This window comes from Antechinus flavipes, chromosome 2, assembly GCF_016432865.1.
Source record: "Antechinus flavipes isolate AdamAnt ecotype Samford, QLD, Australia chromosome 2, AdamAnt_v2, whole genome shotgun sequence".
NCBI classification, from domain to species: Eukaryota; Metazoa; Chordata; class Mammalia; order Dasyuromorphia; family Dasyuridae; genus Antechinus; species Antechinus flavipes.
In genome coordinates, this window is record NC_067399.1 from 67,891,085 (window position 1) to 68,035,263 (window position 144,179).

Here is a 144,179-nt window from a genome sequence, read left to right on the forward strand (position 1 = left end):
CTAAAGCAAAAATTGACCTAATTAAAAGAGATAAGGAAGGACACTATATCTTGCTAAAGGGTAGCATGGATAATGAAGCACTATCTATATTAAACATATATGCACCAAGTGGGGTAGCATCTAAATTCTTAAAAGAGAAACTAAGAGAGCTGCAAGAAGAAATAGACAGTAAAACTATAATAGTGGGAGATCTTAACCTTGCACTCTCAGAATTAGATAAATCAAACCAGAAAATAAATAAGAAAGAAGTCAAAGAGGTAAACAGAATACTAGAAAAGCTAGATATGATAGATCTCTGGAGAAAATGTAATGGAGACAGAAAGGAATACACTTTCTTTTCAGCAGTTCATGGAACCTATACAAAAATTGACCATATATTAGGACATAAAAACCTCAAACTCAAATGTAGTAAGGCAGAAATAGTAAATGCATCCTTTTCAGACCACGATGCAATGAAAATTACATTCAACAAAAAAGCAGGGGGAAGTAGACCAAAAAATAATTGGAAACTAAATAATCTCATACTAAAGAATGATTGGGTAAAACAGCAAATCATAGACATAATTAATAACTTCACCCAAGAAAACGATAATAATGAGACATCATACCAAAATGTATGGGATGCAGCCAAAGCGGTAATAAGGGGAAATTTCATATCTCTAGAGGCCTATTTGTATAAAATAGAGAAAGAGAAGGTCAATGAATTGGGTTTGCAATTAAAAATGCTAGAAAAGGAACAAATTAAAAACCCCCAGTCAAACACTAAACTTGAAATTCTAAAAGTAAAAGGTGAGATCAATAAAATTGAAAGTAAAAAAACTATTGAATTGATTAATAAAACTAAGAGTTGGTTCTATGAAAAAACCAACAAAATAGACAAACCCTTAGTAAATCTGATTAAAAAAAGGAAAGAGGAAAATCAAATTGTTAGTCTTAAAAATGAAAAGGGAGAACTCACTACTAACGAAGAGGAAATTAGAGCAATAATTAGGAGTTACTTTGCCCAACTTTATGCCAATAAATTCGACAACTTAAATGAAATAGAAAAATACCTCCAAAAATACAGCTTGCCCAAACTAACAGAGGAAGAAGTAAATATCCTAAACAGTCCCATCTCAGAAAAAGAAATAGAACAAACTATCAATCAACTCCCTAAGAAAAAATCCCCAGGACCAGATGGATTTACATGTGAATTCTACCAAACATTTAAAGAACAATTAACTCCAATGTTATATAAACTATTTGAAAAAATAGGGATTGAAGGAGTCCTACCAAACTCCTTTTATGACACAGATATGGTACTGATACCTAAACCAGGTAGGCTGAAAACAGAGAAAGAAAATTATAGACCAATCTCCCTAATGAATATTGATGCTAAAATCTTAAATAAAATATTAGCAAAAAGATTACAGAAAATTGTCACCAGGATAATACACTATGACCAAGTAGGATTTATACCAGGAATGCAGGGCTGGTTCAATATTAGGAAAACTATTAACATAATTGACTATATCAATAACCAAACAAACAAAAACCACATGATCATCTCAATAGATGCAGAAAAAGCATTTGATAAAATCCAACATCCATTCCTAATAAAAACACTTGAGAGCATAGGAATAAATGGACTTTTCCTTAAAATAGTCAGGAGCATATATTTAAAACCATCAGTAAGCATCATATGCAATGGGGAAAAACTGGAACCTTTCCCAGTAAGATCTGGAGTGAAGCAAGGTTGCCCACTATCACCATTATTATTTAATATCGTATTAGAAACACTAGCCTCGGCAATAAGAGTCGAGAAAGATATAAAAGGAATTAGAGTAGGCAATGAGGAAACCAAACTATCACTCTTTGCAGATGATATGATGGTATACCTAGAGAACCCCAGAGATTCTACCAAAAAGCTATTGGAAATAATTCATAATTTTAGCAAAGTAGCTGGCTACAAAATAAATCCCCATAAATCCTCAGCATTTTTATACATCACCAACAAAACCCAACAGCAAGAGATACAAAGAGAAATTCCATTCAGAATAACTGTTGATACCATAAAATATTTGGGAATCTATCTACCAAAGGAAAGTCAGGAATTATATGAGCAAAATTATAAAAAAGTCTCCACACAAATAAAGTCAGACTTAAATAATTGGAAAAATATTAAGTGCTCTTGGATCGGCCGAGCGAACATAATAAAGATGACAATACTCCCTAAACTAATCTATTTATTTAGTGCTATACCAATCAGACTTCCAAGAAAATATTTTATTGATCTAGAAAAAATAACAACAAAATTCATATGGAACAATAAAAAGTCGAGAATCTCAAGGGAATTAATGAAAAAAAAATCAAATGAAGGTGGCCTAGCTGTACCTGATCTAAAATTATATTATAAAGCAGCAGTCACCAAAACCATTTGGTATTGGCTAAGAAATAGATTAGTGGATCAGTGGAAAAGGCTAGGCTCACAAGACAGAATAGTCAACTATAGCAATCTAGTGTTTGACAAACCCAAAGCCCCTAACTTCTGGGAAAAGAATTCAATATTTGATAAAAACTGCTGGGATAATTGGAAATTAGTATGGCAGAAATTAGGCATGGACCCACACTTAACACCATATACCAAGATAAGATCAAAATGGGTCTATGACCTAGGCATAAAGAACGAGACTATAAATAAATTAGAGGAACATAGAATAGTTTATCTCTCAGACTTGTGGAGGAGAAAGAAATTTGTGACCAAAGATGAACTAGAGACCATTACTGACCACAGAATAGAAAATTTCGATTACATCAAATTAAAAAGCCTTTGTACAAATAAAACTAATGCAAACAAGATTAGAAGGGAAGCAACAAACTGGGAAAACATTTTCACAGTTAAAGGTTCTGATAAAGGCCTCATTTCCAAAATATATAGAGAACTGACTCAAATTTATAAGAAATCAAGCCATTCTCCAATTGATAAATGGTCAAAGGATATGAACAGACAATTTTCAGAGGATGAGATTGAAACTATTACCACTCATATGAAAGAGTGTTCCAAATCATTATTGATCAGAGAAATGCAAATTAAGACAACTCTGAGATACCACTACACACCTGTCAGATTGGCTAAGATGACAGGAAAAAATAATGATGAATGTTGGAGGGGATGCGGGAAAACTGGGACACTAATGCATTGTTGGTGGAGTTGTGAACGAATCCAACCATTCTGGAGAGCAATCTGGAATTATGCCCAAAAAATTATCAAAATGTGCATATCCTTTGATCCAGCAGTGTTTCTATTGGGCTTATATCCCAAAGAAATACTAAAGAAGGGAAAGGGACCTGTATGTGCCAAAATGTTTGTAGCAGCCCTGTTTGTAGTGGCTAGAAACTGGAAAATGAATGGATGCCCATCAATTGGAGAATGGCTGGGTAAATTGTGGTATATGAATGTTATGGAATATTATTGTTCTGTAAGAAATGACCAGCAGGATGAATACAGAGAGGCTTGGAGAGACCTACATGAACTGATGCTAAGTGAAATGAGCAGAACCAGGAGATCATTATACACTTCGACAACGATATTGTATGAGGACATATTTTGATGGAAGTGGATTTCTTTGACAAAGAGACCTGAGTTTCAATTGATAAATGACGGACAAAAGCAGCTACACCCAAAGAAAGAACACTGGGAAACGAATGTGAACTATCTGCATTTTTGTTTCTCTTCCCGGATTATTTATACCTTCTGAATCCAATTCTCCCTACGCAACAAGAGAACTGTTCGGTTCTGCAAACATATATTGTATCTAGGATATACTGCAACATACCCAACATATAAAGGACTGCTTGCCATCTAGGGGAGGGGGTGGAGGGAGGGAGGGGAAAAAAAAATCGGAACAGAAATGAGTGTAAATATAATGTAATTATTAAATAAAAAAAAAATATATAAAAAAAAAATAGATTATTATCTACAATTATTTTAAATGAAATTTCTCTGTGAATATCTTGCTGCTAGACTTTGTTGGTAATATATAAAATGTTAATGATTTATGTGAATTTATATTGTATCCTGCAAGTATGATAAGTTGTGAATTGTTTCTAGTAGTTTTATAGTTGATTATCTAGGATTCTCTAAGTATACTATTGTATCATCTGCAAAGAGTGATAATTTGGTTTACTCATTACATACTTATCCTTTAATCTTTTGTTTCTCTTATTGCCAAAGTGTTGGAATCCTTACTAACTGCTAACTAATTAGAGTTGATCTAATCTTACAAGAAGATGTTTTGGGCAGAACCTGAAACAAGGTACTAAGTAGAACTAATTAATACAAGGCTTGTGTTCACACCTTTACTCATTGGAGTTCAAGGAGTTCACACCTCCCTTGAAGCTCTTTGGGCCAGAGAGTACTATGGGAGAAAACCCATAATCCCTCTCTCTCGTATCCCACAATTCCTCCCTCTTGGATAAAAGAAACAGACAGAGGGTCTCAGTCAGATTTCACCGAGTGAAGAGTGGAGCTGGCTGGAGGCTGAAGAAAGCCGAGGCAGAAGCAAAGGACAAAGCGGCAAGAGCTCTTGGAACCAAGCAGAGAGATAGGCCTCTAAGCTAACCGGGCTATATTGGAGATAATAAAAGATCTGAACTTTTATCACCTGGCTGCGTTTTGAGAAGAAAAAGCTCACCGCATTTTGGCCCCCAATGTGGGGCTGTTCTTCATTCCCTGTGGCAAAACCGTCCATTCATATCTTTTATAAGGCTCAGCTAAATTGACACTGGGCACCAAAAAGGCAAATCTCTTCATATCCTCCTTATCCAGAGGAATGGAATAGAAACAATCCTTGATGTCTATAACCCAAAGAGGCCATTCTCTAGGAAGCTGAGTAGGAGATGGAAGTCCAGGCTGAAGAGTTCCCATAGTTTCCATTTGTTCGTTCACTTTTCTTAAATCAGTGAGCATCCTCCATTTTCCCGATTTCTTTTTTACAACGAACACTGGTGAATTCCAAGGACTTAGAGAAGGTTGTAAATGCCCTTGTTCAAGCTGCTCCTGTACTATATCTAATAAGGCCTGAATTTTATTGCTACTTAAGGGCCACTGTTCTATCCACACTGGTGTATCAGTTTTCCATTGGATAGGAACAGGTGAAAGTGTTGGCAGGCCTTCAACAGCAGCCCTGCTTAAAAAACCGAAGTACTCATTTTTAACCCCAATTGTTGTAAAACGTCTCTTCCCCACAGATTGATGGGGATTTTTTCAACTATAAAAGGAGTAAAAACTCCTGTTTTGCCTTCAAAAGTCCATCTCATAGGGGCAGCACTAACTTCAGCTGCTATTGATCCTCCTACTCCAGACATATAGGTATCTGCTTTAATCTTTGGCCAGTGACTGGGCCAACTGGCACCTCTAAAAACTGTACGATCCGCACCTGTGTCTACCAATCCTTCCAATGGTAGGCCATTTATATAGATAGTGAGCATAGGTCGGTCAGCCATTACTTCTGCTGTCCAGTATATTCCTGGTTTTTGTGGTCTGGAGTCAGAACCTGGGTGACTATCACGAGGCTGCTTATTAGGATTCTGTATGAGTAAACCTGATGCTACTACGTCTCCTGGGTGATAAGTCACACATTGTCTACCTGTATTAGTGACTGGGATATTATCTACACATTCCCCAGTTTCCCACATCAGTGTGTGGATGGACACTGTTTTGTACATACAAGGAGGTGAAATGGTCAAGCCTACTGTGCCTGGAGGTAGGGGATCCATAGGCTGGAGAGGAACCTCTCCAGGGGGTATCTCAGTTGTTCCAGCTGTACACAGCTCTATTCTCCCCAATTATAATTCCCTTCTGCCATCAGGTTGCTTCCTGGCTGGTTGACTGTGTAATCCCCTTCTCCCATCACATGGTTTTCTGGCTGATTGGTCATGTCTGGGTACTGGACTTCTAGGCACTCTCTGGGTGCACCATTGGCTGCCATCATGCCCCAAGTGTTTTTTGCCTTGGGCCCTGGGGCTGGGCCCCTCATCCCGTTTCCCTGAATCTGTCTGCATTCTGAGGCCCAATGGAAGCCAGATCACTGAACTTTTAGAAATTGTTAAGTACATATGTCCTTGGTTTTCTACCGAAAAGGAATTAGATTTAGATGAATGGAAATTAATCGGAGAAAAACTGGGTGAATGCTACAGATCTAATTCAAACTCAATGCAGTGGACATTAGAAAGAGAGGATCTTTTTGATAATAGAAATGGACCTGACTCAATTTCCAAAGACATAATTAAAACATATAATGTAATACAATTGGCTATAAGAAGTTATTTAAGTGATAGAATGAAGAAAAGGAAAGTACAGGAGGAAGAAGTGCCAACTTTACTAGGTGAAAAGGAGGATGAATCAGATGAGAATGGAGTTAATTACAATTCTGAGTGTGATACTTCACAGCAGGAGGAATTAGGTGATTCCACATCTCACGACCCTCCCCCCGCAATTAACCCTTCATGGGTGGAACAAGGGGGAGGGAGAGAGGCAGAAACACAGTCAGCTTCTCCTGTAAAGCAGAATTTGACAAGATTAGAAAAAGCATTAATTAAAGCAAAAAATGAAGGAGAAGATATATCTGATTTTATAAATGCATATCCTGTGATTGAAGAGCTCAACTCCTCAGGTCAAAAAGAGAGAAAATACACTCCTTTTAATTTGGGAAAAATTAAAGATTTGAAAAAGGGTTGCACTCTTTATGGGGCTACATCATCTTATGTGAAGATGTTACTAGATAATTTGTCTTATGAAATCCTAACCCCGAATGACTGGAAATCCATAGTGAAAACTTGTCTAGAACCGGGACAAAATTTATTGTGGCTTTCGGAGTTTCATGAATTATGTAGGATTCAAGCCCAATGCAATAGGCAAACAGGAGCTGTTGTACAAATCACTTTTGACCAACTAGCTGGTGAAGGTCACTATGCAGAGAGTTCAGAACAAATTTATTATCCCATAACAGTGTATGTGCAAATTTCTAAGGCTGCAATAAAAGCTTGGAATTCTCTCCCTGGACAGAAAGATGGAAATAATGCTTTCACAAAAATAGAGCAAGGTCCCAATGGACCTTTTGCAGATTTTGTGGGACGTTTACAAACAGCTGTAATAAGAACCATTGGAAATAATGCAGCAACAGAAATAATGACTAGACATTTGGCTAAGGAAAATGCCAATGAGATTTGCAAAAGAATTATATGGGGGCTAAACAAAGATGCTCCTTTGGAGGAGATCATAAGACGCTGTGCCACAGTGTGCACAAATGCTTATTATGCCCAAACTATGATGAACATGGAAAGACAAGGTCCTTCTTGGCAAAGGAATTCTAGAGAAACTCGTCGATGTTTTCAATGTGGAAAAATTGGACATCTAAGAGCCCAATGTAGATACAGAGATACAATGAGAAGACAGGGAGAGAGAAAACCCAAAACCCCATGTCCAAAATGTAACCGAGGCTTTCATTGGGCCTCTAAATGTATATTGACCCAGAGGAAGGAGAGGCAAGGCCCAGCTCCAAAGTATCAATCAAAGGACAGGTGGGGCATGATAGCAGCTGAGGTTACACCCAGAGAGACTTTAGAAATTCAGAACTCTGATGTCATCAACCAACAGAAGGATTACAGTTGGGAAGAATACAGGCCTTTTAAGACAACAAGGCAATATCCAGTGCAAATGGCTCCAATGTAATTACCAGATGATGAGGAGAAATCCCAAATTTGGTAAATAGAAGGGAATTAGGTTAATTGCTTGGGGAAGAGGATCTGCTTATATTTCCACAGGTGGAAAAGGCTAACAATGAGACTGTCAAAAGGACTCTTAAAATCTTCAGAAATCATTGGATTTCTTAACACAAGATGAAACTATTTCAGTTCCTGAAAAACCAGCAAGAATCATTGGGTTCCCTGAGATGAAAAATTGTTGATGAGACTTTTTGCAGTACTTCAGAGCTTACAGGAATTATTAGATTCCTGGCACATGAACTAATGGACAATGGATTGCTTATGGACTATTTCTAGGACTTATGGACATGTGTAAATTTTCAGGTTGATTCATGATGTATAATGCCTCCCATATTGATGGATTTATGTATACCATGTATATCATATTGATGGATTTATGTGTACTCCTTCAGAAACCCACTAATCTGATTAGATTTCCTATTTCCTTTGGTGTTTTCATCTAACAAAAGAAAGGGGGAGATGTTGGAATCCTTACTAACTGCTAACTAATTAGAGTTGATCTAATCTTACAAGAAGATGTTTTGGGCAGAACCTGAAACAAGGTACTAAGTAGAACTAATTAATACAAGGCTTGTGTTCACACCTTTACTCATTGGAGTTCAAGGAGTTCACACCTCCCTTGAAGCTCTTTGGGCCAGAGAGCACTATGGGAGAAAACCCATAATCCCTCTCTCTCGTATCCCACAATTCCTCCCTCTTGGATAAAAGAAACAGACAGAGGGTCTCGGTCAGATTTCACCGAGTGAAGAGTGGAGCTGGCTGGAGGCTGAAGAAAGCAGAGACAGAAGCAAAGGACAAAGCGGCAAGAGCTCTTGGAACCAAGCAGAGAGATAGGCCTCTAAGTTAACCGAGCTATATTAGAGATAATAAAAGATCTGAACTTTTATCACCTGGCTGCGTTTTGAGAAGAAAAAGCTCACCGCACCAAAGCTAACATTTCTAATACAATATGCTATTAAGAATGATTCAAGTTTATCCCCATTACATGTGATTCTTGCTGATGATTTTAAATAGATGCTATTGACCATTTTAAGGAAAGATTAACTTATTCCTATATACTTTAAAGTTTTTAAGAATAAGTGTTGGATTTTGTCAAATGCTTTTTCTGCATTTATTGAGATAATGATATAGTTTTTGTTAATTTGATTATTGACATAATCAATTATGCTAATAGTTTAACTAATATTGGATCTACTTTGCATTGCTGCTATAAAGCCTACAGGTCATGATATATTATCCTGGGGTTAACGTTCTGTTTACTAGTTGCCAATATTTCATTTAAGGTTTTTGCAGCAATATTCATTCATTAGCGAAATTGTTCTGTAATTTTCTATCTCTGTTTTGATCCTACCTGGTTTAGGTATCAGCATCATGTCTGTGTCATAAAAAGAATTTGGTAGGATTCCTCCTTTGCTTGTTTTTTTTTTTTCCAAATAGTTTACATAGTATTGTAATTAATTATTAATTTTTTAATGTTTGGTAGAATTCACATGTGAATCCATCTGGCTCTAAAGAGTTTTTCTTAGGTAGCTGCTTAATAGCTTTAAACTCATTTTTTCATGAGGAAATTGTGGGTTAGAGATGATGGAGGTTTTACACACACATATGTAGAGATGTACATATGTGTACATATACATGCTTGCATATATTTGTGTATACATATATATGTTAATGACACACATAAAAGCATAAATTTCTAGTAGCTCTAGAATATACACACACATACACAAATACGTGTGTGCTACATTCCACATAGCCCTAGTGGGTTTAGTATATATGTGGTTCCTTTTTTTTTTACTTTATGTATGTGACATTTGTTCATGAGTATTCATTATTACATATATATATATATATTCAATCCTTTAAGTGCCCCAATTTATAAACATGCACATATACACATTAATGGATATGTATAAAAGATAGATATATAGATGAAAAGATAGATATCTCTCAAAGTGTGCAAAACAAACTTTATTTCACTTTATCTTTGTATTAACATGTGGAAACAGATGACATTATCCTCATCATTTTACATTTGAAGACACTAATATAAGAAGAAATTAAGTGCTCAGAATTTCCCAACCACTGAAATTCAGAGGCAAGATTTGATTGAAGGCTTTTCTGAATCTTCTAAGGGTCCTCAAACTTTTTAAATAGGGGTCCAGTTCACTGTCCCTCAGACTGTTGGAGGGCCAGACTATAGTAAAAACAAAACCTTTGTTTTGTGGGCCTTTAAATAAAGAAACTTCATAGCCCTGGGTGAGGAGGATAATCGTCCTCAGTTGCCGCATCTGGCCCGCTGGTCATAGTTTAGGACCCTTGTAACTATAACAACTAGATGCTACATGAGATATATGGATACTACATGGAAAAATACATGACTAAATCAAGAAACAGGCTACACTGACAGCTTTGTTTCTAAATAGCTGTGTAGATGGATTTGGGTTTCCTCAAAAGTGAAGTAAGAAGTTTAGGATAGCATATCCATTCCATCTCTAAAAATTATATACTCCCCTTTTCCTCTATGAATCTGTATTTGAAGGCCCCATATAATTCTGACTTCTGTGTTTTAAATTGTTCTCTCTAGGAATCAGAATTGTCACACATAGTAGCTGTATGGATCATTCAATTATTAAGGACAACTTTTTCTTTTAAGTAGACTTTCATTGCCTAAGGTTCTGGTTTGAGCCATAATAAAATATATAAATAGTTGAGTCACTTAAAGTATAGAACATTTTAAATACAGCTCACTTGCCATTGATTTACTGATTGTTTTTTACTTATCCCTATTTACAACAATGCACTTGCTTTAAAAATGAAAAGATATTTGTGCTTTCATCATAGCTCATTCTTTATATTACAAGATTATTAGGATGGCAACAGAAATCAAATTGCAAAATCTACTATTCAGTTTATCTATTTTGCTCCATAAAAGTAGTAAGGGTACTTTCCAAGTTTACATCCTTTTCATAAGCTTTTGACTATTTGAACCAGAGAAACTCACAGTTGCCTCATACAGCAACTAGTAATGGCTGATCTTTCTATCATTGATGATTGAGTAGAGGCTATAGGATCATTAATTGGGAGAGACATAGTGAAGAAGAGTCTTAGGTGAAGAGATGCCTATATACTAAGATCTCTTACAACTGAGATTCTATGACTTTAGGGAGATGACCTAAAATAAGATATAGTATACTAAATAGCAGAATCAATTTTGAAATGTAATTCAGATATTTTTTATTAATCATATAAATTTAGAAAAGTAAACAATGCTTCTCCCCTCACCTTTAATTTTCCCAATTGCAAAATGGAAATTAAAATAACACCTACTTCACAGGATTGATTTGTAGTAAAATGATATATTGTTTGTAGAACACTTTGTAAATAATTAAGTTTCCATGTGAACTTACTACTATCATTATAATTAATATATTCCCAAGAGTAATCACTAAATGAAAAATAGTGCATAATAATAATTTAGCACATTTTAAAGAACCCCAATAAAGAATGATTCTTTATCTTTGGAAGAAGCACATTCTAGTAATACATCCTTTGAATTAATAGAAAGATATTGCTAAAATTGAATGCATATACTGTCTTTTTAGGTATCTATCCCTGATACCAAATTTTGCCCTGTAGGATAAAGTAGAATAAATCTAATCTTTCACGCACATAAGTGGTTTTTTAAATGGTTTATGATGACTACCATAGTAACCCTGAAAAGTCACATTATCACATTTGAGGAGTCTTACAAATCCAAGATTTCAACAATTAAAAGACCAATTCATATCTATAATATTTATACCATTTATGCATAGATCCATCCTTTTTTATCCTACTTTGAATGGCAATATAATGTACTTGGAAGTAACATGAATACAATGACCATCAGCTCTTTAAATGGATGGAGTACATAGCCATGGATGAATAATTACTGTTTTTTTTTCCCTCAGGCTTTTAATATAATGTAATTCATTTTTTGACACATTTATTTATACTGTTTCTTCTTCCTGTGTGTTGTCATCACCATTAGCTTGCTATTATACACCTTCCAAAACCCATATTATATTCCCTCCATGGAACCTTTCCTTAATCTCCCTTATTAGAAAAAGTCATTTGTTCTTCATACCTGACACACTACTTTTCTATTTACTTATAATGTTCTATTGTGCCTTACCCTTTTTATATGTGTCATAATATTCTTGTGATCAAGTAAACCAAGAATGCTAGTTCTGCTATTTACTGATTCCTCTATCTTTCCCAGAGCATAACTTAGGTGTTAATTTAATATATGTATCGCTTTGAAGTGATACTCCATTCTGTCAATAATTATTTAGTATATATTAGGTAAAAATAATGACTTTAGGTGTTACAGATAAATTATGAAATAAGCTACTACTCGTGTTCTTAAGGAAGTAAACTTCTATTAAGGTCTAGGGGCAGCTGGGTGGTGCAATGAATAAAGCACCAGCCCTGAAGTCAGGAGGACCTGAGTTCAGATCTGGCCTCAGACATTTAACATTTACTAGCAGTGTGATGTTAGACAAGTCACTTAACCCCAATTGTCTCAGCAAAGCAAAAAAAAAAAAAAAAAAAAAAAAAAAAAAGAGAGATTGAAATGAAATGTATAATTTTATATTCATAGTCATACAGAGACATATACATGCATTACACATGTGTATATATGTGTGTATCTATCCCTCTATATAAAGTTATATGTATATGTGCATGCGTAAATATATAACTCAGTAGATATAATAAATAAATGGATATAGACAAAATTAGCTGTAGGATTTGAGGCAATAGAGTCTTTTTTTATATTAATTTGCTACCCTTGATGAGATGAAGTGATAATTTTAGTTTTAGAACCACACATTTGATGATTGAGTAGAGACTACAAGATCATTAATTGGGAGAGATATAGTGAAGAAGAGTTTTAGGTGAAGAGATGCCTACATATAATATTTCTTACAACAAAGACTTGTCCATTTTTTTTTACTATATCTTGAAAAATACTATTATTTTTAGATATTAGAAAATACCACACCTCGTGTTACTTCTTTCTAGATAGTTAAGTTTGAATAAAGCAATTTTTAAATTACTTATAAAAATAATCCTTTCTCCCCCTGGTTCTTAGAATGGTACCTGGAAGAATAAATCTCAGTAAATACTTCTTGTCTGCTTAACTGAATGTCCTGAAACCCAAGTTTGTGAAGCTGCAAAATGTGAATAATAATTTAAAAAGCAGTAATTAATATTTCAAAAGTATATTGATGTTTACAAAATGCTGTCCTCATAGGAGATCTATTAGATACTGTGAATTGTATAAAAATTATTATTCTTATGCTATGAATAAGAAATCTTTCACTCAGAAAAACAAACTACTTCCTATAGATAATCCAGTTAAAGTTGCCATGTGAGTGTAAGTCTCCTGAGTTCAGGTCAAGAGCTGTTTCTTTCATATTCTAAGTTGTATTTACAATGAAAAACCCAAGAGATACTATATGTAAAAGAGTATTTAAAAAAAGTATTAAAAAGCAAGTTATCTTAGATCAGAAAGTTCAGAGAAAGAGACAATTTAACAGCCATGAAAATAAAGTTTTTCTCTTTGGGCTCAAAGGACAGAATAAGGAACAATGGGTGACAGTTGCAGAGCAGTAGATTTTGGCTCATTATTAAAAAAAAAAAAAATCTCTAAACAATGAGAGCTGTCCAAAATTAAATGGTTTACCTTGGGAAACAGTGGATTTCTCTCCACTGGAAATATTAGAGCAGGGGTTGGATGACCACCTGTCTGGTAGGTTGTTCTGGGGATTTCTATTCAGGTAGCATTTGGACTAGATGACCTCTGAAGTTCTTTCTAACACTGAGCATATATTTATTGTAATACTTATCAGCATTAATATGCACAGATTTTTCAACATGACCTTTCCCCCTCCTACGAAATGAAAGGAACTGTCATATTTTTTTCCCATTCAGGGAGCATTTTTCAGGGGAAGGGGGATGGTGGTATGACAGTGAGAGGGGTGATGGTGTCATTCCTTATTAGCACAGTATTTTCCTTTCTATCCCCTGGTTCTCATCAAACCATCTGCTCTGCAATACTTCTCTCACCCACTGATTTTACTATGAATTTAAATTTGTTACTTTACTTGGCAAATTTGTCTGGGAATTCAACAGTAAGGAAAATTTCTGGTTTTGAGATTAGAGAAAGCAGCAGTAGCCTTCTTCAGGTGAATGTTTGTAACTGCAATAAGATCAAGAAGATAACTAATTCAGCATTGTTATTGAGGATAAAATTTCTAGGAAGACAACTGAATTAAGATTAGGAATTCTGAAGATATTGGTCTATAAATTACATGGATCCATTACATGCAGGATCCAGTAGGGCAGGTTATTAATCACTTTGTTCTATTTTCTCAAACATTAGGGCAGAAATTAACTACCAGGAAACTTGGTTTTTAATACTATCACATTAAACCTCACAAAAGCACCATCTGCTATCCACTCACAAATGGAGATAAGTATTGGATTTTCTTTTATATTTAAGCCCTTAAAGTACCCAAATTTCCTTGTTCTCTTCCCTATTTTTCTCTTATTTAAAGAGTATGTTCCTTTTAGCTGATATCCTATGCCATCTCTATTTAGGGAGTTTAGCACTTCTCCCCATACTCCATCTTTCTATTGAGTTTCAGTCCCTTATTTCCAAATGATTGCTGTACCACTCTAATGAATGTCTCATATTAATTCCAAATTCAGAATGGCAAAATAGAACATATTATCTCTTTCCCAAAAATTTTCCTTCCTTATAGCTTGCTTATTTATGTTGTAAATATCTTTACTTTTACAACGACTCTGGTTTGTGACTCTGAAAAGCATATATTTTTTAAGTTTTCACTCATTCTCATCCCTATTAGTCAATCAATTGCCAAATCTTTTCATTTCTTCATTGAAGTTCTTCATATCTATTTCATTCTTTTAATTAATATGGACCTTATTTTAAGTCAAGCCCTTATAACCTTTCCCTGAACTATTTTAAATATTCTAATTACTTTCCTTGACAGATTTCTCTTTTTAATGATATCTTATTTAAAATTGTCAATTGATTCCTAAAACCCTTGTTTATTGTGCCATCTTCCTGAAGAAAAAAAATTAGATATTCACTGATGCATGTTGGATAAAATAGAATCTCCTCTGAAATTAAAGTCTGAAGAATTTGAATCCAAGTTATCTCTCAGAAAAGTGTTTTGGTATTATCTTCACAGTATATTGTAGCCTATTATATATTTGTGCTTACTCCTGGACATGATTTCATGTATAAATCTTTGCTATTATATATCCTAGTACACATACCTGAAACAATATCCTTCCTCACCTGCCCTTAAAAGGCATAGCTTTCATAAAGTCTTAATTAGTATCATCTCTTTTAACCAAATTACCTAAAGGTTCAAGGATTCCTTCAAATTACTTTATACTAACTTTTGTATTTATTTTTATGGAATTATTATATTCTTTCTGCAAAGGAACCTAAGACAATAAGTTTTGTCTTTTACTATATATCATACATAGATTGACTAACAATTAGCTGTTTCTTACTAAAATGAATTTACTCCAATTACAAGTAAGTGAAGAGTCATGTTCTGCTCTCATGGAATAAATGTACAAACAATGCTTAGAGTGTAAAGTCATCTGTACCTTTTCATAACCTTTGTTATGTACCTTTGTGGTGTTTAATAATAAATATAAACATGAAAGAAATCAAAGATCCATAGAAGTAATTATATGTGTTTGTGTGTACATACGAATATGTATATATCTGTCATTGCATCAAAAGAATCTGTAGTAGATGAGGTTAGATTATAATTTGTAATCGTGATTTAATTCTGGTTTCTTTTAAAACAGTTTATTTTAAGAATAGTGAAGATTATCATAAATTATTAGATTCTTAGAGTTGAAAATACCTTAGGGTTCATATAAAAATAACCCATACTATTCCTCTAAGGAATGGTTTATAAGCTTGATAAAAATCTCCAAGCATTCTGGTTATTATTATTTTAGTAATTTAAGTGAAATTTTTGGTAATAGGAGAGAAAAATGCTAACTGGTATCTTAATATTTTCATGATCTTGATCTTCTATGATCCCTTATACCTCCACTCTTCCAAAAAATAATGTAAGTGACAAAAATATATTACTTTCCTCAGGTAGTATTGGCTAAAGATAAAATATGTTTAACTATTAGGTGGAATGATAGTGATTTTTATATGTATTCTAATTTTCTCTTTATACTGTCCATGTAGAAAAATAATTCATTTATTCATAATTTTATTTAATTCATATTTTTTTGCACAAATCATGTTTCATATGAGCTTTTCAATATATTTCCTTGTAAAATTTTGGAATCAGCATATTTGATATATTGTTTTTCTACTTCTAAAGTTCTGAATTTCTTTTTTAGATCTAGCATTCTTTATATTTGTCATTTCAAAATGTGATATACTACATTCTTATAGTCAATGTTCTAAAGTATCTATTAGTCTTTTTGCTTTATTCTAACTTTCCGTATTCTAATCTCCTTCCTTTCCTTGATCTTTTAAGAATAATCAGTATGATAATTACATAAATATTTAGTAAGTTCTTCCTATTTGAAAATAAGCTTTTTAGGTATGTGAAGGGAAGTAAAGATACATCAAAACTCAGCATCCATCCTTGGATTTTGTTAATACCTTTCTGAAGTAGAATGAAATACTGGACCCTCTAAGAATGGGAGAATGGGGCATTGGGTTCTACAGGCAAACCAGCCCATGGAGAGAAAAGGGGAAAAAGTTTATCATTAATGGGCCAATAAGTAACCACTATGTTTCCTGTCAGATTTTAAAGGGGGAAAAAGAACCAGTGTCCTTGTTTCCACAAAAGTGGAGCTTATCAGACATGAAAATACTTAAAGTAATTGGAGTATGTGGTTGGTAATAGTATGAAGTAAATTTGGATATTAAATTTGAAGTCAGATTGTGGAGGGCTTTGAGTAATATTTAATTTCAATAACATATTAAGATTTACACAATATTTTACTTGCAACAAAACACTAAGAGGATGAAGCAAATAATATCACTGTCATGTTACATTTAGAAAAACTGAGGCTCAGAGAAAGAAAATGAATTGCTATTAGGAACACAACTAATACATACAAATGCAGATTCAAATGTATATGTCCTGACCATATGGCCAACACATTGTCTGTTAAACCACTTGCATTAATTTAAATTTAAACTTTAATCTTTAGGCAACATAGATGTATTTAAGCTTTTATTTATTGCTTGTTTGTTTTTCGTTAAGAGATAAAATTATGATAGTTAATGGGATCACTAAGTGACAATACAGACATATGAAAATATCAGCATTTGCTTTTCAGAAGACATAATTAGAATTCTGTTTCAAGCACAATGATGCCATATTGGAGTTTATAAAGAATTATTAGCTTCAATTAGAAGGCTCATTGTGATAGGAATAGAAAGAGTTTTCAAGAATAAGAGTTATTATGAAAGCAAAATTTATATGCCTTTGTAACTGACTAAAAGTGAAGGGGGAGGGTATGAAGAAAGAATAAAAGATTACATGATTTTGACACATTTGCATTGTTGGTCACCATTTCTACATCGAAAATTTTTCTCTTTTGTGTGTTTTTTTTTCCTTGTACTAGTCTCTTTCATCATCTCTTACCTTTCTGCTCTTTATTACCCTATTTTATTAATTTATCATCCTTATGAAATTATTTGATTAAAGTTACTCCCAGTGATTGTCTTAAGTCATTTTCTCTATCGTAGTAAAATTTCCAATTCTCATGAATTTGATTATGATATCTATACAAATTATCCCTTAATCCCATAATATAGACCCCATTCCTGCCAAACTTTACCACCACTTAGTTAACTGCATATTACAGAACTTGAAGATCCAGAGAAAACATTTTAAACATAACATGTCTAAAACTGAATCCATTATCTTTCTCTATATATTTTCCTCCTCCCAAATTTCTCTTTTCTTGTTCAAAACTATGATGTTTTCTTACATACACATTCTGTCTAGGAAAAAAAAAAGAATTGGTGTTTTTTGTTTGTTTGTTTTAGTTTTTACATTATACTTTTAGATAACCTGCTATCTATAAGAAATCTTTAATAACACAATAATTTAATTTAAGCCAAGACTATAGTGACCTCATCTGATTGTATATGTAGCATTCTATTCTAGTTCATATGTTCTCTATTTTATTTTGTTAAAAGAAAAGAAATATATTATCTCTCTGTGTCCCATGGATACTTTATTATTAATTCCTTGTAAATGATATGCAAAGTCAAACTTAAAAAAAAAATCCCTTGTTGGCTTTCTATATATATAAGTGCAGTGCATATATAAACACATATATACACATATATGTAAACATACCTATATAAAACACATATGACCCCATGTGTTCATTGTGCAATTTTGCATATTTATGTCATTGTTCATCTTAAACCTATCACTTCATTCTCAGGAACTAGATAGAATGGTTTCATCATTGATACTTTGAAATAATGAATTGATTTATTTAGTCATCATTAATCATTATTGAACTAAAGCTTTTTATTATATATATATTTATATGTATATATATATATACATATATATGCATAATTTCAAACATTCACTCTTACAAAACCTTGGTTTCTAATTTTTTTCCCCCTCTTTCCCCACCCCTTCACCAGAGGGCAAGTAATTCAATAGATGTTAAACATGTACAGTTCTTTTGTACATATTTCCTCAAATATCATGCTGAACAAGAAAAAAAAAATATGATCAAAAAGGAAAAAAAAAATAGAAAGAAGACAAGAAATGCAAGCAAATAGCAAAAAGTTTGAAAATACTATGTTGTGGTCCACATTCAGTTCCCACTATCCTCTTTCTGGGTGCAGATTACTTTCTTTACAAGACCATTGGAAGTGGGCTGAATTATCTCATTGTTGATCATCAGAATTAATCATCATACAATCTTGTTGTTTCTGTCTATAATGATCTCTTGTTCCATTCATTTCACTTAGTATGACATCATATAAGTCTCTCCAGGCCTCTCTAAAACCATCCTGATGATCATTTCCTACAGAATAATAATATTCCATGATTCATATACATAACTTATTCAGTCATTCTCCAATTGATGAGCATCTACTAAGTTTTCAGCTTCTTGCCATGACAAAAAGGGCTCCCACAAACATTTTTGCACATGTGCCCTTTCCCTGCTTTGTGACCCCTTTATGATCTCTTTAGGATACAAGCCCAATAGAAATAATGCTGGATCAAAGAGTATCCACAGTTTGATAATACTTTAGGCATAGTTCCAAATTGCCATTCAGAATGGTTGGATCCATTCACAACTCTATCAACAATGTATTAGTGTCCCAGTTTTCTTACATTACCTCCAACATTCATCATTATCTTTTCTTGCTATCTTAGTCAATCTAAGAGGTATATGCAATGGTACTTCACAGTTGTCTTAATTTGCTTTTCCCTGAGTAATTGTGATTTAGAGCACCTTTTCATATGACTAGAAATGATTTTAATTTTTTCATCTGAAATTTGCCTTTTCATATCCTTTGACCATTTGCCATTAGAAGAATGGCCTGAATTTTTATAAATTTGAGAAAATTCTTTATATATTTTAGAAATTAGGCCTTTTAAAGAATGCTTAAATGTAATTGTTTTTCTAATAATGAACTTTCTGCTTATATAACTATCACCTTATTTCCGACCCTGTTCACCTTTTTCTTAAGTTACTACAACAATATTCTAATCAGTTTATAACAAGAATCTTTTGCAATGTGGTTTATTCTATACACATCATTGAAAAAATAATTTTCCATTAAAGTTTAAAAAAAGACTGTAACTACAATCATGATTATAACTATGACTGTGTATATATGTATGCAGAGACAGACACAATGACAGAGGCCATTAGAGAACAACAAAGAAAGAGAGAGAGAAAGAAACACACCCAGAGAGACAAAAATACTTAGAGACAGAGAAAGCCAGGGAGATAGACAGAGAGCACAAGAGACAGAGAGACAGAAACCAAGAGACTGAAAAGTAGAGAGGGAGAGAGACAGAGGAGTTCTTCTACATACCACAAATCTATTTATCTGTTGTCATATAACCATTCTGTTGGGGAAGTGCTCATATGCTTGGGGTAGACATACTCCTAACTCATTAACAGATTTAAGACCTATTGGGTACTTTCAACATATTTTAGCCTATCTGCAAAGGTTTAACTAGACTGCACACATTATATATTCTTGGAGCTATAGGTGAGAGTTGAAAGACTATAGAAACCAAATATAGATAATAGCCAGCCCTTTTAAAAGTTTGGCACTCACACCAGATTTGTTGCAATAGTCATGAAGGTGGCTGCAGTAGGTGCAATGGAGCACTTAGAACTTGGTCACACATTGAAGACTGCATCCCAGGCCCGATCAGTCACTTTGACTTTTTTTTTTTTTTTTTTTTTTTTTTTTTTTTTTTTTGCCTCTTTGAAGGATATCCAAGCAATTGAATCTCTGGATTAGAGGGTATGGGCATTTTAGTCACTTTATTTAGAATTATTTTCCTAAGTGGTTTTAAGGATCCCCAATTTTATCAGTAATAAATCATTTGTCTATATATTACTTTGCCACAAGTCCTACAATCCTTGAGTATAACAATCTTTGGTAATGTTTTCTAAATTTTAAAAATTCTCTTAATGTTAAGTAGTGATTTTGAGCATTCTTTCATGTGGTTATTTGTTATGGACCAGAACTTGAAACAAGGTGCTAAGTCCCTGGAATTGATGGAGACAATGCTTATGTACTTAGTTCACACATTAGAGTTCACACCTTTAAGAAAGTTCACACATTAGTTCACACATTAGAATTCACACCTTTAAGAAAGTTCACACATTAGTTCACACATTAGAATTCACACCTTAAAGAGAGTTCACACATTAGTTGACACATTAGAGTTCACACCTTTAAGAGAGTTCACACATTAGAGTTCACACCTTTAGAGAGCATATATAAGTTAGGAGCCTCAACTAGGATTGACTTTGGGGGATTCACAAGTCAGAAATCCACAAGTCCACTCTCTTGGAGGCAGAGTCAGATTCATTCCAACTTCCACCTTTGTGGTGGCTGGAGATTTGGAGGAGAGGCTGAAGGTGGAAGAGACAAAGGGCTAGCAGCAAGAGCTCTCGAAACCAAGGATATAAGCCTCTAAGAAAGCTAACTGAGCTATTTTGAAGGAAACAATAAAGGATCTGAACTTTTAATCCATGGCTGCATTTGAGGTGATTATTACTTTGAACTGAAATTAAGGCTACTCCCAGAAGCTCCCCAAGAAACCTGCTCTCAGAGAATATTATATTTGAGAGAAGAATATTACATTTTGGCGCCTGAACGTGGGACAGATACAAACCTGATTTCAGTGGAAACGACTCCGATCCTGATTTCAATGGAAAAGTCTCCTAGAGCCAGAAATTAGAGTGAGTACAAAAACAAACAAGGAAACTTTGTTAAAGAGCTAAAATAGCATTTCATCTAAAATGGATCAGATGTTTAGAAAACAGACTTCTTTTCCAATTCAAGGAAAATGTTTAGAGACCATTGTCAGACATAAAAAAAAATCAAGGTTTAATTATAAGTTGGGAGCAGATCATTGGTCTTTTAAAAACTGCACAGTACACATCTCCTTGGTTCTCTATGGAAAAAGAATTTGATGCAGATGGGTGGAAATTAGTAGGAGAGCAACTAGGTGAATACTACAGTTCCAATCCAATCTCAATTTCCAAAATTACACTTACTACCTATAATTTAATACAACTGGTTTTAAGAAAGTATATGTATTAGAATAAGGAAAAAGAAGAAAGAGCAGGATGGGGAGGTGCCAACTAAACTAGGAGAAAAGGATGAAGAATCAGATAAGAATTCACAGCAAGAGAAATTAGATCATTCCCCATCCCCTGACCTACCTCCCTCAATTAATCTTTCATGGATGGAGGGAGAAGGAGGAGGGGGAGTAACACAATCAGAACCACCTATTAAGCAGCCTATGACAAGATTAAAAAAGCATTGGTTGGAGCAAAAAATGAAGAACAGGATGTATCTGATTTAATACATGCATACTCTGTAATTGAAGAGCTTGACTTTTCAGGTCAAAAAAGGAGAAGATACAGTCCTTTTGATCTGGGAAAAATTAAGGATTTGAAAAAGGGTTGCACTCTTTATGGGGCTACCTCATCTTATGTTAAAATGTTACTAGATAATTTGGCTTATGGAATCCTAACCCCCAGTGACTGGAAATCCATAGCAAGGACATGTTTAGAACCTGGACAAAACTTGTGGCTTTTGGAGTATCGTAAATTATGTAAGATTCAAGTCAGACTCAATAGGCAAACAGGAGTTAATGTACAAATCACTTTAACTAGCAGGTGAAGGTTAATATGGAGAGAATTCAGAACAGATCAATTACCCCACAACAGTTTTTGAACAGATTGCCATTGCTGAAATAAAAGCTTGGGGTTCCCTCCCTGGACAAAAAGATAGAGGGGAAGTCTTCACAAAAATAGAGCAAGGTCCAAAGAACCCTTTGCAGATTTTGTGGAATGTTTGCAAACAGCTGTCACAAGAACCATTGGAGAAAATGCAACTACAGAAATAATGACCAGAAATCTGGCTAAGGAAAATGCTAATGAGGTTTGCAAAAGGATTATATGGGTACTATACAAAGATGCTCCTTTAGAGGAGATCATAAGACACTGTGCAACAGTGGGCACAACTGCTTATTATACCCAGACTATGATGAACATAGGAAGACCGGGTCCCTCTTCACAAGGGACTTCTAGAGAAAATCATCAATGTTTTCAGAGTGGAAAAGTTGGACATCTAAGAGCTCAGTACAGAAATAGATTGAGAGGACAAGGTGAGAGAAAATCCAAAACTGCATGTCCAAAATTTAATCGAGGCTCCCACCTGGCCTCAAAATGCAGATTGACCCAGGAAAATGAGAGGTGGGGCCTAGCTTCAGGGGCATGATGGCAGCCTAGATTAACCCAGAGAGTCTTTAGAAATTCAATATTAAGACATGATCAGTCAGCCAAAAAGCAATTAGATAGCAGAAAAGGATTACAATTGGGGAGAATACAGGCTTTTTAAACCAACAGGCAGTGTCCAGTGCAAACAGTTTTAAGATAATTGCCAGGTGATGTAGAGGGGTCCAGAAAAATGATGAATGGAAGGGACCAGATAGTTAACTGCTTGGGGAAGAGGATTTGCTTGTATTTCTACAGAAGGAGAAGGAATCAGTTGGGTACCAATGAGCTGTATTCGCCTTGTCCATCAGAGAAAGACAGAAAAAAAGAAAAACTTCAAAATAAAGGAGAAGACCTAAGAAAAAAATCTGCAGGAATCCTTGGATTCCCTAACACAAGCTAAGAGTGTTCCAGGACTTGAAAACTAGCAGGAATCATTGGATTCCCTAACACAAGATGAGACTATTGCAGGACTTCAAAACTTGCAGGAATTATTGGATTCCTGGCACATGAAGTAATGGACAATAGATTAGTTTTGGACTATTTCTAGGACTTATGGACTTGTATAATTCCTCATGTTGATCCCTGTTATTTGATGCCTGTGTTATATTGCTATGTGCTTGTGTGATTTATGGAATTATGTATAATACCTCCAATATTGATGGTTTTATGTATTCCTGTTTTAAGAGTGAACCCCTTCAGAAACCCGTTAATCTGATTTGATTTCCCATTTCCTTTGGTGTTTTCATCTCCCTTCCTGAAATGTCAGGGAGGGTGTGATCACCTCTTTTTATGTTTTTTTTTTTTTCACTCCTTTTGTGAGAAGTCAGGGAAGACATGATCACCTTCTTTTGGGGGGGTTCTAATTTCCTTGAGAAGTCAGGGAAGTCATGACCATCTATGTTCTAAATCAAAAGAAAGTGGGAGATGTTATGGGTCAGAACTTGAAATAAGGTGCTAAGTCACTGGAATTGATAGAGACAATGCTTATGTACTGAGTTCACACATTAGAGTTCATACCTTTAAGAAAGTTCACACATTAGTTCACATATTAGAGTTCACACCTTTAGAGAGCATATATAAGCTAGGAGCATCAACTAGGATTGACCTCAGGAGAGTCAGAAATCAGAAGCCCAAAAGTCCACTCTCTCAGAGGCAGAGGCAGATTCATTCCAACTTTCACCTTTGTGCTGGCTGGAGGTTCGGAGGAGGAGAAGCTGAAGTTGTAAGAGTCAAAGGACTAGAGGCAAGAGCTCTCAGAACCAAGGAGAGAGATAGGCCTCTAAGAAAGCTAATTGGGATATTTTGAAGGAAACAATAAAGGATCTGAACTTTTAATTCCTGGCTGCTTTTGAGGTGATTATTATATTGAATTGAACTGAAATAATGGCTGCTCCCAGAAGCCCCCCAAGAAACCAGCTCTCAGAGAATATATATTCTAGAGAAGAACATTACAGTTATTAGTAAGTTTCATTATTTCTTTTGAGAACTACTTATTCATATTCTTTGAAAATTTGTGAATTAGGGACTGCATTTTGGTCATAAATTGCATATAAACAATTACATATACTTTGCGTATATATTCACTTCATATTATATCTATCTATCTATATGTATATATATATATATATATATGTATGTATATATATGTATATATGTTTCTTATATCTAAAAGTTTGTTGTTGTTGATGTTAAATTATGTCTGATTCTTTGTGATCCCATGGACCATAACAAGCCAGAAATTTTATCCTCTTCTATCTTTTGAAAATTATCCAAGCTATTTTTCAATGCTTTCTTTACACTACTCATCTATTTCATTCTATGCTATCTCCTTTTCCTTTTGCCTTCAATCTTTTCCAAAATCAGAATCTTTTACATTGAGTTTTGTTTTCTCATTAAGTGCCTAAATATTTAAGCTTTGGATTCAATATTTCTTTTTCCAACAAAAAGTAAGAATTAATTTCTTTGAGTATTGACTGATTTAATCACTTTGATGTCCAAGGGATTTTCAGTTTATTTCTTAGCACTTCAATTCAAGTGTCTGTTTCCTTATATTACAACTCTCATAACCTTACATTATTATTGGAAGCATATTTTTTGATTGTCTGGACCTTTGTGTGAAAGGTGATGATTCTCTGTTTTTTCAGTGTAATATCCAGATTTGCCATAGATTTCCTTCCAAAGAGCATTTTTTAAATTTAATGGCTATAATCACAATCTGTTGTAAACTTTGAGGACAAAAATATAAAATCTAACACTGCTTTGTATCTTCTTTCTCCATCTGCCAATAAAGTAGTGGAAGCAGTTGTCATGCTTTCAGTTAATTTGATATTAAGCTACAAGCCAGATTTTACATTCTCCTCTTTCACCCTCATCAAATGGCTTCTTAATTCTTATTCCCTTTCTGCCATCACAATCGTATCATGTACATATCTGAGCTTACTGATATTTCTCCTGGCAAACTTAATGCCATTTTTGATACATCTAGCTTGGATTTCACAGTATGTACTGTGCATATTAGTTAAATAAAAATGATGACAATATACAGTCTTATCATATTCATTGTCCACCAATTATTTCATGTTTGTTTGTTATTTAATTTTATTTGAATTTATGGAATAAAGCAATGATTTCCATGACACAGTACAATAAAATAAAAGATCACTACCCAGAAAACTCCAAATTTATTATATATCAATTGTTATTATTTTAAAATATATAGAAACGTTATCGCATTTCTTTTTCTTCCATTTTTTTCTCCTCCCTATCCTATAGATAGTTACCATTAGACACAAACATGTGTGTGTGTGTGTGTGTGTGTGTGTGTGTGTGTGGGTGGGTGTGGGTGTGGATGTGTCTATGTCTGTGTATAAAACTTTATACATTAATATTTTTCTCAGTTTGGTTCAAACTGTTACTTTTTGACCTGGATATGGGTTCTTCAGGAGTCTAGTAAGATGATATGGTACTCCTAAGATGATATGGTACTCCCATCTCTTTGAGAATTTCCCACTTTTTTATTGTGATGCAAACAGTCAAAAGTTTAAGTGTAGTCTTTGAAGCAGAAGTAGATGTTTGTTTTTCTGGAATTCTTCTGAGTTCTTCATTATATTGAAAATGTTAGCAATTTGGTATATAGTTCTTTTATCTCCTTAAATGCCTGCTCATATTTCTAGTAATTCTTGGTTCACATATTGCTATAGCTTAGCTTGCAAAATCTTAAGCATAACCTTTTTGGCATGTGAAATGAGTACAATTGTTTTGTAATTTCAACATTTTTTAGCATTATCTTTCTTTAAAATTGGAACATAAATTGATTTTTTTCAAATAAAGGGACCACTGCTAAGTTATAATGATTATTTGTATTATAATATAATATTATAGGGATACATATATATATATATATATATATATATTACATAATATATTGGCATCACTCTAATAATTCCCAATTTATAGCACAATTATGCAACCATATTTATTAATTATAACAACAAAATATAAATATTTATAATATAATGGATATATATGTGTATATATATATATACATATATATGTGTATATATATACATATATATGTGTATATATATATAGCTGATAGTGGTTCATATCAGAAAAAAATTGTTGCAAAATTTTATTATTTGTTTTCCTCCCATCTTACCTCTCTTTGCATGAGCTTTTTAGTTTTACCTAATTAAAACCTTATATTTTAAAATAGTTATCACCACTTGGCTGGTTAAGAATACATCTTCTATCTCACTGTTGCAAAAGGTGTATAATTTGATTCCCATTATTCCATTTGATGTTTTTTCTATATTATCATTTTTTTTTTAGATTTTGTTATTATGTAGAAATGCTGTGCACTTTTGAAGGTTTATATTGTAAGTTCCAACTTTATCAAAGCTATAAGTTGTCCTAATTAGTCTTTGCCCATCTCCAAAATCTTTTCTAAGAATGTCATCATATGATTAGCAAATAGATTTATATTTATTTCCTCTTTAATTCTCTTTACGTTTTTTTTTTCTCTTTTATTAGTCTTTATGCTAACATTTGCATAATTGTCAAATAAAAGCAGGAGGAGTAGCCATCCTTTCTTTACTAACTTTGGTACATTTACATTGCATATGATACTTGCTTTGAGTTTTATAGAAATATTTTATGATATTTTAAAACTTTCCTCTATTTTTGATATTTTAAAAGATTTTATTGACTTTTTAAATATATGCATTTGTTTCTGTATCCCTCTCCTTCCTGCATCCCAGAGAGCCAGCCTTTATAACTGTAAGAAACAAAATACCTTATCAAGAACTCCAGACTCAGGATGAATGTAGGAAAGATTTATTTTACATTTTTGCAAGAAGGAATGCCTAGTTGAATAAACATACCTTTGGGACTCCAAAGGCACTACTTTATTTTCTATTCAGAAACACAAGTTCCTCCGCTGATTACCCATTAATTGGATGTTGGGCCACATGCATCTCCTCCCTTCATTACATAGCAAATTCCTGCTCCCAAGGAAATTACATTATACATATTTTTATTAAAGTTTTTATTTACAAAACATTTGTAAATTTTTTTCATTTTGACATTTTTCAGCATTGACACTTGCAAAGCCTTCTGTTCCAAATTATTCTCTCCTTCTTCCCATCCCCTCCTCTAGATGGCAGGTAGTTCAATACATGTTAAATATGTTAAAATATATGTTAAATCCAATACATGTATACATATTTATACAGTTATCTTGCTGCACAAGGAAGGGAAAAAAAACTGGGAAAGAAAACAAAATTCAAGCAAACAACAACAGAAAGAATGAGAATGTTATGTTGTGGTCCTCATTCAGCTCCCATGCTCCTCTCTTTGGGTGTAGATGGCTTTCTTCATCAGTACATAATTGGAATTAGTTTGAATCATCTCATTGTTGAAGATACCCACATCCATCATAATTGAAAAGAAAATAAAAATAATAAAAAATAAAAACATCTTTTATTGCTACATTTTTAGAAGTATCTTTTTTTTTTTTTTTTAAGTGTAAATGAGTGTTATCCTTTTCCAGGAAATTTCCTGTAGAAATAATCATCTGATTTTAGGTGCTTGGATTTTTAATGTGATAATGCTTATTGTTTTCCTCAGTTAAGCCACCCTTACATAATTTCTATAAAATCAAATTGAGAATAATGGAGATACACATACTCATAATCACACCAATGTGTGTGTATGTATGTGTGTGTGTGTATATATATATATATTTTTTTTTTCCCATTTGTTTCATATTCATAGTTGGTATCTAATGCTGTAATGATCACATATTTAAAATCAGCCGGAGTCAGGAACTCAGGTTAAGGGAAAAATCTTCAGTCTTTATTCAAATGAAGAGATGAAAAAAGATTGTGATAGCAATATGGGCAAGAAGAATTGCGATAGCAATATGGGCAACTGCGACAAGAAGCCAGCTAGCAGAACAAGTGAGGGCTGAGCTCTCCTCCCCTTCCTTTTTCACTCCCCTGCCTCCCCCCACCAGAATCGTCATTTCCTATACAACACATCAGGACTTGCACAAAGAGTAGGCGGGGGCCATTCTTTCTCCAAGCTTATATATTAATAGAGTATGGTCCAATTACTATTTAGCCTCATGTGCTTGGGACCTCAGTGCATCAACTCAAGCCTCAGCCCATTACATAATGCATAACTGATTGATGGTTGAGAGATTCTGGAAGATTAGAGAAATGATAGTTACATTAAAATAAATAGGTACATTAGGAAAAGAGGGCAAGATGATAAATTTCATTTTGGAAATATTCATTTTGATGTATGTTGACATAAACAGGATGAACTGGGGAGATAGTAGATCTAGATTGCAGTTTTAAAAGTAATCTGGATTAAAATATATATGAACAAGGATGTCAAAAGAAATGAAAAAAGAGGAACATGGAAAGAATCTTTTTTTGTAAAACTCCAGAAAATACCATTATTTTATTTTGATAATCAATGTATAATTAGTGTTAGAGGTCATTTGAGGATAATGATACAGTTATGATCTTGTCTTCTTTCCCGAAGTATAGTAAGAAATGCTTATAAATTTATACACTTTTATAACCTAAGCTCACTGAATGTGAAAGCTATAAAAATAATTCAAAGTTCATCCATTGTAAACTTCACAGAGTGAGTAACTGGTCTAAATTTGGAGGCAAAGTAATTAAGTGAAAACAGATTCTGCAACTTTAGATTCAGTATTCTTCCTTACACATCATGGCAACACCCTCTTCTACTGGATCAATGCCTAATCCATGATCACATCATACCTAAAAAGTTGAGTTTGTGGGTTTCTTTTCACTTTTAAAACAAAACCACTAATATTTATTATTGATTTATATGTTACTAATAGCTATATATTACTATAGAAACCTATAAATCTAAACCTATATATATTTTATATAATTTCTATCTTCAATGTATAGTATTTCTTCTTTAAATAATACTAAAAGCAATAGTCAAATCATATTCTAAATTCATTTGTGAATAGGTCAGTTAATTAAGCCATAATTAGATTTCATTAATTAAACTATAAGCCTGCAGAGGGACCTAAATAAAACATGCTATATTATAAAATATGTCTTGCTATATCCTCTAGTATAAAGCATAGTTTAGTGAATAGAAGGCTATACTTATAATATGGAAGACCAAGTTTCAAAATATAGCTCTGAAATAGACTAGCTACATGACTGTACATTTATTCTTCTCCATTTTACTCTTTCCCATAGGTTTCCAATATACTAACATTATAAATTGTAGAATGATTGATAGTATGTGTTAGTGGATACAGTTTGCACAAAAGGAATTTCTAACTCATGATACCTCAATACCACTAAATCAATTGTAATCCCTACGAAAATAGGTATATCATTGGGAATGTAAAATATAGATATATATATATTAATTGATTGAAGCTCATATAAGATGTCCTCAATACATGTTGTTTTTCTGCATAAATATGGATTCATGATTAACACTAGAACCTTGGGAGGAGGAGTTCTCTTCAACTAAACACTGGGCTAAGTCAAGAGTTTTCAGAACATTTTTCACATAGTTCAATTTTAGTTCTAAAGTTGATTAAAATTATATTCTTTGACTCTCTGCAGTATTGAAAAATAGTTAAATAGAAAGGAAGGCAAAAAAAATGAGATTTTACAAATTTTTCATTACTAGGTCAACCATTCCTGATTCCATCTTGCATGGTCAGATTTGGTTCTGTGATCAACGTAAGAAGCTTTTTCAGCAGATTCAAGTTAACCAATGTGATCAAGGACAAAAAAGATATTTTTAACAACTCATACAAAATATGCCTTATATAAATGAAATGCTTATGTATGCATATCTATACACACATATATCTGTACACATGTGTACATATATACACAAATATGTGTATTTGTATATATACATATATACACATAAAACATTTGGAGAATATTATTAAATTTGTCATTGGAATTAAAAAAATAAGTATAAAAGGAATTTTAGATATCATGTAGTTTAAAGTTGTCATACAAAATATGAGAAAATGAATTCTGGAGAGAAGAAATAATATAGCGATGGTGACAGAATAAAAGACATTATTGGAGCATCAATCCAAATTTTGTTATTGTTTTTCTGATTTCATATCACTCAATTTCTTTTTTTAATTATGTCAATTAGTAAGCATATTTGGTAACATGAAAAACCTGAGGATGAATCTTAATTCAGGGACTTGCTAGATCTATAATCTTGATCACTTATCTTTCTTCAGCCTCACTTTCCTGAACTAAAAAAAGAAGAAGAAGAAGAAGAAGAAGAAGAAGAAGAAGAAGATAAGAATGATATCTATTTTAAAAGGTTGTTGTAAGGTTTAAATAGGACAACATATTAGAGGATTTGAAGATCTTTAAAAAATTATATAAAATATTAGTTATTTTTTACTATAACATAGGCTTAACTTGGCCAAGTATATGAATAAGATTAGGCTTATGAGCACATATACAATTGCACATTTAGACATATATGCATATATAAAAACAAATGCATGCATGTGAATATAGCCAAATATATATATGTAATGCATACATACATAATGTGATCATGAACTTTAGATCTATCTTTAAAAATGATGTATTTTAAAATATATTAAATGTGATAATCTTGTCATTGAAAGTCTGTTTAGATATTGTCTATTCTATCCCCTTAATGAACATAAATCTTTACTCTTTCTGAATAAATGTCAACTTTCAAAAAATTTTCAAATCATTTATTATGTTTTCTCTTTATGTTTTTAACAATAATTTTTGTATATCTTATATACTTCATGAACCACAAGCTCCATAAGAAAAAAATAATATTTATTTTTGTATCTCTCATAGACTCCCCTTGAGTCCTTTTTTCATGACAGGTGCTTAATGAAATTTGGTTGAAATGATTCATATTCAGGTTTTGTTTTTCAGTCCATATATATGAACTATTTATACTGAATGTGTTTTCAGAACAGAGTGGTGAATAAAGAGGAAGATGGTAGTAAGAATCACATAGTTTTAAAATAACCATTAAGATTAACTTTCCTATGAATACTCTAAGGTAGCCCATATGGACTATATGAAGGATTTTTTGAAATGAATACAATGGAAGAAGAAAGCATTGAAAAATATGAGGTATTCTAGTCATTCAGATTTATGGATAATACTATGTTGTTTCAAGTCTTAAAACATCCCATACCACTCAAAAGTTAAACTCTTCAACTAGGGGAAGATGAGAAGATGCAAATATGTAAATATAAATAATAAAGCTATAGATATGATTAATAACCACGAGAGAGCACAAATACTAGAGAATGAAAATAGGGACACAAAAGACAATAAAGAATCATATTGAGGTTGTGTAAATTGAATAAAAGATTAAAAAAAAAACAATGTATACTCAATTGAAGAAGAGAAAAGCAAACTGTTCTTGCATATATATTATTGTGTTATGGGAAATAAATATGGGAATAGCAATATGGAATGTCTATTAATAAATTCAAAGTGAAATAAGCTGAACTAGAAAAATATATTCAATGATTGCACTAATGTAAACAGAATGAATAATAAAATGGAATGGAATCTTTTATAGCTATACAAACCAAGAATGATGCCAAAGAAGAAAAAAAAAAAAAGAAAAGAAAAAGATGCACTTCTCTTTCAGTGGACATATGTGATCTTGAATATGGTCAGTGTTGAAAATGCTGTTAGACATCATCCATGAATTGACCAAATTTGCTGAAATATTTTTATTTTACTTTTCTTTTAAGCCTTAGTTATAAGTAAACTGGACAGGGTAGAGAAAATGGACTATATCTGGAAATCACATTCATAAAATCAAAACAGAATTAAAAAAAAAATCAAAAGAATTATTGTCCAAAAAAAAAAATCAAAGAAATGTGTGGCTTTAAAAAGATAGGTCAATCATGTACTGAAGAAGAAAGATAACAGAAGGACATAGTACTTTGGTAACTAATGTCAAGCAATAGAAAGTTCCCCAAAATTCTGGAGAAGACTCCCCAAAATTTTTATTTCAGAATATGGAAAGAGTGATAGAGAATAATAGGTTATAGATCGATTTCAATGATTCCATGGAAGGAATTAATCAAGTCAGTGAAATCACTTACCCAGTAAAATCCTGATGTGACTATGTAAAGACATATTTTTTGTGATACATGCTGCTAAAGAGGTGATTCAAAATTTATCTGGTTATATCAGTATAGGACAGGCTGTAGTAGGTCTTAGCAAAGATACAGATTCTAAGAATGAATTATTTGATATTTAGTGTGCCTGTCAGTTGAGGATTGGCTTAGGTATATTTTGAAAGCCTTAGCAAAAATTGGTCACTACAGCAAAAATAGGTAGTATGCAACAACTCTAAAAGACACTCAAGAGGAATTGAAATATATATCATTAGAGAGAAGTTCATGCCCTTGAAATTTACAAATTTTGTAATGATTGAACTACATCACTGGTGACATGTACATATACTTATATGTCCATATATCCATAATTCTATGTATTTATGCATCTATCTATCTAATGTATCATTGATCTATTATCCTTTTTATAAGGCAAAAATGATTTTTTTGGCACTACAAGGCACATCAAAATGGAGACAGCCACCAATCCAAGATCCAGCCTGCTTTTATAGACAGTATTACAACAATTTACAAATAAGGATAAGACAATCTAGATTGGTAAACATTTTAGGAGGAGATGGCTGTGGTAGGTGGGATATCTGTAATCTCAGCTCTTCCTTCTTACACCAAAAATGGGAGATGGAATAATCTACAGACTTTCTAAAATATTTCATGCATTATATGTATGTAAGTATATGCAAATAAAAATAATTTAGATCCTATAATATAACCTCTTTCTTTATTTGAATGGATGATCAAAGGAGAGAACAAGCCAATTGAAGAGTAGCTTATCGATTGTCTAAATATATTTTTTGAGGCAAGGAAGGGTATAACTTCATAGGATATGAATATACCCAACACCACAGAGAGTGGAGTTGGTTTATATTGTTGCTGCTGTTGGTGTTGTTTGTTTGTTTTATGATTAATTTATGAAAAAATAGTTGATCCGCCCTATCTCTCTACATATTTATATCTATCTATCTATCTATCTATATATATAAACACATCTATGTATAGATAGTCTATTTCTATAGGTTTTGCAATAGTTTATATAAAAGTAAACTTTCCTTATAAAGCCAGTTAATTACCTCAAATCTCTAAATATCAAATTCTTATTCAATTGTACTTTCTAATTCTTGGTGAAGTTGTGACAATAAAATTTTATGTCTTTAAACTCTATATAAAAGTGAACCCTGTGCTAAATTAATTTAAGTCTGATAAAAAAGAGGATTTTACATAGTAATTTTGAAATAATTTCTACTTTTGCGTATAATCTAAATAAGAGAATGTCACTAAGAATCTGGAATGGATGATAGATGATCCTATGAAGGAGAAGATTTTCACCAGAAGATCAGAATGTTACCTCAGTAGCAACCTCAGCTTCATTTCATTTCCAGAAGTGGAGAAGCAAATGTGTTATATGAGTGTTCTGAAGTTCTTCAGGAAAAAAGAAAGATGCCCCTTTTTTTCTACCCTCCTCCCAACTTTATGGCCTGTAAGAGACTAGAAATAAGTTACATATAACAGAAGCATCTTAGATTTTTTTATACCTACTGTAAGTGACAATATGAAACAATAAACTATTCCATTAAAATTGATCCCTAAGATCAGAATTTGTTTGTGTAAATCTTGTCTTTTTTTGGGAGTGAGGGGAGTGGTAGATGGTTAGGGGAAATGTTGAGTAATGGGTTCATAGTTATTTGGATATTAATATTTTATATCCAATATCTTTTAGGCTTAAACTTCATTACTTCTAGTATAGTTATTGGCTAATTGCTTAGAAATAATTAGTTTCCATATTTTCATTGGAGTTAAGATTTCTCAGAATCATCTGGAAGATATTTGCATTTTCAGGATTAATAATTTGTGGCATGTTTCATTATTTTAAAGACTTTCATTTACATTATAATTTCTATTTTTCATCTCTATGTATGCTTAGTAAACTAACTAAAACAAAGAGTGTAAGAACTGGAAAGGATCTTAGATAGCATCTCTTTATTCTACAGGTAGAAATTCAATAGATTGCATTGTGACTATAACAGAACCATAAAATTGGAACATACCTCAAAGGTCTCTAAAAACTCAAACTGATTAGGTATATCCTGTACAGTATTTTGAAAAATACATTACAACTCTGCTTGAGGACTCCTACATAATAGCAGTGCAGTTTGTCACAATGCAGACTATTATGTTACTGAATGAGTCTAATTATCAACCCAGGAATATCAAGGAAATGGATCAACTCTGCTGACATAGATATCATTCCCCTTATCCAAGCCTTCTCCTCTTCAAATTGAACTTTTCGATATGCTTCAACTAGGGCTTATGTGACATCTCATACCTCTGCCAACTTTCACTTGCATGATTTATACCTAAAAAAATGTTCAGAATTTCTTCATAATTTCATTTCATTTTATTGGATTTGAGCTTTTGTTTCAGGGTGTAGAAATCTTTGAGGATATGTTTAACTTCAGGTTTCTTGATTAGCCATGATTTATATTTAGAAACAACTGGTAGCAAAGTGAATAAAGTTTGACTCTGGGATCAGAAATATCTGAGTTCTACTTTGGCCCCAGATAATTAATTAATTAATAGCTGTCATAGAGGCAGCTAAGTGATGCAACAAAACAGTTCAGTACCTTTCCCAAACAAATGGGATCAAAAGAGTTGGACATGACAGAAATTACTGAACAACAACTTAGGAAATGGGTTGATCTGAACTCATTATCTGTTTATTTCTATTCATCAAGCATAAAATGAAGATAATAAAAACATACTCCTTTGGCAGTTATTAGCTATGGAAATATTAAACTGTCCTTTCATCTTTCAATGCTTCAGATGACACTATAAGTCTATAAATATTACAGACAAGTTTTAAGTGCACATTAATGAATAACATTTTGAAACCTGAAGAATCCTACAAAAATGAAATTGCAAAAAACAACTCTCATTCCTCCCCCAGGAAAAAAAAAAATAGGGAGAATGCTTAAAATGACTCACTTGTGGGCAGAGCCAAGATGGTAGAGAAGGCACACGTGACTTTCTAAGCTCCTCTCTTACCCTCACTATCAATATTATATTCAGCCTCAAAAATAGGCTTGACTGCTACAACTCATAAAGATTAGAAGTACAACAACTCACCAGCCAAAGATAATCTGGAATCTTGCCAGAAAAAGTTTGTCCTCAGGGCTGGGGAGAAGATGAGTGTGGGCAGGGAGAGAACTAGAGGCAATGGACCTCCAAACCCGAAGTGAGAGCACAGATCACAGCACAAGCTCGCAGCCCTAACTCACAGTTTGGGGCTTTTCCTTGGAGCAGTTGTGAACTTGCACAGCAGTGGGGCACAGCCTGGGGCAGCCTCTAATCTGCACAGTGGGGAGATCGGCTTGAGGCAATAGAACTTTTGCAAGGGGATTTGCTTCCGGGCAGAGACTTCCAGTCCTAGCCGGGCTATTCCCTGGTCAGCTGCTAAGACCCACAACCCCACAAGGGGCTCTGGCCTGGGGCAGTGACACTTTTACCCCTTAGTCTCTAGCCTTAAGGCAATCGCTAAACCACACAACTCCACTGGGCACATCCGTAGCTCTGCAGTGCTAAATCACCTCTGGTTGGGGGAAGGGAAAACTTTCACTCAGAGCACTCCCACACCTAGGAGGCTGAAGCTGGTTTACATCTCTCCCTGCTATGCAGAGGAAGCTGGTAACATCCTTGTCCTGAAGGCATACCCTAAAAGCTTTAAAAATGAGTAAAAAAATTAAAAGGATTATCGGTAGCTTCTTTACAGAAAAAGAACAGGTTTGCAACCCCAGAGAGACTAATAGTAAACAATCACCAGACAATACTCCAAAGGGGAATGTTACCTGTCCCTCTTTACATAATGCTCTCATAGAAGAGACCATTAAAAGTTTCAAAAGAGAGTTAGAAGAAAAATGGGGAAAGGAAAGAGAAGCTTTGAAATATGAATTGGAAAAAGATAAAAAATTCCCAGGAAGTGCAGGGAAACAAAACTTGTGAATTGGAAAAAGGAAAAACATCTCCGGAAAGTAAAAGACAAAGAACTCACAAGAAAGTAGGATCTGTGAATTGAAAAAAGAAAATAATTCACTAAAAAAAAAAAAAAAAAAAAAAATTGAAATGGAAAAAAATTCCATAGAGCAAAACAATCCATTTAAAAACTCAATTGGACATATACAAAAAGAAGGAAAAAATCTAATGAAGAAAATAATTCATTAAAAATCAGAACTGAACAAATAGAAACTAATAATTCATTGAGACAGCAAGAATCAGTCAAGCAAAACCAAAAAAAAAAAAAAATGATAAATTGGAAAAAAAACATGCAATATCTACTTGGAAAAATGACAGATCTGGAATATAGATCTAGGAGAGATAATCTGAGGATTATGGGACTTTCTGAAAATTATGATGAAAAAAAGAACCTACATACTATCCTACAGGAAAACATCAAAGAGAACTGTCCAGAGGTAATAGAACCAGAAAGTAAAATAGGCATTGAAAGAACTCATCAAACACCTTCTGAAAAAGACCCTAAAATAAAAACACCAAGAAATACTATGGCCAAATTTCAGAACTATCAAATTAAGGAAAAAATATTACAAGCAGCCAGAAAAAAACAATTCAAAGACCCAGGTGCCACAATAAGACACAATTAATAATTTCACTCAAAATAATGACAATGATGAGACATCATACCAAAATTGATGGGATGCAGCCAAAGCAGTAATAAGAAGAAATTTTATATCCTTAAAGGCTAACTTGAATAAAATAGAGGAAAGAGAAGATCAATGAATTGGGCTTACAACTAAAAAAACTAGAAAAAGACCAAATTAAAAATCCCCAATCAGATACTAAATTTGAAATTCTAAAATTATAAGGAGAAATTAATAATATTGAAAGTAAAAAAAAAAAACCAAACTATTGAACTAATTAATAAAACTAAGGGTTGGTTTTATAAAAAAAAATAAAATAAATAAGCCTTTGGTAAATCTGATTAGAAAAAGGAGGGAGGAAAACCAAATTAGTAATCTTAAAAATGAAAAGGGAGAACTTTCCACCAATGAAGAGGAACATATATGTTCTAAAGAAAATCCTCTCTTGCCTCATTAAAAAAGGGGAGAGGAAAAGGGAAAAGAAAAAGGTAATAAAGGAAGGGTACAAGAAAGGGGAAGAGATTCAAAAGCAGGGTGGGGGGAATCCTAAAGAGGGTGAGTGTCATGATACAAATAGGGCACATAAGTTTAAAACTGGGAAAGAGGGTTGGTGGGGCAAGAAAAAGAAAAGCATAATCTGGGGATATTAGGATGGCAGGATATACAGAATTAGTCATTTTAACTGTAAATGTGAATGGGGTGAACTCTCCCATAAAGAGGAGGCAGATAGCAAACTGGATCAAAAGTCAGAACCCTACAATATGTTGTTTACAGGAAACACATTTAGAGCAGGGAGATACATACAGAGTAAAGGTAAAAAGCTGGAGTAGAATCTATTATGCTTCAGGTGAAGTAAAAAAATCAGGGATAGCCATCCTTATCTCAGATCAAGCAAATGCAAAAATTGATCTAATCAAAAGAGATAAGGAAGGAAACTATATCTTGCTAAACAGTAGCATAGACAACGAAGCAATATCAATACTAAACATACATGCACCAAGTGGTATAGCATCTAACTTCCTAAAGGAGAAGTTAAGAGAGTTGCAAGAAGAAATAGACAGCAAAACTGTAATAGTGGGAGATCTCAACCTTGTACTCTCAGAATTAGACAAATCACACTACAAAACAAATAAGAAAATTAAAGAGTTAAATATAATGTTAGAAAAAATAGGTATGATAGATTTTTGGAGAAAACTGAATGGTGACATAAAGGAGTATACTTTCTTCTCAGCAATTCATGGAATCTACTCAAAAATTGACCATATATTAGGACATAAAGACCTCAAAATTAAATGCAAGAAGGCAGAAATAGTAAGTGCTTTCTTTTCAGATCACAATAATATAAAAACTATATTCAACAAAAAGTTAGGTGTAAATAGACCAAAAAATAATTGAAAATTAAACAATCTCATCTAAAGAATGATTGGGTGAAACAGCAAATTATAGACACAATTAATAATTTCACTCAAGATAATGACAATGATGAGATATCATACCAAAATTGGTGGGATGCAGCCAAAGTGGTAACAAGAAGAAATTTTATATCCTTAAAGGTTAACTTGAATAAAATAGAGAAAGAGAAGATCAATGAATTGGGCTTGCAACTAAAAAAAACTAGAAAAAGACCAAATTAAAAACCCCCAATCAAATACTAAATTTGAAATTCTAAAATTAAAAGGAGAAATTAATAATATTGAAAGTAAAACATATTATTGAACTAATTAATATAACTAAGAGTTGGTTTTATGAAAAAAAAAACAATAAAATAGATAAGCCTTTGGTAAATCTGATTAAAAAAAGAAGGGAGGGAAATCAAATTAGTAATCTTAAAAATGAAAAGGGAGAACTTTCCACCAATGAAGAGGAAATTAGAGAAATAATAAGGAGTTACTTTGCCCAACTTTATGCCAATAAATTTGATAACCTAAGCGAAATGGATGACTACCTCCAAAAATATAGGCTTCCCAGATTAACAGAGGAGGAAGTAAATTGCTTGAATAGTCCCACTTCAGAAAAAGAAATAGAATAAGCTATTAATCAGCTACCTAAGAAAAAATCCCCAGGACCAGATGGATTTGCATGTGAATTCTACCAAACATTTAAAGAACAATTGGTCCCAATGCTATATAAATTATTTGATAAAATAGGGAATGAAGGAGTCCTACCAAATTCCTTTTATGACACAGACATGGTACTGATACCTAAACCAGGTAGGTTGAAAACAGAGAAAGAAAATTATAGACCAATCTCCCTAATGAATATTGATGCTAATATCTTAAATAAGTTATTATCAAAAAGACTACAGAAAATCATCCCCAGGATAATACACTATGATCAAGTAGGATTTATACCAGGAATGCAGGGCTGGTTCAATATTAGAAAAAATATCAATATAATTGGCCATATTAATAACCAAATTAACAAAAATTGTATGATCATCTCAATAGATGCAGAAAAAGCATTTGTTAAAATCCAACATCCATTCCTATTAAAAACACTTGAGAGTATAGGAATAAATGGACTTTTCTTTAAAATAATCAGCAGCAAGTATTTAAAACCATCAGTAAGCATCACATGTAATAGAGAAAAACTGCAACCATTCCCAATAAGATCAGGAGTGAAACAAGGTTGCCCACTATCATCATTACTATTCAATATTGTATTAGAAATGCTAGCTCTGACAATAAGAGTTGAGAAAGAGATTAAAGGAATTAGAGTAGGCAATAAGGAAACCAAATTATCACTCTTTGCTGATGATATGATGGTATACTTAGAGAACCCCAGAGATTCTACTAAAATTATTAGAAATAATCCACAACTTTAGCAAAGTTGCAGGATACAAAACAAACCCATATAAATCATCAGCATTTTTATATATCACTAACAAAATCCAACAGAGTTACAAAGAGAAATTCCATTTAAAGTAACTACTGATAGTATAAAGTACTTAGGAATCTATCTGCCAAGGGAAAATCAGAAACTTTATGAGCAAAACTACAAAACACTTTCCACACAAATTAAGTCTGATCTAACCAGTTGGAAAAATATTAAATGCTCTTGGATTGGGCAAGCAAATATAATAAAGATGACAATACTACCTAAACTAATCTATCTGTTTAGCGCTATACCAATCAGACTCCCAAAAAAACCTATTTTAATGACCTAGAAAAAAATAGCAACAAAGTTCATATGGGAAAACAAAAGGTCAAGAATTTCAAAGGAATTAATAAAAAAAAAATCAAATGAAGGTGGCTTAGCTGTACCAGATCTAAAATTATATTATAGAGCAGCAGTTACCAAAACCATTTCGTATTGGCTAAGGAATAGAATAGTTGATCAGTGGATGAGGTTAGGGTCAAAGGATAAAACAGTCAATCACTATAGCTATCTAGTGTTTGACAAACCCAGAGACCCCAGCTTTTGGGATAAGAACTTAAGAACTTACTGTTTGAGAAAAATTGCTGGGAAAATTGGAAACTAGTATGGCAGAAACTAGACATTGACTCACACTTAACACTGTACACTAAGATAAGATCAAAATGGGTTCATGACCTAAACATAAAGAATGAGATTATAAATAAATTAAGGGAACACAAGATAGTTTACCTCTCAGACCTGTGGAAGAGGAAGGAATTTATGACCAAATAAGAACTAGAGATCATTACTGATCACAAAATAGAAAATTTTGATTATATCAAACTGAAAAGTTTTTGTAACAAACAAAACTAATGCAGACAAGATTAGAAGGGAAGCAATAAACTGGAAAAATATTTTTACACTCAAAGGTTCTGATAAAGGACTCATTTCCAAATATATAGAGAGAATTGACTCTAATTTACAAGAAATCAAGCCATTCTCCAATTGATAAATGGTCAAAGGATATGACAGTTCTCAGATGAAGAAATTGAAACTATTTCTAGCCACATGAAAAGATGCTCCAAGTCATTATTAATCAGATAAATCTAAATTAAGACAACTCTGAGATACCACTACACACCTGTCAGACTGCCTAGAATGACAGGGAAAGATAATGTGGAATGTTGAAGGGGATGTGGGAAAACAGGGACACTAATACATTGTTGGTGGAATTGTGAATATATCCAACCATTCTGCAGAGTAATTTTTAACTATGCTCAAAAAGTTATCAAACTGTGCATACACTTTGATCCAGCAGTGTTACTATTGGGCTTATATCCCAAAGAGATCATAAAGAAGGGAACGGGATCTGTATGTGCACAAATGTTTGTGGCAGTCCTCTTTGTAGTGGCCAGAAACTAGAAACTGAGTAGATGCCCATCAATTGGAGAATGGCTGAATAAATTTTGATGTTTGAATATTATGAAATATTATTGTTCAATAAGAAATGACCAACAGGATAATTTCAGAAACGCCTGGAAAGACCTACATGAACTGATGCTGAGTGAAACGAGCAGGGCCAGGAGATCATTATATACTTCAACAACAATACTATATGATGATCAATTATGATGGACCTGGCCATCTTCAGCAATGAGATGAACCAAATCAGTTCCAATGGAGGAGTAATGAACTGAACCAGCTACACCCAGCGAAAAAACTCTAGGAGATGACTAAGAACCATTACATTGAATTCCCAATCCCTATATTTTTGCCTGCCTGCATTTTGGATTTCCCTCACAGGCTAATTGCACAATATTTCAGAATCCAATTCTTTTTGTACAGCAAAATAACCATTTGGTTATGTATACTTATGTGTATCTAATTTATACTTTAATATATTTAACATCTACTGGTCATCCTGCTATCTAGGGGAAGGGATTGGGGGAAAGAGGGGAAAAATTGGAACAAAAGGTTTGGCAATTGTCAATGCTGTAAAATTATCCATACATATAACTTGCAAATAAATAGCTATTAAATAGAAAGATAGATAGATAGATAGATAGATAAAATGACTCACTTGTTAAAACAAAAGAAAACTCTGGAATGTAATTTGGAAGTCCAGTTGAAATGATGTATAAAATAATTTCATTGTACTCTTACCTACTGAGCCTATAACTCATCCCATAACACTACAAAAATGAGAAGAGCCATTTATTGATCTAGGTTGTCATATTTGACAAAATACTCTTTGCATATATGACCTGAAACTAGATAAAGAGACTTACTTTCTCCCTCTATCACACAGTCAATTAATCATATGAATTTTTCAAATAAATAAAGCAAGGATCTTGAAAAGCTATAATGTCCAGATATATAAGAAGAAAAGCATTCTATAATTTACATGACATATTTAAGCTTTCTTCTTGCAAACAGCTATTCTGTCTGGCATATCATGGTTCATTAATATGTTAAGACCAAACTCAAAATATAATAACTCAGGATATAATGTTATTGTTTGTCAGACTGAATTGATCACTTTTGTTGGCTCTGGATATATGGTAAAATTAAAAAAAATGTTGAAATAAACCTAGACTCCTTTTAGTTGACATTTGAAACATAAAATGTAATTTCAAGGCAACATATAAGACTAATAATAACTTAGAATTTTCCCTTATTGTTAATAATAACTAATATATTTTTTTTAATTTGATAGTGCTTTAAGTTTTACAGAGTACATTGCTTGCAACAAAACTCTTAGGTGCTTAGTGCTAATATTATGACAACTATTTTATAGATAAAAAAAAAATCAAGTGAGAAAAATGAAGATGTTCTGTGGAAGGGCAAAGCTCAAATTGGAGCCCAACTTTTTAATCTCAATGTTCAGCACACTTTCCACTATATAATCTATCTTCTCTAATAAAGTTAAATACACTTTTTAAGCCATTCATAAGCAACTAGACCAATAAACTAATTCAAGAGGATCTTAGCAAATTCAGTGTCTCTTAGTGCCTAATCCTTATTTTTAACATACAATGGGAATCACATTCTATAAATATATATTCTGTGGTATCTATAGTTAATTAGCTACCAGTAAAGCCTGTTTACCCATTCCTAATAATGACAGATTATCAATAACTTATGTATAGGTGATCTAACAAAATGGAATTTTAAAAGAATGAATGTAAATTAACATACTTTGACAAGGGAAGTAAACTCCACAGATAAAATGATCAAACTGAGACCAATGAAAAACTTATGAGACATAGTTTCTTTGTAATTAAAAATCAATATATTAAATAGGCCAGTAAACAATAAATGGATGGTCAGTGGTTTCTCTTGATAACCAAAGATACCTAATGGAAATATTGAATACCTTAAATAATTGTTGAAAGGGAATGTATCTGACAGAATAAATCAACCGTGATTAAATAAAAAAAAAAAAAAAAAAGACTTATTAGAAGGTGGGCTAAAGTCTTTAGCCACTTCTATTGAAAACATGCTGAATCTAGCAATCTACACAAAAGAATCCATCTTTACCCAAACCACTCTAGATGACTTGATCTGGGTTTCATGTTAGGATACTAAAATCCAGAGGAGAAGTGCAAGGACAGAGATTTGATGCATTTGGGTTGGAATTCACCTACATTCGATTATATTAATTTTCTGAATAAAAATAATATCTCTGGGGCAGCTAGTTGATGAAATAATTAGGACACTGGCCCTAGAGTCAGAAAGATCTGAGTTCAAATCTAGCCTCAGATTCTTAAGCCCAATTGCCCTACTAAATAAATGAATAAAATTATTTTCAAAAAGTAAAATCTTTTAGGTGGTTGCTGTCCTGCCAGAATTCCAAGATCAGAGAAGCATGTAGCTAAAGATTACACCAATCTCTTCTAACAGCCTTATCTTTAAGACTGACTGACTTACAAAGGCTGATCCATGTACAGGGGGAAGTCTGGATGCTAATTAATTATTGGTTATTAATATAATAGAAAATATCAATTTCTCTCATATTACTAGATAACAGTGTTTGTAAATAATATTTTGGAGTTTTGAGTTTTTACAAGGTCACTAGGTTTAATAGGCCTACAAAAATAATGATGTTAACTGAAGAGAGAGAGTGATTGGCTGACCTCTGAATTCAAGGGCATAGGGAATTCCTGTTAAGGAAACCCCTCTACTGATATAACTTTGCAATTATTTTTGCAACTTGTAGTCTTTAAGAGCCACTTTTAATAATTGAATAATTTGAATATTGAATAATTAAATGAATTTCCTAGTGCATACATCCAATCAGTATTTGGGGTAGAAATGGAATACAGATCTTCCTAACTTTCCAATTTCTTTTGTCTATAATTTTTTTTTTTTAATTTTCCAGGTTTGAAATGAACTGAGTTATAAGCAGATCCCATAAGGAAGTAATGCTCTTTATAATACTGCATAGTCCTAAACAAAGTCTAGATACCAACTCTTGAGTATGCTATTGAATAGAATCATATGCTATATATGCATTTTGACTAAATTACATTTCAGGCTCTTTCTAACTTCTATGAGTTTATTTCTTACAACCAAGTTTCCTGTAAGATCAATAAATAATTTCAGTTGATTTAATAGAACAAAAATCAATAAATTATGGCCTAAAGATCAAATTAACTTGCTTCCTGATTTTGTAAACTAAGTATAAATTATCATTAGCTCAATTCAGAAGCAGGCTGTTTTTGGTCCATGAGTTTCACTTTGTTAACTACTGGAATGCAAAGTCAGAGTTAGAATCCAGAGCCAACAAAAGCCTCTTAAAGATATCATTGGAATTAAAATAGGCCCAGATCAATTTTCAATGGCTCAAATTTCTCATACTTTTCAATTTCACTTAAAGATTTACTTTCCATTCATATTTTCTTATATTATTTTCAAAAACTTGCTAATTTGATTAGGAGGAAAGAGGAAAACCAAATTACCAGCATCAAAAATGAAAAGGGTGAACTTACCACTAATACAAAAGAAATTAAAGCAATAATTAGGAGCTATTTTACCCAGATGTACGGTAATCTGACAATCTAATTTAACTGGATTAATATTTTCAAAAATATTAATTGCTGATATTAACAGAAGAGGTAATGAGGAAATTGTAGATTTCTTTTTGGATGATATGATGATATGAATAGAGAATCCCAGAAATCATCCAAAAATCTACTTGAAACAATTCACAGCTTTAGCAAAGTTGCAAGAAATAAAATAAACCCACAGAAATAATCAACATTTCTACTTATTGCTGACAAAGCCCATTATCTAGAGATAGAAAGAAAAATTCCATTTAAAATTACTGCAGACAAAATGAAATACTTGGGGGTCTACCTGCCAAGACACTTCCAACAACTGCACAAAGACAATTACAAAATACTTCTCACACAAATAAAGGCAGATCTAAAAATTGAAAAAAAACTATCAATTGCTTATGGGTAGGTTGAGGCAAATTGTTTGTACAATTTTTTTTTAAACTTAATATAATCAAAATTATCTAGCTGGCATTCAATTATGAGTTCCAATTCTTCTCTAGACACAAATTCCTTCCTACTCCACAAATGTGAAGGTAAACTATTTTAGGTTCTCTAATTTGCTTTTAACATCACTCTTTATGTCTAAATCATGAACCAATTTAGATCTTATATTGTTAGGTGGTGGTAGGTGTGGGTGAAGCCCTAATTTCTTCTATACTAGTTTCCAACTTTCCCAGCAGTTTTTGTCAAATAGTGAATTCTTTTCCCAAAAGTTGGGATTTTTGAGTTTGTGAAATACTAAAATGCTATAGTTATTGACTATTTTGTCCTGTGATCCTAATCTATTCCACTGATCAACTACTCTATTTCTTAGCCAGTACCAAATGGTTTGATGACCAAAGCTTAATAATATAGTTTTAGGTCTGGAACAATTAGGCCACCTTTATTGGCATTTTTTTTCATTAATTCCTTTGACTTTCTTGACTTTTGTTCTTCAAGATAAACTTTGTTATTATTTTTTGTAGATCTGTAAAATAATTTCTTAGGAGTTTGATTGGTATGCCAGTAAATAAGTACATTAATTTAGGTAGTATTGTCATTTTTATTATATTAATTTGCCCTGCCTATGAGCACTTGATATTTATCAACTGATTAGAAATCACACTATTTGTGTGGCAAGTGTTTTGTAGTTGTATTCATATAGTTCCTGACTTTCCCTTAGTAGATAGACTCCCAAATAATTTTATACTATTGACATTTATTTTTAATGGAATTTATTTTTGTGTCTCTTGCTGTAGGAATTTTTTGGTAATATATAAAAATGCTGTTAATTTATGTGAATTTTGTATCCTGCAACTTTGCTAAAGTTGTAAATTGTTTCTAGTAATGTTTTAGTTCATTCTCTTGGGTTGCCTAAGTATACCATCATATCATCTGCAAAGAGTAATAATTTGGTTTCCTCATGGCCTACTTTAATTCTTTTAGTCTCTTTTTCTTCTCTTATTGCCAAAGCTAGCATTTCTAATAAAATATTGCATAGTAATGGGAATAGGGGGCAGTCTTGTTTCACTCCTAATCTGATTGTGAATGGTTCTAGTTTGTCCCCATTGTTTGCTGATGTTGATGCTAATTTTAAATGGATCCTACTGATTATTTTTAGGAAAACCCCATGCATTCCTAACCTCTCTAGTGTTTTTAATAGGAATGGATATTGGATTTTGTCAGTGCTTTTTCTGCATCTATTGAGATAATCATATGTTTTCTATTAGTTTGTTTATTGATATAGTTGATTATGCAATAGTTTTCCTAATATTTAATCAGCCCTGCATTCCTGGTATAAATCCTACTTGGTCATAGCGTATTATTCCAGGGATAACTTTCTGTAATCTCTTTGCTAATATTTTATTTAACATTTTTGCATCAATATCCATTAGAAAAATTGGTTTATATTATTTTTTCTCTGTTTTCACCCTACCTGGAATGCCATTCACATCATAAATGTGTCATAAAAGGAATTTGATACTACTCTTTCTTTTCCTATTTTTTCAAATTTCCTCATCATTGGTGAAAAGTTCTTCCTTTTCACTTTTGAGACTAACAATTTGATTTTTTTCTTTCCTTTTTCTGATCAAATGAACTAAAGATTTATCTATTTTGTTGTTTTTTTCATCAAACTAACTCTTAGGTGTATTTATTAATTCAATAATTTTCTTATTTTCCATTTTATTATTCTCTCCTTTTACTATCAGAATTTCAAATTTGGAATTCAATTGAAAAATTTTAATTTGTTCTTTTTTTTAGTTGTAAGACAAATCTGTTGATCTTTCTGTATTTTATGCAAGTAAGCATCTAGAATTATACAGTTTCCCCTTATAACTCCTTTAGGTGCATTCCACAAATTTTGGTAAGTTGGCTCGTTATTGTCATTCTCTTGGATAAAGTTGTTGATTGTGTCTATGATTTGTTGTTTCACCCATTCATTCTTTAGGATTAGATTATTTAATTTCCAATTAATTTTTGGTCTATTTTTTCCTGGCCTTATATTGCATATGATTTTATTATATCATAATCTGAAAAAATGCATTTATTATTTATGTCTTTGTCCATTTGATTTTGAGGTTTTTGTTCTATAATACATGGTCAATTTTTGTATAACTTCCATGAAATGCTGAGAAAAAAATAAACTCCTTTTTGTCTCCATTAAGTTTTCTCCAAAGAGCTATCATATCTAGTTTTTCTAGTATTCTATTTACCTCTTTAACTTCTTTTTGATTTATTTTGTGATCCGATTTATCTAGTTCTGAGAGAGCAAGATTGAGGTCCCCCACTAGTATAGTTTTGTTATTTATTTCTTCTTATATCTCTTAATTTCTCTAGGAATTTGTATGCTATAACATTTGATGCATATATGTTTAGCATTGATATTGTTTCATTAACAATGGTACCCTTTAGTAAAATATTGTTTCCTCCCTTATCTATTTTAATTAAATCTATCTTTACTTTTACTTGATCTGAAATGAGGATTGCTTCCCCTGCTTTTTTTTTTTTTTAACTGAAGCATAATAGCCCTTTACTTTACTCCAACTCTGCTTTAAATGCGTTTCGTAAAAACAACATATTGTAGGATTCTAGCTTTTAATCCAGTCTGCTATCCTTATGGGAGAGTTCATCATACTCGCATTCACAGTGAAAAAACTAATTCTATATTTACTGCCATCTTATTTACCCTAAGTTATGCTTTCTCTTTCTTTTCCCCCTTCCCTCCTCCCCAGTATTTTGCTTTGGATAACCACATCCCTTAACCAGCCCTCCTCCTTTAGAGCCCTTTTTTATACCTTCCCTCTAATACTTCTATTTTCCCTTCTATCAGTCTTTCCTTTTCTTTTTCCATTTTCCCCTTCCACTTCCCTACATGGTGAAACAAATATGTCTGATATTCTGTTTGAGCCACATCTGATGAGAGTAAGATTCACACAATGTTCATCCTCCTTGCTTCTATCCCTCAATTATAATAGGTCCTGTTTGTGTTTTTGTGAGATATAATTTCCCTTATTTTACCTCTTTTTTCCTCTTTTTCCAGTATGATCCCCTTTCCACCTCTAATTTCTTTTTTCATATTATCATAATAAAATCAAATTATACTCACACTCTAATAATACACATAACAGAAATATAGTTCTCAACAGTTGTTTTGTTTTTGCCTTTTTATGTTTCTCTTTAGTTCTGTGTTTGGAGATCAAATTTTTTTGTTCAGTTCTGTTCTTTTCATTACAAATAGGTGGAATTCACCTATACCATTGAATGTCCATGTTATTTCCTGAAAGATAATACTCATTTTAGCTAGATAGCATATTCTTGGCTGTAATCCAAGTTCCTTTGCTTTGGAATATCAGATTCCAGGACCTTTGATCTTTTAATGTTGAAGCTGCTAGGTCCTGGGTCATCCTAATTGTGGTTCCTCAGTATTTAAATTATTTCTTTCTGGCTGCTTGCTCTTTTCTTTAGTGAGATACTTCTAAAATTTAGCCATGATATTCTTTGGGGATTTAATTTTAGGATCTCTTTCAGGAGTTGATCTTTGAAAATTTTTTCAATGGCTATTTTACCTTCTGATTCTAAAATACCAGGGCAGTTTTCCTTTATGATTTCCTGGAACATAATGTCTAGGTTCTTTTTTTCATCATGGCTTTAGCAAATCCAATAATCCTTAGGTTGTTTTTTTTAGATCTATTTTCCAGGTTAGCTGTTTTTTCCCAGGAGATATTTCATATTTTCTTCTATTTTTTCTTTTCTTTTCTTTTTTTGTTTGATGCTTAAAGTCTTATTGAGTCAATCACTTCTTTTTGTTCAATTCTAATTTTTAGTGTATTATTTTCCTCTGTTGCCTTTTTTTTTAACCTCCTTTTGTATTTGGCCAATTGAATTGTTTTGTTCATTGTATTTTTTTTTTATTTAACAAATTTTGTTTTTCAATGAATTTGTATCTTTTTCATATTTCTTTTGTAGGGCATTGTATGCTTTTTACATTCCTTCTTGCAATGATCTCATTGCCTTTCCCCATTTTTCTTCTAACTCTCTTTTAAGATCTTTTATGCAATCTTCCAAGAAAGCCTTGTAAAATTGGGACCAGCTCATATCTCCCTTTGGGGCTTCATCTGGAGTTGCTTTGCCTTTAGGAACTCAGGATTTGAGAGCTGTTTTATCTCTCCATAAAAGCTATCTATGGTGAGAGTTCTTTTAGCTTTTGTTCATTTTTTTAAGGGTTGAGATCTGCTCTTAATGGAACAGAATGATAGCTGCTTTAGTTTGCCCTGGGGCAGTTCTGATGATTGACTTCTGGTGCTGCTTGATCACAGCTGCTTGATTGCTAGGTCCCTTCCCTGTCCCCCACTTCTTCTGGTGCTCAGTGGTTTACAATTTCTCTTTCATAGTAAATCTGCCAAATCACTTGCTTACAACCAGGACAGAGTGGCCTAAGAGGCTCACCAAAGATTTTCAGGTACATAGAAGCTGCAGTGCTTTGACTTCGCATTCCAGCTTTTTGTCCTGTCTCTTTGTGCTGTGGTCTAGTCTTGGATGACCGTTCCCCTGCCTGTTTGAAACAGAGTAAGTCTGAAGTTCTTCCAGGGTCTCCTCTTCTGGGAATGTGTTGTACTCCAAGATTTGTGGGTTCTGTGACTCCAAAACCATTTTAGAGGCTTAATCTGCTTTTGGTTTGAGAGAAGGTCAAAAGAGGTCACAGAAAGTTATGTCTTCTCTCCTCCATCTTGGCTCTGTTCCTACCCTAATTAATTTTAGCTTTAAGATATAAGAATGTAAGACACAGAAGTAACCTTAGAGTAAAAATATTTGAACATAGAACATTCAATGTAAAAAATGGAAGGGATGAAAACATTGACTTTCAGAGATAAAATGCACTGATCTTAAAATACTGAATGCAATCTACAGATGGGACCTTAAAGCTTATCTAGTTATAGACCCTTATTTTACAGATGAAGAAATAGTCCTTGATGATGTAAGTACTTTGGTGAAAATCAATACAAGCATATCTTGAAGATATTGCAGCATTGGTTTCAGATCACCTCATTAAAGTGAATAGAACAATAAAGCAAATTGCACAATTTTTTATTCCCAATGCATTTTAAAGTTAGAGTTATACTATATTTCAGTCTATTAAGTGTACAAAAAGAATTATGTTTTTAAAAAGGCAATGTACATATCTTAGTTAAAAATAATTCATTGCTAAAACTGATTAACCATCTCTGAGTTTTCAGTAACTAGTAATCTTTTTGCTTAGAGGGTTTCTTTCTTCATAACTGTATAGCAAAAAGTATAAAATCACAAACAATAAAAAATGGCCACATGGCCTGCATGCTGTGTCAGTTCCTTGAACAAATTAAGGGGATGCTTTTATTTAGGGGGGTGAGAGATTATAAACCATCCAATTCAGTAGTTCACAAAATATACTTTAACTCTAATATTTGTGCTTTATCATTGTTTACAAGAAAACAGCAAGTAAATCAAGGAATGTAAAGAGAAATAGTTTAAATTTTCTGATTTAACAATTGTAAACTTAAAAAAAAAAAGTGTGAGCAGGTCAAAATAGTCAATGCCTATTGCAATCTAGTGCTTGGAAAATCCTAAGACCCCAGCTTTGGAGATAAGAACTCACTATGATAAAAACTGCTGGGACACTTGGAAATTTGTATGGGAGAAGTTAGTCACTGACCCACACTTAAAACACTATACCATGATAAAGTCAAAATGGATTCACATAAAGAGTTGAAATTATAAGCAAATAAGAACAAAAGATAGCTTACCTTTCAGATCTGTGGAGAAGGAAGGAATTTGTGGTCAAAGAAGAATGAGAGTGCTTTATTGCACACACAATAGATAATTTTGATTATATTAAGTTAAAAAGTTTTCATACAAATGTGAGGGATGTAGAAGACCCTTACCCAAAATGACTACTCAGAGATCAATTAGTAGAAGGCAGAAAAGTTGTTTATTGAAAACCTCCAGAGAATGAGTCCCCATCGCAAGATAAGAAAGAGAAAGCTTGCAGTAGGAGGGCTAAAATAGTAAAGATACATAGCTTTTATACAAGAAATTACATCACAGTAAGAGAGCATTGAGAAGGGGAGGGGGAGGCATCTAATTGGTTGTTGCTATTTGGGGAGATTGGAATGAAAGGTTTCTGTTTCCCTGAAATCTTCTGATTTCTAGGAAACAGAAAGTCAGGCTTTCAGGCTTACTGAAGCAGACAGTGGTCCAGCTAATAGACTAAATATCGATAAATGTCAAATACCAATAAATGTATCAGCTCAGGTTAAGTAAATATGTTTCTAGCTGGCTAAGGCTCAAGTAGATATGAGCCTGCACATATTATACAGGTCATGGGGGAGACACAAAAATAATAAAATACAGAAAAAGAATTCATATATTCCTGTAAGTTCTTCACCTTATCTATTCCCCACACAAACAAAACTAATTTTAGATTACTTTTAATTTAGTTCTAAGTTTTAGTTCTAATCTATTTTAGATTAGAAGAGAAGCAATAAAGTGGGATTTTTTTTTTTACATTCAAGGGCTCTGATAAAGTACTCATTTCTAAAATATAGAGAGATTTGACACAAATTTATAAGAATTCAATCCATACTCCAATTGATAAATTTCAAAGGATATGAAAAGACAATTTTCAAGTGAAGAAATTAAAGCATTTCTAGTCAAATAAAAAGGTGTTCTTAATCACTATTAATTAGGAAAATGCAAAGTAAGACAACTGAGATACCACTACACACCTCTGAGACTGATTAAGATGACAGGAAAAGATAATGATGAATGTTGAAGGAGATGTAAGAAAACCTGGACACTAATACGTTGTTGGTAGAGTTGTGAATTGATTCAACCATTCTGGAGAGCAATTTTGAACTACGTTCAAAGGGCCATCAAACTGTGCATACTCTTTGATCTGTGCTTATATTCCAAAGAGATCATAAAGGAGGAAATGGGACCCACATATGCCAAAATGTTTGCAGCAGCCCTTTTTGTAGTGCTAAGACACTGGCAACTGAGTGGATGCCTATCAATTGGAGAATGGATGAATAAATTGTGATATATAACTATTATGGAATATTATTGTTCTATCAGAAAAAATCAGCAGGATGATTCAGAAAGGCCTGGTGAGATTTACATGATCTGATGCTAAGTAAAATGAGCAGAATCAGGAATTCATTATACAAGACAACATCAAAATTATATGATGATCAATTTTGATGGACATGACTCTTTTTAACAATAAGATGTTTCAGACCAGTTCCAATGATGTTGTCATGAAGGAAGCCATCTGCACCACAAAGAGGACTATAGGAAATGTATGTCAATCATAACATAATATTTTCACTTTTTGTTGTTATTTGCTTGCATTTTGTTTTCTTTCTCGTTTTTCCTTCTTTGATTTGATTTTTCTTGTACAGCATGATATTTGTGGAAATATGTATAGAACAACTGCACATTTAACATATATTGGATTACTTGCTGTCTAAGGGAAGAAGTGGGGGAAAGGGAGGGAAAATCTAGAATAAAAGGTTTTGTAAAGGTAAATGCTGAAAATTAGCCATGTATATATTTTGAAAATAAAACGCTTTAATTAAAAGTGTAAAGCTAAACAAATAAAGTTCTTAGATACAAGTAAAGTCAACAAATATTTAATTAAACATTTATGTTCAAGCTGCTTGAACAGTGAGAATCACCGAAGGATGGTTTCTGCCTTCAGAGAACTTAAATTCTTTATTATTATTAAAGTTACATATTTGGGCATTGTAGATAAATTACAGGAAAGTCAGTTATGGAGTCTAGAAAGGAATGAAGACATGGCTGCTTTGGGCTTCCTCTTTAAAATGGAAACTTGGAACTAGAGAATCAGAGGAAGAGACAGCAACAGAAAAGGGTATTTCTAATGTTTAAATTCTAGGAGAAAAGTGAAATATAAGTCAAGAAAATTCTGAAACATTGTGAAGTTATCCAGTTCAGAAATGTAGGCTAGAGAGGCTTGAAAAATTTAAACCTTCCAGACGCTGCAATGGAAAAAAAATAAAACAAACACAAAAAGCATGACTCAATTCAGGAATTCTCCAATTTTTCACTGGTTTACAATGGCACTTTCCCTCCTATTCCTTCTTGCTTTCATTTTCATCCCTAGAATATTCTCTATCCAGTATTACCTCATGAGCACTATCTCCTGCCTATGAACCATGATCCTCTTTTCCCCTGGCCATTTCATTACCTCATCTTCCCTACTGTGAAGCAGGCCTTTGGGATCTCATCCAAGAAAAAAAAAATTCCTATTAATTTGGATCTTTAGGGAAGGCCTTGAGTGGTATTACTTACCTACTTCTATGGACCTGTCTCCAAGCCTCTTTTAATCTTCCTGAAAATACTCCTAAGAACCCTTCTTACCTACACTAGTGATTTACATTTCTCCTGGATGACAGTGTACAAATGAATTCTGTTCCCCACTCCTAGTGGATAGTTCTTTTAATTTATCCACACATTTTAATCCTGACCAATAATATATTGATGTCAATCCATAAAGTTTAAGAGAACCAATTAAGTTTTCTGTGTGAGCATTCACATTAATGGATTTAGCAAATGATAAAAATCAAGACTTCATGCACATTTAAAAGTGTGTTATATTTAAATTCTTTAGGAGAGCAAATTGTTTAATATTTGCCAGCATAAGTCTGATACACCAGCATCCTTACATACATTTCAATGTCCCATTCCACATGCACCTTCCCTTTTTATTTTCCCCTCTAGAATGCCTGTTCCCACAATCTGTAAACTTTATATAAACATCTAGTTGCAGACCTGTTCATTTTTCATTCTTTTCTTTTCCTAGGAGACACTGAAACTTTGATCCCTTCTGATAAAATGCCCTCCCTTGTCCCCTTTTCCATATTTCATTACTTTTTATATTATACCTCTTGGGGGAATCATTGTCACTTCATGATTCTTCTCTCCAAAACCATCATTTAATACTTTGTCTTAGCCTTTTTATTTACCTGGCATTATACTAGTATGTCTTAATACTAAACAGTCATTCTCCCTCCTCCCATCCATTATCTTGTCATTTACTCTGCAACCCAATGTACTCTTCTTTCTCCCTACACCTATTGTCCATTTCTTGTTCTAGGAACAAATAGTATAACAAGGATCTGTCAGCTAATGGTCCACTCTCCATCCCAATTTCCAGATGGAAACACCTTTTCTGGGACACACCAATCCCCTGTTCTCCTGTGGAGTGTACCACAGGGAGGCAGGACAGATAGTTCCTAATCAGAGGCTGCTATTCTAAAGATTAGATGAGAATGCAGTATTGCCTATGCCTCTCTTCCATTTCTTTTTAACATCCATAGGCTCAATCTAAGCATAATTTTCCATTTATATTACAACATGATACCTCCATTTTTTTGCACTGAATTAATAGGTTTTGGGAGAAAGGGAAAAATAAAGAGAGGGTTACAATTCTCACGATTTCCAAATATCACTTCTTCCATCTTTGCTCCAGTGAAATCTTTATCCCTGCTCTATCCTATAGGATATTCATTTTTACTCTTATTAGAATATAAGTTTCTTCAAGTTATTGTCTCATTTGTATATTTGTTTTCTCTGAGTATAGCACATTGCTTATGACAGAATATTGTACACATAGTGAAAGTTCAATAAATATTTTCCCCTCATTCCTTCAATTGTTCTTGAAAAGTTTATGTCCCAGCTCAGCTTATGTCCTGAATCTTTTCTTCCCTGGCCATAATCATCTCTACTGCCCCACTTTAATGCCCCCCCCCAAAACTCCATGGGGAAAATCCACAGGAGGCACACCTGTTATAGGTAGACAATGAAAATTTCCTTCTGACTTCTAGCCAGTGCTTGTTCCATTGTATTATATTTAAAGCTCAGAGATTTCAACATGAAATAAGAAAAACAAACAAAAATTGTATTTTAAAGTATTTATTTTTAACCAGATGATGCATATTTCTTTCAGACAGAAAAAGGCCATATTTAGGAAAAGGGAGTCTTCATTCCAGTGAGACAGGTATTATTCTTAAATGTGACATTGCAATTATATGAAAAAGTTATCATAATGCTTAAAGACTGGAGTCCACAGGATTGTAGCATTAAAAGAAGCAGGTATATTTTTATTTCTTCCAAAAGGAATTGCACCACTAATACTCTTTCTCCTTTCTGCTTCTGAAATCCTCTTATCCTCTCCTGATAGACAGACACAAATTGAATTACCAAAGAAGAATAGGTGTGTGTGCATCTTAAAAAAAAAAAAAAAAAAAAAAAGCTGTCATCTCAATGTTCCAAAACTGTCTCACTTCTGCCATCTTGTGGATCTAAGCTTGTCACACCAAGTAATTTGCTGTCTGAAGAAATTGGGAGGAAAAATCTGTACATTTTTATAAAATATAGAAGAACTTAAGATAACACTGATTGTAACTCCCTCATTATAAAATGATTATTTTCTTCAGTTCCCAAATGTGGAAAATGGGATACAGAAATGTTAAATAACTATTTTTTAGTAGTAGCTTTACATAGGTTAAAATTTTGCCTTTACTACCATTTAACCAAATGATTTTTTGGCAAATAATTTATTCTTAATATGCCTCAGTTGATTCATTATAAAATTGGATAGGAATAGTCTTAGAACTATCTTCCTGAAAATTACTAATACTGTTTTTCACTGGGATTGGCATAGATCTTCTCTTAATGAATGCCACGTCAATGATTCCAAGGTTGACATTTCATACATGATAATCTATAAGAAAGCCTTAAGAGAACAGAGATGCATTATAAGGAGGTAGTGTGTTCCATTGTATTCAGCAATACTTGGTTAAGTGCTTCAAGAATTATTTCTTCTTGCTGTTGTAAATGTAAAATACATTTTAACATCTTAAAAAAATTAATGGATTGAATCTGGAAAAGGAAATTTCAGTTCTTACTTTAATCTAAGAAAAAAAGGACATTCATACGAAAGTAAAATCAGGGGATTGTGACCAGGATGATGAGAAATTGAAGAAACTTACCCAAGGATGAGCAAGAAAGGTTTACTCTACTGAAATATGATGAAAATAAAAATGTCATTTCTATGGATGTTTTTCCCCTGTGTTTCTCCTCTCTTTTAATTACATCAGTTTAGGTTACTAAAATAGAATGCAATGAATCTATATGTCACCGATGATTATAAATATTAATTTGCTGAAAAGGCAGGCCTTCCCTTAAATAGAAAATCTTAATGAAAATTTTTGTAGAAATCTGGGTGCTATTAATTGATCTTTCATTCTAAGGGGAAAATTTTTTTTTTTAATATTGCAGCTTAGAGAAAAAAATTTTAAGGGTAATGATGAATAGGTTATACCCATGCTACTAAAAAGTCTAATTACTAATTAATAACAAACACTAATATAAATATTAATAAACTCAGAGGGCAAATTAATATGAATGTTATGGTATGTGACAACATTAAAGATAAGAATGTTAAGCTTGTATAGAGTAGAGACTAGTGTGCTTCATTGAATCTATGGATAAGAAAAGGTAAAAAATTATTTAGGATGACTCTATTCAAAATTGTTAGAAATATATAACAATCAACAGAGCAAGTGATATTTTGATATTCAGATACCATAAAAAGATATGACATGTTGGAATGAATCAGCAATACTGGTATTTTATTTGCTGGGAAGACAGTACAGATTATATATATATATATATATATATATATATATATATATATATATATATATATATATATATATATATAATGTATATATCGGAGGCCACATTTGAACTTAGGAAGAAAAATCTTCCTGACTTAAGATCCAGCACTGTATCTGCTTCGCCACTTAGCTATATGTCTTAAATGCATGCTATTATTACTTGTGAAAAAAAAGAACTGAGTTAAGCATAAGCTCTAGAAATCACTTTAATATTGGGAGGACATTGAGCCAAGAGATGGATTCCATATCTGTTGCCTGAGGACCAATCTAGTTAAAAAGGGGGGGAAATCATTTTTCAAAGAATGTGGATATCTTTTTTTTTTCTACTTTGATATCTTTCTTTGAAGACATGGAGATGTTACAATTTGTAGGATTGGAAGAATACTATTTACACTGATAACATGATATTTTCATTTTGGCTTGAAGAAATTTATATTTACTGAGGCAGGATATTGAGAAAAGACTATGAAAACTTTAAAGTTTCATAAAATATGTCAGTATAAATATATCTTTATAATGGTAATAGTTCTGATATTATTATTTATTAAGGACCATGCCTAATTGAAGGGGCAGGTCAGTTCTCCAAGAGCTTCCACAGCTGTGAATTATGACACTTGAAGGAGCTGCAAAGCAGCCTTTACTAATGCAGATGTTCTTTGTGGATTGAGAATGAAATAAATTGGAGGCAAGAAGGAAGAGGAGAGAGGTCAGATAATGCAACTGCCTCTCAGTGGAAAGGTCAAAGAACAGCAACTACTTCTCAATCTCATTGTATCATCATCTCACATGAAGAGATCCATTATAGATGCCTGAATTAGACCTTCAGCAGCCACTGGCATGTGGCTCCTATACCACAACAATTATTAGTTCTGTTATTTGTATAAGAGAGGCATGATTCTCAATGAATGTTATTAACAAGATGCTTTCTGTTCTGATGACTTCACAGGTAAGAACACTCCTAACTTGCATTGTAGAATTAGTTAACTGAACAAGTAAGAAAAAAGTAAAATAGATGTGAAAATTTTCTAGTTACCTGTATAGAATCAACTGAACAAAGATATCAACTAGGTATGAATTAAATTAAAATAAATGATGTCCCTAAGAAATGTCCTGCAGATTGTCAAAGAGACTCAATCAATCCCCAGGTTGGGTCTTTGATTAAATAGCAAACCAATTCAGATTCTGGTATTCCAATAACAAGATTGATCTAGAATTATAACAGCTATTACCAAGCCCCTGAGATGGATTCCCTTGTTGGAAGAATCTTTGTTTCCTTCTCTAACACATTTGTCTAAAAGGCACTCTTGTGATCTTCAAATGGTAGTAGTGTCCCAATAAAATCAGTGACTGATGACAGTATACATACCAGGATTGGAAAATAAATTAGCTGTACTAAGATCAGTATACTTCAGCACTTCATGATTTTATATACATTTATAATCAAAATATTGTTGTAAATACTAAAAGAGTTATATATATGTAGAAGAGTATTGCACATACCAAAGTTTAACTTCATAAGAAGTCTACCAAGAACAGGGTTTTCAGTAATCAGGAATTATGAGTCACACCTTTCTAACATGGATTTTCTAAGCTTGGGATCATTTTTCAGTGAATTATATCTATATCTATATCTATATCTATCTATCTATCTATCTATCTATCTATTTATATGTAGAATACTCTCTCTTTCTCTCTTTCTCTCTGTCTGTCTCTGTCTCTATTTCTCTCTCTCTCTTTCTTCCTATTTTGTTTTTGGTGGGGGGGTAAATAAGAGATTTTTTGGTACAAATGTGTATGTTTGTGTGTTATGTATAATGTATTACTGGATAATCTTAAATAAATGCTAATTAATTCTGCTAATAATTCATACCATGCAGAGAGCTGTAATTCTGAAGAAGGATACTTACAATCATGTATTAACTCAGTGGAAATGACGAGATGACAATTCTCTAATATACATATACTTAGTATTAAGCATGGTGATATAATGGTTCTCTAAGTTAACACATAATCAGTATGCTGTAATGATATAATTATAAGGTATATAAGGACTACGGAGGACTGGAAGATAGACATTCTATCTTTGACCAGTCTCATGGTGGCTCTCATGCCTCCTACTCTAAGATCAAGACTGGGCCAAAATAAAGAATCTAGACTCTATTCTTGACCATTCTTGTGGTGTCTATCCTGCTGAAACCAAGGTCCATACAAAGGACCTCCAGAAAGCTAGCCCAAACATTACAATACCACATGGGATAAAACGACTATATTAGAATTCCATTGTTGCCAGTTTTCAAAGATTAACTCTAGAACCCTGAAGAAGGATTAATATGGACCCACAAATTTCATTAAGGTGCACATTAAAAATATATACAAAGGGAATTTTATATTTCATTATAACATGAAGGTGACTGAATTCAAGAAGGTTCTATATCATAACACAAATGCTGTAAGGTCTTATAAGGTTGGGAAATGGATTGTCTTTCAATTATTTAAGGAGTAGCTCAGATAAGTGTGAATAGCCACTGGTAGAATGTCCCAAAAAGAAGGAATTTTTTAAAATTTCATTTTGCTAGTAATAAAAGTTTGCAAAACTCTTTGCATATTTTATCTAATTTAATCCATACAAAAACTCTGTGTGGTAGAAATTAGTCTTAGTAGTTAAATAATTCCTTCTATTTAGGTTGGGAGTGGTTGATATCTGCATCAGAGAAAGAGGACTCATACTGTTATAATCACAGATCCTTGAAATAATGAAGCATACTCTACTTAAAAAGTCAGATAAGTGAGTTAATCATTCAAGAAAAATACATAGGATCATCAATAAAAAAGAGGAATAGATTTCACAGATCACCTGATCCATTATCCTGATTTTAAATGGTAAAAAACCAAAACTCTAGTAAGAGATTTTACTATGGTCATTTAGGACTCACTTTCTAAAACATTTCCTGACTCTCATTTCAGTACTTTAATCGGAATAATAGAAATTAAGCATTATCTTGAAGATAAAAAAAGCAATCTATCTGGGAAACTTAAGGATTTACTACCTAATACACTGATGATACGACATAATGAGGTGCTTCTTTTTCTTTATCAAACTATGTTATGAACCACCCTCAGTTCCCACAGTCCTCTCTGTAGGTGTAGATGGCTTTTTTCATTACAAAATCATTGGAACTGTTATCAATCACCTCATTGTTGAAGAGAGCCACATCCATCAGTTTTTTCAATTTTTTTCTGAGAGCATCTTGCTCATCATTTCTTACAGCACAAGAGTATTCCATCACAATTAACAGGCACAATTTGTTCACCTTATCCCAATTAATGGGTATCCTTTTAATTTCAATTCATTGCCACCGAGTATAGAATATTTCCACACATATATGTCCTTTTCATTTTTTAGAAATCTCTTTTGGGATAGGTATCTAATAGTAGTATGGCTAGGGTAAAGGATTATATCCTATTAGACATAGATCCAAATTGTTTTACACAGTAATTGAGTCATTTCCAAACTCTACCAACAATGCATTAATGTCTCATTTTTACCACATCTCCTTCAATATTTGGCATTTTCCTTTTCTGTTCAATTAGCTAATCTAAAAAGTATGAGGAAATAAATCAGAATTATTTTAATTTGTATTTCTCAAATTAATAGAGTGTTAGAACTTTTTTTTTTTCATGTCACTGGAGATAGGTTTGATTACTATATCTGAAAACTGTTCATATCTTTTGATTAGTCATCAGTGGTGGAATGATTCTTATATTCATAAATCTCAGTTAGTCCACCATATGTTTGAGAAATGAAGACTTTCTCCAGGAAATAGGCTAGAATTCCTTTTCACTGTTATTATTAGTGTGTAGTTTTCTATGTCCAGTTTTCCCTTCCTAAAGCTACAGTGGAGCACTAGACTGCACCACACTTCCAGGGAACAACTGTGATCACTTACATACAAGAATAACAAGGAGAGAATTAAACATACCTCTCCTTTATCATACTAATGTGGAAGAACTGATAACTTTTAAGTCCCTAGAAGTTTCTCTGAAAACAGCCAAACAAAACAATGGAAACTTAGAATAGTGCACCCTGTACCCTGGAAGCAGAACCTTACTGTAGCAGATAAAGTCAAGAAATAGCCTTAGAATATGAGCAAACAGAGAAAAAAAAAAAACATTTCTAACCGTAAAAAGTTGCTACAATGACAAGGAAGAAAGTTACTATAATGGCAAGGAAGATCAAACACATATATTCAGAAGAATATCACAAAATCAAAGCTATTATATCCAAAGCCTTGAAGAAATAGGTAAGTTGGATTCAGGTCATGAAAAAGCTCAAAAAAGAATTTTGAAAATCAAATAAGAGAAGTAGAAGAAAAGTGGAAAGAGAAATGAGAGTGATGGAAGAAAATCAGGAAAAATGAGAAAACACTAAAGAAAGAAGACAAAATAAAAATACTGAAGAAAATAATACCTTAAAAAAGATTAGGTCAAATGCTAAAAGGTACAAAAAATAATGGAGAGAAGATTTCCTTAAAAAACAAAATTGGTCATATAAAATAATAAACACAAAAGATCATTGAAGAAAAAAAAAACCCTAAAAAGTGGGATTGGCCAAATGGAAAAGGAGTATCCTGAAGAGCATAATTCCTTAAAAATTGAAATTAAAAAAGGACATCAAAAAACATTAAAACAAAAAAAATTAAAGACTGTGAAATATCACATTTTTCTTTTTCTTTTCTCTCTCCTTTTTTTTTTTTTTTTTTTTTTTTTTGGCATGTTGAGGAAATTGGGGTTAAGTGACTTGCTCAGTGTCACAGCTAGTAATTATGTGTTTGAGGCCAGATTTGAACTCAGTTTCTTCCAACTAAAGGGTTGGTGCTCTATGCACTGTACTATCTAGCTGCCTAAAATGAGAAATATCTCATTGGGGAAAAAATTATCTGGAAAATAAATATAGAAGAGGTAACAATTTTAGTGTCATGGACTACAGGTAGTATAATATAAGATTTAGCAGCTTCTACAAAGAAGGGTAAAGGGTTTAGAAGATGACATTCTGAGAACAAAGGAGTTAAGATTACAACCAAATATCACTTATTTATCCTCAAAATTGAATATTATTCTTCAGGGAAAAAGAGGGATATTCATTGAAATGGAGGACTTTCAAACATTCTCATGAAAAGGCCAGAACTGAATATAAAATGTGACTTTCAAAACAAACTCAACAAAAGTATAAAAAAGGGAAACTCCATGATATTTTTAACTAGAGAACTTTCTAATTATTAGGACAGTTAGGGGTATATATAGATTGAGGGAACAATTGTGAGTTGAATATGAAGGGGTGAAATCTAAAGAACAAGATTAAGTAGTGAGAAAGAAATATACTAGGAGAAAGGGAAAGGAAGAAAGTGAATAAGGTATATTATGTCACATAAAAGAGTGAAGAAAAATATTTTTCTCTTTTTTATTATTATAGCTTTTTTTATTTACAAGATATATGCAGAGGTGATTTTTCAGCATTGATTGCAAATCCTTTTGTTCCAACTTTTTCCCTCCTTCCTCCTACCTCTTCCCCCAGATGGCAGGTTGACCAATACATGTTAAATATGTTAAGGTATAAGTTAAATACAATATATGTATACATGTCCAAACAATTATTTCACTGTATAAAAAAGAGTCAGACTTTGAAATAGTGTACAATTAACCTGTGAAGGAAATCAAAAATTCAGGCGGACAAAAATAGAGGGATTGGGAATTTTATGTAGTGGTTTATAGTCATCTCCCAGAATCCTTTCCCTGGGTGTAGCTGGTTCAGTTCATTACTGCTCTATTGGAACTGATTTGGTTCATCTCATTGATGAAGGGGGCCACGTCCATCAGAATTGATCAACATATAATATTGTTGTTGAAGTATATAATGATCTCCTGGTCCTGCTCATTTCACTCAGCATCAGTTCATGTAAATCTCTCCAGGCCTTTCTGAAATCATCCTGCTGGATGCAATACAGAGCAATAATATTCTATAATATTCATATACCATAATTTATTCAGCCATTCTCCAACTGATGGGAATCCACTCAGTTTCCAGTTTCTGGCCACTAAAAGAGGGATACCATAAACATTCTTGCACATACAGGTCCCTTTCCCTTGTTTAAAATCTCTTTGGGATATAAGCCCAGTAGTAACACTGCTGGGTCAAAGGGTATGCACAGTTTGATAACTTTTTGATCATAGCTCCAAATTGCTCTCCAGAATTGCTGGATGTATTAACAATTCTACCAAGAGTGTATCAGTGTCCCAGTTTTCCCACATCCCCTCCAACATTCCACATTATCTTTCCATGTCATTCTAGCCAATCTGCCAGATGTGTAGTGGTATCTCAGACTTGTCTTAATTTGGATTTCTCTGATTAATAATGACTTGGAGCATCTTTACATATGGCTAGAAATAGTTTCAATTTCTTCGTCTGAGAATTGTCTGTTCATATCCTTTGACCATTTATCAATTGGAGAATAGCTTGATTTCTTATAGATTAGAATCAATTCTCTATATATTTTGGAAATGAGGCCTTTATCAGAACCTTTGATTGTAAAAATGTTTTCCCAGTTTATTGCTTCCCTTCGAATCTTGTCTGCATTAGTTTTGTTTGTACAAAATTTTTTCAATTTGATATAATCAAATTTTTCCATTTTGTGAACAATAATGATCTCTAGTTCTTCTTTGGTAATAAATTCCTCCCTCTTCCACAAGTCTGAGAAGTGAACTATCTTATGTTTTTCCAATTTATTTATAATCTTATTCTTTATGCCTAGGTCATTAACCCATTTTGACCTTATTTTGGTGTATGGTGTTAAGTGTGGGTCAATGCCTAGTATCTGTCATACTAATTTCCAATTTTCCCAGCAATTTTTGTCAAGCAGTGAGTTTTTATCCCAAAAGCTGGGGTCTTTGGGTTTGTCAAACACTAGATTATTAAAGTTGTTGGCTGTTTTGTCCTTTGAACCTAACACTGATCAACTAGTCTATTTCTTAGCCAATACCAGATGGTTTTGGTAACTTCTGCTTTATAATATAATTTTAGATCTGGTACAGCTAGGCCACCTTTATTCAATTTTTTTTTCACTACTTCTTCCCTTGAAATTCTTGACCTTTTGTTTTTCCATATGAACTTTGTTGTTATTTTTTCTAGATCATTAAAATAGTTTTTTTGGGAGTCTGATTGGTATAGTGCTAGATAAATAGATTAGTTTCAGTAGTACTGTAAATAAATAGTATTTATTATATTTGCTCACCCAATCCAAGAGCATTTAATATTTTTCCAATTAGTTAGATCTGATTTTATTTGTGTGGAAAGAGTTTTGTAGTTTTGCTCATATAGTTTTTGATTTTCCCTTGGCAGATAGATTCCTACATATTTTATACTGTCAGTAGTTACTTTAAATGGGATTTCTCTTTGTAACTCTAACTGTTGGGTTTTGTTAGTGATATATAAGAATGCTGATGGAAAAAAAAATCTTTTATAGTAAAAAGGAGAAAGGGGAACTTGAGAGGGAGTGGGTGAGCTTTATTCTCTTCAAAATTGAGTCAAAGAGGAATTGACATAAACACTCAGCTATGGATATAAATCTGTCATGCTATAGAAAACTAGGAGGGGAATGAAATAAGAAAAGTGGTGTAAGCAATGAAGGGGAGAGAAAGCAGAGATGGTCAGAAGCAAAACATTTTTGAGGAACAACAGGCTGAAAGGAGAGAGAAAACAAAAATGGGGGAGATGAAATGGAGGAAAATAAGGGTAGTGAAAAAAAAATGAAGCAAAATCCTCTGATAAAGGACTCATTTATCTTTCATATAGAGAACTGATTCAGATTTATAAGATTAAGTGCTCTTCTACAATTGATGAGTGATAAAAAGATATGAACAATTTTCAGATGACATAATCAAAGTTATCTGTAACCATATGAAAATTTCTCTAGCTATTGACTGGAGAAATACAAGTTAAGACAAGTCTAAGATACTACTTCAGGCCTATTTGATTGGCTAAGAGGATAAAAAAAGGAAACTGACAAATGTTGGAGGGGATGTGGGAAAAAATGAGATATAAGTGCATTTGTGTGTGTGTGTGTGTATGTGGAATTGTGAAGTGATTCAAGCACTTTGTACAGTAATTTGGTACTATGCCTAAAGGGATAGAAAACCATCATACCTTTTTGATATAGCAATGTCTCTACTAGGTTTGTCTTACAAAAGAGATTTAAAAAAGAAAAAGACATATGCATACAATATTCCACAATTTTCTCATTATAAAGAATTGAAAATTAAGAGAATGCACAACAACTGGGTAATGGCTAAAAAAATTGTGCTATGTGACTGTATGGAAAATTCTTAAGAAAAACCTGGAAAGACTTCCATAGAATGATTCCATGAGTACAAAGTATCAATAAAACTGTAAAATGATAAGCTGTGAATGCCTTAGTGATTTTCAGCAGGACAATGATCTATGATAATTCTGAAAGTCTTTGGTGAAAAATGCTATCTGTTCCCAGAGAAAAATTTACTATATTTAAATAAAGATTAAACTATATTTTCTTTTAAAACTTCTAAAAGGATGTAAGGATGAAACCAGTTTTACCTTATTGATTTTCTTTTCTGTTTATATTTTTATACTTCTTTGTTTACATTTTTATATTTCTTTATGCCATAATGTATACTTCTTATATTTAAAAGTCAGTTTTTTTTTAAATTCAGCTCTGTTTTTTTTTCACCAAAAATGTTTGAAGATGCTCTATTTCACTGAATTTCCATTTTTTCCTTCCTAAAAGATTATATTCCTCTTTGCCATTTATGTGATTCTTCATTGTAATCCTCGCTTCTTTGTCTTCCAGAATTTGATATCCCATTTCCTCTTATCCTTTGATGTAGAAGCTCCTAAATTTTGTGTCATTCTGACTGGATTCATAATATTTGAATTTGTATCTTTCTGATCATTTCAATATTTTCTTCTTGATCTGGGAGCTCTGGAATTTGATAATAAAACTGTGGGGATAATTTATTTTTGGAATATTGATTTTGGTATCAGATGCCAGTGGTGGTAAATAAATTATTTCTTTCAATTTTTATTTTACCTATGGGTTGCAAAATATCAGGACAGTTTTCCCTGATGATTTCTTGAAAGTCAACATATCTAGACTCTTTTTTTTTTATCATAGGTTTCAGGCAATTATATATATATATATATATATATGTATGTATATACATATATATGTGTATATATATGTATATACATACATATATACATATATATATATATATATATTTACATTACCTCTCCTGAATCTATTTTGCAAGTCAGTTGTTTTTCCAATGAAATATTTCAAAATATATTCTATTTTTTCATTCTTTTGGATTTGTTTTATTGTTTCTTAATTTCTTGTAAAATCATTATCTTCCATTTACTCAATTCCAATTTTTTTTTTTTTTTGGCTGAGGTAATTGGTAATTGACTAACCCAGAGTCACACAGCTAGGAAGTGTTAAATGTCTGAAATTAGATTTTACCTCAGATCCTTCTGCCCTCTGGGCTGGTGTTCTATCTACTGCACCACTTACCTTTCCCTCAATTCTAATTTTTAAAGAATTATTTTTATCAGTGAGCTTTTATATCTCTTTTTCCATTGGGCCTGTCTTACTTTTAAAGAAGTTTTTCTTATGGGAATTTTTGTACTTTTATTTTTCTCTATTTGGCTTTTTGGCTTTTAATCTGCCTTTTAAGATAGTCTTCTCATTTTTTTGCCCATTTGGCCAAGTTTGTTTTATCAGGACTTATTTTTTTCAGTATTTTTTTATTTCTTTTACCCAGATGTTGATTCCTTTTACATGTTTTTTCTTGTATCACTCTCAATTCTCTTTCCAATTTTCTGTTTACCTCTCTTAATGATTTTTGACATCCTTTTTGATCTCTTACATGGTCTGAGAACAATTCATATATTTCTTGAAGACCTTAGGTGTTGGAGTTTGACTTTGGTTCCTTCTTTTGAGTATGTGTTTTGGTTTTCCTTGTCATTATAGTAAGTTTCTATGCCAAATTTTCTTTCTTATTGGCTCATTTTCTCAGACTATTTCTTGACTTAATTTTTTGCTAAAGTGGGGACTCTGTTTCCAGGTGAAAGGTACAATCTCACAAATTTCACAGGTTTGATGCAGCTTTTTTTCAGGGATATTTCTAAGGAGCTATCATTTTTCAGTTCTTCTAAGGTGGGATAAGCTAAGGAGAGATGGGTTTATTACTCTGCTGGCTATTGTGTATTCTGTAAGTGACCACAAGCACTTCTACCTCAGAGCCATGGTAAGGATCCCTGCTCCATGCTCACAGAAGTGTGTCAGACTTTTCCTGCCAAATGTCTAAGTTGCCTATGGCTAGAAATCTTTTTCATCTCATCTTTTTGTGGTTTCTACTGCTCCAAAAAGTGTTTTAAGATATTAACTAAAGGTGTTCTGAAGGTTGGGGGAGAGTTCAGGTAAGTCTCTGGTCTTTCCCTGCCATCTTGGCTCCACCAACAACTTGTATTTTATTTTTTTAAATAATCACTTTTAATTTTGAAATACACACAAAAATTGTTTTCAACATTCAAAGTTTTTTTTTTAATAGCTTTTTATTCACAGGTTATATGCATGGGTAATTTTACAGCATTGACAATTGCCAAACCTTTTGTTCCAATTTTTCCCCTCCTCCCCCTCCACCCCTCCCCTAGATGGCAGGATGACCAATACATGTTAAATATGTCAAAGTATAAATTAAATACAAAATAAGTATATATGTCCAAACTATTATTTTGCTGTACAAAAGGAATTGGACTCTGAAATAGTGTATAATTAGCCTGTGAAGGAAATCAAAAATGCAGGCGGACAAAAATATAGGGACTGGGATTTCAAGGTAATGGTTCTTAGTCATCTCCCAGAGTTCTTTCACTGGGTGTAGCTGGTTCAGTTAATTATTGCTCCATTGGAATTGATTTGGTTCATCTCATTGCTGAAGATGGCCAGGTCCATCAGAATTGATCATAATATAGTATTGTTGTTGAAGTATATTATGATCTCCTGGTGCTGCTCATTTCACTCAGCATCAGTTCATGTAAGTCTCTCTAGGCCTTTCTGAAATCATCCTGCTGGATGCAATACAGAGCAATAATATTCATAATATCCATATACCACAATTTATTCAGCCATTCTCCAATTGATGGGCATCCACTCAGTTTCCAGTTTCTAGCCACTACAAAGAGGGTTGCCATGAACATTCTTGCACCTATAGGTCTCTTTCCCTTCTTTAAGGTCTCTTTGGGACATAAGCCCAGTAGTAACACTGCTGGATCAAAGGGTATGTACAGTTTGATAACTTTTTGATCATAGTTTCAAATTACTCTCCAGAATGGTTGGATATATTCACAATCCACCAACAATGTATTAGTGTCCCTATTTTCCCACATCTCCTCCAACATTCCGCATTATCTTTCCCTGTCACCTTAGCCAATCTGACAGGTATGTAGTGGTATCTCAGAGTTGTCTTAATTTGCATTTCTCTGATTAATAATGACTTGGAGCATCTTTTCATATGACTAGAAATAGAACAACTTGTATTTTCAAAAAAAAAATTATTGTCTCTTCAGGTGCAGAACTACTTGAGAATTTTAAATGCTGTTAATTTCATTTTTACTATTAGTGGTAGTTTTCTACACCCAAAGTAATTCTGGCAAAGATATGTCCTGCTCTTCTAGGTTTCAAATCCTATATTTTCTTTAATTTTGATTCCACTCAAAATAAAATATTCTCTATTTTGTGTGAGCAACATTGTTTTATTGTTCAAATAAAACTGGGAAGATAATTAGAATTTCAATTGAGATAGAGGAAACATGAAGGAAATTATTTAAAGATTAACATTTGCTCAATTTTACTGCTGATGTAAAGTATTAGTTCCTGTAAGGGCAGTTTTCCAAATCCTTGTTAAGAGTGATATCACTGAAAATGTCTTAAGAGCAAAGCAAAATATGGAATGAAATGTTTCATTATGGAGGAATTGTTTTTAGCTGAAAAGATAAGGGGCAATTTTGTGTGGAAATTTTTTACACATAGGAACTTTGTTGTTATTTTTTCTCTATCCTAGACATGTATACATGTCTAGGATAGAATATAGAAGAGAGATTTTATAATTATTTGATTCTGAAGTTAACTATTATGCATAAATGTCCTTGCAATTACTTGTTTCAGACACAAACATTTCAGGTATGCCAAAAACAATACCTCAAATTTCTAGTCCTTTGTAATATTTTAAAATAACATTGTCATTAGATTACTGTCCATTGCTTTATTCACAATCCAAACAGGGAAAGAAAATAATTAGCCTGGAATCCACTTTGGCAAAAATATCATCCCAGTCAAATAGCTATATTTTATGTTGTCTTCCACAAATATATTGAGGGGAGAAAACAGGAACATCTCTCTGCCTTTCTTCATACACATAAACAGACACACACACACACACACACACACACACACACACACACATACACATGAATGATTAAAGGCAGATATTAATCTCTCCCTTCATTTCTCTCTCTTTTTATATGTGTGCTTAATATAATCAAGGAATTTGGGGAAATATTTGACGCATTAGAACCAAATACAGAAAATTTCTCTCAGATAATGTTTTCCATACTCTTTTCATTGTATTCATGATCCAATTCACACTTTCTCTAATGGCTCAGATTACAATCTATGTTCACTAATAATCTTTGACCCAGCAGCGTCATTACTGTGTATGTATCCCAAGGATATCATAAAGGAGGAAAAGAGCAAAAATGTTGGTAGCAGCGCTTTTAATGGTAAAAAACTGAAAAATGAGTGGATGCTCATCAATTGGGAAATAGCTGGACAATTTGTGGTACATGAAGTTAATGGAATATTCAAAAAATGATAAATAAGCTGATTATAGGAAACCCTGGAAAGGTTACATGAACTGATTCTTAGCAAAACAAGCAGAATCAAGTACACAATAACAGCAAGAATGTGTGATCATCAACTATAAGATTGCTTCTTCTTGGTGATTCAATGATTTAAAAAAATCCCAATAGACTTTGGACAGAAAATGCCATCTACCCCCAGGCAAAGAACTAAGGAACCTGGATGTAAATCAACACATGCTATGTTCATTTCTTTTTTTTTTTTTTAATTTCTCCCCTGATTTTTAATTTTTGCTCTGATTTTTTTCCTCCCAACATAATTCATAAAGCAATGTGTATTAAAAATAAATAAACTTACTACAAAAAAAGGAGGCCTTTATCAGAAACATTGAATGTAAAGATTTTTAACCAAGCTTTGTGCTTCCCTTCTAATCTTAGCTGTGTTGTTTTTTTAATTGTTTCTAATTTAATATAATGAAAATTGCATATTTTCCATTTCACAATGTTCTATAATTCATATTTGGTTATTAATTACTTTCTTCCCCAAAGATCTGATAAAATATCACTTGTTCTCCTAATTTGCTTATAGTATCACCATTACACTCAAATCATTTTGACCTTATTTTTGTATGCAGTGTGAGATGTAGGTGTATACTGAGTTTCTGACATAAGTTTTTTCAGTTTTCCCAGCAATTTTTATAAAGTAGAGAGCTATTACCCAGAATCTGGAATTTAGGAAGTTGTCACATTTTAGGTTACTAAAGTCATTGTTTATTGTGACATGTATTTCTGATCTATTCCATTGACCTATTCTATTGTGATGATAGCATTGGCAGCCTAGATACTTTTGAATCAGCTGGAGTCAGGATAAGCAAAAGTCCTTGATCTTTATTCTTTGTCAAAGGGAAAGGAGAGAGCATGGATACTGGAATCTCCTCTTTGTTATACCGCCTGGAGTCACACTTGCTTGTCCTACTCTACTCTCTAGTCCCTCCTTCAAATCTTCCTATATACCAACAGATAGAGCCAGTACAGAATGGTGGGGCAGGCCATATTCCAACCAAATGCTAATAGAATGAATATGGCTCGCTGGCACCCATCTGATTCCTTCTCCACCTGTCCAATTGGTAATTAGTCTTATGTGCTTGGACCTCAGTGCATCAACTCAAAAGCCCATTACATGTCCCGCTTTCTTTTGTTTTAGAACACAGGTGATCATGCCATCCTTGATGTCTCAGGAAGGGAGATGAAAAGCACCAAAAGGAAATAGGAATTGCTAGTGGCTTTGTGGACTGAAGGGTCTTATTAGAAACAGGTATGCACAAACCCATCAGCATGGGACGAATTACACAAGTACAGAGCAATAATTCACAAGCTATTAGTGATGACTCTCCCCACAGTCAGTGCAGGCTCGATGTGATGTAACAAACATGAATTGTACATGCAAGTAGTGATGTGAAAAACAATATGAATCAACATGGTATTGTAAAAGATTTCCAGAAGTCCTAGAAGGAGGATATGTAAACAACAGTCACACATATGCCTTCTTTAGCAGCCAAGAGATAGTCCAAAACCAATCTATTGTCCATTATGTCACGTGTCAGAGAATCCAATGATCACCATAAATTTTTGAAGTCCTGCAACAGTTTTTTATGTGTTAGAGAATCCAATGATTCCAGCAGATTTTGAAGTCCTATAACAGTCTTATCGTTTCTCAGAAAATCCAATGATTCTTGAGGGTTTTGAAGTCCAACAATTTTGATGTCTATGAGTCAAACGCCATAACTGCCATGCTCATTCAGTGGTGGGCACAGTCAGCAACAGAACCACCCAATATTTCTTGGGTCTTCTCCTTAGTTTGAAGGATCTGCTCCATCTCTCTCCGATGGACAACATGAATATGGCTTGTTGGCACCCATCTGATTCCTTCTTCACCTGTAGAGATACAAGCAAACCCTTTTTTCCCAATGAGTTAACCTATCTGGTCCCTTCCATTCACCACTTTCTGGGTCTCTCCACATCACCTGGCAATTATCTAAAGATAGTGGAGCTGCACGCACTGGACACTGCCCTTCTGGTAGGTTATAAAGCCTGTCTGCCGGAGTCAGTGCATCTTTGTCAAAAATCAAGAAGTTAATAGTATAAAGACCTAGACTTAGAAGTTCTCTAGAGTTACTCTAGAGCTCTAGAAGCTCACCCTTTCTTTTGTTTTTGAAGGAGCATTTTAAGGTCTCTGTTTCTCCTCTCTACTATTGCCTGTCCTTAAGGATTAAAAGGTATGCTAGTGGTGTGTAAAATCTTATACTGTGCACAAAAGTGTGCAAAATGTTTAGAAGTATATGCACGTCCATTATCTGTTTTTATTGCTTGTGGCACACCCATAATCGCAAATGCTTGTATAAGGAATTCCGTGACCACTCGGGCTGTCTCTTTTGCTGCTGGTATTGCAAAAGTGAATCCTGAAAAGGTGTCTACCACAACATGGATAAAAGAAAGGCGACCAAAAGATTTATAATGGGTCATATCCATTTGCCAAATTTCATTGGGTCTCAAACCACAAGGTTCTTCCCTGGACGCAGTGTAGGAGCATGGAAAAGAAGGCAAACTGTACAGGCTTTTACTATGCTCCTAGCTTCCTCTCTTGTTATTCCAAATTGTAAATGTAAAGCTGGAGCAGCCTGATGATATTTAAAATGAGATTCTTGGGCTTTTTGAAATAAAGGAATATTGGCCAACATAGTTAGAAGGCTATCTGTCTTTGAATTACCATCAACAATAGGACATGGAAGTCCACTATGAGAGTGGACATGCAAGATATAAATCTTACCTGGATGCTTTCTCACTTGCTCTTTAAGTTCCTTAAAGAGCTGATATATATTAGAGGCTACAAATTTTATTTGGACTATGGCAATTCTTTGTACCACACCTACTGAATAGTCTGAATCAGATATTATATTTATATCTCCTGGACAATAAGTAAGAGCTAGAATGATTGCATACAATTTATTCAGCTAAGTGGACTAAAATGGAGTTCTGACTACTCGCTTTATAGTTAAGTCACAAGAGTATCCAGAGCAAATATTATGTTTGCATGCATCTGTAAAGATAGTTGGTCCTTTAAGAGGAACTTTGGAAACTTTTTCTTCAAGAATCCATCACCAATTATGTAATAGTTTGGTTATATTTAATGGAGATCTGTGTGTAAAATTTGGAGCCATGACTAATAAAAATTTGTCACTCTGGGATGGCTTCACAGCATACATTAATTTGTGTATTAGTATAAAAGGTATATATCTTGTCAGGCCTTAGCCCAGATAATTGTACAGCTCCCTTAATGGTCTTTAATAAATTCTAGCCACAAGTACTGGCTAAGGAGTAAAGCTTTGTTCTGGTTGTGCAGGGAGGTTCACCCACTCTATCACACTGTCTCCTTGATGAAGGATTGCTGTGGGTGCCTCTTGTGTAGAAAAAACTGATATTTCCAAGGGTTTTTGAGTGACTCTTTCAACCATATTGTATAAAGTCAGTTCAACATCTCTCAAAGACTTGTGCTTTTCTCTTGTAAGCTGGCATGGTGAGTTTAAAGCACTGTCTCCCCTTAAAACGTCATATAGTAGTTGCAGTTGATAGGTAGTCAAGCCTAACATTGGATGCATCCATTGGATGTCTCCTATCAATTTTTGAAAGTAATTTAAGATGTTTAGCTTCTCTATTCTTAAGGAAAGTTTTAGTACTATAAGCATCTTAGTATATACTTCATATCCTAAATATTGAAAAGGAACATGTCTTTGGATTTTTTTCTGGAGCTATGTACAGTTTGTAGTTCCTTAGTGTTTCTATGGTCTTTTGTAGACATGCTTCTAACATTTGTTCCTCAGGTGCACATCCCAATATATGTTCCATGTAATGTAATAACATTACTTTTGGAAATGCTTTTCTTACTGGAGTAAGAGCAGCAGCAACATACATTTGACAAATAGTACAGTTGTTTTTCATTCCCTGTGGCAAAACTGTCCATTCATATCTGTTATAGGGCTCAGCTAAGTTAATGCTGGGAACTGAAAAAGCAAATCTTTTCATATCCTCCTTATCTAGAGGGATAGAATAGAAACAGTCCTTAATGTCTATAACCCATAGAGGCCATTCTCTAGGCAATTGAGTAGGAGATGAAAGTCCAAACTGAAGAGTTCCCATAGTTCCATCTGTTCATTTACCTTTCTTAAATCAGTCAACATCTCCATTTTCCAGATATCTTTCTTACAACAAATGCTAGGGAATTCCAAGGACTGAGAGAAGATTATAAGTGTTCTTGGTCAAGTTGTTCCTGTACTATATCTAATACGACCTAAATTTTACTGCTACCTAAGAGCCACTGTTCTATCCACACTGGTGAATCAGTTTTCCATTGGATAGGAACAGGTGAAAATGTTGGTGGGCCTTCAACAGCAGCCTTACCTAAAAATTAAAAAACTGAAGTACTCATTTTTAATCCTAATTGTTTTAAAATATCTCTTCCCCACAGATTGATGGGGATTTTTTCAACTATAAAAGGAGTAAAAACTCCTGTTTCACCTTCAAAAGTCCATCTCAAGGAGGTAGCACTAACTTCAGCTGCTATTGATTCTCCTATGCTAGATATGTAGGTGTCTGCTTTAATCTCTGGTCAGTGACTGGGCCAGTTGATATCGCTAATGACTGTATCATTAATGATCTGCACCAGTGTCTACCAATCTTTCTAATGTTATGCCATTTATATAGATAGTGAGCATAGGTTGGTCAGCTATCACAGGTGCTGTTCATAATATTCCTGGATTCTGTTGCATGGAGTCAGAATTTGGGCGACTATAACCAGATTGGCTATTAGGATTCTGTATCAGTAAACCTGATGCTATTACTTCTCCTGGCTGATAAGTCACACATTGTCTATCTGTATTAATGACTGGGATATTATCTACACATTCCCCAGTTTCCCACATCAGTGTATGGATGGTCACTGTTTTGTACGTACTCTCAGGACTGAAATAGTCAAGCCTACTGTGCCTGGAGGCAAGGGATCCACAGGCTGGAGAGGAACAAATTTCACTCTCTCAGGCATATCTCAGTTGTCCCAGCTGCTTACACCTCTATTCTCTCCAATTGTAATCCCTTTCTTTCATCAGGTTGCTTCCTAGCTGATTGGTCATGTCTGGGTACTGGACTTCTAGGCACTCTCTCTTCGTGTACCATCGGCTGCCATCATGCCCCAAGTATTTTTTGTCTTGGGCCTTGGGGCTGGGCCCCTCATCCTGTTTCCCTGAATCAGTCTACATTCTGAGGCCCAATGGAAGCCTCTGTTTCATTTTGGACATGGGATATTGGTCTTATTCTCCCACCCTGTTTTTTCACTCTGTCTCTAGGCCAATATTGAGATTTCAGATGCCCTACTTTACCACACTGAAAGCATTAATGAGTATCTCTGGAAGTCCCTTGTCAGGAGGGACCCTGTCTTCCTATGTTGGGATCTTGGGAAGTCTGCATCACAGCCTGGCTATAAAAGGCATTTGTGCTCACTCTGGCACAGCATCTTATGATTTCATCTAAAGGAGCATCCTTGCGTAATTCTAGTATAATTCTTCTACAAACTTCATTAGCATTTTCTTTAGCAAGTTGCCTTAACAAAATGTCTGTTACTGTATTTTCACCATTGTTTGTATGACAGCTGTCTGCAAACATCCCACAAAGTCAGCAATTTTCATGTGATCTTTGTGCAATTTCTGTGAAGGCCCTCACCCTTGTCGTTTTTATTGTGGGAGAAGCCCATGCTTTGATAACAGCAGGAGCAATTTGCTCATATGCTGCTATGGAGTAATTAATCTGTACTGAAATGTCTGCATAAGAACCTACACCCGTTAGTTGGTCACAGGTGATTGAAGTATTAACTCCACTTTGACTATTTTGTTGGGCTTGTATCATACAGAGCTCACTATATTCAGAAAACCACAGCAAGTTTTGTTCAGGTTCTAAGCATACCCTTGCTATAGATTTCCAGTCACTAGGGGTTAAGATTTCATAAGCCAAATTCTGTAATAACATCTTAACATTAGCTGATGTAGCTGCATAAAGCGTGTAAGCCTTTTTTAGGTCTTTGAGGATTTCTATATCAAAAGGAGCTTATCTTCTATTTTCTTGACCTGAAGAGTTAAACTGTTGAATCACAGGATATATTTGTAGTTTCAAATCAGCTATATCCTTTTCTTCCTCTGTGACTTTAAGTACTGCCTTTTGCAATCTACTCATAGGAAGGGGTGATTGCTGGGGGGGAGGTGCTGGTGGCATCATTGCCCCTCCCACTACTCCTCCTCCCTCCATCCTGTAAGGTGGAGTTGATGGGGTTGTGTCAATTATCTGCTCTGTAGGCAGGGTGGAAGCTCCATAGTGAGAGGGAAAATCACCATACCCTTCACCACACCTTTGAATCTCATTTAAGTCTTCATGCCCTGTGGGGATATGGTTATTAAACTATTCTTTGTCTGCCTCTTTTTTCTCAAACTTCCTCATCTGGCTGTTTCTAGAACTTTTCTGTTTTCTATAACTTGTAGGATTTTTTAAGGACAACTGTATTTTGTTTTATATATATAGAATGCTTCGTTGGAAATTGAATGAGGACCTTTATCATTGTAGTATTCTCACAGTTATTGTCCTATCAGCTTCTGATTATTTGGCGAAATTTCTTCTTCCTCTAAGAACCAAGGGGACGTGTGTTCTAATGTACCCAAGAGTCTAGTGATCTGTTCCCAAGTTATAATTACAGTCTTGTCCCTTGATCAAGTTAAGTATGCTTTCTAAAGCGCCCCCTTGGAGTGGGGATAAGTGTGGAGTTGGGGCTGCGGGAGAATCTTTTCCCAATATCTGCCCCATTTCAATCGGAAAAGCTTATTAGTTTAGCCCTTAACAAAATAAATTCCCCCATATGATCATCCCAATAGATACAGAAAAAGCATTTGATAAAATCCAACATCCATTCCTAATAAAAAAATCTGACAGTATAGGAATAAATGGAATTTTCCTTAAAATGGTCAGGAGCATATATTTAAAACCGTCAATAAGCATCATATGCAATGGGGAAAAACTGGAACCTTTCCCAGTAAGATCTGGAGTGAAGTAAGGTTGCCCACTATCACCACTATTATTCAATATTGTATTAGAAACACTAGGCCTCTTCAATAAGAGTCGAGAAAGAGATTAAAGGAATTAGAGTAGGCAATGAGGAAACCAAACTATCACTCTTTGCAGATGATATGATGGTATACCTAGAGAGCCCCAGAGATTCTACTAAAAAGCTATTAGAAATAATTCATAACTTTAGCAAAGTAGCAGGATACAAAATAAATTTTTATACATCACCAACAAAATCCAACAGCAAGAGATACAAAGAGAAATTCCATTCAAAATAACTGTCAACAGCATAAAATATTTGGGAATCTATCTACCAAAGGAAAGTCAGGAATTATATGAGCAAAATTACCAAAAAAAAAAAAAAAAAAACTTTCCACACAAATAAAGTCAGACTTAAGTAATTGGAAAAATATTAAGTGCTCTTGGATAGGCTGAGCGAATATAATAAAGATGACAATACTCCCTAAACTAATCTATTTATTTAATGCTATACCAATCAGACTTCCAAGAAAATGTTTTAATGATCTAGAAAAAATAACAATAAAATTCATATGGAACAATAAAAGGTTGAGAATCTCAAGGGAATTAATGAAAAAAAAAATCAAATGAAGGTGGCCTAGCTTTACCTGATCTAAAACTATATTATAAAGCAGCAGTCACCAAAACCATTTGGTATTGGCTAAGAAATAGATTAGTTAATTAGTGGAATAGGTTAGGTTCACAAGGCAGAATAGTCAACTATAGAAATCTAGTGTTTGGCAAACCTGAAGATCCTAACTTATGGGATAAGAATTCATTATTTGATAAAAACTGCTGGAAATTAGTATGGCAGAAATTAGGCATGGACCCACACCTAACATCATATACCAAGACAAGATCAAAAGAGGTCCATGATTAAGGAATAAAGAACGAGATTATAAATAAATTAGAGGAACATGGGATAGTTTCTCTCTCAGATTTGTGGAGGAAAAAGAAATTTGTGACCAAGGATGAACTAGAGACCATTACTGATCACAAAATAGAAAATTTTGATTATATCAAATTAAAAAAGCCTTTGTACAAACAAAACTAATGCAAAAAAGATTAGAAGGGAAGCAACAAACTGGAAAAAATCTTCAGAGTTAAAGGTTCTGATAAAGGCCTCATTTCCAAAATATATAGAGAATTGACTCAAATTTATAAGAAATCAAGCCATTCTCCAGTTGATAAATGGTCAAAGGATATGAACAGACAATTTTCAGAGGATGAAATTGAAACTATTACCACTCATATGAAAGAGTGTTCCAAATCACTATTGATCAGAGAAATGCAGATTAAGACAAGTCTGAAATATCACTACACACCTGTCAGATTGGCTAAGATGACAGGAAAAAATAATGATGAATGTTGGAGGGGATATAGGAAAACTGGGACACTGGTGCATTGTTGGTGGAGATGTGAACAAATTCAACCATTCTGGAGTGCAATCTGGAATTATGCCCCAAAAGATATCACACTGTGCATGCCCTTTGATCCAGCAGTGTTACTTCTGGGCTTATATTCCAAAGAGACACTAAAGAAGGGAAAGGGACCTATATGTGCCAAAATGTTTGTGGCAGCCCTGTTTGTAGTGGCTAGAAGCTGGAAACTGAGTGGATGCTCATCAATTGGAGAATGGCTGGGTAAATTGTGGTACATGAATGCTATGGGATATTATTATTCTGTAAGAAATGACCAACAGGATGACTACAAAGAGGCTTGGAGAGACTTACATGTACTGATGCTAAGTGAAATGAGCAGAACCAGGAGATCATTATATACTTCAACAACAATATTGTATGAAGATGTATTCTGAAGGAAGTGGATTTCTTTGACAAAGAGACCTAACTCAGTTTCAATTGATTAATGTTGGACAAAAGCAGCTACACCCAAAGAAAGAACACTGGGAAATGAATGTGAACTATTTGCATTTTTTGTTTTTCTTCCTGGGTTATTTTTAGCTTCTGAATCCAATTCTCCCTGTGCAACAAGAGAACTGTTCGGTTCTGCATACATATATTGTATCTAGGATATACTGTAACCTATTGAACATGTAAAGGATTGCTTGCCATCTAGGGGAGGGGGAGAAGAGAGGGAGAGGAAAAATCAGAACAAAAGTGAGTGCAAGGGATAATGTTTAAAAAATTACCCTGGCATGGGTTCTGTCAATAAAAAGTTATTATTAAAAAACAAAACAAAACAAAACAAAACAAAAACAAAGTAAATTCCCTGTTTGTCTATTACAATACTAACCCAATTTCCTGGTCAGCAGAGACTTCTTCATTGAAAGTAGGGTTCTTGGTTCCACATTGGACACTAAATGTGATAACCGTGTTAGCACCCTGGATACTTTAGAATCAGATGGAGTTGGGATAAGCAAAAGTCCTTGATCTTTATTCTTTGTGGAAGGGAGAGGAGAGAGCATGGACACTTCTACCACCTGCAGTCACACTCACTTGTTTTACTCTACTCTCTAATCCCTCCTCCAAATCTCCTTATACATCAACAGATCCAGTCAGCACAGAATGATGGGACAGGCCATTTTACAAGGAAATACTAATAGAGTATTGTCCAATTGGTAATTAGCCTTAAATGTTCAGATCTCAGTGCATCAACTCAGTTTCAGCCCATTACACACTATTATATTTCTTAGTCAGTAATACATATTGTTAACCTTTTTTACTTCCAGATAAATCTTGTTGTTAATTTTTCTATCTCTATAAAATGATTTTTGGACAGTTTCATTGGTGTGGCACTGAAGAAGTAGAACAATTTTAATAGACTTGTCATTTTATTTTAGTAGGTAGGCCTACCCAGGAACAATTGATAGTTTTCCAATTGTTTAGATAATTTTATTAGTGTGAAAAGTGTTTTATAATTGTGTTTATATAATTCTTGGGCTTGTATTGGTAGCTAGACACCCACATACTTTATTTTATCTATAGTTGTTTTGAATGAAATTTCTCTTTTTGTCTCTTGCTGCTAGGTTTTGTTAGTAACATAGAAATGCTGATGATTTGTGAGGTTTTGTTTTACTGAAAGGTTGCTAAAGTTGTCTTTTCAAATAAAATTTTACATAATTCTCTAGAATTTTCTAAATAATACCATCATAGCATCTGCAAATTTTTCATTTCCTTTTCTTTTCGTAATGCTAAAGCCATCTTTTCTACCACTATATTGAAAAATAGTGGTGATAATAGCTGCTTCTTGCCTGGAGTTTGTGCCCAATCTAACCATCCTCACCCCACGCATGAACAAAAACAGAACTTTTCTGGCGAATTTTTACAGTATCTTGTCTTGGTAATTTTTTTTTCTGTTTGATTTATTCTGAGCCTTGTCCTGAAATAAATTGTTCTGAGAGAAAAGACAGAGCTTAAGTAGATGTGTGTGTCCTCTTCACCATTTTGGCCAGAAGTCATTTTGTGACTCTTAAGTGGAACTTTGATCTTGTAATATAGGGTGTTGGGGGAGGGGGGTCTCAAGCCTCTTGTTTTGCTCTGAGTTTTGCTTTGAGGATAGGGATCCCTTGTGTTTCATGTTCTACTTTCAGCAAGTGAAAGTCCTTATCTGCTCTGTTTAGGGAACAGCCTGCTTTTCTGGACTAAAAATATGCTTATGGGGATGGGACTTTAGGCTACATCACTGGTTTCCCCAAACCAGGACCCACAACCTCAGTTGTTGATTGGCTATTAATAAGATCCTCTCACCAATTTTCCTGGGCACTGCCTGAGCTGGATTAAATCCTCCTTTTTACACAGTGAAACTGACCTTTTTTGAAGACCTTCTAATTTATATTGAGTTGCAATGGAATCATCCCATCACATTCCGTTCAGAGGCTTGGTTTCATATGGGAAATTGGGAAAACTCAAGTAATTTCCTGACTTTGTTCCCACCATATTGGTTCTGCCCCTTGTGAATTGTATTTTCCAAACTAATTATATTGAAATTACCTTCAATCACTGCATTATAGAGAAGAAGCAAGTCTATCACAATTAATCATCATATTATCTTGTTGTTATTATGTATAATGTTCTCCTGGTTCTGCTCATTTCATTCATCATCAGTTTAAATAAGTGTCCTCAGGCTTTTCTGAAATCAACCACTCATCATTTCTTAAAGAACAATAATTTTCTATTACATTCATATATCATAACTTATTTAGCCATTCCCTGATGGACAAACCACTCAATTTCCAATTACTTAACAATACAAAAGGGACTGCTGGAAACATTTTTGCAATGTTTGTCCTTTTCCCTCTTTTATTATCTCTCTGAAATACAGACCCAGTAGTGACATTGTTGGATCTAAGGGTATGTGTGTGTTGGGCATGTTTCCCAATTGCTCTCCAGTACAGTTGCATCATTTCACAACTACACAACACATTAATGTGCAAGAAAAACAGTTATTTTGAAGAGAGTCCCAAAGAACTCATAATAAAAAATTAATATCTCCTTCTAAGGAAAAAACTGATGGAATCTATATGCAAATTGAAGTGCACTGTTTGTTAGTGTTATTGGTTTTATCTTATTTTTCTTTTCTTTTTAATATTTTCTTTAGCAACATGACTAATATAGAAATATGTTTTTTAATGATTGAACATGAATAACATGCCATTTTTTTGTCTTCTCAAGGAGGGAAGAGGGAATAGAGAGAGAAAAATTAGAATTCAAAATATTAAAATTTATATTAAATATTAATATTCAATCTAATTGGGACAAATATAATATTAATTTATAAATAAAAGTAGCATGTGTAAAAATAAGAGGAAAGTTCAAAATTTCCTAAGGAAATTTAACTATTTTGAAATCACTTTGGGGAAAAAAATCAAAGAAGACTTCCTGGAAGTTCAAATTAAGCAAGGCCTTGGAAGAAGCTGATTATTTTAATGGTCAGGAATGAAGATGATATGGACTACATGCATAGAGCATAATTTGAACAAATTGATAGATATCTGAAAGTGGAAGTTGAGGTAAGGGAAAGATTGAGTCTAATTTTGATAGACTGTATAATGTATCAAGGGAAATAGAAATAAATATGATATAAAGGCCAGCGTAGGAGTCAAATAGTAGAAACAGCTAAATGTCATACAAAAGAGTTTTTATTTTATGTTGTACACAAAAGAGAGCTACCAGAAATTTTTGAGGAGGGAAGAGTATGACCAGAATCCTTTGTATGAAAAAACAAAGAAACAAATCATAATGACAAAAAAAAGGCATATAAACATATCCTGCACTTCACAAATAAGTCACTGAGTAAATAAACTCACCCAAATGTAATAAAATCAACAAAAATCAAAATTATTGTCAAGAATTTTAAAAATCAACTAAAAAAGTAGGATACAATTTCATATACATTGACTCCATTTCCTCAAAAGTAAAAATATAGACTCCGTTTATCCTTTACTTCACAAATTGGGTCTAGTGATTATGTATAAGAATAGGATTCAATGAACTGTAGATGCCAAATTGTTTCTAGTTCTATGCCTTATAATATTGCTGCTACTGCTGAGAAAATTGGAAATTAGTATGGCAGAAACTAGGCATTGATCCATACTTAACACCGTACACCAAGATAAGGTCAAAATGGGTTCATGGCCTAGGCATAAAGAATGAGATTATAAATAAATTGGAAGAGCATAGGATAGTTTACCTCTCAGACCTGTGGAAGAGGAAGGAATTTATGACCAAAGAAGAACTAGAGATCATTATTGATCACAAAATAGAAAAATTTGATTATATCAAATTGAAAAGTTTTTGTACAAACAAAACTAATGCAGACAAGATTAGAAGGGAAACAATAAACTGGGAAATCAGTTTTACAATCAAAGGTTCTGATAAAGGCCTCATTTGCAAAATATATAGAGAATTGACTCTAATTTATAAGAAATCAAGCCTTGTCCAATTGATACATGGTCAAAGGATATGAACAAACAATTCTCAAAGAAATTGAAACTATTTCTAGCCATAAGAAAAGATACTCCAAGTCATTATTAATCAGAGAAATGAAAATTAAGACAACTCTGAGATGTCATTACACACCTGTCAGATTGGCTAGAATGACAGGGAAAGATAATGCAGAATGTTGGAGGGGATGTGGGAAAACTGGGACACTGATACATTGTTGGTGGAATTGTGAACACATCCAGCCATTCTGGAGAGCAATTTGGAACTATGATCAAAAAGTTATCAAACTGCCCATACCCTTTGATCCAGCAATGTTTTTACTGGGCTTATATCCCAAAGAAATCTTAAAAAGGGAAAAGGGACTTATATGTGCATGAATATTTGTGGCAGGTCACTTTGTAGTGGCCAGAAACTGGAAACTGAGTGGATGTCCATCTATTGGAGAATGGCTGAATAAATTGAGGTATATAAATATTATGGAATATTATTGTTCAGTAAGAAATGAACAGCAGGATGATTTCAGAAAGGCTTGGAGAGACTTACATGAATTGATGCTGAGTGAAATGAGCAGGACCAGGAGATCATTTTATATTTCAACAACAATACTATATGACAATCAATTCTGATAGACGTGGCCATCTCCAGCAATGAGACGGACCAAATCCAATAGAGCTGTAATGAACTGAACCAGCTATACTCAGCAAAAGAACTCTGGGAGATGACTATGAAAAATTACATAGAATTCCCAATCCCTATATTTTTGTCTACCTGCATTTTTGATTTCCTTCACAAGCTAATAGTACACTATTTCAGAATTCGATTATTTTTGTACAGCAAAATAACTGTTAGGACATGTATACTTATATTGTATTTAATTTATACTTAAACATATTTAACATGTATTGGTCAATCTGCCATCGGAGACAGGAGATAGGGGGAAGGAGGAGAAAAAGTAGAACAAAAGGTTTGGCAATTGTCAATGCTGTAAAATATCCATGCATATAACTTGTAAATAAAAAGCTATAATAAAAAAGAAAAGGAATTATCAAAAAAAAATAATAATATTGCTGCTACTCCAGACTTTTAGGATATTTAGGATATCCTACTCCTCTCCAAAACCAAAAGAAATGTCTGTATCTTTTAATACTTTACTACAATTCTATTTATAACTTCATCTTTTTAAAATCTTTAACTTACCTTACTTTGGTGAATACAATGGTTGGCTATTTAGCTAAATGGTTTAACTATGCACTATAAAAAGCCATTTACTATATGTTCATGCTCTTCAATTTTATTTTATTTCTTATGTTTCCAATTTTCTAATAAATTATTTTAAATCATTTAATTATATGATAAATAATACAATAATTATAATTATACATATATAATTATAATTGTTATAATTTTATAACTCCACAATTCAATGTAGTCTTTCCATTTATTCTTTTGCATCATAGTTTTCTATAATAGAATTTTTTTAATTACTTAAAATTTTCAATATGTTTTATTTCATTGTTTCTAAACTTACCTCTTTTTAAATAACAGTAACATATATGTATATGTATGTATACATATGCATAGATATGAACCTGATAATGTTCGAGGCAAAAGCAAAGCCCCCTTATAAGAATTCTGTTGTTATTTGAATCATCTGTAAATTTTATTATTTTTCAAGTTAATAGTTTCCTGTTGCTTAGACAAGGTATGATTCTATTCCTAATATCTCATTTCACATTTTAGCATAACTTTAGAGTAACTGCATTTTAAATTATGTGATATTATACTGACTTCCATAGATATCTCATTTCCATTCTCTAATATAAGATGCTTGAGGGCAGGAGGATATTTTGTTTCTGTTTTTCTCACTGTATCCATTGCTTCATATAAGAAAGGCAATTAATAAAATAAATAATTTTGAATTGAACAAAGTAATCAATAGAGGCTGAGATAAAGGAGTTCCATCTGTGATTATATTCTCTGATTTAAGAATGTTTATCTACTTTGACACAGCACAGTGACTCCAACAAATTATGTAGCTTTAAAATTTGTATTTAAAGAATAAACAAATAACAGTTTCAATGAATGGCAACAGATGTGCTTTTTTTATAAAAATATATGTGTAATTATGGACTAACAACCAATTGCTTGCCTACAGGCATGTCATAGCATGTACAACATGCTTTTTAAATCTATTTTACCTGATAAGAATGCTTGGGAATATTGTATTTTAAAGTACTACGGATTTTTCAGTATTTGAAATCATCAGGAACTCAATATGGGTACTGCAATTTCATCTATGAATGGAGACATTTGTAGAATATACTCATTCAATAAGTACTTATTATTTGCTTGACACTGTGCTAAATTCTGGAGCTATAAAAACTGAAAAGATATAGTATTTGCCTTCAAGGAACTTACAATCTAATGAAGTAGAAAACATCTAAATAAATACATGCAAATCATAATGGATATAGGGAACATTATGAAAATTTAAAAGAATAAACACAATAAAATGAAAAAGGATTATACAAAGCTTCCTGGGGAAGAGATAATTTTGTTGGGTCTTAAAGGAAAATAGAAAAGTCAGCTGTGAGAGCTGAGGAAGGAGAATGTTACAGGTGTGAAGGACAGCAAGTGAAAATACCCAGAGACAAGAGATAGAATGTCTTATTTGTGGAAGAGCTAGGAGGCCAATGTCTCCAGATCAGAGAAAACTGCCAGAAATAAGAGTAAGACTGGAAATTGGAAGGGCGATGTTATTATAGGCTTTGAATAAGAAATAGAACACTTTGTATTTGTTCCTGGAAACAATAGGAAGTCACTGGAATTGTGTGTGTGTGTGTGTGTGTGTGTGTGTGTGTGTGTGTGTGTGTGTGTTTGAAAGGAAAATATACGTCACTATCAACAGGGAGTCCTTTGAAATAAAACAAAATAATAAAAGATTAAAGAACATTAGTAAATACTTTTATGTTTTCAATTTAAAAAAAAAACAAACATTTAGTAAGAGGTTGTGTAATGTGAAAAAATGTTTGTGGCAGACCTTTTGGTAGTGGCAAAAAAACTGGAAACTGAATCAATTGGAAAATGGCTGAATGGATTATGGTATGTGAATGTTATGGAATATTATTGTTCTGTAAGAAATGACCAACAGGATGATTTCAGAGAGGCCTGAAGGGAGTTATATAAACTGATGCCAAGTGAAGTGAGCAGAACCAGGGATCATTATACATGACAACAACAAGACTATACAATTATGAATTCTGATGTATGTGACTCTTTTCAACAATGAGATGGTTTAAACCAGTTCCAATTGTTCAGTCATGAAGGGAGCCATTTATACCAGAGAGAGGACTGTGGGAAATGAGTGCGGTTCACAACATAGCATTTTCACTGTTTTTGTTGTTGTTTGCTTGCATTTTATTTTGCTTCCCTGAATTTTTTTTTTACTGGTTTGATTTGATTTTTCTTATGCATTATGATAATTGTATAAATATGTATGCATATATTGGATTTAACATATTTCTACCTTTAACATGTGTTGGACTAGTTGACATCTAGGGGAGTGTGGGGAAAGTGGGGCAAATTGGAACACAAAGTTTTGCAAGGGCTTAATGTTGAAGAATTGTCCACACATGTTTTGAAAAATAAAAAAAGTTTAAATTTTAAAAGATGCGAAAAACAAACAAACAAACAAACAACAACAACAACAACAACAATAAAAGAGTTTTTGTATGGAAAGTATTGTGCTAAATTCTATGGCAGATGCAAAATTCAGATAATAAATTGTCAATTCCTGCCTTCAAGGAGTTTATTATTGACTAATTGTATGCAACAATTAATTCCAACCTTAGGCAATGATTGTTGAGTGTCTTCTTAAATATTTCTAATAATCAACAAGTCATTTCACAAAAGCCTGTTCCATTGTAGGACATCTCTAATTATGAGAAAGTCCTTATATTGATCTAAAATCTTCATTTATATGATTCTTAATTATTGGTCTTTGGAGTAATCCCTAAAATCAGTCTGCTGTATTATAACTTATAACAAGGAAAACAAGATGAAGGCCCAGTTTGGTCAAAGTTCCAGAGGGTCGGAACTCTGAAAAGGTGTACTTATATCTAGATCAGCAATGTACTTATAGTTAAGTATATACTTAGTACTTAGTATGATGATATAATGATTGTGCATGCTCAGTGTTCTGTAGTGATGTAATCTACTGAAGTATTTAAGGGCTGGGACAACTGGGAACTCTCAGTCACAGCTCTCAGCCACAGACATAAGAGAGGATGTCAGATTCCACACTGTAGACCTCATCTTTGACCAGCCACGTGGCCCTCCTGTCTCCTTCACTCCTCCTCTAAGACCAAGGACTCGGGCTGATCCCAAATTCCTTCAGAGAGCTAGTCCAGACATTACAGGTTAAATTACCAGATTAAACAATTAACTTACCATTTTGTATACAATATCCCCCCATCAACTATTTTAAACTACATAATCTTTAGGGTTCCTTCTATTCCTGGCATTCTTTAGTTTATGTTCTAATATTATTTGTTCTAAGCCCCTTATAACTTTTGATATTCTGTACTGTAAACTCCCTTATACATACAACCATATATTTTCTGGGACAAGTACTAGACTTGGAGTCAGAAAGACCCAAGTCCAAATTCTACTTTAAATACTCACTGTATGACTTTGGGTACATGTCTTTAGCTCTCAGCCCCAGTTTCACTATTTGTAACATGGAGATAATAATAACTTCTGCTTGATAGGATTGTTTTGTGCACTAAATGAGATAATATACCCAATACACTTTGCTCACCTTAGACCATTATTTGAATGCTATATGATCTTTTTCCTAGTTATTTTATTTTGATTTAAAATTGTCTTCTTATTGTTATTAATATTAATATTACAACTGATATAGAAAATCTAATTTTTACATTTCCCTTCTAGCCCTGGGCTTTTATCTTTTAATATCTTATATTCTAAGCTCCCATTTAAATCTAAATGATATATTCTGGTTTCTAACATGTTATATTCTAAAGTCCCTTCTATCTTTGCTATTCATTGTTCTCAATTAATCTATGCAAACACCATGTAATAATCAGGTGCACAAGTATAGATAGAAATAAAATTTTATTGATTAAAACTTCAAACTTTCAAATTTTGTCCTTATAAACTATTAACCTTTTCTCATATTCGCTTCCAGTAAAGGATCAGTTCTACTTGATGAAAGAATATTTGTATCCAGCATCCTCTAAGCATGACACAAAAAAAGAATATGTCCCACATATTGTGGGTGTTCTGTCAGGACAGACAAGTTAGATTAATTGTAATAAACAAAAATTGTCACTAAAGCTCTGAGCTTATGCCATCTAATATTGTGTGAATAAATTTTATTTCCTAACATTATGAAACAGCCAAGAATATAATAAATTACCTACCTAAACCCTTTGAGAATTTTTGCATAATTTACCAAAACAAATTGATTTTAGCAGAAAACCTGCTAATTTACATGGGGAGGAAGTGTTTTTCTTGGTGTGATGAATTTAATTTCAATTTCCCTGTTTGCATGAATTCACTCTAGTCATTCATCACTGTTAGAATTAAACTCCAGCCATGTTTTGCTTGAGTAGGCACGGAACTTAAAATATATATGAATGAAAGTGAATTTTTAAAAATATATATATACATATATATACACACAAACATATATACATATTCACATATTTTAAAACATAATACTTGAAAATTGTTCTCAATGTATGTTTATAAATATGTACTTACATATTGATGTATATAAAATTATATATAAATGTCCATGTATATATGTATAAATGTATGTGGAGATACATATATGCATAAATGTGTATATAAACACACATATATATATCTGTATATATAATGCTTCACATTTTCTAAATGTTACAAAATTTTTTTGCAATTATATAAACTCAAATCAGGAATTTACAATTTTCCTTTTGGTAGCTATTTTAACAGAGCAGTGAATAAAAAAACTGCCACTTATGAGCTGCAGTACTTTAGGAAATGTCTTTATTTCCTTTATTTTCAGTTTCTCTATTGTAATATCACAATACAGTTAGACAAATTTTGAAGATCAGATGAAAGAATAGGTAAAAAGGAGCTTTATTAAAAACATTTTATAATGTAAGCATAAAACACACAGCATAAAAATATTTTAAATATAATACACTCCAAAATCCTCATTATATAGATCATAGCATCATAGAATCTCAAAGCTAAAAGACCTTAGGAATAAAAGAATCTCTTGTATCATTTTCCCAACAAACTTAAAGGCAAGCACAGATACGTAATTCATCACTTATCAAAATACATATTACACATATATAAAGTTTGATGGTTAGGTATGTTTTCCTTCTCATATAATAAATATAACCCTCTACATCATTTGTAAGATTTTGCTCACTGTACTCAAATAAGGTAATTTAATTTTTTCTTCATTTGGAGCTCTCCTCAAATACAAAAAGATTATTATTACAGTGTCTCTAAATCTTTGATTATCAAATATAAATGTTCCTTGTTCCTTGATTCGATTTTCTTATAACATAACCCCTATTCTTATGTCTATTTTGCTTATGCTTATCTAGATAATCTAAACTAAAACGAGACATAATTATACAAATATGGTTTGCTATGTAAAAATATATTGCGAGTGTATTTTATCTCTATTTCTTTTTATCTCTCACACACAGATACAGATACAATGACACAAAAAGATACAAGACATGGAAATATATATATATATATATATATATATATATATATATATATATATATATATATATATATATATATATATATATATATATATTTATTTAATTGTCCAAATTTGCAAAGAAATAAATAACAGAGGTGAGATTTCACTCCAAATCCTCAAAAGACCTGGATTAAAAGGAACTCTAGTGGGTATAGAAGTCTTTATTAAGCATTCAGTATGCACCTGGCATTATGTTAACTTATGATTTCTCATAGTGCTTCTCAAAGTTAATAAATACTCACATGATTCAATAATATATAACTGTACCTGTGATACTGTTTTTCCATCAGAAAAGATGATAATCACCTTATATTTAGCAAATGGTCTATGAGAGCTGTTTGGGCCAAAATATCAATTATTGTGAAGTCAAAGGAGTGATGGATCCTCCCTTACATCATTTACCTAGGATCGTCCTTGAAATGTGCAAATATGATTCATCCTCAGGCCCACAATCCATGCTTTTCTTCTTTAAAATTTATTATTTTTAATACACATTGTTTTATGAATCTGTTGGAAGAAAAAAAAGAGTAAAAGGGAAAAACCATGGAGAGAAGAAAAAATCAGAAAAAAAATAAATGAATATAGCATATTTTTATTTATATTCAATCTCCACAGCTCTTTTTTTCTAGATGCTAGCATTTTCTATTCAAAGACTTTTGGGATTGCTTTGGATCACAGAATCACTGAGAAGAACCAAATCTTTCATAGTTGATCATCATCCATTCTTGCTATTAATATGTACCATGTATTCCTTGTTCTGCTTGTTTCATTCAGCATCAGTTCATGTAAATCTTTCCAGGCCATCCTAAAATCAACTTGTTCATCATGTTTTATAGAACAATAGCATTCAATTATCTTCATATACCACAAGTTATTCACCTATTCCCTAACTGATGGACATCTATTCATTTTCCAAATCTTTGTTACTTTTTGCCCTTTCCCTCCTTTATGATTTCCTTGGTTTACAGATCCATTAGTGGCACTGATCAATTAAAAGATATGCACAGTTTTATAGCCTTTTGGATATAATTACAGGTTGCTTTACAGAAGGCTTGGATCATTTCACAACTCTACCAACAATGCATTAGTGTCATAATTTTCCCACATGCCTTTCAACATTTATCATTCTTTTCCTGTCATCTTAGTCAATATGAGAGGTGTGAGGTGGTAACTCAGAGTAGTTTTAATTTGCATTTCTCTAATCAGTAGTGATTTACAACATTTTTTTTTCATATGATTGTAGATGGTTTTAATTTCATCTGAAAATTGTGTGTTCATATCCTTTGCCAATTAATCAACTGTGAAAAATCCATGCTTTTTTGAATTGCTAGGACATGATAAATCATTCCAGTAAGGGGTGATTAAAAAGCTAGATTTTTGTCCATACCATGTTGTGAAGTAGACTAATATAAGAAAATTTAAATTAGTTTGTGTGTGCGTGAGCATGCGTTCATGCAGGTACATATATTGTTATAGATAAAGGAGCTTCTATGAGGAAATGAAGGGATCTCTGCATTAAAAACTTCCTTGTATAGAGGCATTTATTTGTGTTACATTGTTGAATTGATTTACTTGTAAACAACTAGTCAAGAGAAACAATAAGGGAAATTGGTTAATACCAATGAATTTAAGTGAGTGGAAGAGAGAATAAATGTTCAACAAGCAGAATACTAGTAAAAACTCATATTTGTTTGGAGTTTTAAGATTTCCAAGTATTTGTTCTCCCAACTACATTGTTAGATAGATAACAAAATTATTCAATATAGTTTAAAAGATTATAAAAAAGCACAAAGTCTTTGGAGATGAGAACCAGGCTTCTTTGGCCAACTTTACAGGGGTCTACTTCATTCTGAAATTTGCTTTATGCATACACACATACTTCAAAATGTTCTGCTTCAATTACAAAAAAAAAAAAAAAAAGTTTTATTTTTAGGTTCTACACCGATAGTCTTAAAATATACTTCAAATTGCCTATGCCTAGAAATATTAATACAAGAAACTACCTTATTAGTTTTTTTTTTCCCTTTCATTTTCTCTTTTTTTTTTCTCCCTCTCACCATTCTCCCTGCCTCTTCTTTCTCTGTTTGTCTTTATCTCTGTGTTGATGTATCTGTTTATTAATAGTCTGTGTCTGTTTTGCTTTGTCTCAGTAAGTCCATCTCTAACTCTGTCTTTCTGCCTCTCTCTCTGTATGTGTCTATGAATCTGTCTCCATTTCTGTCTCTCTCTGTTTGTCTGTCTGTCTGTCTCTCTCTCTCTCTCTTTCTCTCTCTCTCTCTCTCTCTCTCTCTCTCTCTCTCTCTCTCTCTCTCTCCCTCCCTTTTCTCCACTAATCATTCAGCAAATTACTAACACATTCACATTATCAATTATTCACTTCCTCTGTATTTTCATCAATGGCAAATATTAACTCTCTCTGAACATTTAAAATCTGCTCTACATTTTCTTGCAAATGCTCAGGGGTTAGTTTCATAAAGTAAATACTTCACCAATAGTATCAGGAGAATAAAATGACACACTTTTATGTCTGAGGGAACAGGGGGCAGTAAATAGCAATCACAAAGAACTGGGGACATTCTTCATATTAGAACTTCCTTGCCTAGACCAGAGTCTGGTCATTGCTAAATCCCCTAATGCCTAGAACTATGCTGGACTCACATTTGCTATCTGCTGAACACAAAACAATTTAAAAAATAAATGCCTTTTGTCTCACAAGACCAGTTTTTTCTTCCCTCCCATTAATAGTATAAACTATTACTGACTGAATACTTATTATAGCTATTGAAATGGGTGTCCCTGTGCTGTTGAAATGATCACAATCCCCATTGTCTATTAGAAGGAGATTTTTGTACTAGTTGCCCTTTTTACATTTTTTTATTTTATCTAGTATTTATCTAGTAGTTTCTCATCTTTGACTTATTAATTTCCTAGGAGTAAGGCATTTTGCCAGCTTGAACCTAGTTACTGCAGCCTGAAATAATTAATGCCATTTACTGATCATACCTTCCATGAAGAACATTATTTATATTACAGAATTGTCTAGAGAATTGTTCACCTTCGTGCTTACACCACACAGGTGTCCAGTACTTTATAGGCTTTTAACATCTTCCATGCTGGGCTGTTTGTAGTCTCTGCATTGGAGAAAAAGCCAATATAGAAAGATGTGTTGGGTCCAGTTCTTTCAAATATGACCACACATTCTAACTTTGTCAACTGTGAAGTCTACAATATATCTAAATTATCTAACATCATCAGAGACTCACCTTTAAGAATGGTTGATTATCTCTTGAAAGAATATGCTATGAAAAGCAATAGTCTATCAAATATACAGGGAGTAGAGGGTGAGAACCTCACTCAGCAATTCTACCACTGATTCCGTAGATGCCTTTCCTCAGGTTAGTACTTTAGGTCTGACATATGAAAACATGTTTGTATAAAACCATAATCCCTGGGAATCACAGATAATGAAGTCATATCCTTACTTAGATCTGGGAACTTAATTGTAAACATTCTTTCCAATTGTTTTTTTTTCTAAAAATGTTTTATAGAGAATGTCTGGCACTATAGTGGACAGAAAAGTAGAATTTAAATTAAAGAAAGCTGAATAAAATCTCATTTCAGATACATGCTGAGTGGTCCTCTGCAAGTTACTTAGTCTCTATTTCCTCATTTATGAAATGCAGGTAATAATACCAATTTTACCAACTATTTTGAGATGTGGAACACATAAAGCTTTGCAAACTTTAAAGAGCTATATAAATGTTAACTATTATTGATATTGTTGTTTATTAATATTATTTGCTAATTTATCATTTCCATCTCTTCACGATTTTTTTTGAAATTATTTGAGAAAAAAGTCTTCTCTATTGGCTTTCCTTAATCATAAAATCATTCAGCTACCATTGGATATAATTCCGCAAAGCATTATAACATAAGAATCTCTATTTATACATGAAGGTATGAATTTTTTTGAGGCACCAAATTTGGAGAAAATAAAAAAAAAAATCCACACCCTAATCTCTATCTTGTTCTGTATCGGAAAAGATAGTCTCTACCCAAGTTTGGGATACATTCTCTCTTATGGAATTCTGTGTCTTCCGTATTCAGCTTGGGTGCTACCTTCCTCTTGGATATTTCCTAGTAATGTTTTTTTTTTTTCTTAATTTTTAGAGCATATTGTCTCAACATCTTCATTTCTTCTCCTTTATATCAAACCATCCTAAAAATGTATCATAGCCTTCCAATTAAACTATAAGATCCTTTATATCAGATAATTAAATGTATGCATGTGTGTGTGTGTGTAAAATCTGTGACTCCTTATTGACCAGTACAGTTGCTCACAAAGAGGTGATACTAAAGAAATATAGATTGATTAAGTTATTCATAAATATTTTAAGAAGACTGATATCAAGGACTTTTCTTCAAGATATACCACAGGGCAACTTTAAACAAAAAACAAAAACAAAAAAGAACATCTTTTGTATAATTAACCACAGTTGACATTTATAAGTTTTCAACGTTTACCAAGCATTTTCTTTCTATTCTCTCATTTGAACTACCTAAGAACCTTAGGAGTTATCTAGCTACATTTAAGGGAAAGGGAAACAAAAATTTCAAAAGCACAAAAGTAGGAAATGATATAATCGGGATAAAAATCAAGTTCGTGGGACTTGATGTCATTGTTCTTTCTACTATATTTTGCTTTTCTAGCTTCCTGTGATGATTAAGACTCAGTCATGCTTGGAAGGAGAAAGATTAACTAAGCAATCTCTCAAGGTCTTTTAGAGTCCTCCAACTCCTTCCAAAATGCCATATATCTCTTTCTACTGTATGATCTAGAGACAAGGGATATTTCTTTTCTTGCTTTATAACTCCATACTTCTCTCAGCTCTCAAAGTGATATTTGAAAACTACATTGATCTGTTCTTAATAGTTTCATACCACTTTAGCCTGGTGAACAGAATTTGAAAACCATGTATCACACAATTTCAGAAAGGTTCTTAGATCAGAACATAGATTGTTAGCATTCTGACTACTGAGTAAGAAGGAAAATTAGGACATCTCATGTTAACACAGAGGATATAGAATATTGGAGTGATAGTAGATATTAGATGATATACATTAGAAAATACAACAAAGGATACATTGACAGAAAGGAAAGAAGAGCATAAAAAGGTAGAGATGAATACTAAAGGTAATCTGTTCTCATACTCTCACTTTATAAATGTGGACATTAAAATCCAAAGTTGGTAGTGATTTGCCCACATTCACATAGCATCATGGCTCAGCTTAAAACCTGAGTCATCCTCTATGTCTTTCAATATGACAAACTGTCTAACTAAAATACTGGCATATTCAGTCATTCTTAGTCTGCCCATAAACACTACAGAGTTGTAATTAGTATACACATCTTCCTGGAATTTTTAATATAGATTCCCAAATGTGATAGTTCTGTTTGTGTTGGGAATAACTTTCCAAGTGAAAAAAGAATACCTATAATGGCTTAATCCATTAGACCTCTGCACCAGAATATAATTAAGATGATACTGAAAGAATGCCATGTTTATTTAGCACCAGTCTTATAAAGAAAGCATCATTTGCATATTTCTCTCAATTAAGCATTAGACTGACATACTTAATTAAAGCTATAAAGGGCACTGACAATATTTCATTCTTTTAATGAAAGAGGAAACATATTATATGGTTTAGACTGTCTCTGTATTTAATTTTCCTGACTTTTATATTCTTCAAATTGTGCTCCTTCTATGAATGTTGTCAATTAGGATGAGAAGAAGGGAAATTAAAGTCTCTCTTGAAAATGCACTCGTGTTTGTTTGTGGAATCTGTATATATCCAGCAAATTCTGATTTACATATCTGATGCATAATTATATACAGGGAAGTAAGGACTGTGGAAGCAAAAGGCAACTTCTCATTCTGACATTCTAAGGCTCTGTCAACCTGTTGGGATTTATAACTGCAGATCAGATTTCTTCTCGAATGTGAATTTGGATAGTTTTTATTACTTGTAGGGATACTGGTGTAGTATCTAAATATATATATATATATATATATATATATATATATATATATATATATATATATATATATATATATATAATATATATATATATGTATACACTCAATTTCACAATCCACCATAGAATTTATTCTATACACTCTTGGAGATGGAAAAAAAAAAAAAACCTCAGACATCACCTGTACTAATATGCAGCCACCTTCACTAAACTCTTCTTTATAAGTTGCTATCTACCATTCCCTTGAACACTTCATATAATTTGGCTGTAGAATGTCATTCTTTTGTTAGGTAGTAGTTCAGACCTTTATAACTCTTGCTTGTATACTATAATCCCTAATATTTTTCATGATTTTTAGTTTCTTCTTCCTCTAGAACAATTTTCACAGCTCCATCTTCATGATCTTTTACTCTGATAGTATTACTTGTTTATTTGTGACACTTTATTGCCTGTTTAATAATGAAAAAAATCCTAATAGAGATCAGAAAAGAGATTAGAACTCTGAGGTTATTGGTAATAGAAACTCCCAGAAGAGGAGTACCATTTCTTTTTTTTTTAATTATAGCTTTTTATTTACAAAATATATACATGGATAATTTTTTCAGTAATAACCCTTTTAAAATCTTCTGTTCCAAATTTTTCCCCTCCTTCCTCCCCACCCACTTCCCTAAATGGCAGGTAATCAAATACATGTTAAATATGTGTGTGTGTGTGTGTGTTTGTGTGTGTATATATATATATATATATATATATATATATATATATATATATATATATATATATATATATATATATATATAACACACACAAACACACACAAGAAAAATCAGATCTAGAAAGAAAAAAAAAACCTGAGAAGGAAAACAAAAATGCAAGCAAACAATAACAGAAAAAATGAAAATGCTATGTTGTGGTCTACACTCAATTCCCATAGTCCTCTCTCTGGATGTAGTTGGTTCTCTTCATTACTGAACAATTGGAACTGATTTGAATCATCTCTTTGTGAAAGAGAGCCCCATCCATCAGAACTGATCATCATATAGTCTTGTAGTTGTCATGTATAATGATCTCCTAGTTCTGTTCATTTCATTTAGCATCAGTTCTTGTAGGTTTCTCCAGGCATCTCTTTGAAATCATCCTGTTTGTCTTTTCTTACAGAACAATAATATTCTATAACATTCATATGCCATAGTTTATTCAGCCATTCTCCAGTTCATGGGCATCCATTCAATTTCCAGTTTCCAACCATGACAAAAAGGGCTGCCACAAACATTTTTGTACATGTATATCCCTTTCCCTCCTTTAAGATCTCTTTGGGATATAAGCCTCATAGAAACACTACTGGGTCAAAGTATATACACAGTTTAATAACTTTTGAGTATAGTTCCAAATTGCTCTCCAGAATGGTCAGATTCATTCATAGTTCCACCAACAATATATCAGTATCCCAGTTTTCCAATATCTCCTTTAACATTTGTCGTTATCTTTTCCTGTCATTTTAGCCAATCTGAGAGATGTGTAATGGTATCTCAGAGTTGACTTAATTTGCATTTCTCTGATCAATCGTGATTTGGAGCACCTTTTAATGTAGTTATAAATAGTTTCAATTTCATCTTAAAATCATCTGTTCATATCTTTTGAATCAATTGGATTAATAAATTATTATTTTTTAGTAATTTTATAATTTATAAATTTTAGTCAATTCTCTCTATATTTTGGAATTTAGGCCTTTATCAGAAACTTTGGATATAAAAATGTTTCCCAGTTTATTGCTTTCTTTCTAATCTTGTCTGCATTACTTTTGTTTGTTTAAAAACTTTTTAACTTTATATAATCAAAATTATCTATTAACTATCTATCAGTAATGATCTCTAGTTCTTCTTTGGTCACAAATTCCTTCCTCTTCCAAAGGTCTGAGAGGTATACTATCCTTTATCCTTCTAATTTGTTTACAATATCATTCTTTATGTCTACATCATGAACCCATTTTGACCTTAGCTTGGTATATGGAGTTGAATGTGGGTCAATGCCTATTTTCTGCCATACTAGTTTCTAATTTTCCCAGGCCTGGATATCATAGAAGGTAAAATAACTATTGAAAAAAATTTACTGAACACCTAAATGTTTTATGGGAGAGTTCACCCTATATCGTAGCTAAATTTGAGAATTATTGAACCAAGGAAAAACCAAGGAAAAAATAATACAAGCAGCTAGAAAGAAATAAGTCAAATACTGAGGAGACACAATAAGGATTACTTGGGACCTAGCAGCTTTCACTTTAAAGGATTGAAGGGCATGGAATCTGTTCTTCTGAAAGGCAAAGGAATTTGTAATACAAGCAAGGATAAATTACCCTGCTAAACTGAGCATTTTATTTTAGGGAAGAAGATAGACATTCAATGAAACTGGTGAATTCCTAAAGACCAGAGCTAAATAAAAAGCCTGACCTCCAAATATAGAACTGAAGAGAAGTGTAAAAAGGTAAAAAGAAAAAAGAAAAAAGAAAAGTCTTGAGAACTGTATTTCTGTTATGGGTATACATTGAGAGTACATGTATAATCTGATTTTACTGTTATAATATAAAAAAGAAACTAGAGGTGGGAAGGAATTGTACCAGAAAAGGGGAAAATGGAGGTAAAATGAGGGAAATTACATCTCAGGAAGAGGCAGAGAAAACATATTATAATTGAGGGAAAGAAGGAAGGGGGATGAACATTGTGTAAATCTTACTCTCATCAGATTTGGCCTAAAGAAAGAATATAACATTTATTTGGTTTCACCAAGAAACATCTCTCATCTTATAGAAAACTGGGAGGGGAAAGGGGAAAAGGAAAGGGGCAGGCTAAACAGTAGGAAAAAGAAAAAAAATAGTAGGGGAAAGGTATAAGAAAGGGGGAGAGTCTCTAAAGGAGTAGGACTGCATGAGGCAAGTAGTGCTCATAATTAAAATACTGGAGAGGAGGAAAAGGGGAAAAGGAAAGAGAAAAGTATAATTTGGGATTAATAAATTGACAGGAAATACAGAATTAGTAGTTTTAACTGTAAATGTGAATAGGGTGAACTCTCCCATAAAACATAAGCAGATAGCAGACTGAATTAAAAGCCACAATCCTGCAATATATTGTTTACAAGAAGCACATTTAAAGCAAAGTGATACATACAGAGCAAAGGTAAAAGGCTAGAGGAGAATCTATTATGCTTCCAGGGAAGTAAAAAAAGAAGGGGTATCCATCCTGATCTCAGATCCAGCAAAAATAAAAAACTGATCTAATTAAAAGACATAAGGAAGAAAACTATATCTTATTAATATGTATCATAGATAATGAAGCAATATCAAATATATATGCCCAAGTAGTGCAGCATCTAAATTCCTAAAGAAGTTAAGAGAGTTGCAAAAAGAAATAGACAGCAAAACTATAATAGTGGGAAATCTCAACCTTGCTCTCTCATAACTAGATAAATCAAACCATAAAATAAATAAGAAAGAAGTTAAAGAGGTAAATAGAATACTAGAAAAATTATATATGATAAATCTTTGGAGAAAATTGAATGGAGACAGAAAGGAGTACACTTTCTTCTCGGGAGGACATGGAACCAATACAAAAATTGACCCTATATTAGGACATAAAGATCTCAAAATCAAATGCAGAAAAGCAGACATAGTAAATGCATTTTTTTTCAGATTATGATGCAATAAAAATTGCATTCAATAAAAGGCCAGGGGAAAATAGGCCAAAAAGAAATTGGAAACTAAATAATCTCATCCTAAAGAATGAATGGGTGTAACAGCAAATCATAGATACAATCAATAGTTACATCCAAGAGAATAACAATAATGAGACAACATATCAAAATTTGTTGGATTCAGGCAAAGCATTAGTAAGGGGAAATTTTATATCTCTAGATGCTTATTTGCACAAACTAGAGAAAGAGAAGATCAATAAATTCAGCTTGCAACTAAAAAAAGCTAAACAAAGAACAAATTAACCCCCACCCCAATTGAATAACAGACTTGAAATTCTAAAAATAAAAGAAGAAATCAATAAAATTGAAACTAAAAAAAAAATCTATTGAAATAATAAATAAAACTAAGTTGGTTTTATGAAAAAAATAGATAAACATTTAGTTAATTTGATTAGAAAAAGGAAAGAGAAAAACAAAATATTATTCTCAAAAATGAAAAGGGAGAACTATCCACCAATGAAGAGGAAACTAGAGCTATTATTAGGCATTACATTGCCCAACTCTATGCCAATAAAGTTGACAATCTAAGTTAAATGGAGGAATACCTACAAAAATATAGATGGCCCAGATTAACAGAAGAGGAAATAAATTATCCAAGCTATTAATTAACTCTCAAAAAGAAAATCCCCAGGACCAGATGGATTTATATATCAATTCTACCAAACATTTAATGAACAATTAATTCCAATATTATATAAACTATTTGAAAAAATAGGGAATGAAGAACTCCTACCAAATTCCTTTTATGACACAGACATATTATTGATACCTAAACCAGGTAGGCTTAAAACAGAGAAAGAAAATTATAGACCAATCTCCCTAACAAATATTGATGAAAAATTTTAAATAAAATTTTAATAAAAAGATTATAGATAATCATCCCCAGGATAATACACCACAAACAAGTAGGATTTATACTAGGAATGCAGGGCTAATTCAATATTAGGAAAGTTATTAACATAATTGAATCTATCAATAACCAAATTAACAAAAAAACATAATTATTTCAATAGATGCAGAAAAAGCATTTGATAAAATCCAATAACCATTCCTATTAAAAATACTAGAGAGTATAGGAATAAGTGGACTTTTCCTTAAAATAGTCAGTCGCATCTATTTAAAACCATCAACAAGCAGCATATATAATGGGGATAAACTAGAACAATTCCCAATAAGATCAGGGGTGAAACAAGTTTACCCACTATCACATTGCTATTCCATATTGTATTAGAAATGTTAGCCTTGGCAATAAGACAAGAAAAAGAAATTAAAGGTATTAGAGTAGATAATGAGGAAACCAAATTATCACTCTTTGAAGATGATATGATAGTATACTTAGAGAAAAACCAGAGAATCAACTAAAAAGCTATTAGAAACAATCCACAACTTTGCTAAAGTATGGATTGCATACTCTGTATGTTGCAGAATACAAAATAAATCCACATATATCATCACCTTTCTTATATGTCACTTATAAATAGCAAGAGATACAAAGAGAAATTCCATTTAAAATAACTGTTGATAATATAAAATATTTGGGAATTTATCTACCAAGGAAAAGTAAGGAACTATATAAGAAAAAACTACAGTACACATTCCACACAAATAACGTCAGATCTAAGCTACTGGAAAAATATCAAGTGCTCTTGGATAGGTTGAGCAAATATAATAAAGATGACAATACTCTCTAAATTAATCTATTTATTCAGTGCTATACCAATCAAACTCCAAAGAAACTATTTTACTGAACTAGAAAAAATAACAAACAAAATTCATCTGGAAGAACAAAAGGTCAAGAATTTCAAAGGAATTAATGAAGAGAAAATCAAATGAAGATGGCCTAACTGTACTAGATCTAAAACTATAATATAAAGCAGCAGTCATCAAACCATTTGATTCTGGTTAAGAAATAGAGAATTTGATCAGTAGAATAGATTAGGTTCACAGAACAAAATAGCCAATGACTATAATAATCTAGTATTTGACAAACCCAAAGACCTTACCTTTTGTGATAAGAATTTACTATTTGACAAAAACTGTTGGGAAAATTGGAAATTAATATACTAGAAAGTAGGCATAGCCCCACACCTAACACAATATACCAAGATAAGGTCAAAATTGGTTCATGATCTAAATATAAAAACTGCAGGATAAAAAGTACCATCCCCACCCCTTAATAGATAGATAAGTAGATAAATGATAGTTAACTAGGTGTCATACTTACAAGATTGACTAAAATGATCAAAAGGGAAATGACAAATGTGGGAAGAGATTTGGAAAACCAACCTGACTTTAGAAAGGCCTGTTGAGGTTTACATGAAATGATGCTGAGTAAAACAAGCAGAACCAGGAATACATTGTCCACAAGAAGAGTAATAATGTACAATAATCATCTATGAAAGGTTTGGTTGTTCTCAGTAGTTCAGTGATCCATGGCAATCCCAATGGAATTTGGACACGAAATTCCATTTGCATACAGAAAAAGAATTATGGAGACTAAATATTCAATCAACACATGCTATGTTCACTTCTTTTTTTATGTTTTTTTTAAACCTAGTCTTATGATTTTTTTTCTCTTTTGAAATGATTTTTCTCTCCCAACATAATGCATAAGGCAATATATATTAAGAATAAATAAAAAATAAAATAAAAAAGAGGACACATACATTGTAACAGAAATATTGTTTAAAAACTATGAATAACTAAGCTATCCTGAGTATTATAAATATTCAGATCAACTCCAAAGGTCCTATGAAGGAAGATGTTAACCACCTCCAGAGAAAGAACTGATAAATAGAACTATGCATAGGATAACTGTAGATATATTTCTAAATCTACATCTTCTGTGCTTTTTTTGTGTGTTGTGGAGTGGGGAAGAAGGGAGGGATACAGTTCATAATTTAAAACAAAAATAAGGAGAAAAAAATAAACACAATTCATGAATACTTTTGTATATTAATTAAATCCAACAACAAGAGACAGACAACTTCAATTTTAAATTATTGAACCACGACAAAAAATTAAGAGTCTACCTGCCAAGATAAATTCAGGTACTGTATCAAAACAACTACAAAACACTTTTCAAATAAAATCATTGGAGAAATTTTAATTAAGGAAATAGTAATTATTCATGGAAAGGCCAAGCCAATATAATAAAATAAAAAGTTCTATATAATATATTTATCACTTAGTGTTATACCACTCAAAATATAACAAAAAAAGTCTAGGAAAAAATCTTAACAAAATTCATTTGGTTGAACAAAAAGTCAAGAATATCAAGTGAATCAATTAAAAAAAGAAATATGTACAGGGAAATGGCTTAGCAGTACCAGATAAATTATAATTTTAAGCCACAGTTATTAAAACAACCTTGTACTGTCTAAGATATAGGATAGGGGATCAATGGATCAGTAATCTATTATTTGAGAAAGTCAAAAATGCAAGATTTGGGGGTAAGAAATCAGTATTTGGCAAAAACTGCTGGGGAAACATGGCAAAAGACAAATGGGGATCAATATCTAATAATATATACCAAGATAAAATAAAAATAAATATATGATTTAATTTTTAAATAATTTGTTTTTATTTTTTGTAGGGTAGATAGAGTTAAGTGATTTGCCCAGGGTCACATGGAAAGAAATTGTTAAGTTTCTGAGGCCAGGTTTGAATTCAGGTTCTCCTATCCACTGCGCCATCTCACTGCCCCTAAGTGTATGTTTCACATAATAAACATTACATTAATGTAAAAAAATTACAATAATGACATTAACAGAAAATTAGGAATATTTTTTTTTGCTAAATTTATGTATAAAGGAAGAATTTGGGATCAAAAAGAAATAAAACACATTGAAGAATATACAATGAATAATTTTGATTATATAAAGTTAATCTTTATTTATTTATTTTGCACAAACAGAATCAGTGAAGGAAACCAATACAAAGGTTTTATACCAAGTTTCTCTAATAAAGGTCTCCTTTCTTAAAAACAAATTGATCTAAACATTTTAGAGAACAGTTTGTAACTATCCTCAAAGGACTATGAAACTCCAGATACTTTGATGCAGCAATATCCCTACTAGATGTGTATCCCAAAGAGATTTTTTTTTAAAAAGGACATACATCCACATACTCACACACAATATATCACTACATACTTATCTGTGTATATATATGTGTGTAGATATATGTGTGATTCTCTCACTTATATCTCCCCCATTCCCAACTTATTAATAAATAATATTTTTGCAGACCCAGCTTTGTTTTATAAAACTCTTTACTCTCAAGCAGATTCAGTTGACCTCTCTTACTGAGCATTATAATTCCCTCTAATCATGATTCACTCATCATAACTTGAGTGGTTGGTAGTAAATCTTTTCTGTTTGCTCTATTTGTTATTTTCTCAGTGTTAATTGTCAATATACCACCTTGGGGAGAGAAATCCAAGAGGAAAATTAGTTCATATAACTCAAATTAGCATCTCTAATCTAGACTTGTCAACAGCTCTCATTATGTTTATTTCCTCAACTAGATTCTTCAACCCAGAAGCTACTTCCTTCTCTATCTTATCCAAGCAATAGAGACATCCATGAATATCACAAGAAAATATCATAGGAAGATCTAGGCTCTAGTAGTTTTGTGACTATATCTATATTTACCATCCAATAAGTTTCTCTGCAGCACATAATCTGCTTGCTTTTACCATAACTTCCACAAATTATCTGATAGCAACTGGTCCCTTCTTTCTACACTGGCCTACCTTTCATTATCTGACATCCCACAATAGACTGATGGAAGAGATGATGTAATCACCATTATTAACTTCAACTCTTCAAGAAAAAGCTCACCCATATGGCAGGAGAATCCCAGGGAGGTTCCTCCAGCAAAGCACACCTGTGCTTTTTTCTGCTTATACTTTCCCCAGCATTTCTTTCTCCCTAAGATCTGACATTGACAAGTGTTTAGAATGCTGTGCTGGGCAAAGTAATAAGTAGAGTCTGGTGACATGAACACTGTTCCAAATTATCTAGCATACATGGATTTTTAAATACTTAATAATCCAGTGGCAAGCTGTTTACTCTATGACTTCCCAGTAATGACCCCTGAATGATAAATTTTATTACGCCTTATATTGGCGCTATATTGGCCACGTCTAGTAAGAGACTCCTCTTCATTCTCACCTCTTATGGATTTCTCAAAACAGAGCATTTCCACCAGCTTCTAAGGCACTGAAAAGTAACAGCATTAAAAGGCCAGATTCTGATCATACCTTATCTCTGGTCATACTAAACTGAATTCCCTATGAAGCCCTTAAAAATGCAATGTGAGTTTTGAGTTTAGTTCAGTTTTACAAAAACTATAGACTGAGATGAAAATCTAGACTCTAGTCAATGCTTCTTTCAATTGCTTTCCCAGATCACATCTCCTTAAAAGTTTAAAATCAATATGTTTTTGCTTGAACTCTTCATCAATATTTCCCCCCACCAAAACAAACAGCTTTCTAAACTGATGTGCATTTATCCCCAATTCTTTTAGTAATCTATTTGGTTAATGATCCTGATTTCAAAATCATTACTGTTAACAACCACCAATATTTTACTTTGTGCATTTCAGCAATCACAAGTGCCTAAATGAAACACTTCGATCTCTCCAGTGAGACTGAAAAGTTCTCATTAAACAAACTGACTTGATTTTCAAGCTATCGAATGCTGATATATGATGGTATTGTTAACCTGAATCAGTAACACAATGTTTACAAGGAAAATCTGTTTTTATTTGGATGAGGTGCCCAAAGTTGAATTCTTAGGGAGAAAATAAAACTCTGTTTAAGCTAATTTCCTTTCATGCTCCCAATACTCACCTTCCTCTAAAAGGAAAAACTATCTCCAGTAAAAGAACATTAAATTCTTCTTTCTACTCTTTTGCAAATTATATCCTTCACATTTAGAAGCATAGACATTTGATCTGGAATTAGTCTTAGCAATAACATAAAACTCTTATATCTCAGATGAGGAAACTGAGATCCTATGAGGGGAGATGATTTTCCCAAACTCACACAAAGGAGAATAGAAAAGTCATGACTAGGATCCATCTTTTCTTGACTATTTCATACTTTCCATTATATCATACTGAAAAATGGATCCTAGAGCTTAGACTTTTAGAGCTATAATTGACCTTAGTACATACATGTAGAATGATATCAAACATAATGAAAAGGATAGATTGTTAAACCATATTACATATGGGAAATGCTTCAAAGATGAAATTTTAAAGCTTAAAATCTTGCAGCTAATAGAGATCTTAGATCAAAGATTGTCTTATCTAGGAAGAACTATAGCAACAATCTTGAAATATTCCTTCTCATCCAAATCATTAGCCTTGTCTACAATGAAAGCAAGTGATTTAAGTGCAGTAAAGAAATGGAGTTTTTACAGGAAGTATAGTGTTGTTGAACATCATATAGAGAGACCTAGCTTTTGCTTTCATGTTGTTGCATGGTACAAAGGAGATATTCACAGATGTTCTCTATTGACAAAATAAAAATATAATAATTTTTCCTGCTTTAATCAAGTTGCAAATGTAAGCATGATGAGAGTTGTGGACAATTTGAGCTATGTCATTGTACTTACACTTTGGACACATATGGAATGGTATGGACATGTATAATTTGTCACAGTTTTATTGACCCATAAGTTATAAGTTCCAAGGAAATATTTCTCCCAAAAGCAAATATGAGGAGAGGGAATTCCTTTCTACACTTAAAATACAACAAAAATAAATTCATACAGAGGGTAAATCAGAAAACAGAATCTTGGAACAGAAAGTAGATATTTTATCTAGTACAGCATGGAGGGGCTTTGTTAGAGATTAGGTCAGTAAGGCTAGGTTAGACTAAGTTTTGAAAATCTTTATTAATATTGGACCAGGAAAAGAAAGTAGTCTGAATTTTACTTGTTGGACAAAATAGAAGCCAACACAGATACATACACACAGATAATATAATTTGAGAAGTGACATAGATATATGTAAAAAAAATGATTACTCTGTGATCAACATAATGATTTAAAGACAGAATGAAAATAGTGAAAATAGAAAATAGATTAAGAGAATCTACTGCCCTATTACATGTTGTTGGTGATCAGGTCTTATCCAATATAGTGGTAGTAGATACAGAATATAAAAAAGCACATTTGAAAGAAGTTGTAGAGGTAGATTTCATAGACAATACCTCGTTAATATAAATTGTGAGAAAAAGAGTCAAAGATAACTCCAAGATTTTGAACATGGAGATTGGGTGAAGAGTATCAGCACCAGTGGAAATTATGAAGTCAAAAAAACATCAAGTAATCATAATAAGTTAATTTTAGCATAGTAAGGGAATAGTGTATGTTCACACGGAGATATTCCATGGTAAGGATTAATAACATTTGCATGCATGTGAATATGCATATTTGTGTGAGGTGTGTGGTATTTAATGTTCCTATTTAGCAGTCTAGTGAAATCAATTTATGCCCTTTTGTAATAATATTTTAAATGTTTTAATTATCACAACTTTTAGAATTTTTAAAAGAGATTTAGCACTTAAGAAAAGACTAGATATTAAATAGAGGTAAATGAAAAAAAAAAGTGATTTGTTTTCCCTTTAAGGTTGACAGTTGAAATAAATGTATCCAGTTTGTGTTCCAACATACCCCTAGTTAAGAATTTTCTATTAGAAGCAGTTGGGGAGATAAGACAGATAATCAAGTAAAGATAAGAACAGAGGTCAGGAAACTGTAATGTAATATAAAGAAACACTATTTGAAGAAATTAGAAAGAGAAAAATTCCAAAGATCTGAGACCTAGCTTTTTCTAAATTGTCACTGAAAAGGAACTAAAACAAGTGACCAACAAGTTTGATTTGGTTGAAAAATCTACATTTGAGGGGAAATTCATTCCTTCACTAGGTGGCCTATTCTTCCTTTAGCTCTAATTATTAAAATGATTTTCATTTCTTCGAGCTAAAATTACCTTTTTCACCTTCCCCCAAATTCCACAAAAATTAATTCTGCACTCAAGCCAACCAGTGTCCAAACCTTCATTCACATGACAATATTTCATACTATCCTTTCTCTGCTCTTCTTCAAGTTGAAAAATGTGCACTGTTTTAATTTGATTTTTATATGGAATGGTTTAACACCCCCTCATCATACTAGATTACTTTTATGCACATGCTCTAACTTCCTAAAATGTGGAACCAGAATTACGTATTATTGATTTCATGAGAGCTGTCTAAAACAAGAAGTAGAACTTTTTTTTTATCACTTTCCTCATTCTTGAAACAATATTCTTCTTAATGAAGAATAAAATCCTTCTTGTTTTTGACTTTCCTATTATATTGTCAACTTATGTTAATAACATCTTCACCACCAGCTTTACTCCTCTTCTGATTGTTCCATTTCATTTTATGTCTCCTTGAATTTTATCACCTTTTATTATATATATATATATATATATATATGTGTGTGTGTGTGTGTGTGTGTGTGTGTGTATTATATCTATTATTTGTATTATGTATTATATATGATGAACTGCAAGGATATATATATATATATATATTTACTTAATTTACAAATTATATATATATATATATGCATATATATTTACTAAATATAGCATTTTAACTATAATGTTACCCTAGTAGTCTTAACATTCTACATGCAATTTGTTTTAATTGTTTTCCCATCCATTTTCCCATCCATGATATTCCTTTAATATGCCACTATTTTTAAGGCTGTTCAGAAATGAAATTATGTTAGCCAAATATAAGCTCTGCTCGATCCTATTTGTGATGAGATTTCTTAGGCAGGAAGTCGAGAAATAGAAAAAGCACAAAGTCAGAACTTTGGGAAACATACCAATTGTAAATTGTCCCAGAAGAATCCAATATAGGGGGAAAAGAAATTCCAAACAGAGAGAAAAGAGGAGAACCAGAAGAACATAATCTGTAAATAAAGGAGAGAATGTTTAGAAAAAGGGAAATTTCAGTACGCCAGATGTTGTAGTCTTTGTTTTTGCTTTATTTATGTAATTTATATTTTTATTATGCAAAATATTAGATGAAGAGGGATAAAGTCTGTTCCAATGAAATTGACTCTGATCCCCAAACTCAACCACAGAGAATGTCTTAGTTCTGTCATTAGTCATGTTACTTAGTCTTTAGAAGAGAACACTGGATTTCAGCTTTTGTCCATAAAAGAAAAAGCCAATTAGCAAATCAACACATTTAATGTGGATTTTCATTCTATTCTTGACTTAATTATTTATCTAAAAATCTAAAGAAAGAACTTGGATTGTAAAAGCTGGCATTTGTGAATGGCAGCCATCCTGATTCTCTAGATTGAAATGCACGATTTATAAAATTGAAACACATTTGTGGAAATGCAAACACAGTTAATTACTACACACTTCAAGTGGTAATAATTGCTAGTGTTCAAGGCTGATAATTTACTACTAACCCTGTCGTAATTTTTTTTTTTCCCTCAACAAGTTTTAACATTTGTTACAGCTTTCTTCCTTCCTGATGTTAATATTTATTTGGGCATCATTTTAAACATTCCATATTATAAGGGTTCTTCTAAATCTAATTTCCTATAATTCTATAAGGAATTCAATAACAAAAATAATTTCTATGATCCCTGACTAAATGATGGAGATCCTGTATAATTAAAGAGCCCGGTTGCATAAGGACATTATTTTAGTCAGAATGAAGAGATTTGTCAGTTTCTTCTCAGAGAACACATTATTCTCATCCATTCTTCTCACCTCTCTTCACTTCAAAAATGAGGAACCACTGGAGCTTAGCAATGAAACCACTCAAAAGAACAAAGTAGTACACAGACAATTCAGTAACCCTGTGTTTCTCTTATACTTTCTAATCCCTCTCATGGTCAAAGACCTTGAAAAATATATTAAATTGATTTTTTTTTTTTGCAAAGTTCCATCACAATGCCTCATTACTTCTACAGGTAACCTATATTTCTCCAATGTCTTTCCAAACAGAGCACCAGCATTTGACTAACAGGAAAATAAAAATAAAATAAAAATAAAACAGAAGACCTGAGTCAGAATATGACCTTGTGTAAATCATTTACATAATTTTCCAATTTAGATTTAGAAGTGGAAAGAATTCTGTCAGTCACTAACTCCAAATCCTTAATCTTATAGATAAAAAATAAAAGGACAAAGAATTTAAAGAACTTGGGGTGGGTTTTTGGCTAGCCTGAGTCTAAAGCAAGTGCAGAATGCCACTCTTCCTGAATATAAATTTATCACTCTATCTACTATGGTACTTAATCTATAATCCCAGGTTTCACAAACCTAGAAAGCTTTCAGTTTTTTAGTCTAAGCATTCTAAGGCCATTGTCCAAGGACAAGTATAATATTAGTATCATTAATGATTGGGATTGTAATGATTGGAAGGGAACTATGCAGTTATTTATATCAGTTCCTCTTCCTCCTTTTATATATGAAAAAAACAATCAAAATCAAATGGAATAAGAAATTGCAAGCTCATTGAAGACAAGAGGCTCTTTTACTTTTTCTTTGTAATCTTAGAATCTAGCATGCTCACTGGAATATATTGTGTGATTGATAAATTCTTATTGATTAATGGATTATTTACGATTCAAAAATATTAAGCTATATAGTGCAATTGAAAATAGATCCTAATTTTGAGAAGGTCCATCAAGAAATGACAAATTTTGGGGCCATAGTAATTAAAACTATGTACTATGTACTAAGACATGGAGACATTGTTATCTCAATCTCTATAGGTATTAGACATAAGGAGATCATGTTCTCTACTACGATTATGCTTCATATGATATTTTCACTCTGGGTAACTATGAGTACATTAGTTACACATTGATTTGATATGAGACTGTGTAAATATTGCTTATTGATAAATCTTAATTTCCTTCTGAATAGATGATATGTCTAACATATCATAAAATTATAAAAATAAATTTCTATAAAATGGAAGCCATTATTAATTATTCAAATGTCTCACTAAGATGTAGAGGAGAAGACTGTCATTACAGCATAAGCACTGGGTTATTTTTTTTTTTTTCTTATCAATCTTGAATGGCAATAATTCTTGTCTTGATAACTGTTCAAGAAAGAAACTAGTTTAGTATAGAGGAACTCAGGACTAAAATTTTTATCACTTAATGCCTGGATTATTACAATAATCTGTTGATGGGTCTATCTGACTCAATTTTCTTCTGCTCCAATCCATTTTTTTGTTCAATCACTAAAGGAAATGTTTTTGTTTTTTTTTTTTTTTTTTCCTAAAATGGAGGTCTGTACTCAATAAATTATTTCTGTTTAAATATTATTTCAAAGAAAAATTATCTGTTTAGTATTCAAAGCCCTTCATAGTCTAATCCTCTTATATTTTTCCAGACTTCTTCCATGTTACTACTATTCACTTATTCTCTGATCCAATAATATTGGTGTACTGGACATTTCGTGAATAAAACAGTCCATTTCTTAGCTTTGGACATTTTCTCTGGATATGCCTGTGCCTAGAACACTCTTACTCTTCTGGTCTTACTGCTAACCTCTCTGGCTTCCTACACATTCCAAATAAAAGTCCCATCTTTAAATGGAAGCCTTCTCCATACCCATTTTAATTTTATTGCTTTCTCTATGTTTATTATTTCCTATTTTTTAATCTGTACCTCATTTTGCGTATACTCTCTCCCATTAGATTTTAAGCTCTATGATGTAAGGGACTGTCTTGTGTCTTTTATTATATTCAGTGCACTGGTACATAGTAAGCCCTTAATAAATGTATGTTTATTGATTATTTTATTAGTTTATAATATGTCTTTATTAAACACGAAAAGGGAGCATGTAAACTTAGACTTTTGCAAGGGTCCACTTTATCTTCACTGACTAAAACAAAAAGAATCTGCTATTTTTGGTTCCAGTAGGGAAGTAGCATGTAAATCTTCACACATTTATTCATATACTGAATGCATTTTGTTTTTAGAAATTTATAAGTGTATTTGTATATCCATGTGAGTGCCTGTATTTATATGAATAAGTAATGTTAAGAAAAAATAGCATATTGTAATGAAGCTTAATAAAGTTTTATTACTTTATTGACTGAGTATACAATATGTTGATAGAGCTGTGATGTAGAGTAGAATTTATGCATAAAGCCTCATTCTGGGGAATACTTATCTTAAACAAAGAAATTTTATTAATGGGTTAGGAGAATAGCTAAATCTGTTAGGAGCACTTCCTCTAATTCAAATTGCTTCAGTTGTTTAATTAATCAATAGCTATGAGCCAAAAGTCTGAAAATACTGAGCACAGTATGTGTCAAGAACATGAGAGTTATCTTACATAAGTGGATATTGGCCAGATCATTTCATTCTCTTTATATAGACTCCAGTTGTAACTATTTATTCCTACTTATCACTCCCTCTTGTATGTGCATAGCACTCAGCTTCAGTTGACAATTTTCCATACTTTGACTCCCTTCCATGTATTTGAACACTAGAATATCTTGATTGATATTTTCCCTGAAAGCCTCTGATTATCTTTGTAGGAACTTTGCAAAAAAAACCAATGAATTTTATCATAATTTCTCCTTTGATTTATTGATCATTATTTGTGCTGATACATTTTTTTATTACTGGAGCAAATGCATAAGAGAGATGGTCTACTCTATTCCTATTTACTTCATTGCCTTAAGTAATCTCTTAACAGTCCCTGTTACAATCTATTTGGGGATAGGAATAATGCTCAAGTAAATACACACATATAGTATATATATTAACATGTATGATATTCATGCACACATATATGTATTCCCATGTGACACACATATATCATGTAATCACATATTTATATCTGCATGTATACATACAGGGTGATTATATACAGATACACAGATGCATTTTATACTAATATTTTCATATTTTGCAACAATTAGATAATTATTAGCATCAGCATTGAGTTGGACAAGCCACTTAAACTAAGACCTGAATGAAGCTAGGGATCCCAGGAGATAAAGACAAGATAGAATTTTAGAAAGAATGGAGTTGGGAGATAGAATATCAAGTACATGAAGCAAGTAGGCCCATTTGTTAGTAAAAATGTTAGTAAAGTAAAATTAGTTTTTAAATTTAGGTGAATTATAGCAATAGTCATTAGACAAATGGGAACAGATTTAATATATAAGTATAATTAGTAGAACTTTACACCCAGAGATTTAAATTTTGATAATAAGGATACTGGTGTTCTCTAATAAAAAAGAAAAAAGAAAAAAAAATCCAAACAAAACAAAACAAAAAAAGATGAGTGTTATAAATAGGAGTGGGATTAGCAGAGGAAGATAATAATTTATATTTTGCATATTTATTTAAACAAGCATTTATTAAACACTTATAATTTTCCAGGAATTATGCAAAGCATTGTGTATATCAAGATATATCATTCCTTGCCTTCAAGGAATCTTAACTACTGTCAGGAAACCATCTGTACAAAGAAAAATAACTATTAAATCTATGTTAAGTAATATATAGATAAGGACACAGGTCTAATGTCAAGAGAGTATGTTTTATTTTTTTATTTGTACTAACAAGAGCAAACAAATGGAAAGGGAGAAATATGGGATTTCTGTATGTTGAGTGTTGTTTGCCTTTTGGATCCCTTATCAATAGATGACCTTCTTGAAGCAAAGACCTATATTACTTTGTATACTGTATTAATACTGCAACTAGTATATAATACATATATAATAAATGCTTATTGACTCTTCTTGGCTAAATAGGTACCAGAGAAATGAGGCCCTAATGGGTAGGTTTATGGAAGTGGGAAGTAATAGATTAAAAAAAAAAGACAAGGTCCATAGGTCCTTAAGCCATCTTATGAGGTATAATAATATCACAAATGTGAATACAGGTATTTATTGGAATTTAACTCTTAAACCTTATTGTCCGTGTAGTAGCAAATTGAGTGCCATCAGAACTCTGTGTACACATTCTTCCTGAATCCTTGAACTTTAGTGAAATTCCTCTTGAACTTGGGCCTTTGCTCTCACATCCTAACCTTAGATGGTCTTTGAATCATTCTAATATATGAGTTTTCTTTGAAAGCATTTCTTCATTTCTTTAAGTACAATAGGATTTCATTTTGTTTATATAATATATTTTGCTTAGCCAGTCCTCAACTGAGGAAATCTTGCTTTCCAGTTATTTTTTCTTAAAAAAAAAAGGTTAACATTAATTTAGGCATAGATTATATCTGAGATTTTACTCTTTCTTTGATATCTTAAGGGTATTCATCTTGTTATTTTAATGACATTCCCAGTTTTAATAGTCTGAGATCTATGTTCTGACATTTTTTTGTTCTAAGCTAAAGTCTCTTCTTGCAGTAATCTGTTTTCTAAGCATATTTCTCTAGCATTCTTGTTTTAGAGTACCAATTCAAATATTCTACAGTCCAGGGTTCATGATGCTTGGATGCTCTATTTGTGAGATTACTGTAATTTAAGAACCACAAGCAATGTAGAGCTGGTAAAATATTATCTGTGTGCAGGGTTAATGGACAATAAATGTTACAATTGTGAAGTCTGGTGCAAGTTTTAGGTACTTTTTTGTTTTAATTTAATAAAAAATATCTTACTTTTTTTGGGAAAATGAAGGTTAAAAAAAGAAAAAAGTCTTTAGAGAAATATTTAATTAGTTTTAATAGACAAAGTGGGGAGGGGCTTTCTCCCAAATAAGAAGAACACTAACCTATCCCAAGAGTGCTGTTGCAAAAGCTTATAGGTCTTTTGATAACCTCCTGTTCTTCTATTCCCATGAAGAGCTCGATGCCATCCCTTTTTGACTACCTGTTGCAGAGAGAAATGGAGTTATTATGCTAAGCAGAAACCTGTAACAAGGAGGAAAAGAAAGACCATTTAAATGCAAATCCTCTAATCCCAGGGATTCTTACTCTAAATAGAAAGTGGGACTTCAGGGTGACTCATGAAGTTAGCAATATAAGGTCATTCTTTAGGGATTACTTATTTCAGGAAATCTAATAACCGTCTTTATTGTGTGAGGATACACTGTCCCTCCTCGATGTTTTCTGCAGGCTTCTAATGGCAGCCATTTTTCAGAAACCGAGTTTCTTCCCAGTTGTGGATATGGCAGAAGTTTCAGTAGTTTTAAATCAGACTCCCCAAAAGCTTGTTATATATGCAGTATTAAATTGCTATAGTAATTGCACAGCATATATTGCCTTGGCACAATTATAGGGAAAGTGCTGAAGAAAAGCATGGGAAGACAATGTAATGTAAATTTATTTAGGGACATAATCCATCATGAGAACAATCCCAACACTAGGTAAATGAGCATGATTTGTATTGTCAGAAATCATGTATAATTCTTTTGCTTTCTTCCTGCCTCTCTTCCTCTCTCCCTCCCTCCCTTCCTTCCTTCTTTCCTTTTTTCCCTTCTTCCATCCTCTCTCTCTCTCCCTCTCTCTCTCTCTCTCTCTCTCTTTCTCTCTCTCTCTCTCTCCTTCTCTTTCCTCCCCCTACCGTGTCTGAATCTCTCTCTCCCACCTACGTAACTCCCATTCCTTGATGTTTGTAATTCTGTATTTGTTTCTCTGTTTCTTTTTTTTTTTTGTCTCTGCTGTGTCCATGTCTATTTTTCTGTCTTTGTGTTTTCCTATCTGTTGATCTGTCTGTCTCATCATAAATATCCCAAAGGTTATTTACAAGACAACACAAAAATGGAATTATAGACAGATGATTCAATATCTCATTTTGAAATTGTATTTATGAAATATTTGCTCATGAAAATAAATCTCCCATACTCCTATTTCTAAGTTCTCATTCATAAGAAAATTGCTAACAAAGCTCTAGGTGATTTGTTTGGGCTAAAGATATAAGCTTTAATGTGATTGACCTCATTTTGTTAAACTGTATTTTATATAAGCTTTTAAGGAACATAGGGATTTTTAGAATTTTAAACTAAAAAGGCCTTAAATGCATTTAGTGGCATATCTGAAAATGACCTTCAGAGAATAGAGAATCATATAATCATAAATTTAGAACAAGAAGGATCATCTTATCCACCTCCTTTATTTCATAGATGAGAAAACCTAGAGTTTGAAAGGAAAGTTGTTTGTCCATGGTCACACAACTACCTAACTCCAGGCAACTACCTAACTTTTTTTTTCCTGAGATTAACATACCCAGCTATTGTCTTTCTGGTCAGAGCCCTTTAATGTAGAGCAGATTGTCTCTGAAGACCAGATTACTTAGTATAGCTATATGCAGCATCACTCTGCTTGGTTAATGGCTCTATTGGACCCATTAATAATGATAATGAAACTAATAATGGCTGGCATTTTTATAATGCTTTAAGGTTTGTTAAATGCTTTATGAATACCATCTTATTTTGTTCACACAACAACCCTGGGAGTGTTAACATCATTCTCACATTACAGAGGAGAAAAATGGCAGATAGACATTGAAGGATTTGCCCAGGGTTACACAATTGGTAGGCTTCAGAGAATGTATTTGAACTGAAGACCACTTCACTCCAGAGGCAGTGCTTTTGCTACTGTACTGCCTAGCTATTCATCCTAGCAATCAGTATTCTTTAGCATGAGTTTGGCAGAGTAGAAAATTCAGCAGATTTCAGACAAAGACCTCTGTTCAAATCCATTTTTTCAACAAACTACATCACTTTGTATGTTACTTTGGATAAGTCACTTTGCTCTTAGTTTAATTTCCGACTATTTCAAATGTGGGTAACATCATTGATAATTGATCTCTCAAAATGATTGTTAGGATGCACAGAGGGTATAGACACTGTACTGCATTTTGTAACTTTTAACATAACATCTGATATTTAGAAATCACTTTCTTCACATCTGTCATTATATATTCAGTAATTATTTTATTAAAGATCTCCTAAACACCTCTAAGCTGCTAGGCCATATTTTAGAATCTTGTGTTCATATAAGATATGATTATATCACTTTTCTAAATAATACCTGAAAATAATGGAATTTGAAGTAATGTGGGGTCACACAGGTAGGAAATGGGAAGGATTAAAGAGGAATTGTGCCCTTGGAGACCAAGTATGTCATAAAATTTAAGCACCATAGTTTTCTCTAACCTTCATGACTCCCCTACACTTCATTTAGAGAGAGTATCCCTTAAAAAGACAGAAACCATTAATTTATACAAATATATCAAAACATCAGATATGCATATAGCTCATAAAATTTCTATATTAATACAACATTTTGGTTATTATATATGTGTATATATAACGTAATTTGATGTGATATGATATGACAGGATATGGTATAGCACAGCATGCAATATGTGACTTAGGCATGAAATGATATTTAATTTGGACAGGGTGATGGATAGGTTTTTTTTATGTTCTATCATTTTTATTTAATTTGCCAAATATTTCATAGTTATATTTTAATCAGTTTCTTAAAAAATAATTATTTCATGTGTTTGGCTAATACACATTGTAACACTCAAGGAAAGTATTTTTTAATATAACTTTTTAATTAAAAAACATATGCATGAGTAATTTTTTCAACATTGATCCCTGCAAAATCTTCTATTCCAAATTTTCCCCTTCTTCCTTCCACCCTCTCCCCTAGATGGCAGGTAGTCCAATACATGCTAAATATGCTAAAATATAAGTTAAATGCAATATATGTATACATATTTGTACAGTTATCTTGCTGCACAAGAAAAATAGGATCTTAAAAAAACCAACTAAGAAGGAAAACAAAAATGCAAGCAAACAGCAACAGAAAGAATTAAAATGCTATATTGTGATCCACATTCAGTTCCCACAATGCTCTTTCTCGTGTAGATTACTCTCTTCATTAATGAATAATTGGAACTAGTTTGAATCATCTCATTGTTGAATAGAGCCATGTCCATCAAAATTGATCATTGTATAGTCTTGTTGTTGCCGTGTATAAGGATCTCCTGGTTCTGCTCATTTCACTTAGCATCTGTTCATATAAGTCTTTCCAGGCATCTCTGAAATCATCCTGTTAGTCATTAATTACAGAAAAAAAATTCCATAAAATTCATATACCATAATTTATTCAGCCATTCTCCAATTGATGGGCATCCACTCAGTTTCCAGTTTCTTGTCACTACAAAAAGGGCTGCTTTTTTGTTTACAAAAACATCTTTGCACATGTGGGTCCCATTCCCTCCTTTAACATCTCTGGGATTATAAGCCCATTATTGAAACACTGCTGGATCAAACAAAGCATATGCACAGTTTGATAACTTTTTGAACATTGTTCCAAACTGCTCTCCAGAATGATTGAATCCATTCACAGGTCAATAAACAATGTATCAGTGCCCCAGTTTCCCCACATTCCCTCTAACATTCAGCATTATCTTTTCCTGTCATCTTAGCCAATCTAACAGGTATGTAGTGGTTTGTCTTAATTTCCATTTCTCTGATTAATAGTGATTTGGAATAGTTTTTCATATGACTAGAAATAGATTGGATTTCTTCATCTGAAAATCGTCTGTTCATATTACTTGACTATCAGTTGGAGAATGGTCTAATTTCTTATAAATTTGAGTCAATTCTCTATATGGAAATAAGGCCTTTATCAGAACTTTTGAATATAAAATTGTTTTCCCAGTTTATTGCTTCCCTTGTCTGCATTAGTCTTGTCTGCATTAGTTTTCTTTGCACAAAAACATTTTAACTTAATATAATCAAAATTTTCTATTTTGTGATTAATTATGATCTCTACTTCTTCTTTGGTCACAAATACCTTCCTCCTTCACAGGTCTGAGAAGTAAACTATTCTGTGTTCTTCTAATTTATTCATAATATCATTCTTTATGCCTATATCATAAACCCATTTTGATCTTATCTTAGTATACAGTGTTAAGTGTGGATCAATGCCTATTTCTGCCATATTAGTTTCCAATTTTCTCAGCAGTTTTTTGTCAAATAGTGAATTCTTATCCCCAAAGCTGGGGTCCTTGGCTTTGTCAAACACTAGATTGTTATAGTTATTGATTATTTTGTCCTGTGAACCTAACCCATTCCACTGATCAACTAGTCTATTTCTTAGCCAATACCAAATGGTTTTGATGACCACTGCTTTATAATGTAGTTTTAGATCTGGTGCAGTTAGTCCACCTTCATTTGATTTGTTTTCATTAGTTCCCTTGGAATTCTTGACCTTTTGTTCTTTCCAGATGAATTATGTTGTTATTTTTTTCTAGGTCAGTAAAATAGTTTCTTGGGAGTCTGGTATAGCACTAAATAATTAAATTAGTTTAGATAGTATTTTTATCTTTATTATATTTGCTCAATCTATCCAAGAGTACTTAATATGCTTCTAATTGTTTATATCTGACTTTATTTGTATAGAAAGTGTTTTGTAGTTTTGCTCATATAATTCCTGACTTTCCCTTGGTAGATAGATTCCCAAATATTTTATACTATCGACACTAATTTTAAATGGAATTTCTTTTTGTACTTCTTGCTGTTAGATTTTGTTAATGACACATAAAAATGCAGATGATTTATGCAGATTTATTTTGTATCCTATAACTTTGCTAAAGTTGTGGATTATTTCTAATAGCTTTTAAGTTGATTCTCTGGGGTTCTCTAAATATACTGATGAATATTTTTTTTTTTTTAAAGAAACTTTCTTGGTGATGGGGCAAGTCTAAATTTTCCCCCCATATCTCCTGTGATCAAGGACACAGTTCACTTTGGGAGAAAGTTTAAAGTCTTAAGATTAGGTAATTTCAGCTGTTCCTAACTCCATAAATTCCTCCTGCATTTGACTTAGAAGAAAATTATTTAGGGTACTGGAGTAAGTCTTAGAAAGAAGAGTTATCTCTTTCTGAGTTTAGAAATTCTAGAGTCTGATGAAAGTGTGTTCTTGGAAAAACTTTATTCTCCTGGGTTCTCTAAAGGTTTACTTTTCCTAACTCTCCTATTCTACTTTTAATAGATTTATATTCTTTCTGCTTTTGCCTGAGGTGTCAACTTGGTCCAAACTAAACCTGGCCAATGTAGGAAAAAGACCTGTTTGCTCTTTTTGTATAAATTATGGTATATAGGAAGTACTTAATGAATTATTATTTATAGATCAATTTTTTGGTCATATTGAAGTATTTAGTTGAAGAAGATGTAAAGGGAAATCCTCAGGAAATTAGGTCCTCAAAGAACTGACCCTTAGAATTTTATCTTTTTCCTCAAAATGTCAAAGCATTTATTAACTATTTAGCATGTGTCAGTAACTTTGTATCACTTAAGATATAAAGATAGGCAAAACAAAATCCAAAATAAAACAGAAAAATACAATAACAACAAAAAAGTCCTTCCCTCAAGGAGCTCACAATCTAATGAGGGAAAATACCAGGTAAACAAATTCTCTCCCTTCCAATTCTTCCTCTATATTTACTTTTACAAATGATTTTTTAAAATAATTCCCTCTCTACAAGTGATTTTCGACTTTATATCATGAATTCTTATTGCTTTTTTAGTTTGTAGACCCTTGTCCTCAAATATTTACAGCGCTACACTTACTGTATATATACCAATATCAGTATCAATTTGTCCAAAACAGAGTTCTTTCCCTTCCCTCAAAACTCTATTTTACATCATTCCTATCTGTGTTCCCATGTTAGAATTTTTTTTTTATTTCTTTCACCTCTTCACATGAAATGCTAAGTTGTTACATCTTCTCTGTATCTGTCATCGGCATCATTTATAGTTTGTGTTATAACAAATTGAGTTCTAGACAAGGAATTCTAAAACTACAAAAAAAATCTCTGGATGTCAATTTAATATCTGCTAACTATTTTAGGGTTATTTAGATTTCCAAATATGTTATATGTCAAAATCACTTAATAATAAAAGCAGTAGATAAAGCTATTTTAATATTCCCTCTAGATCCATTATTAGCACACAAGTAGAAGAACTCAGCAATCAAACTGGCCTACTATAATAACTTTATAAAAGATTTTTCTTCATTCATTGTCACTCCTACCAATCTATCCTTCATTAGCCAAATCATAGTTTTTAAACATATTTTTATATTTCTCTGTCTTCCCAAGTGAAAAACCTTCAAAATTATTTTCCTGGCATTTAAGAATCTTTATACTCTGATACCATTTTACCCCCTCCTTCTTTTCCTACTACTCTCTTTTATTCTTCCACATAGATATATCATTACCTAGGGAAACTATACTAGAATCTTGCCTCAGAAAAGACCCTGAACTTTTTTTTTATTTTTCTATTAGATTTCCATCTTGCTCCCTAAAATCTAATATTTCCCCCTCGTTCTTGCTTGTTGACTTCCTATCTATGCTTTAAAGCCAAACATAAATATCTTTTCCTTCATAAATCATTTCTTCATAAAGGCATCTTCTTGGACATCACTTCTTTCATAAACTAATATTATACTGAAGTTGTTGGTAGTTATATCTTATCCCTCTGAAATCTGTAAGATCTATGAAGACAAAGACCATGTATAACCAAAATACTAGATCTGTAACCTACCGTCAACATAGCAACTCACCCTCCTATGTTTTGAAGATGATTGTTAAATGATTAAGTACTCTTAGTCAACAATGAAATCATAAAAGGAAGTTGCAAGACAAGATATAGACAAGACTGAGGGGCTCTGAGGAAGCCCTCAGTTCTGACTGTGACTATATATGTTCATTTTACAATCAGAAGTTCCCCTGCTACAATCACCCATGGCTCATATTATTGATTTAATTGTTCCCTAGAGGCAGATGATTACTGTAAAAAATTAAAACTCTACCTCCTGGAAACCTAAATAATAACTCCAAAATAAGCTTTGCTGCTTTAAAAAATGAAGACTCCTACTGATCATTTTCAAAAGTCTAATTCCATCAAAAACTTGAGAATCAAGGTCACTCCAGGGGTGAGTCAAGTTTAAATTTGCATCTGTTAATTCTTTCATAAAGATGAAGTATCTTTGTCTAAGAGAAGAGTTGTGCATATTTATATAACAAATAAAATCCCCACAGTTATAAACAGCCTTGTATCCTGTATTGCAGAAATTTAAAAAATAATCCAAAGCAATGGAATAGATTCTCTGAGAAATATAACATTAGTATATGGCACTTTTTCTAGTTTTTTATTCTAATGCTGAAAATATGAATAGAGGAATTTTAAAAATATATGTTAAAATAAATATAAACCTCCCCTATTAAGCCATTAAAAGGGGGGAAGCCAATAAAATGATTAAAATAAAATAATTGAATGCAATAATGTTATTTTTATAATAAAAGAGGGAACTTGACCTGAACAGCTTCATAGGCAATACTAATGCATCTTAGATAAGAAGGAAAGTTTTTTTGCTATTTTTTTGAAAAAAAATGTTAAAATCACTAATAATAAAAGAAATGCTAATCAACTTTTCTGATGTTTCATACTGTGAATTTGACCAGGAAACTAATTTATTGAGTTAGCCTATTTTTTAAAAGAGATATTGGACCTAGGGTATATACAGGGACCCTTGGGCAAACCAAAGATTTAAGTCTGCTGAGTTGATATGAGTGATCTTTTTTAATTCTCAATTCTGATTCAGTGCCCTTGAAATCTACAAGCTGCAGAATAGTCTCCAGCCAATCACCATCAGATTGATAAATTGTGCAACTGGGACTTTTCAGAAAAAAAGAAAGAAAGAAAGAAAAGAAAAAAGAAAGAAAGGAAGGAAAGAAAGAAGGAAGGAAGGAAGGAAGGAAGAAAGAAAGGAAGGAAGGAAGGAAAGAAAGAAAGAAGAAAGAAAGAAAGAAAGAAAGAAAGAAAGAAAGAAAGAAAGAAAGAAAGAAAGGAAGGAAGGAAGGAAGGAAGGAAGGAAGGAAGGAAGGAAGGAAGAAAGGAAGGAAAGAAGGAAGGAAGGAAGGAAGGAAGGAAAGAAAAGAAAAGAAAAAAATCCTGCCTCCAACGTCTAGCAACACCTGCAAGGGCATGCCCTATCCTCCTCCCTTTAAATCTTCCATTTTTTGCTGTAATACATGTATGTCTAAGGCTTTGCCTGGGCTGGTGGGCTCCTTTATATTTTGTATAAACATGGAGGTCTTTCAGCTCTCTCTTGTAACAAAAGAAGTTACTATTCACCTTAATTTGGTCTCTTTGAGTTGTGACTCAAATGAAGAAAAACTGAAAAAGCACTGAAAATTTGCAAAAATGACAAATTATGGCAATACTCAATGTTTGAGTAATTGTCTAAAAAAAGGCATCATAATACATTGGTAATGGAGTTATATAATAGTCTAACCATTTTGTAAAAAGATTTGGAATTATATAAATAAATTGACTAAATTTTTCATGGTCTTTTAACTGGTGAATCCAATAATGACATTCTATCTCAAGAAATAAGCCCTAAATTGTCCAAAATATTTATAGCAGCACTTTACATAATAGCCAGGAATTGGAAACCAAAAAGATGTCCATCAATCGGGGAATGGAGCAGTACTGTGCTTTAAGAAATGATGTGTATGATAATGCATACAGAGAATTATGGAAAGTTCTTTTTGAACTGATACAGAATGAAGTAAATCGAACAAAAAACAATATACACAGTAACTACTCAATGTAAATGGGGAAGAACAGTAAAATACTAATCAATAAAAAGTAAATATGACAAAATTATAAAGATCAGGTGCAAAAGAGATGTGAGAAGAAGGTCCCAACTTACCCCTTTGTGGATAGGCACAATTGTTACACATAGCAGATGTTTTCTTCCTTTTTCAAAATATTGATCAGATTTTTTCCCCTTGTCTAAAAATCTCATATGAGATGGCTTTCTGGGAAGTAGAGTGACAGAGATAAAACTTAAAATACTCTAGTGATAAAAGAAGGCAAATAACAGTAAAAACATTTTTAAAATCATTTTGAAAAATAAGGAGCATTAGGCTCTCTCATATTTCTAATTCTTAGTTCCTTAGTGATAAAGATTAAGAACCATAAAATCATGGGTCCTTAAAGTTATTAAGGTATTCCAGTGCAAAGTATAAAAGTCAAATAGAAATAGATTCTTCTGGACTGCATGTTGACCTTAGAATACCTATATATTTTTAAAATTTATTTTGCTACACATTTTAAATTATATTTTAATTTGATTTCTTATTCTGAGGAGTTTTGTAGGCCTGCATTTGACACTTTCCTTTAGGTACTCTTCTATAGATCCTATAACTTTGTTCTTTATATAGACCATTGTATGGAACGGCTTTAGGGAAACTTCTTTGTTCTGGTTTAATGCTCTATAGATATCCCTTATTTTATTGATAACCATCTTAAAATGTAGCCACCAAACTAAACCCATTTCTTGAAATGTGATCTAAGTATGTCATAGTATGTCAAAATTGTAAACTCCTTACTGTCTAAGGCAGCCTGGTGTCTCAGTGGATGCGACATTAAGCTTGAACTCAGGAAAAGTTATCTTTATGAGTTAGAATCCAGGGTCATTTACTAGCTGTGTGGCCCTGGGTAAATCCTTTAACCTTGATGCCTCAGTTTCTCATCTTTAAAATGAACTGATAAAGGAACTGGCAATGTAATCCAGTATCTTTTCCAAAAAATCCCTCAAATGGGTTCATGAATATTTGGAGAGGACCAAAGTGACTGAGAAACAACCACTTCATTACTATATAATACACTTTTCCTAGAGTCTATTACCTTATTGATATTGGGATTCAAAGTTTCTTTCCTCACCTATGCTGAGATTGCATTAGTTCTTTTGTAGCTTGTATATTTCTACCCAATACACATTTTGTCTGGGAAAACAATGCAATTTTGGAAGTTTGCATATCAATTCTGAGAATTAAAATATCAGTGTCTATTCTTAAAAGTTCTGTTTTAACAGTACTGTCCAGGAAAATTAAGCTAAATACCTTTCTTTCTCTAAGGGATTTAATGAAGGCCATCAGTCTCTCTAATTAGTTCTTTCCATTTCCATTTGATTAAGAACATCTTGATAACTCATGTTTGCACTCTTACCTGATTTTAATTGGGCCCCATGGAACACAAATTTGGCAAATCTGACCATCTACCTCGTTAGAAAAGTAGATAAATGATCACAACCCAAGCTGCTAATGAAAATAAAGCCCTTTTGCAGGGAGAAAACAAAAACAAAAACAATCCAACAACAGTCACGCTGGTTCTGCAAACTAGACAGAATGTGCATATTGAAAACTCATTATGTGTGATAAGTTAACAATATGAAATGTTCTAAGAGAGCAACAGTTTGGCCAATTAGAGAGATGAGTTTCATGATTTTCTTCATTAGCAATTTTAGGATATATATTTATATGTACATGGGTATATTATGATCAACAAGGATTCCAATTTTTTTATTTGTGAGAATAAAGGCATAGTAGCTGAGATTCACATTGTAACATATATATATCTATAGATATAGATATAGATATATGCAGGGGAGAAAAATGTATGTATGTATATTTGTTTGTATGTATGTGTGCATACATATGTAACACATACATCTATGTATATGTATATATAAACATATACATATATTTGTGTGTATAATCTCCATCATTCTAAAGTCAAACTATACACACACACACACACACACACACACACACACATATATACTAAATATGATTTCCTTTGGAAATAAAAATTACTAAATTTAGCTACTTAAGAGTACCCATTATTGATATAATAATTGGCTTCAAGATAGAAATGGTTTTAGCTATATAATATTAGAACATGATATATAGCATTTTAGAATCAGGAGAGATTTTACAATATAAAATAAACAAAATAGCAGATTTAGAAAAATCTTTACAAATTGGTCGAGTCCAATAACATCATTTTATAGCTGAGGGAAAACATCACAGACAGGTGATTAGACCAAGATGACACAAATTAGCATAGTTATTATTTGAACATTTATGTGTATATATATTCAAAGATAGTTTAAACAATATTTTTTGTGAAAAAATTTGCAAACATTTTCAATTTTGATACTAACAGTATCATTAAGTGGAAAAGGACTAGAGGAAGTAGAAATCATTTAAGTGCCTAGATGGGACATTTCTTTTGACAACTCCCTGTCTCCTGAATCATGGGCTATGCTGTAACAAATGTGGTCACAACAGACAACTATATTGTCACTTAGAACAATTGTCCAGAAGTCATTCCATATTTATCATTTTAATAGTGATTTGTTAATATTGGGAAGAAATAGTTTGTTCTTTTAATGCTGATTATCAAAAATGAGATCACTCTAAATCCAGATGGGACACTTCTCTAAATTCAACTTGTGTCTACACACCTCATCACAGTATGAATCTCAGCAAGCATGCCTTTATTCTCAAGAAGACAAACAGGATGGAATCTCCGGTGAACTCTTTCCTTCATCTTGTCAAGACTTCTCTAAGCAGCTGTCATTATTACAACATCTGGAGGAGCAGATAAGCTGTTCCACTTAGGAACATTGCAGTCAGCAACTTTTTCCAGGAAACTCGATTTGTCACTTGAGGAAAACATCCATCTTCTGCTAGCATTTGACTTTCTATCCCCAGGCTACCCTTAGAAAACAGGCCTCCCACCTAGCGGGGCTGCTGTGCAATGGACTACTTTAGTGATCAGAGGACACAGAAAGATCACAATGAATTCCAATTAATTTACTGAGCAGCGGGCAACCCATCTAAATGTGATATAAAAATTGAGTCTGAACCTGATTATGCTTCCAGCTGCTGCATATTATTTCTGTCATAGAATGTGGGATTATGGAAACAGAGTCCTGGCCAAAGAAATAGAACTAACTTGGATTCTTGACATCCAGTCCCTATCTGGTGACCTTGAGCAAACCATTTCCTTTCTTTTAATGGCAATGTCTTGATCTGGCAAATTATAGGAATGGAAAATATTATTTCTAAAATCTTTACAAGCAAAGTGAATTTTTTTCTTCTCTATTATTTCCATTTCTCATTGTTCAAAAGTAACTATTATTAAGTCCTTCTACATATACTATTATTTATTCTATTATTTATGATGATGATGGTGATGATGATGATTCATTTTTTATGTTCATCTCTAACATTTTCAGATTCTTAAAAGGAAATAAATATTGCTGTGCTACTTTTTATTCCTTTTAGAGTTTTCATTTGACTGTGTGGGGTGAGATATTATTGAAATATTTTTTGTTGGAGTGAGGGGACAATTGGATAGGGAGTATTCTGAAATTTAAGAACAAAAATATAGTTTCAAAAACCTATACATAAATGGAAAACGCATTCCATTTCTCAGAGAGATTTTCCACCCCCGAAGGCAAATGGGGTTAAGTGACTTGCCCAGGGTCACATAGCTAGACAGTGGTAAGTGTCTGAGACCAGATTTGAACTCAGTTCTTCCTGACTTCATGGCTGGTGCTCTATACACTGCCCCCAGAGAGATTCTTTTAGGCATTTCTTATAGTAGTGATTTAATTTTTCAAAGGCTTGAAATCTGGCATGCCTATATAATTAATTTGATGGTGATTAATATTAAAGAAATATGATTTTGAAAATAAAAGCAATAGATGGGTGCCATGATACAGATTTGTAATAAATGCTATTTGGGAAGAATAAGATTGATGAATAACTTGAGCATGGGAGTTCTGAGTTATAGTAGGGCTAAAGTCCATTGCATCTCTATTTTGCGACCCAATTACAGTAAATCCCTTGGAGGAAAAAGAGGGTTGCAACCAGGCAAGGGCTGAATGATATAGGTTGAAAATGAGACAGTTCAAAAATTCTGTTCTGATCAAGAGAAGGATCTGGCTCAGGAGTGGCTATGGCACTTAATAAAGGGTAATAAGTAATACAAGAAAAGAAAAGCGACAGATAGGAGAGAGACAGAGAAAGACAGAGACAGAGTGAGACAGAGAGACAAAGACAGAAACAGATACAGAAACATAGAGACAGAGAATGGCAGTATTAAAGGAAAATAGTATAGGGAAATTCAATATGTTTCTTTATTCATTACTATTCAGAACAGCTGTATTTAAGTACCATATTTTCTTTAATCTTGGCAACTCACTTCACCTCATTTCTTTAGAATTGCTCTTGTTAATGACTTCCAAATTTACATGTCTTATACACTAGTTTCATAATTTGTCTTACTTACCTAAATCTCTGCTTTCTGCAATCCATTATCCACATAGCTCTCTGGATTTCAGGACACAAAAGTCAAAGTTTCATTCCTTATCAATCCCTTTTTACTAAAGGATAAATCCTAACCTATTTATGTCTCTATTTCTACTTTTTCATTACATTTTCTGCAACTTGTAGAAATCAACAATGACTTTGTAAAGGGACTGATATTTAAGAAAGATTGTCTACTCATGACTTCTACTATGGCATAAAGCTCTTTTAGTGATGGAACTTTCTTAACGAAAGCAGATCAGTAGCTGCTCTGCAACTAATTGTCTTAGATAGTTACCTGTGTCACAGAGAATAGATCCTTTGCCCAGGGTGACACAACCTGTATGCATCAGAGTTGAGACTTAAATCCAGCCCTTACTTACACAGAGATCCTTATGACTTATTCACCTCAGTGACTCTTGCTTTGTATATATCAATATTACCAAGATGTAAATGTAGAATATAAGATTGTACACAATAAATAATACAAAGGAAGATTTTAATTTTTGAAATATAATAGAAGTACTGCCTGACATATAAACAAAATTTTGCAAGAACTTTATCATTTACAAAGGAATTTTTCTTTTTACAATATTTTAAGTAGATAGTGCCAAAACATCATATAATTGTTTTATTTTCTTTTGTTTTTTCAGATGAAAAAAGTAATGTTCAGAGAAATGAAATATATATATTTTTTGCAATCATTCCACTTTGGTTGAAATACTAACCTCTTCTTTTTCCAGATCTAACATTCTAATACCAAATAGGGTTAACCATGCTAATTTTAGGACTTAGAAAGTCTAAATAGTTGTTAGATAAAAAATTCTGAAAAGTCCTTTGGCTCTTTAACAAACAATAATTTAGGAGTGAGTGAAGAGATCTGTGTGGATTGGAGTTCTGGTTCTGACACTTACTAGTTTAAGTCAGACCAGGCAGATCATTTCTATTTTTCAAAATCACAATTTATTCTTATACATACATATATATGTATATATATATATGCATGCATACTTATATAATGTTACATATATTCATATTACCCAATTCACAGAATGAACACACAAAAAAAGAAAAAAAAACTTTATAAAACACAAAAATTAAAGAACTCCAAAGGACCATTATTGAGAACCTGAGTGATTATCCAAGATTAAATGTGGAGCAATAAAAACAAAGTTTTTTGTTCCATTCACTAGATTAAGAGACTTCTAGGTAGAGAGCCAAGGGAAAAGACCTTTCTCAATAAGAAAGGCACATCTTCAGATAAATGGGCCAATTAAAATGAACTCAGATGTTAATACTGAACAAAACTGCATAAGCAACTTGTGGATTAATATTCAGCAGCTTTTAATTTATTCGTTGGTTGAATTGATGTCTCTGTCAAATTAAATACATTTTCCATGCCAACCACTGACATTCTCAAGTCCTGATAGATCCACAGGACTTTAAAAGTTTTGCTATGATTATTTAAATAAAATTAAAATATCATTTGCATAATCCATTGACAAACAGAATAGAAATCATACTTCAGGTAATTCAGTATCTGGGAACAAAGAAAATTCCCGTGTACAAGTACATAATAAGGAGTTCAATGGACACTGGAGTAAAAAGATTTTGGACAGAGAAGGTTAAATGCAAACTTTTGAATCATCGATTCTTTAACAAATATAGCCTGGAAAATTAGTTTCTTATTACTCTTTACAAGCTCTTTATAAAAAAAATCTTTAGGAACTTGTATGTGTGTATTTGTATGTGTGTATATATAGGATTGAATTCCTTGTTAAAGGGGGAGATTCTGGGAAGAAGACAGAAAATCCCAACCTATATATATATATTTTCTAAAAAAATTCAACATTTTCTTATCCAGCTAACAAATCCTAAATTCATCTACTCTTGCACTGGGCCACTTATTTCTTTGTAGTTAGTTGCAATCTATCTCTTGAGAGCTGAGAAAGTGGTTATCAGTTCTAAAACTGCTATTAACAAGCAATATATGAAAAAACAGATCCCTTAAACATTCTTAAACTTTTATTCCTCATTTATAAAAATTTCCTATTAATATTGATTCTGTCTCATTATTATTCTGAGAAATGTAAATTGTAATAGTAAACGTGCAAAGATAGTGAGGCACAGTAGAAAGAAATTCCAACACTGATTTATGAAATTCTAGGTTCAATTCCTGTCTCTGACACATACAAGTTTAGTCAGCAGACTGGTAATTTAATTTCTCAAGTTTATATTCAAATTGTTAAGATTCCAAATTGCAGAACATGTACATTTGTTCACAGATAATTTACTTGATAGAAAAAAAACTATATCTATGTCCATGGCATCATCTTCATCATCGCCATCACCAAGATCATCAATTATTGTCAATATCTCTTGATTCATTGGGCATTGTCATTGTTATCATTATTGTCATTGCCCACTTCATTTACATTCACTTGTTACTTTATAAGACTTTGCTGTTATGCCAGGAACTGTGATAAAAGTTTTGCAAAAATATTATTTGATTCTCAAAATGCCCTTGGGAAGTAGTGCTATTATTATAGCTATTTTACAGTTGTAGAGACTACAGAAAACAAAGGTTAAATGACTATCATGCTTATGCAGGTAATAATTGTCTAGGATTGGATTTGAACTCAATTGCATAGCTTTATTAAATCCATTTTCTAATTCAATACTTCTGATAATCCTGTACAGACTCAAGCTGATGGGTGTGTAAGTGTGTATATGTGTGTGCGTGTGTGTGTGTTTCTACTTAATAGAATTTGGAGAAAATATATCTAGGTTCTCTGAACCTTAGTCTCTTTGTCCTTCAAAAGGAATATATTGCCAACATTTTGCCCTGACTCCCCTGGGAGTTGTTGTGTCCTTTAAGTGAGTTCATTCACATGAAATGTTTTTGTAACATACATAAAATGCTCTTCTAACTGTAAAGTGTCATACAAATATGTCTTTGTCCTAATTTCTATTATTATGCCTCAGTTTCTCTAAATTGTTCTGCCTCAGTATCCCTAGTGGCAACCCTCCTTCCTGGCCATTAGGACCAAGATAATTAGGGCTGGAAGCCCTGTCCACTCTGGCATTTCAAAGAGTCATAAAACTCCTGGTAGTTTATCTCAAAAACTTGGTTACTTTCTGGCTCAGACATCCTCTCTCCAGTTTCTCTACTTATTCAAATTTATGATCCTTCCTTCTTAACTTCATTTGTCAGAACTGAAAAGTTATGTCCTTCTTAAAGTTCTTGCTCATCAGTGCTCTGCCCTGCTCCCTTGTCTTTGTTTTCCTGATCACTGGAGCCTTATGAGTATCTGGAATCCTTTGCTTGTTGCTGAGTACTTTGAAATTAGTCCTATTCAGCAGGCTGGAGATCAGACATAGATCTTGTTTGGCTGCCAGTCCTACCCTCCAATAATAATAATAATAATATATTAAAAACCCTCTCTAATCTCTATCTTGCCTCAGTTTTTCTGACATTACACTATTTTCCTTATCTATTATTATATCCACAAATTGTATTATTCTAGTTGTATATACAATGGCATTTAGAATCAACTTAAAAAGTGAAATTCACAATCTTATATAACTAATATGCAATAGAGAAATCTGAATCTGAATTAAATGATTCTAAAACTAATGCCATATTCTCCTGACACTAGGTTTGCTATATGCCATACTGTCTTGAGTTGATTATAAAATAAGTCAGAAATAAGATAGAAGCCATAATGGACATTAAAAAGGAGGACTGAAATCCTAGTTGAAGGGGGGAGATTCTGGGGAGAGGGCAGAAAATCCCAAGCTCTCCAGATTTCTCCAACAAACAACATAAAATAACACCTCAGAACAAACATGGATGAGTGAAAAACCAAGAAGAAGACACAGAACAGGTATACTCCTGGGATAAACCAATAAAACTGGAAAAAAGATCCTAGGATACATCTTCCAAGAAACAATAGGTGGAAAATCCTGGGGTTAGCTTGTTTCAGAGGAAGCCTCAGCCTGAACCAAGGGAACTTTAACCTCATTGACAATGTGGGCTGAGGCTCTGAATCTGGGGACTGAGGAAACCCTGGGAAATTAGGAATGCTAGGACAGATGTGGTACAGAGGTTCCCAGCCATGGAAGAGAAAGAAAAAGCATACTTAGTGACTCAGAAGCAGTGGGGCAGGGATGCTCCTGTCTGTAGGCCCTGGTAGAAAAGTATTTTTTTTGCTTTGAGATTACAGATTTGGTGTTACTCTCTGCTCCAGGATTAGAGGTGCTTATATTAGTACCTCTTAATATGAAAATAAATACATAAATATGCAAAGAAGAAAGAACCCAACCATAGAACCATAGAAGTTTATTACAGGAATAGGAAAGACTTAGGTTGATTGGGGGGGAGGGGAAAGGGGAGAGAGAATGGAAAAAATAAAAACAGAGGAAGGAAGAAAGAAAAAGAGACAAAGATTGAAGAAAAGGTCAACTACAGTTAAAATAAATGAAGAGGAAACAAAAGAATACATCTACAAATATACATTTTGGAGCTGCTTACAATTTCCTATGGAAAGTAGTCTGTCAACTGGTAAAACTATTATGTCTCTATTTACTAAGGAATCCAAAAGCAATGCTTAGTGAAAATTCCTAGAACTCAAGATAAGTTGTGTTAATGGGTCTCCTGATGCTGTTTGAATGATCAATCAATAGAGCAGAATACCATCAATAAAAATGAAGGCAAAGGCAACTATAGTTGTTCAAGTAGTATTCAGCTCCCATCCAGGAGACTCACAGTACATGTCAATTGGAGAATATATTTTAAAGAAGTAAGATTCACTTTTCTAGGGTTTGCAGGAACCCTCTGGCAAACATTACAAGACATTTTCTTACATGTATTTATTTTTCTATTCCTCTCACAATCGTCTAAGGCAATCTGATATTCTCTTTCTTCTTGTTATTTTGATATCATTAAAACCCAATCTTTGTCTATAGAAATTTGACTTTCTCTTTCTTTTATTATTTTAATATCATTATTAGAACCAAAAATTAAGATTCACCTGAATGTCTAAATACTTGAAATCTAATGTTGCAATTAAGTATTTTTTCATTCTAAATGTTGTTTTGTAGCTAAAGCATGGATTAGGACAGGTGATGTGCAATCTCAGATCAGCCATTTGCTCTTTGAGGTTCAGTTTCTTCATTTGTAAAATGTTTTGACTATATGCTTCAGCTACTTTTTTTTATTTTTTAGGTTCCAAAATACCATGGTGTAATTTATCTTGGGGCTCTCAATATTCAATGTTTGTAATCCTATGCATCTCTAAGAGGTTACTTTGTTATAGAGCAGTTACAGCTGGTCTCAGAGTCAGAAAGGCCTATGCTTCAATTCCATTTCTGAGAAATTTTGACTAAGTGACTTTGTACAACTCTGAATGCTAAAGGCAACTGGTAAATGTTGCTGAGCAATTGATGATTTGCATTATGATATGCAGTTTCCAAACTGGGATTTCCATGGATAAATACAATCATAAATCTATTTCTTTGTCATTTTACATTCTAGCATTGTTTTATTACAAAATCTCTTTGAGTTCCACCAGTTCTGTATTCTAAGGTGACTTCCAGATGTGGTATTCTGTTAAGTGTTTTGCTACTATAAGTAAAACCCCCAATCTAAAATTGGATTCTTGAGTAAGAATTTCTAGAAAACTCTGGAGGAGAAAATAAAGGTTTGTTTTTTTGTTAAACTAATGCTTCTATAAATGATGTCAAGACCTGTCCTTCTCCAGGATAGTTACTTCATTCTACCATTCACACTGGAAGAAGCATCTCGTGTACATGAAGGTCTTCATTGGTAACATCCTTAGCTTTTTACCTGTCATCCTGGAATATAAGTTGATCCATATTCTGAAGAGGTTGAAGTTCTAGAGACCAATGGGATATTTCTGTTCTGCATACCATTTCACAATTAATTGATAGGTTTTTGTACAAGCAGTTGTTTTTGATGATTGAGAATACATTATCTGAATCATAAAATTCTTTAGTTTTCTCATTGGAAAACCTCATTCATTTCATTTGCATCAAATAGTCATTTCAGGGCCTTTAAAAATAAACACATTACCATTTCCTCCTATCCAAAGTCTCATCAAAAAGGACTTGAATATTTAAGTTAGTATAATTTATCTTTGCTGTCAAAATCGATTGGGACATAATTTATCTGCCTTTACAAAAGTATCTGCACACTATCGTGATTAAATAAACATGAAAGTGTCAGATTAATTGAACATTTTAATCTCCCACCACAGAATGCAGTTGTAGAAATAGAGCAGCACTTGGAATCCAAAGACTTATATAATAATTCTACTTGCAAATAGTCAATACTGTGTAATTGGGAATGGCACTGAAGATCTCATAAACTCAGTTTTCCTTCTGTCAAATGGAAACAATATGCTGTACACTATAAAACTCCAAGGATTATTGTGAAAGTTAAATGTTAAGGACATTTTACCTGAAAATACTATGTACATTTAAATTGGAAAATATTATTAAGTATACAAAAAATTTCTTTCATTTCTTCATTATTGAGGGTTTAGTTATGTTTATTATTCTACATTCTTTTTTACTCCACTGATAGAAGACCACTAACTGCTAATTAAACTTCTATTTCTCAGTTTACTCACTAAAAGCCCTAAAATAAGTTTTTATCTCTGATCCTTAGGCTTTTTTTACTTATAAATAAGAATTCGGTATAAATCTCAACTCTCTAGCTAACTATTTTTATGTTTTATTAGAAAAGCAAAAGATGTTGATTTTAGCCCTTTAGTCTGCTGTTGTGTGACTTTAAACAAGGATCTACTACACTTGCAGTCCCACATCAGTGGGACTCAAAAACTTATTGGATCCTTTCTAACTCTTGTTACTACTATTCTAAAAGCCTGCATTCTTCCATTCTATAAACATTCCAAATTTTCTTCCATCTCTAGTCATCTATAATTCTAAGATATCCCTGATTACTGTACTCAGCAAATATCCCTCTTTGACTTCTCTGTTAGCAAAGGCAGAGTAGAATAAACCTCAACATAATATAGGTTGTTATCAAGGAAGATTTTCAATATAAGATTAAGGGGAAAAAATCTCTCTGTAAATTGGATTAAAAGACATACACATTTCTTTCTGACTAATGTTCTATGAAATGTATCTTAATTTGAAAATATATTTCCCATTTTAAGCAATGCAGGTATAAAAGACTAATATACCATAGAAGAAAATTTGGAAATAAGAGTCACTTTATGTTTTCATCAATTCTCAGCTTCAATTTAGTGGTACTCTTAAAAAATTCAATTGTGATCGGATAATAAAACCAATGGCAGATACTGCAAGCTAAGTACAGTTAAGCAAATTAAACCATAATATATCAGAATGGGATGTTCTCATGAGAGTACAATTCTGTATCACCATACAGGGTGAAGCGATAATGTATTAGAGAGATCTCACTATCTCATTCTATATTTGCCCTCAAACATTCTTTAGGCTCTCTCTACACTGTCAAATAAAGAGTTGAAAAATCACCTCCTAAATTTAATCAATATGGACAGTTCAGGTCAAATAAGTCTCTTTTCTCCTGAATTAGTTTTATAATAGCTTCCTGTCAGCTCTTTCCTTTGCCTGCATAAACACAGCCTTAGGGATCCATTGCATCTACCTGGGGAAAAAATGGCATTTGTAGTTATTCCAAATGTATCTCAAAAATATTAGCTCCCAGAATCATACCATCTCAAAGCATGAGGAACTTGAGAGTAACGGAAACTTAGAGATCATCATGTCCAATCCCTTTCTATGTGCACTAAAATATTGTAGTATCTTCCTGACAAGTGGTCATCCAGTCTCTCCTTGAGGATGGGGACTTCATTCTCATCTATCAGCTCATTCATTTTTTTTTTTTTGACAATTCAAAAGGATCGAAGGTTCATTACACTGAGCCAAAATCTACTCTCCTGTGACTTTCATCCATACTTGCTGCTCAAAGGTTTCCTTTTTGTATCAAGAAGAAATCAAATTGTTTGTCTATATGACAGGCTCTTAAACCGTTTTTTAAGGAATTGCTGTAAAGTGTCTGTCTGTGTGTGTGTGTGTGGGGGATATATATACACATATTTACAAACACAGGCAGTCTTCATTTTATGTAAAACTTTATAAAATTACATTTTAATAAGGTATTGTGAAAGAAATCTGTTTTCTAAAAAAGAATCATTCCCTCTCTCTGTCTCTCTGTCTGCCTCTGTCTCTGTCTCTGTTTGTCTGCCTCTGTCTCTCAGTCTCTGTCTGTCTCTCTTTCTCACAAACAAAAATCTCTCCAATTGAAGACTGTGGAACTGAAGCAGGGAGAGAAAACTACTACTGACATAGTCTATACTGGGCTTGAATAAATTTAGGGTTGGGTTTAACTTGTCTATTCAGCACCCCTCTGGGTGTTCACTTCATACTAACTTCCATTCATCTAAGCTCTTGCACCCTTGTATGCCCCCACCCCATATGGTGACTCCTCATCTTCCTATATCCCCTCTCCAGCCCCCATATGTTTGCTTTTCCCAACCTGTCCTCCTCTTGCTTCTGGCCAGGAGCCCATGTAGCTACTCCAACACCCCCCTTTCCTCCTTCAACTCACTTTTCTCTGAGTCCCTGATATGTCCATGAATCCTTTACCAACACTTTTCCTTTCAGATATGTGGCTCTCTTTTTTCTTCCCCATCCCTCTATTAAATCTGCATTACAAAAAAGCTTTAATAAAAGAAAATTAAAAAAAAAATAAATGTGCATTACATAAAAATTTCATCATATAATTTGTTTAAAACACTCCACTTATATAAAGTGATAACTGTCTCTTTGTGTCAGTTTGTGACTGAACAACAATAACAACAAAAATGTGTGTATACACACATACACACACACCTATGTTCTTCATTCAGTTATGTTCAACTCTTTATGACCCCATTTGGGATTTCTTGGCAAAGATGCTACAATGCTTTGCCATTTCCTTCTCCAGCTCATTTTACAAATGAGGAAACTGAGGCAAGTAGGGTTAAGTTTGCCAAGATATTTTAGGACACCATGTTTTATTGCTCTAAGTCCCAGCAAGCAGGCTTGTGTTTTGAATGTGGAATAATAATAATAATTTTTTTGCTTATCCTCTGGATGACCTTATTCTCTGGCAAAATGTACTGCTTTGACCAGTATCTCATTTTCTGAGAGAATCACAATTTTCATATTATTAACTATCTGTATTGGATAGAGTTCCCCCGATCTAAGAGCCAAAAGTAGTTTATATGCTGTAGCAGGAAGTCATCAATCATATTTCTGGACAGTGAGAAATCCCTATATTCGTAACTGCTAAGTGTACTGCACCAGGTGATGCACTCCTGTTCCTGCCATGCTATCTCTGGTTTTGTGCCCCATTGAATGATCATAAGACTTAATGACCCTAAAGACCCTTAATCACAATCCTCAATGTTTCTACTAATTTAAAGACTATTTCCACAGGACCCAAGAACTGCCTGTATTATCCCAAGAAATACCAACAATGGAAACTATTTACTCAAGCCTTAAAATTTTCTAGTTGTGGTCCTTTTTGGGTTTTTTTGGAGGGCCTTGTAGTTTTCATGTTCAAAAGCCCTCCACTCTCCCATTCCCTCACTCCCAATAATCCACAAGCCCTCCTTCTCAGGAAGACTTCGGTTTGTAAATCTAATTTTCTCAATCTGAAATCAAGCTTTTGTCTTTCTTATCTTTAGTCTGCTTTGTTCACACACACATAAACACATACTGTTATGTATACAAGTACATTATATATATATATATATATATATGCATATGTATAAATGCACACATTTTTATGTACATAGATTACATAAAATGATGTTTTTGCAGTCAAGCAAACCTAAGTTCAAATCCAGCTTCAGACACTAGTTATTTGAATTTGCAAAAGTCACTTAAGTTCTGTTTGCTTTGCTTTCCTCAAATGTAAAATGGTGACATTAACATCATCTACCTCATAGGATTATCGTGAGTATCTGTCTCTGTCTATTTATCTATCTATCTATCTAATTTATCTTTCCATGTATTTATCCATCTGGTGTTTTGCAAAGCTTAAATTAGAGTATAAATAATAGAGACACCTATTATTATCTACACATGCACTCATCCAAGTCTTTTCTAAACTATTTTCAGTTTAGATCTACAAAATCTTCATGTCTAGTACCACTCTGGTAACCTTTTTCTGTATTTATATCAGTTTGTCAATGTCTTTTGAAAAATAGAGTACCCAGAATTCTTTAGGCCTTGTCTAAAAAAAATTACCTCATTCTTAAGTTTTAAAACTATACTGTTTTATTTTATAGATGAAGAAATGGGTCCAGTGACATTGAGTTGTTTTGGGTCACATGATAACTAGTCACTCTACTATTATTATACCTGAGGCCCAAAGGCTCTCTGAATTTATATTCAACTTTCTTATCTTGTAGGTTTCTCAGTGACCACTATATCTGGAATATCATTGGATTTAGAGTGAGAAGTCCTATTTGAATTCCAGCTATTCAATGCTATCCATCTGACTTTTGAGAAAGTTACTTAACTTTCCTAGGTCTCAGTTTTCTCAATTAAAAGATAGTGTTAGGTAGGATGACCTCACACTTTCCTAAAGGGTTAATTTATTATCATATTATATTCCCTAGTCCTGCTTTTCTTAACCCCTGTTTATGAAGTAGTGCTAAAATATTCATAGTGAAATTTAGCAAAGAGATTAAAAAAATTTGAAAGGAAGGAATTATCAGTGACTTCAAATGTTTAAGAGATATTGCACACAAATAGGAGAATTGCTCTCTGAATAAAAAGACATTCTAACTATTATATTTGTCTGTCCATGACATGTTCTCTCTGATGAAGTGAGTCTCCCATTAATTGAACTATCTGTAGAATATAGAATTAGAAAAGATTTTAATGGTTATATAGTTGGAAAATTTTCACTATAAAGATGAGTGAATTAAGGAGTTGAGAAGTTCAATAGTCACATATGTAGTAAGGCATATATGTCTCAGATATAAATCTAGATAATCTGTCATCAAAGTTTTTACTCTACTATATTAAATCAAATGTTAAACATGGTTAATAAATATCATAGAGAACATTGATTTATTGTAAGGGAAAATTAAAATATCTTAATTCAATCATTAGTACCATTCAAGAAATTTAACTAATTATTTACTGTGCTTGATGCTGATTGAAATAACAAAACAGATGAGGCAATTGCTTATCTGTCTACAGTTCATAGTCTAATAGGTAGTATGTAACTATGTGACAAATGATCATTCTCCCCTGAAGATATATATTTGTTAGTCACGGGAGGGGGAATGTAGAAGTCATAGGAGCAGATTTTTTTTCCCCGGATACCATCCCTTAGGATTAATTCTTGATATAAAAATATTTATAAACTAATCTCACATTTTACCTATGAGTTCCTCTTATTTCCTATCTTCTATTCAAGACCTTGGGATCTGTGATTAGGATTTCTCAAATTCAATGGTCAAGATATACCTTGACAGCTTTTATATTCTTATATGTTCTCCTCTGCTATCTGTGTTTCCTCTAGAATTTCATTTTGCTAATGTGTTAACTCTGTTCCCTTCAAAACCCTGCTCGATCCCTGTGCTGCTAAGACCTTTATTAGAATCTCCATGGCAGTTATAACCTCTGCTGTCTTACAGAAATCCAACATCCCTATTCTTGCCAAGTTATTTATTTAGAAGGAAGGGAGTATATAATCAGATAATTGAGATGTCCCTGCTTAGAACAACTTTCTTAAATTTTAAAATGAATTAAACTTCTCAGAATTAATGACCAAAAGGGAAAGGATGTTTTGAAAAATGATGTTTCATACATCTGTAGGCAGTAGTAGACTTAGAATGTTACTGGTATAATAAAGAGATTATGTTTTGCCTATGATAATGGTCAATAGATTTCACAGCCAGGACTTAAATTGAGGTTGTTCTAAATATGAGTCTGGTTTTCTGTTCATTACTCCATAGTCCCTCTGAGATCATGGGTAACTTATGTTTAGAACTTGATGTCAGTATATCTAATTCCTCATCTATGAAATAAAAGAGTTAGACATATGTGATTTCTAAATACCCTTCTAGTTTTAAAAGTTATGATTGAGGTATGGTTTTTAGATAAGGCTTGAGGAATTCTGGATACTATATTTCACAAAAGATATTGATAAACTGATGTAAATACAGAGGAGTGGTAACAGAACTGAGGATTGTATAAATCTAAATTGAGAATCTTTAGCCTAGAAAAGAAGCATGTTTTAAATCCTCAGCATTCTTATACACCACCAACAAAATCCAAGAGCAAGAGATACAAAGAGAAATTCCATTCAAAATAACTGTTGATAGCATAAAATATTTGGGAATCTACCTACCAAAGGAAAGTCAGGAATTATATGAGCAAAATTACAAAAAAAATTTTCACACAAATAAAGTCAGACTTAAATAATTGGAAAAATATTAAGTGCTCTTGGATAGGCCGAGCAAATATAATAAAGATGACAATACTCCCTAAACTAATCTATTTATTTAGTGCTATACCAATCAGACTTCCAAGAAAATATTTTAATGATTTAGAAAAAATAACAACAAAATTCATATGGAACAATAAAAAGTCGAGAATCTCAAGGGAATTAATGAAAAAAAAATCAAATGAAGGTGGTCTAGCTGTACCTGATCTAAAATTATATTATAAAGCAGCAGTCACCAAAACCATTTGGTATTGGCTTAGAAATAGATTAGTTGATCAGTGGAAAAGGTTAGGTTCACAAGACAGAATAGTCAACTATAGCAATCTAGTGTTTGACAAACCCAAAGATTCTAAATTTTGGGATAAGATTTCATTATTTGATAAAAACTGCTGGGATAACTGGAAATTAGTGTGGCAGAAATTAGGCAAGGAACCACACTTAACACCACATACCAAGATAAGATCAAAATGGGTCCATGACCTAGGCATAAAGAACGAGATTATAAATAAATTAGAGGAACATAGGATAGTTTATCTCTCAGACTTGTGGAGGAGAAAGAAATTTGTGACCAATGATGAACTAGAGACCATTACCGATCACAAAATAGAAAATTTTGATTATATCAAATTAAAAAGCCTTTGTACAAACAGAACGAATGCAAACGAGAGTAGTAGGGAAGCAACAAACTGGGAAAACATCTTTACAATTAAAGATTCTGATAAAGGCCTCATTTCCAAAATATATAGAGAACTGACTCAAATCTATAAAAAATCAAGCCATTCTCCAATTGATAAATGGTCAAAGGATATGAACAGACAATTTTCAGATGAAGAAATTGAAACTATTACCAATCACATGAAAGAGTGTTCCAAATCACTATTGATCAGAGAAATGCAAATTAAGACAACTCTGAGATATCACTACACACCTGTCAGATTGGCTAAGATGACAGGAAAAAATAATGATGAATGTTGGAGGGGATGCGGGAAAACGGGGACACTGATGCATTGTTGGTGGAGTTGTGAACGAATCCAGCCATTCTGGAGAGCAATCTGGAATTATGCCCAAAAAGTTATCAAACTGTGCATACCCTTTGATCCAGCAGTGTTTCTATTGGGCTTATACCCCAAAAAGATACTAAAAAAGGGAAAGGGACCTGTATGTGCCAAAATGTTTGTAGCAGCCCTGTTTGTAGTGGCTAGAAACTGGAAAATGAATGGATGCCCATCAATTGGAGAATGGCTGGGTAAATTGTGGTATATGAATGTTATGGAATATTATTGCTCTGTAAGGAATGACCAGCAGGATGAATACAGAGAGGCTTGGAGAGACCTACATGGACTGATGCTAAGTGAGATGAGCAGAACCAGGAGATCATTATACACTTCGACAACGATATTGTATGAGGATGTATTCTGATGGAAGTGGATTTCTCTTGCAAAGAGACTTAACTGAGTTTCATTGGATAAATGATGGACAGAAACAGCTACACCCAAAGAAGGAATACTGGGAAATGAATGTGAACTATTTGATTTTTGATTTTCTTCCCGAGTTATTTTTACCTTCTGAATCCAATTCTCCCTGTGCAGCGGGAGAACTGTTCGGTTCTGCAAATATGTATTGTATCTAGGATATACTGCAACATATTTAACATATATAGGACTGCTTGCCATCTTTGGGGGGGGGGAGGAGGGAGGGAGGGGAAAAAACGAAACATAAGTGACTGCAAGGGATAATGCTGTGTAAAAATTATCCTGGCATGGATTCTGTCAATACAAAGTTATTATTAAATAAAATTAAATTAAAAAAAGAAAAGAAGCATGTTTATAATGTAGAATATTATAATATGTAATGTAAATATATAATATATAATATTGTAAAATATGATATATAAATATCATAATGTAGAACTATAAATAGGAGAAAGTGAACTGTGTTTGGTCTAACGGGCCATGCTACTTCTTTTGGTCTAACAACCAAATTCTTCACTGTTATATTTCAATATGACTCACCCTTAAGATTCTGCCCCTCTTGTAGAGCCCATCAGTCAACAAGTATCTCTGACCTACTTTTTCCTCCCAAATCCCAAACTATCCCCTGAACTTATATGGAGGTTACTGTTAAAGACTACATTAAACCAAAGTGATATGACCTTTATGTTTCACCTTAACCTCCTCCAGGGGATTTCTTGAAGGCCCTGTCAGGGTAAGGAGAATTCTTATAGGATATATATAAGCAGGGAAAGAGGGGACTGATCATGTATCAGAAATGATAAATAATGGATGGTCTCTCAGAGACATATATTGATATCACTGAAAAATTAAAAACATGACACCCTTTTCAATTCTGCCACTTACAATTCTTCAAATCTAATAATATCTACTATTGAAGACCTGGCCAATCCCTTTGGTCTCCAGGGAAAGTCAGCAACAAATTAAATTCTTTGGCTATACAGGAGGAACTATTTTATTGATGCTGGAATTCAAAGGAAGTCATGATGACATCTTTATTAAGCACCCTCTAGTCCCTGATATCTTTCTACTCTTTCTTCAAACTCTTCTTCATAAGTGACTGTATACTAATGAATATCAAAATAAGCTTTAATTTGTTTTTTCTTCCTGCCAAGGTGTATGTATTGCATAATTTTTAGCCTCAAAAAAGAGAAAATTCCCTTATCACTGTAGGACAAGCAGGAAAAATATTATTGCTATACTCTAGTAACTGTACATTTTAGTAAATTATTTTTCCTATCATTCATCTATATATCTCTTCTACTATCATCTAAGTAATTTTCTATCTATCTACTGTCAGTTGTGGTGACACATATCTATAATTGCTGTGACAGAGGAGGGCTAAGGCTGGGAGAGCTCTTAAACTACTGACTTCAGAGTTATAGTGAGGAAGTGCAATTAGATGTTCATAGAAATCCAGAATGCATATCAAGGGATAATAGAGGAAGGGATCCAAGTTCTCTAAAGAGATGTGAAATACTAAGGTTAGAAATACATCAGATAAATCAAAGCTGAGCTAATCAGGAGTGAGACCATATACTTCCACTTTGAGAAAAAGAGACTCAGTTTTTAAAATAAGAACAAATAAAAATCTATCATGGTTTTATGTTGCCATTAAATTGTTGAAGAAATCTCTATAGACCTGACGACAATTTTTTTTACTCTTTTAAAACATTTCTGGTGTTAAAAAAAAAAAAAAACAGCCTATTATTTGGCTAATTAGCAGCTAATTATTAGTTGACATCATAGATAAAGTGATGGGCCAGGAGTTAGGGAGACATAAATTCAAACAATGATTTAGACACTTACTAGCTAGATGACCCTTAGCAAGTCACTTAATCTTAATTTGCTTCAGTTTCTTTATGTGTAAAATGAAGATAATAATAACACCTATTTCCCAAGGTTGTTAGGAAGATTATAAGAAAAAAATTATTTGTAAAGTTTTTACACCACTGGCATATAATATTATAGGAAT